At 57.4% G+C, this 140,632-nt stretch overlaps 1 protein-coding gene across 1 annotated transcript; it reads left to right on the forward strand.

Annotated features, from left to right (window-relative positions):
• Positions 1 to 31,340: 31,340 nt before the first annotated feature.
• On the forward strand, positions 31,341 to 113,332 carry LOC150005548 (contactin-3-like). The gene is made up of 22 exons (XM_090284973.1): positions 31,341 to 31,395; positions 36,530 to 36,656; positions 47,235 to 47,410; positions 56,618 to 56,713; positions 62,941 to 63,144; positions 64,701 to 64,803; positions 65,259 to 65,443; positions 68,665 to 68,801; positions 69,585 to 69,714; positions 71,476 to 71,626; positions 75,650 to 75,777; positions 77,252 to 77,427; positions 80,734 to 80,851; positions 81,590 to 81,748; positions 81,845 to 81,994; positions 83,518 to 83,588; positions 84,481 to 84,715; positions 86,712 to 86,827; positions 93,312 to 93,495; positions 97,490 to 97,602; positions 98,147 to 98,315; positions 113,130 to 113,332. Exons 1-22 carry the CDS (start codon positions 31,341 to 31,343, stop codon positions 113,330 to 113,332), a joined length of 3,186 nt encoding a protein of 1,061 aa, XP_090141099.1.
• Positions 113,333 to 140,632: the final 27,300 nt, after the last annotated feature.

Raw genomic sequence — 140,632 nt, forward strand, 5'->3', positions numbered from 1 at the left:
ACGGTGGCGGCCGCAGACACACAGCCCGGCTGGCGGGGACGGCGCCCAGCGGGAAGCGCGCACCGAGGCCGCGGGACCAGGTAGGTGGATCTGTCCCTCCTCGAGCTGCCGGGCAGTCTTAACGCGCTGGCTCCGAGGCCCCAGGGCTCCAAAGTTTGGGGAAGACGAGGCTGCTCTGGCCGATGTGTTTTGGGGCGCTCGTGTTCCCTTCCAGGCGAGGGCTGTGTTGGGGCTAAAAGACTGGCATCCGGCTCTAGCGGGGGACGCGCCTGCTCAGCCTTCTGACCGGTCCTTAGTGCAGCAGCTGACCGGTGGAAAGTTGGGGGAAAAAAGTTGCGAATCCTGGGGACGCAGACAGAGAATCCCTCGTCCGAGGGGAATGTGACAGTTGTGTACCCGGGACCCCCTTCCCGCCGGGCTCCGGGGACGCCAGGCGCAGGACCACGCACTGGAGATCAAGTTCTCTGGGCGGCCTCTCCACTCCAAACCTGCAGGGGCGGACAGAATCCCTGTCGCATTAATTTGCCAGGTTTTCTCTGACGGGCTGGGGTCCTGCGTCTGAGCTCGGACCCGGGTCTGGGCTGCTTCGGCTTCTCAAAGGAGCCCCGTAAAGCTCACCACGCGGGTCGCCGCACCCCAGCCAGTGGCGGCCGGGCTGCCGGCTGCCGGTCGCAGCGCCGCGGGCAGGCTGGTGCTGGAGACGCCGACAGCCCCCGGGCTCCTCGGGGCTCGGCTGTGCGGAGCTCGGCAGGACCGCTGCCAGCCCCGCGCCCTTCCCGGCATTGCATTTGCGTATTGCCCGGCAATCAGGAGAGGCGCCTGCAGCAATGATTTAATAATAAAGGCGCAGCTCCGGCGAGGAGAGCCAGCCCCGCTTCTGAGCCCCCGCGAAGGGGTGGCCAGTCTGGTCACCTGCAGCCCGGCTTGGGGCAAATGAGCAGGAGGAAGGCAGGCAGTGGGGGTATCTGGCCAGCGGGCGAGGTCGGAACCCCCGGCCCATCCGGTGAGTAGGTAAATCCAGAAGTCACTTAAAATGATTAGGCAAGAATAACTAAAAATACTAGGAAGACTGTACGGGCTGTGGTTTCTCTCTGCCCCCACGGAGATGAATATCGCCCTCGCTGAAAGGAATCCGGATCTGTAAATAGATTAAAAACGGGAATTAATCAGAACAATGAGTCAGAGCCCTTCAGAGATCAGAAGGAGCATAAGTGCTTCTGAAAGAGCTATTATGTCTGGGTGCCTGTCAAATGTGCTGCTTTGGCGTTGCTGGCTGTATTTAGTCACAGGCATGACTTGGTGATAACCTGGCCTGCCGGCATGTGCTTTTAACCCCTCGTGGGTCCCGAGGCCAGGAAGGAAGTTGCGGGGGACCAGTCCTAACCGTGGGAACAGCACTTGCAAGGTTCCCGCTGTGTGGCAGTCACTGGTCACAGGGAGACAGGCTCTTGTCCGTGCCCGCCAGAGACATCGGATGGGGCTCAGGCTCGGTGACGGGAAGGTGTGTGCGTGCCAGTGACAAGTGGTGGCTTCGGGAGCTGGTCGGTGACCGCGGGGGAGAAGTGCACTGAGAGGACACCTCCATGGGTCAGTGCTCACCGGGGACACGGTGCTCACAGTCGCCCTGCTTTTAGGGGAGCGCCTGGGCTGTACAGATGTGTGGGGGCCTCCTGTCTAAAGATGCGGCACCGGAGACCCTGAGTGGCTGATTGATTTGCAGGCTGACAGGTGCAGGCAGCCGCTGCCTCAGACAGTGACATTCGTCCCCACATCCCACTGGCTGCGTGGGAGCCACTCCTGTTGGCCGGAGCACACGGAGGCTTTCAGTTCATTTCTCTGGGAGGAGTCTAACTTTAAAATACCCTTCTCAACACGGGCACATGGCCTGCGTGTTTCCTGAGATGGCCACAAGGCCCTTCACAGGACCGGGGCGCTGAGCCATTTCAGCTGGAGCCAGGACTCGCTTGTAGCCTTTGCATGGCTGATTTATTCTCAGTTTTATCCCTGTCACTTCTCATGCAGGCTGGTTATTGCAGACTAATAGCCTCTTCGCTCTGCCGGCAGAATGAGTGTCTGTCTCGTGTGCAAGCTCCCAGCCCCTTCTCCCACGGCCAGGACGCCTCTCCCAGCTCCGTTTGTCCTGCGGAGTGTAAATGTCCAGCTGGAAGTTTGCATCAGATCTCTGCATCACTGGGTTGTGGCAGCACCGCCCGGCAGGGACGCAAGGTTCTGTCTTCCTGTCGCCGTTTAGTAAGTTATTAGCAGTCGGTGATGTTGCATGTGCTGGGGGACGAGCAGACGCAGGGCTTGCCGGCGCTGGGCGTGTGCGCCTGCCCTCTCCGCGCCTTCGGGTCTGAGTGAGCTCCTTTGTCTCTTTGACGGTCACCCCTGGTTTTGGTATGCACTTAGGAGTCACTTACTGCGGGTGGACCCGTCCCGCATGCCTGACAGCAGTGCGTTAGGTAGTGCCCTCTCCGCCCAGACACTTGCCGGGAGCTGGAGTGTTGGGCCACAGGCCAGTTTAAGATACCAGGTTTCTTTGAAGTGCAGGGGTAACAGAGCTCAGTTTCAGATCTGGTTTGAGTACAAATTCTGGAGAAGGTCAAGCGTGCTAGATGGGTTTTGGTTTTCAGCCCCACCCCACAGCCCCCCCCCGCCCCCCACCCCCACCTCCTGCACGCAGGAGCACATCTCTTCAGAAACATTGCTGCAGGAGAAACGGACTCCCCGGCTGAAACTGCGTGCCAGGTTTCAGTCCTTGGTGCTTCTGTGCCCCCTTTGACATCAGTGTTGTAAGCAGGGAAGGGATTGTGATGGACGGGCTGGCAGACCTTGATCGCCCCAGACAGTTCTGCTACCGGGAACGCAGATATTTGTAGGATCTATTTACTGTGCAAGAAGCCGCCTTGCAAACAGTGGGGGAAAAGCAACTTTCATTTAGTAGGATAAAATAATTCCGACGGTACGCAGGGTCCTTACGGCAGCCATTGGCATCGCGAGAAATCGATTCTATACGTTAGAGCAAGTCCACAGCAGTCCCTCGGGTGCCTTTATGGCTCAGATGGCCCGTTTTCTGTGAGCTGAAACGGGAGGGCGAGTTTTCCCCATTTGTTTCTCTGACTCGCTTGCCTTGAATTGCCTTTCAAATGTTGAGATGAGATCTGTAATCTGAAAACAACTTTGATTGTATCGCGGATCAATGAGCCCGTCACCAGCCTGTTTGCTCGGATAAAGAATTCTTGAGCTCCGTGGAGTACTTCACGCGTTCTTAGCTGGGGAGCCAGCGGGGCTCAGATCGCCTGCGTCCTGCTGGTCCTTGGCCTGGAATCTTCTCCGTCGGGACTGGCGTCCTCCCACGCCGGCTCTGCCCCGCGCCAGCTCCCTGCCCCTTTTCTGGCTTCTTCCCCCAAACTGTTCTCTGCACAGCAGTCACGGCAGGTCTTTTTAAATGTAAGTTAAGTTACTGCGTCTCCTTGAAGCTCCTAAAGGCCTTTCTGTCGCGTCCGAGTTATTCGGCGTCACCTGCACAGCCGTGGAGGACTGGAGCCCCTGCCCCACGCTGCCCTGCCTGCTTCTCGGGTGGGAGCGGCCTCCGGTTTCTCTCCCGTCTGAGGTTCCGTTGGCCTCTTTCCGCCTCAGGGCTCATCCCATCCCTTTGCCGGGCTGCCCCCTCCAGCCTTTAACCCCAACACATGGACACGTGCACACACGTGCACACACGCGTTCAGACCTACGAGGATTTTCTTGCCTGCTCATCCCCCAGACCGTCTGTAATGTAAACACGCAGCTGAGACGGCCCTCCAGTCCCCTCCCTCCGCCCTGCGCTCCTCTCTCTGTGGCTCCGCTGCTCACCCCAGCCACGCCATCGCTGGGGCCGGTCTCTCCCTGGCCCCCTGCTTGCCACCCCGTTCGCCTCCTGCGGGCAGCAGCCACCTCTCTGTCCCCCTGTCCTGCAAAGCAACGCCTGTCACAGCGCCTGGCTCACTAGGGGCTTCGATGAACCCCCGAGACTGTGCTGCTGCAGCTGCTGAGTTGGCAGCTGGGGACCGAAGCGCCCGTGATGGACGATGCTGCCCTGAATGTCCCCGTCCTCAGAGGCTGGCGCAGCCCAGGCTTCCAGGCGCTCTTCCTGCTGCGCTGGCCACGGTCCCCTCACGCCGCTGAGGGTCCCCAGCATCAACCCGCGGAGCCAGCGGAGCCCCGCACCTTCCCTCCCCGGGGGGCCTCCCAGCAGCCTCTTCTCTCCTTGATGGGCACTGAGGCCCTGGAGCTGTGGGCGCCGGCGGTCTCGGGGTCGGCCAATGAAAAACACGAGGACGTGCTGGGGTTTTCCTGCCCCGGCCCAGGGCTGAGCCTGGGAACCGCACTCCTCCCGCGGCACAGTGGTGGGAAGCCGTCTGCCTGCCGCCCGCTGCCCGCGCCGCCTTCTGGCTGAAACGTGGTGCCAGGTCCCTCCCAGAGCCGCGGGCCTGGCGCCGCTGGACACCTGCCCAAGTGCTCCCGAGCTGGGTGCCGGGTGCCGGGTGCCGGGCCTTCCCCCACCATGGGGCCTCTCTGCTGCCGGGGAGACTCGGGGGCGCTCGGCTGCCCCCCGCCGCCCCTCCGCTCACTTACCTCTGCCGGCAAAGCTCTGTACCTCCCGTCCCGCACTGGCCCGGGGCCCGCCTCTGGGCGCCTGCGACAGGGCGCGAGCCCCGCGGTCCCAGCTCCGCCTTGGGCTCTCCGCAGGGATCAGAACTCAGTGAAGGTCGTGTGGCCGTCCATTCCCCGTCTCTCCTGGCAGTTGGGGGTGCGCGGCGTGACACACGCGTGTTAGGATTTCGGTAAACATTGGCAGAATGGAAGATAGCCTGATCGCTGAATCACATGAAATTCAAGTGTCGTCATGTTAGGGCTTAGCAATGTTTTTTGGGCTTAAAATTATTTTAGTGTATAAATATGAAGATTTTGTTGTGCGTGTTTCTGGGTGACAGACCATGAATTGAAAACAGATGACTCTCTTGAAGTGTCTGGATGGAGCAAATTCTGTGACAAACCTACATGCGTGAAGGAAGGATAAGCTGAAAGGTGTCAGTACGGAGGACCGGTCCTCGATGTGATTGGCTTATTTCAGTGCAAGGAGGGTAACAAATTCTCAAAATTTGTTCTTTTCTTAGAGCGAAGCTGTGGCATGTGGGAAATAACAGCTAAATGGCAGAGAAAAAGCAAATCAGTGCATTTCCTAAACTGTGAACAATGACTCATAAACGGGGGCCTCGAATGGGCTCACGTTTTCCCCCAAAACGCCCATCTCAGGGCATGAAAATGCCCCTTCCCCTTCCACTGCCCCCCACGTTACGGTCTTCCTGGAAGCGTTGACGGCCCGTGGAAAAAACGGATATCCTGGGCCCTCACAGGGTTTGCTGGGATATCTCGGGCGTCAGACTTGGTAAACTTACATTTTATTCTGTTGGGTTGGCCAAAAACACTATGTTTTTTTCTGTAAAATAGAACACATTTTTCATTTTCACCAACAGCTTTATTGATTTGGATATTTTGAGTCTGTCAGCTGTCTCCGGCCTGGCAGAACGCTGATGGCTCTCAATTAATGTCTCGATTGGACCGCTATCAGCCTCACCTGGTCTCCCCGGCCGTGGAGCATCGTCCAGCGGGAAATCCCCGGCACAAAACCTCACAAACCGCTTCTGACAATCGCTCAGTCACAGAACCTTCTCCGTACACGGCACAAACCTTTTTATTTTTTTATTTCAGTTGCGTTTTTACCTTTCTTGGAATAATAAAGCATAATATGCTGGAAATGTTGCTTATTTTCTTCCATCTTCAATATTAAAATGGCTACCCAAAAACTCACCAATTTTGATATGTTTTTAAAGGCACGCTGATAGGACAGCTGTCACAACACAATCTAACAAAATTGTTTCAAATGAAGTTAAAGACAACGAAGTGCTACTAGAGCCCTCGTACGGAAAAAACGAACAACTTTTTGGCCAACCCACTAAAAGAGTAACACAGGAAGTCACAAAAATAGTACAGAGAGTCCTGTGCACCCTTCACCCCACTCCCCCTGGGCAACTCTGCCTGGGGTCCCAGAATCATATCAGACCGCGACGTCATCTGTCACCAATTTTTAACCTGATCGTGTGTGTGCTGTTTGATAGAGTTTTAGCCAATGCATAGATTCATGCATCTGGGGTTTTAATTTGAAAACCAAACATCCTCCATGCCGGGCTTCCATGTCGGCACACACGGGCGTTCTGTTTATGCAAGCGCCTTCAAGGTTTCAAAATTCCACTTGTCTAGACCTTTCTCCAAGCAAATATTTGCCTGGTTGTTCTTAAATAGCACGGTCTGCCTCTCCTTGCAGACGCCTGCGTGTGGAAGTTGCTATGGAAATGGAAGTGTTGGCATTTTGTAAACCAGGAGGTGACATTTGGTGGCTCTCGGTGGCCATCGGTTTGGGAGTCTGTGTTGACTTTCCGTACTACCTTTTAAAGGTTCTGCAGGGAAATGTGTGTATTTTTAGTTGGACCTGGAGAGGGATTTGTGCCGCCGGATGCTGGCCTGCACTGACGGGCCGCGCTCCATCCATCTCTGTTCTGACATGGGAGGAGTTGCCCTGTGACGTAATGCACCCCCCACCCCCCCCCCCGCCTGGCTGGGGACGGTCATGCCCCTTTGTAGGCTTTAGAATCAACTGGGACAGGAGAGCTGCAGTCCGGGCGGCCCACGCTGCTCCTTCTGGGCATGTGAAGCCACGAGGCGGCCAGTGGCCGGGCACCGGGACGGGTCCGTGAGTGTTCCAGGCGCGGGGACACGGCACATTTGCACCCAGCGGGCGCGAGCCGCGGGGGACAGCGTGTCCCCGGCACCTACCTGCTCGCTCTGCCGACAGGTGCGAGCGCGTCAGAGCAGGTCAGGCAGCTTGTCGTCTCCCGTTATTCTGAGTGAAGCTGGACGAACCCTCTTTACTTTGCTAAGCAGAGCCACCCGTGTGCGTGGGCCGGACAGGGCTGACCCCGGGGCCTGGGCGGTCAGGGTCTCTCTCACGTCCTCACGCCGTTCCGTGGAGTTTTTCTCGTCCCCAGCGGACAACACGTGTTCGCCTTGAGGGCCGCTCCCTCCGTGGACTTCCTGACTGGACGGCGGGCAGCCCGTGGGGCTGGCTCTCCGGGACCGGGCGGCGCCCTGGGTTCTCGGAAGAAGGGAGGGTCTCTGCGCGTGGTTCTGCCGCATCACGGAGCCGACCACGTGGCCCGGGAGGACGCGTGTGTGAGAGCCGCCTCCTGCCGTGTAGCAGGCAGTTCTGGACACAGGCGTGATCTCCCCTGCGTCTATGCCACCGTGACAGTCTGTTGCCGTAAGTTTTCTGGTATGATGGCTTGTTTCAAAATACTTTTTGTCGTTTTTCTAAAAAGGACTTCTGGGGTCTTTCTCCTGAGTCTGGATTTTTAAAATCCTTCCCTCTGATTATTAATACTGTATTTCTTTGTCATTTAATTACTCCCCCCAAAATACCCGAGATGTAGGTTAGACTAGGGGACAGAATCAACACCAGAGCACAGCACCCACGAGGGAAGGAGCACGGACATTTTGTCAGCGCGTGAGCAAGGAGAAGGAAAGCGGGGCGGGGCAGGGATTCCAGCTTGTCCTGAGGACCAGCCTTCCTCCTCTCCTCCTCCTCTTCCTTTTCGGAGTTTCCTTTGCATTTCCTTTGGAGATTCGGGGTCCTATCTTTGCGTGGACTCTTCTGTACTGACCCCTAGTGGGTAAATGTTTGCAACAGTCTCTCCCTGGAAAGACGGCATCTTGGTCTGCAGGGTAACTTGGGGGTGAGGGAAGGCGACTCCCAAATGCGTCGCGTTTGGTCTTCAGAGAAGAATAATTTCAGAAGAGGGAGCCCAGCTCAGCCCCGCAGGAGACAGCTTGCAGAGGGGCTGCAGCAGCCCCTGCCCAGCCCCCCGCCGCACGGCGCGCCCGCCCGTGAAGCCAGGACTCGGCGCTGGCTGGCGGCGTTTGAGGGACAGCAGGAGGTGGTGGAGTCCGCGTTGGCCTCGGCCCGAAGCCTCCGGGGCCACGTCCTCACTCGCTTCCTTCCTTTGGGGCGTCGTGAGGAGGCCCAGGCAAGAGTGTTTCCGATGGAGCGGCCCCCGGAAGACGGAGCTGACCGCCGGTCCCAGCGACGCCGTCAGAGCTCGGACGCCGCGGGGTGACCACCCGCGGCAGACCCCGCACACACACCGCCCCGCTGAGCACCGGTCAGATCAGACTCCTCGGCGAGCGGGTGGTGCCCGTGATCAAGGCTGGGGGTGCGTGGGCAGCAGCAGCCCGCACAGACGCACAGAATTTGAAAAGCGTTTAAAAACAGAAGTCATTAAATGCTTCCAAGGCGTGAGGTCCTCTCTCCTTTTGGTGCAGGCGTGTCGGTCAGGCTGCCTTTCTCGGGTCACGAACACGCCGGGGATCTCAGTGCCTCTGGGGCCCTGCACGGCCCACCTGCGTCCCGGGGGCCGAGGGCAGCGGGGTCTGGTCGGACCCTGCGCTGGCCCTGGGGCTTCTCGCTCAGGCCCCAGGGGGACGGGACAGCCCTGTGGTGCCCTCGCCAGGGGCAGCGTTTCAGGCCACGGCCACGCTGTCCCTGCCTTTCCACTTAGACACAGGAAGTCGTGGTTGCTCGGGAGTGGGTTATGACTACCAGCCGCCGGAGTGGCGGCGTGCAGCGCCAGGCCCACGTGCTCGGAAGGGCTCGGTCCGCCGCCAGAACCGAGGTGTGCGCTGCATCCGGTGATGGTGCCGGGGCGTCGCGGGGAAGCTGAAACTCCATCCAGGCAAACGCTGCCGCTGTTTTTCTTTTAGTGTTTTATTTACTTATTTTTAGAGAGAGGGGCAGGGAGGGAGAAACAGAGAAACATTCATGTGTGGTTGCCTCTCGTGCGCCCACCAGGGACCCGGCCTGGGGCAGGCCTGTGCCCCGACTGGGAATCGAACCGGCAATCCTTTGGTTCACAGGCCAGCGCTCAGGCCACAGAGCCACCCCAGCGGGGGCTGCAGCTTTGTCGCTGGTGACCGTGGGCTCGTTCACCGATTCCTCTGCGGCGGTCTCCTGGTCTGTCAGGTTGGAATACCGGTTCCTACTGCAGCGCTCTGTTGTGACCAATACATGAGGGAGGGCCAGGCCTTCAGGGAAACTCCAGGACCAGTCAGACTGTGGCTGCGTGTGGGGGTTTGTGGGGTGCCCTTAGTGCTTAGAGGTCACTCACGGAAGGTAATGCAATAATGAATTTTGTCTCCGTGCCTTACGTGTGCTAGGTCCCCAGGAAGTTTGCTCATAGAATCTTTTATAGAATTACCATGAGCTGTTTTCTGGATTAAGGAAGGTGGTGTTGTAAACTGTGGAAATCACACTGGACCGAGTTCAACTGTAAATGTGCTGGTCATTCACTGCTGGTGACAGGCCCAGAAGTTAGTGGCTTAAAACATCCGCTTTGTGTTGACGGCTCTGGGAGGGGACTGGGAGTCGGGCCAGGGCCCTGTAGGTCGGCAGGTCTTCGGTCTGTGGTGTCGGCCACCACAGGGGAGCCGCGGGGCTTCGGCACACAGGTTCGGGGCCTGCCGGATGGCCTGGAGGGGCAGCCCCCCACCCCGGTCATCGGTCAGTCACCTGCGCTGGTTTCCTTCCCGTTCATGTCCCAGGTGACCGTGGCGGCTCTCGGGCCGCTTCCAGGCCAGGCCCAGGCCCGCAGGGCACCCCCTTTGCCGCGCCTCCTGGTGGGAGATGTGGCAAGCGGAACGGGCTGCCATGGTTGTCCACAGTCCTCCACTCTAAAAGAATGACCTACGAACCCCTAACTTTTCTTCTAGAAGTTTCCAAGGTACCCTGAATTGCCATGGGGCACAGAAAGTCTAACCTGCTGCCTCCGATGTCTGTGACTTGCTAACGGCTCCCGTGATTGGTCAACGGAGCGTCACCACTGACACTCCTCCCTGGCGCTGCATCTGCTCTCGTCAGGCCACGGTCCCGGGTCCCTGTGATTAGGGACAGTACGCGGGATTAACCCTGACGAGGGAATCGGTCAAGAGCGCCCGCCGAGAGGACAACTTGGGACAGTGCAAGCTTGTTTTAAATACGTTGCGATGATATTCACATGCTTCTAAAACCTTACATGCCACGTGCACATCCCTGTCCATGGAAATGCCGGGTGGTGCAAGGCCTCTCCCGTGTGCCGCTCTGTCTGTCCTTAAAAATAAATATGCTGATCGATGTCATGAATAATTGAGTGGAAGTCGTGGTGGGGTTTGGGCCATTTTCTTCTTAGTAATTGCGCGTTCCACTCCATAAAGCTGCTTCTCACTGCGCAGGAGGCACGCGGGGTATCGGTTACTCCTCACCCATTAAAAAACCTCTGCCCAGTGACACACGGTTCTAGCAAATTTCTGCTTAGCATGTGGAGAGGTTTCCTGTAGAGCATTAAATCACGTGGAGAGGTTTATCTATCGAGTGAAATCGTGATCCCAGGAGCAGCCGTAAACATGCCTTGGAATGGTGGCGGAGGGTGCTTTTCTGGTTCAGGACCAAACCTAGAATCCACGTGACGTGGGGAAGCTTGTGCACAGTCAGCATGCAGGGACGGAGGCAGAAGTCACCTCTAGCTGGAGGGACAGGGAAGGCAGCAGCAGCCCCCCATCTTCTGCGGCACGAGAGTCCCACGGAACCGCAGTGGTTGGTGCATTTAAATGGCCTGGGCCCCCCAGGCCCGTGGGAGGGGCCTGGATTCCAGGGGTCAGGCTGTCCTGCACTGAAGGTGAGAAATGGTTCCCAGGCCACTTGCTGCCCTTAAGGCCCCTGTGGGGGCCGAGGAGATGCCCTGGGACTCCGCCTCTGAAGCAGTAACACCCTGTAATCACAGACACCTCCCTTCCAGCGGGGAGGGTCCTTGGGTTCAAGTCCACGGCTCCCTGAGTCCCAGCCCCTGATTTGCTCAGAAAACGGCTCCTTCAGGCTCAGCATCAGGGGGCTTTTGTTTTCATTTGAACTGTTCAGTCCTCCTAGAACAGGCACTGCTGCTTGGACCCATCACTGCAGAACTGGGTGTCCCTGTGGGAGGGGTGGACACTGACGGGCTGACCCATGACAGGCAGCCCCGAGGCCCGGCCTGTCCACGGGCAGCACGCTCGGGACGCTCAGAGGCAGGCGACGCGCAGAGTTGTCGCATACGCTCGCGGCTCACACCATGGCTCGGGGGCGCGGGGCCAGGGGGGCAGGCAGGACCTGCCCTCCAGAGTTCCTTCACGTCTGTGTCCCGAAGTCTTCCCCGCTCCTCCTCCACCCCGGGGGGCAGGTGGGGCTCCTCACTCGCCTGCAGCTGGGGGTGCACGGAGGGGAGAAGAGGTCGGATCCACAGGCAGCTCTTCCCCAGCCTCAGATCAGATGTGCGGCAGGGAAAAGTTCCATCGTGACACAGTTCCAGGGTCGCTGCTGTGCTGGGGACTCAGAGGTACATGGTCGGCGGGCCTTCGTCCTTGTCCTTATTCCTGAAACGGCACAGAAGAGCCACCGTTCCCACGGCTCCCACTGTCTCACGGTTGTAGGTCCTCTAGAGGCACCAAAAGTGGGCAGAGGACGCGCAGGCGACGGGCCAACACCGCGCCAGTCACACGAGGGTCCGAGCATCCTCGGGGTCCTGGCGTCTGGCCTGGGGGCACCGAGGATGACGGCACGTCTGGTATCCCTCTTCCATGTGACTCTCCCAGCGAGTGGGGGCCGTTTCCCTGTGAAGCTGGGCTTCCTCTGAGCAGACGGCACAGCCCCAGAAGCAGCTAATATTCCACTCGTGGAAAACCCCGCCCCACGCACGGGGCGCAGGCAGGTGTGTGCACGGCCTGACCCTCCTGCACGTGTCTGTGCGTCACACACTTACATACATGCACGTGGAACGTAACCAGAGCTTCAGTTTCCTCACCTGCAAAGCCCACTGACATGTTCTCCGTCTCCTGAACCTGAACTCACGGAGTTTCTGGCAGGGACGGGGTCGGCGCGGGTGCTCAGTATATTCTGCTCCCGGGGGAATAGTACTTTCTTGGCGTCGATGAAAGCCTTTCCCTTCCCGGGAGCACCCCGCCTCCGTGCCACCTGCTGAGCTGCCGGACAGACCGGCCGCCACGCTGTTGGGCGTCCATGTCGGGCGCAGGGACTCCTCGAAGGCGCGGCCCCGTCGCTGCTCCTGGGGGCCGATAGGCAGTCCCCTTCGCTCCGGGGGTGCTGCGGAGCCAGAGGAAATGGCGCGCCCGTTCTTCCTGCCGCCGACGCGCGTAAAACCTTAGAGACATTCAGTCGGAGCCGAGGTGACACTCGCAAAGCCAGCGTCGTCTGTGGGTCAGCCCACCGGGAGTCGGTGGTGAGCCACACGCCTCTTAGACTCCTGCCGTGAACCGTGACCATGTGGGGATGGGAGGGCGGGGTCCTCAGCCTCCGCGAGTCGTGGTCAGAACGTCTGTGGCCCCTCCCGACGGGGGGCAGACGCGAAGCCCCGGCCCCTCGCCCTGCCGTGGGAGCCCCGGCTGCTGGCGCGCCGTGGACGTGAGGGGGAACTAACTTGTTCTGGCGCCGTGTTTGGCCTAAAGCGTGCCGGCCACTCAATGGCTGCTACTTGGATGAGGTGATTAAAGGTAACAATCGTTCGCTTAGTCAGCTGCACCCCTTTTTTCTGAAACAGTCCCCAAAACCAGAGTTCCCAGAGAGAATGTATACTGATCGAGTCACAGAAGCTCAGAGTGTGGCCTGAGCTCCTTAAAAGATCAGTTTGCTAAGGACACCAGAGGCAACCGCAGGGAGACCTGACTCATTTGCTGTGAAGGAAGTTCTTCTTAAGAGGCTGTAACCTCATTTTTCTTTAGGAAAAGTGACCCAGAACATCAGCCACGTGGCTGAGCCGCGTGGGACGGCCACATCCTGCAGGCGGGGGACTTGGTGTGACTTTCTTTAATTCCTCCCAGTGAGAGTCACTGCGTACAGGAGACTAACCTGTTTCTTTTTCATTTTTGGCCAGCGATGTTTCGGGGGGATGATCTTCCCACAGTTCCCGGTTCCCGTGTGAGCTCCGTCTGTACACACCCACACGCCTTTCCTGTTCTGCGTGGCAACGGGGACCCGCGACCTGAGGTTTCTCCTTCTCCCTCTCCCCCATGGGGCTTCCAGAAGGCGGCTGCACCAGCCCCGATTTCCCTCCTGTCTTCTGTCCGCTCTGACCCCCCGCCCCACCATGGAGGCGGCTGGCCAGAGGTCCCAGGCAGCTGTTCGGTGTCCCGTGCAGTGGCCGCGTCCCGGTCGGCCTCCTTTCCACGCCGACGCTGCCTCTGCTGGCCTCCCCGTCACTGTCCCCACTCCGGCCCCTTCACAGGCAGGTCCAGCCTTCCGGGAGCCTGGGCAGAAAGGACGGCCGTGGTGCTTGGGACCAACGCACCTGCGCGGAACTCGGTTGTGTTTCTGCTGTGTCACCGTCATCATCACCAGCTGGCGCTGTCCCCGCCCCGTGTCCCCACACTCCACACTTACGTTTAGTGCTTTTTACTCCTCCGTGGAGGAGCAGGTGGTTGATTTGCTGATAAGGACCGAGCACACAAGCGGACTCTCTGGGACCAGGTCTGGGCTGCGCATCTGTGCACGGACGGTGGAGAGAACAGGGAAGGAGAGGGGCGCACCTGGGAGGGCGAGTCGGCCACGGGACTCCCCACGAGGCCAGGCGCACCTCGCGGGAGGACGGGCCTCCGCCACCTGCCTAGGTGCTTGGCACCGAAGAGGAGAGGGCGCCAGGCACGGCTGCTTTTGCGGGGGAAGGCATGTCCTGCATGGGTTTCAGATCATGTCCTGTGGCCACGTCCCCACCTAGGACAGTGTGGCTGCCGGGAGTGCCGCCCTTTCTGGGTGCCCCGAAGTCTGGGATCCCTCCCCGCCCGCGAGCTGGGCATCATGAGCCCGTGTGGCCCGAGGGGAACACAAGCTCTGAGTGAAGTCCCTCCGTCTCCTGGGCACCAGCCACACTGCGCCCCGGGATGCGACCCCCGTCGCGGCGGCTGGACACAGACACTCGGCGCAGTTTCTTCCTGCACTTGGCCGCCCCCCCGCGCAGGTAGGGGCGGAGCGGGTGGCGATACTGAGTCAGCTGAGAAGTTAGTGGGCACAGGTCTTTGTGTGCACCCTCAGCCCCCCGCTTTGTGAATGGCTTCTGTGGGTTTTCCTGATGAAATGTGCATCCCATGATGGGTGGGAAACCTGCCCCGTTGCTACGGCAACTGGCATGTGACAGGTGCCTGTCTCGGGTGTGGAGTTTGTCCGTCTGGGGCCGCCACCGCCCAGGGAGGCCCCACGCCCCACTGCTGGCCGTCCGTCTGTCCTGTGCCGGCCGAGATAAGGCTGTGGCGCTTTTTCTTTGTACCTTGAAGACATCGAGAGGCCTGTCCCAGGTTCAGGAGGCTGTGAGGGAATGGAGCCTGAACGCTGAGAGGGGCGATCTCACCATCCTCCCAGCGGGCCTGTGTTCTGCTTGATACATCGTGGTTTTAACAAGGACGTTACAGAGTTTGCTCCCGATCTCCGGGCAGAGGCGACGTAAATTAGGGAGAAGCGTCTGTCAGCGGGTCTGACAGCTGAGAAGTCCCTGAAGTGGCCCTGAACACATCCCTTTAATCTGCATTTAGCCGACATTAACATTACACTTTTAGTTGTGTTCGAGATGGTAAAATTATTAGCTTTAATTGAGACAGCCACTGAGTATTTCATGGCGATAGAAATGAGGCTTTTCCAAAGTTAAGTAAGAGTTCTAATTTTATAGTGTGCCTCAAAACGTCCTTATTTTTAACATACTTCATGTTTACTGATCAAGTTAGCATGTAGTGTCTTTGGTATGTCCGACGAAAGACCGATATTATCGCAAGAGGCTTCGGGTCACATAAAAATACAAAATTTAAGTCAGTTTATTATTCTAGAGGATGGCCAGTTATGTGTAGCATTTTATTTGCCTAAAACCTGATTTCAAAACCAGAAAGCTGATGCATTGTGGGTCACAGATGTCAGGAACGGGTAACTCCACCGCGCGCGCGAGCCCGGTTCCCGCCGTTTACCAGACGTCCGTGGCGGCGGGACTTGTGACCAGTTATTCTTCAACACTGGAAGTGCTGGGAATCAGATTCCGCAGCCCGTTCCGCTCCCACCTGATGCAGAGCAGGCGTGGCGGCTCACCGTGACCACCCCCATCCCACTGGCTCGTCTGCTGGGGCCCCCCTGTGATTTGTGGGTACAGACCCATCAGAACCTGCCAGCTCCCCAGCTCCATCCATGCAAACACTCAGCTATGGGACTTCATTAAAGCTGGTTGTGCCACGGTCCACCTCCTTCCTTCCAAACATAAAAGGGGGAACCCCCCTACTCGTTTTCATTATTTGACTGGTTGGATTGAAACGGGACAGAGGAAGCCGTGTATAGATGGGATGGCAGCTTGGGGACAGCCCTCTCCTGGCCCCCGGGGGACCGGCCAGCTCTCTGGGCCCGGGATGAAGGCTGGGAAGGCTGTGTGGCGTCACGCGGTCACCCAGGCGGAGCTGCAGTCCGTGCGTCCCACACACTGGCTGGTGGCGGACGGGCCGTTTCCAATGGTCTCATTTCTGTGCCGCCAGCTGGGCGCGGCGTCCCACATTATTGGGAAAAACGAAACACAGACTCCGTCCCGGTGCAGACGCTGCCTGGGGCTGGGCGGCCGCTCGTGCCAGCTCTGCCGCGGTTCCTGGTGTCCTCAGTGACGCTGCCCCAGGGTTTCCGCAGGTCAGAGTCGGCTCTGGTCTCCACTGTGTTGGGCGAAAAGCCGAGGCTTGGGGAGCACAGAGAACCTGGTGGGAAGGTCATGCAGGTTCTGCGTAGGAACCAGGGACGAGAGCCCGGATGGTCTGTGTGCGGGGACCGCGATGAATCGCGTCTCGGGCTCTGGGTCAAGGGCAGACGGGGAGAGTGAGCAGAACGAGTGGAGCAATTCTGTGCTTCAAGGGCGTGCGCTCCTGCAGGTGTTTTCCATTTAAAGAAAGTGAAGTCTGACTCCCATACGACTGAGTGCGTGGGTCTGAGGGGCTGGCTTTGATGCGTCCTGACAGTTGGTGACCCTGGGCAGCCACAGATGGGCCACAGCCACGGGGGTCCTGTCTCTTGCTGGACATCGGGCCCCCAGGGCAGGCGCCTCACTCCACACAGCGCGCTGCGTGCGACTGGGAGCACAGCGTTCCCGGGGTCTGGCTCTGTGCCCATCGTCCAGCCTGCTGGGCAGCCTCCCTGAGGGGGTGCGCGTGTCTCTGTAGGTCTTTCTCCCCGCCAGCCACTTCCTGTGGGGCCCCACATGCTGGGGGCGCCTTGGGCCGACGGACATAGTGGTCTTCCACTCCTGGGCGTTCCTTGTCCCGTGATCGCGGAGAGTCCGTATTCGTCTGTCTGGCATCCATCAGTGTGGAGCCAAACTCCTGGCCAGAGCTTTCTCTGTCTTCCTGGGATCCCCTGCCCAGACATCGGGGCGCAGCCCCCGCGCCCAGAGGCCCTGATCCCTCGGATTAGCCCGTCCCCCCCGATGGTGAAGGCTGCCCTGGCCCTCCGCCGCCTTCCCCGGTGCTGCGTCCCCTCCCGGCCCTGCCGCCCTGGCGCCCGGCCCCCTCCTCTGGGGGAGCAGGTGATAAACCCTTCAGTGGCCTGGACCCCCCTGTGCGGCCCCTCAGTCACCGCCACCGGTCAGTGAGGCAGCGGCAGGCGTGGACTGCAGTCACGTGGCACCGTGCACTCTGCACGCGTGCTGGGCGGCTGGGGTTAAAGCCTTGGCACGGGAGTCCCGGGGTCACGCGTGCACGCCCCACCGTGGTGTGTACCGTCCCCCCAGCAGAGGGTGACGTTTCTGTTCCCGCCTTCCGCCTGCGTCCGCCAGTCTTACTGCAGACATTCCAGGCGACGAGAAAGGACCCTGCTGCGGTTTTAATTTGCATGACTAATGTGTTAAGCATCTCTTCATAGGCTAATTTGTCATTTTTATGTCTTCTTCTGGGAAGTGTTTGTTCAAGTCTATTGCCCATTTTTATAGGGCCTTTTATCTTTTCATCATTTACTTTTATCTTCAGCCTACAAGTATACTGCTAATTTTGTCCTAGACTTAATTAATTTTCTTAATAATTAACTTTCTTAATGATATTAATTTTCTTAATGACACTACTCATGACAAGAAATTGTTCATTTTAAAGAAACCCAGTTTATCACGTTTTGAAACTGCAGACACGGTCACACGGCATTCTTCCAGAAGCTTCCTGGGTTTCTGTTTCACGTTGGACCCATGACCCATGTCATGTAACGCGTGCAGCCGGGGCCCGTACAGACTGGGGACTGGCTTATACAGATAGTCCCTTTCGCAGAAACGCTGACGCAAAGACCCACCCTTCCCCCGCACGCACTGCCTGGTGCCTCGGTTTAAAACCCAGAAATAGCGGCGTCATGTTTGGGGGGTGTTTCTGAGCTCTGGATCCGTCTGCGAGTGCAGCCCCGCGTGGCCTTGGGCGGAGAGCAGGCGGCGTCTGTAGATCCCGCGCCGTTCCTCGTGGGCTGCAGGACCGTCCCCGCTTCCCCCGAAGGGCCTGCTGCACCCTGAGCGGATCATCCGGCTGTGCGGGGCCCCCCGGGGCGGGCGGACCCCAGCAGCGTCGGGTCTGAGCCAGCACACGCCCCTCCCCTCTCCGCTGTGCGGGTCCCCTGCCGTGTCCCTCGGTGGTGCTTGTGGTTCGGGTGCGGGGCGTTGCTTCTTGGGGAGCTGATGCTTTTCTGTGCCACGACATGAACGACCTTTAAGACTGTCATCTTCTAGTTACATTTAGAGATACGGTTGCTTTTCGCAGCCTGACCTCGTGTTCTGCAGCGTGGCCGGTTCACGTTGCCGTCCGAGTGGGCTTTTGCTCCTCCAGAGCTTGTGGGCTTCTCTGATACACGGTCACCTTGTCTGTGAGTAAGGGGCTTTATGTTTTTTTCCATCCGAATGCGTTTTGTTTTCTGGGCAAGGGGAACGGTGCAGAGAGCCCACGCTGGCCCGCTTTTGCCGTTAGCAAGGACGGCGGCTGCAGGCTTCCCGTGCGGGGGCCTCGCCGCACCGAGGCAGCGCCTGCCGGCCCGGCCTTGCTGAGACGCCCTCACGCAGGCGATGGCTCCGGTCAGGGGCGTTTTCTTCCTCCCCGGAGAACGGTACATTTTCCCTCTTATTTGTTAACGTGGCACGTTACACTGGCTGGTGTTTTAAACGCTAAACCAAGCTTGTATTCTGGGACAAAGTCCATTTTTTTTCCATGACATTTTACCCTTTTTTTAATACTGGCGTGTTTGACTTGCTCATCTTTTTGAGAGTTCTTGTATGTTTAGGACCTGAAAGGGTTTTTTCATAAGAAAGTATCGGTCTCTGACTTTACCGGGCTATTTGTCAGATTTTCGGTGTCCCGGCCTCGTGCGTTGGGAAGGGTTCCTCCTGCTGCTGTCTTCTGAAACGGTCCCTGCAGGTTGGGACGGTCTTGACGTCGGGATTCGCCCGCAGAGGCGTGCGGCCGAAGCCTTCGGGGTGGGAAGGGCTTGGACTGGAAGCTCGGTCTCCGCCATCAACCTGGCGTTACTTGGATTTTCTGCGTCACCCTGAATCACCTGTAGTAACTCGTGGTTTTGAGGAGTTTGTCCTGTTTGTCAGAGTTACTGAATGGGTGGGCAGCACCTCCCCTCGTTGCGGCGGCGACGTCTGACGTCTGCAGGGCCGGTCGCGATGCTGCCCTCTCGCCCCGGGGAGGGAGTCCCTCTTCTGTCTCCTTTCCCTCTGCACTATGGCCTGTGACTTATTAATTTTATTAACATTTTTACAGAAACACCGTTTCACTTTGTTTGTTTTCCTTGTTTGCCCTTTAAAATTTTAATTTACCTGGGCTCTTGTTTTTTATATTTTCTTTGTTACACTTACTCTGAGCTTCATTTGCGTCTCAAAGGGGGATCTCGGGCTGTTAATTTTAGACCTTCCTTCCTTGCTATAAAGAGTTAAAAAACTATTTCTCAGGACTGCCTTTTCCACAACACAGAATTTTATGTTGTGTTATTCATTTAAAATTGTGTTCTATTTTATACTTCATTTCTTCTTTAATCCATGGGTTATTTAGAAGTATATAATTTTTAGTATTTGTGAGTTTATGCATTTGTTCTTTGTTATTAATTTTTGATTTTAATATTTTATCGTAGAGAATATACCATTTCTTTCAATTCTTTCATGATTTTGAAAGGCGTTTCATCGGGCAGCCTGCAGGGTGTCCGTGGACAGCGTGCACGCACCAGGCGTCAGGCTGACGTGAGGCAAACGCCCGCGAGTCCCATCGCTGATGCTGGTTTTCAGATTTCCTGCATCTCTGCTGATTTGGGGGTCAGGGCGGCTCTGCCTGTTCCATCCATGACCAAGGGAGGCTGTTTAGGGTCCTCACCTCCCCGGTGGGGCCACTCTGTTCCCTCGGAGCCGTCCCAGTGGACTCCCTGTATTTCGAAGCTCTGAGACCACGCAGTTAGGATCGTCACCTCTTTCTAACGACGTGACCCTTCGTCGCTTTGGAACGCCCTTTTAGTCACATCGCTTGTCTTCAGTTCTGCTCAGGTATTGGCGCGTGACCCCGGCTGCCTTCCGCTCGGAGTCTGCGTGGCTCGTTTTTGTACCCGTTTTCCCGAGTGTGTCTGTCCGCCTCTCCCTCAAGGGTATCTCCTGTGAACAGCACGCAGTGGCTGCTTCTCTGCCCGTCTCCTGGCCGCGGCGACTGAGGGCAGCGCGGGGTCCTTGCGTTGGGTGCGGCTGCTGCTGCCTCTGGGCACAGGAGTCACCCACGGGGAAACCCGAGTTCACGCCTGGCCCCCGTGGGGGACAAGGACAAACTCACAGGGTATTAATTCTCATGTGTTTCGTTTTCCAGCTATATTGGGATATGATTGACAAAAAAAAATTTAATTGACAAAAATCAAAGATAGTTAAAGCTTTAAGGTCTTTTGCAACGAGCGATGAGCACCCTGTGGTTTGGGCCCCGTCCCTCCGTCCTCCCCATAGCGCGTGGGCCCAGGGGGCCTGTGGGTGACTCCTGGCGGCTTCCCCGGGGGCTCAGACGGGCCGTGTCAGGAACTGCTGCCTGGGCCTGTCCAGCAGGATCCGTCCGCACTGCAGGGCTGGGCAGGACAGCCCGACCTCAACCTCGACCTCTACCTTGGCTGGCCTGGCAGGGAGGTGGCTCCCTTGGCCACTCCCTTGGTGGGAGCCGCTCCACGTTGCTTGTTATTTGAAACTTTGCCCATGGACTCCTGGCCATGGGCGGGGCACCTGGCTGTGCGTTGCGGGACTTGAGTTTATTTACAGCCTCTTTCCGGCAGCAATCGTCCAGCTTTAGCTTTTTCTCTCGCGATCTGTGACCCGAGTTTGGTCGAGGGGTTGTTGAATATCCTGCCTCGGCTGGTAACTGCTGAACAAGCACGTGGCTTGTAAGTAGAGTCGTTCAGCCTTCCTTCAACAGGGAGTCAATAAGTAGCACTGCCTCTGCTTACGGGGAAGTTGACGGTTTCAATATTCACTTCGCAGAGGGGTAAGGACTGATCGTAATTTCATTGTAACGAAAATACGGACCATAGAATAGATGTCTTTTCTTTACATTTCAAGTGACGCTTCCGTAGTCGGACGGTCGCTTGTTCATGAGAAGCACCTGCCCACATGCCTGCCTCGTGCCGGCTAGCTCCCAGCAACTGCAAACGACACGCGTGTCAGAAACACAGTTAATATTGACGCATCCTGTCACGGGCTTCTGCCAGGGGTAGCCCTCATCGGTTCAGGATCAAACTTCTGGCGAAAGTGAAGGCTGGTATGTGACTGAGGCTCTGGCTTTTGCAGGGTCATCGTGACGATATTTTGACACCTCCTGCTTTCTTTCACTTAAGGAAGGTGGCCGGGAGGGTGGCACTGTGCACCCCAGAGGACAGCGTGGGGTCTGGGGTGGCGGTAAACACGCAGTGTGCTCCGGCTCAAGGAGGGAGGGCACACGCCGCTGTGCGGGTCTGAGGCCATCTTGGTAGCACGCACGTCCTCACCCTTGAAATCAGATCACAGAATGAGCAACGCTGTGACCACTTGGGGACAGGTAGGAATCACTGCTGACGTCACTGGGCTTGATGATCTGTGTCGGCGAAGTCCCTGTGTGTTTATATGCCGGTGGGGCTCACCGACGCACTCTCTGTAGCCTCCCTGACTTGGGGTGGTGACGCCATGACTTTGTCCCAGGGTGGCACCTGGGCCTCCCACGGGGGGGACACAGGAAGCTGAGAGGTGTAAGTTCAGGGGACCCCCCTGCACAGTCAGAAGCCTCTGCCTCCCGGGTCAAGGCTGCCTCTCCTTAGAGGGTCAAGGGTGGTCACGAGACGCTACAGGAATCTGTGATGAATCTGAGAATGAAAATAAGCTTAAAATTGGGAGTTTGAGCCCAGAAAATAAACACTGCATGTTTTTAGGAGGGAAGCAGGTTTTAAGGGTTTATTTGGATGTGTTTTCTTAAAACCAGGTACTTAAAAAGCGTATAGTAATACGTTTCTGAAATAGAAAAAGTATTAAGCATCAGGCTGTGTGTCCCCTGCCTTTTTTTTTTTTTTTACTTAGTATCAACTACAACTCACACCAGAAGAACAAACAACCCAATTAAAAGATGGGCAAAGGACCTGAACAGACACCTCTCCAAAGAGGACACGCAGAGGGCCCATAGTCACATGGAAACGCGCTCAGCGTCACTAATCAGCAGAGAGATGCAAATCAACACCACAATGAGGTCCCACCTCACACCTGTCAGAACGGCATCATCAGTAAATCAACAAGCAGGTGCTGGCGAGGACGCGGAGAAAGGGGACCCTCGCGCCCTGCTGGTGGGAACGCAGCCTGGGGCAGCCGCTGTGGGAAGCAGTGTGGAGGGTCCTCAGAAAACTGAAACTGGAGCCGCCTTATAACCCAGGGGTCCCACTTCTGGGGATGTACCTGAAGAAACCCAAACACTGACTCAAAGGGACATAAGCCCCCTGTGCTCAGAGCAGCGTTATTTACAGTCGCCAAGGTGTGGGAGCAGCCCAGGGGCCGTCGGGAGATGAGGGGATAAGAACTCTGGGGCAGTCACACAAGGGAGTCCCACGTGGCTGTGACAATAAACCCTCACCCTTTGCGGCAGCAGGGACGGGCCTGGGGAACGTCGCGCCGCGTGAAATAAGCCCAGCAGAGAGAGACAAGCACCACGTGATCCCACTCACACGTGGGATCTGATGGACAAAATAAACTAACAAAATAGAACCAGACTCATAGACACAGGACACAGACGGACGCTGTCAGAGGGAGGCAGTTGGAACGCCTGGTTGGGAAGGTGAAGGGATTAACAAAATCAGCCTCAGACCCAGCCCGCAGGGTGATGAGCAGGGGAGGGGAGGGGCGGGGGAGGGGTGCAGGGGGTGATGGTGATGGGGGAGACCTGACCTGGGGCCGTGGGCACACAACGCAACACACAGGTGACGGGTTAGGGAACTGCACACCTGAGCCCTGTAAAAGCTGACCAACCATCACTCCGGAAAAGTCAGTAACAAACTACAATGTGAGAAACACAAACTGCCATTTAAGGGCATTTTAAATAGAATAATGTACGATGACTTTTTTTTTATCTTAGCCATATAAAGAACTTCTTTTCTGGTTTACATATAAATGATTAATGTAATTTCAATTTTTATCGATTTATGAAATTGTTTCCTCCTTGCTTGTGGCTAGGTGAGGAATTATTTTCTCTACACTCAAGACACGGTGTGTCGTCTGGTGTGGGGAGTGAGTTTCTCTCGTTCCATTTTAAGTAGACATTATGTATGCTATTGATTTTCTAAATGTTTTAAATGGAAAGGAAGAGGCTATGCAGATGAGCTGTCTGGCTTGTTTTGGATTATTGATGAGGACATGGGAGGTTTATTTGAAACGCTCCCATCGGAGACAGTGTATTTTCACCATATGTCTGGCTGGGTCATTTCTGAGGCTCCCGAGCTGTGGGACCCCCCACGATGGTCCTCTGCACGGTCTCGGGGCTCCGGCCTGGAGGGCGAGGAGGCGGGAGGGGAGTGCGGAGCTGGGAGGAGGCAGCCGCGTGGTCTGGTGTCGGGGGCGCGTGTGGGGGCCACACTGTGTGGGTGGTGGGGGCTCCCGAGGGCTGGGTGTGGGGGGCGTGGGGCCTCGGCCCGGGAAGTCCAGCTCGGGGCACCACGCTGCCCTGACTGAGGAGCAGGCTGCCAGCCGGCTTGGCTCTGAGTCAAGACGCTGGAGCCCCAGGGCCCTGCGGAGGGGACCACGGCTGTCCCCAGTCAGTGCGGGCGCAGAACCTCCCAGAAGATGCCAGAGCGTCAGACAGGACACCCGCAAGGAAGGGGACAGAGGGGAAGCCAGACGTGGACGTGACTAAGTCAGGGGCCTCAGACAAGGGACCTGCAGCGAGGAATGGCAGCTCGCCGTCTCGGAAGTGACCTGACGTCTTCGTGTTCAGTGGGCAGGACGTGCTTGGAGTGACATGTGCTCCGCTGCCCGTCACTGCGAGCCCTGTGCTCCCCGGCGGCCGTAGCTGGGCGGCATCTGCGGGGGCTTTCTCAGCGGCGACACTGGTCTAGGGAGGGGACGTCCACCCGCGGGGTCAGCCGCAGGGACCTCGAGGTTGACCGCTCAGTGACACTGACTCAGTGTGGCTGGTGCCGTGGGGACCGGTCAGTTTGTCCCTCTCAGCAGCTGGGATGATTCCCAAGCTCAGCGGCAGACACGGGACAGTCAGCAAGTGACAGGCCGCTCTCGGGATTGGCCCCCGAGCACCTGGAGGGGCAGGTTTCCCAGCCTCGCCCAGAAACTCAGTACTTGGAATAAATCGAGTCCAGACATTTCCAAACGATACCTTCTGCCCAAAAGGACTCATTAAATGACTGGATTTGGTTGTGGCCATCCATCCTGTGCTACATACGTGCGCATGCATGTCAGATCCATGCCCCGGGGGACCACGTGTTGAGAGGAAATAGCTCATGCTGACATTAAGCAGGGGCTTCATTTTCACGAGAAATCCTCCACTTCTGGGCGCTTCTGCACTGCAGAGGCCACCAAACTATTTTTTATGCCCCAAAGGCGACATCGCAAACGTCCGCGGAGGTGCGTGGGCCTGCCTGGTCCGCGTGAGGACGGCGTGCGGCCCACACCTGCCCTGCGGGGCAGCAGGCAGTGCCGGGGCAGTGGCAGGCCGTGGGGGGCTGCAGACCCGGCCGCTCCCCGACTTGAGGGCCCTTGGGGTCAGGAGCTTTGTTGTTCACGGGTCTCTTCCATTCTGGCCTCAGGGAAGTACGTATCACAGGAAGACACCCCGCCCCCACCCCCAGCTCAGACAGCACACGGCCCGCTTCCTGTTTCTGTCACTCAGTTCAGGTGGGTTTTCAATGGGAGACCCTCCCGCCCCAGCCGTCCTGCTGTGGTCCCCAGAGTCTCAGGGACTGTGACTTTGTGTCTTTGTCATGGTGAGGACAAGCCAGGAGACGGTGTTGGGTCCTCACCCCCTCAGGCCATGTGGGTCCAGGTGTCCCTTTGGCTGGCTGCCCATCCTGCTTCCGTTCTTCATGTCGTGGGGTCATCCTGGGAGCGCCAGGTGACCGGTCTCCCCTGTCCCCTGTGGCCTCAGAGCCGCGGACCCCACAGCCGGGGCATCCAGGAAAGTTCTGCTTCTCTGTTAGCGTGTCTCCCGCTGGGAGCTTTGCTGAGGCCTCTCCGTGGGTTTTGGAAGTGACCCATTTGGGCGCCACCTGAACTCGCCATTTTGCCTCCACCTCCTTGTGAGCAGGAGCCACAAAGCTCACAAATCAACCCCGTCATAGGCGACGAAACAGCCCCAGAGGTGAAGACGCGCGTCCCTTGCGGCCCGGGCCGGCGCCCGGAGCTTCGCCGGCTTCCCGCTGCAGAACTGCCGTGGGAAGTTATAAAAACAGCAGCAGCCATTCTGGGCCCCGTGCCCGGAACGAGGAGGCAGAGATGAGGGGGCAGCACTTCTGCCGAGCTCCCCCAGATGGTCGGATTCGGGGCCAACTGTGCAGCTACAGCCCTGGATCCGATGTTCATTAATTCAACACATACCGTTCGGCGTGTCGGCATCGGAAGCGGCCAGGTGGGGGGCGAGCACAGCGGGGCGGCAGGGTGTGAACACGTCTCCGGAGACGGTGCCTGTGATCGCGGCTGGTTTCTCGTTCCTCCTCTGCCGCTGTGTGCAGGGACCTCGGCTTCCCGGCCTGCAGGCCGCGTCGGGTCTGGCTTGGTGCGGCCAGCCCCGTGTTTAAAAAAAAATGGGTTGCCAACATGAGAACCCAGAGAGGAGGGAGCCCCTGTTGTCTGAAACCAGAAGCAGCGGCCTCTTGGTTCTGCGTGGCCCGGGCCACCCCGCCCTCCCCACCGGGCCCTTTTCACGAACGGACGAGGTCCGCCGGGTCTCTGATACCCTCGCGTTCTGGGTGTGTCTGGAAACATGGGTCTGTGCCCTGTTGTCCTGACACGTGGAGGCCCCGTGAAGGGGCGTGTTTCGGTCCTGCGGAACGAGGGACGTGTGCAGAGGCCCACGGAGCGGTGCCTTCTCTGGGGGTCCGGAGAGGCAGACAACAAGCGGGGCCTGAGCCCGGGGCCCCCCCGCTTCACCAGCCCCCTCTGGAAGCTCGTTTATCACAAGGCTGTTCCGGGGGCTGACACATGACGCTGCTGCTCAGAGCTGGGCCCCTCCCTCCAGCTGCGCAGGGGGCTTCTGAGGCCCCCGATCGTCTCCTGAATCAGCTGCCCTGTGGGAGGATGAGATGGTCCTGACCCTTGTGAACAAGGTGTGACGGGGCTCAGCTGCCCCCCGGAGTCTTCGTAAAGTCCCGACTTTTCCTGCCGTGCGTACCCTTGCGTCCCTGGTGTTTCCGGGGTGGGTAGAGAAGATGTGGGCATCTGTCTGGTGCTGGGGGTGGAGGGGGGGCCCCGAGGCGGCTGAGGTGCAGGGCCCCGCAGATCCGCTCCGGGCGCGGTCCTTGGGGCGCTGAGCGTGGCTGCCAGCCTGGTTTGGGACACGCGCCCGTGAGAGGAGAATGGGGGCCATCTCACTGAACAGGACACCGGACCCCAGCTCACAGGCCCCTCCTTTGGAAGTAGGGAATGGCGCACCCTCCTGTTACAAAGTGGGGTCCCCCAAAACTCCCCGGAGGCACAGTCTGGGGATGGGGGGTGGAGCTCAGTGGAACACAGCCACTTCCCTAAGAGAGGCCTCGTTTCTTAGCATGTGAACAGCTGTGGCCACTCCGTGTGCCAAGGAGACGGGAGGGGCTTTCACCACGAAATGGGGGCAGAAAGCTCCCAGGGCCTGCGTGAGATTCTACGAGTGGCCACGACGGGTCACCACACACCGACCGCATCGCAGGCCGAGGTCAGGCATTTAAAGATCAGGCGGCGGCCATTCACCGGGGCAACTCTGCGCGGTTTGCAAGGAGGCAGAAGAGAGAGAAGCGGCCCACCAGCCGGCCTTCAGGTCGGGCGGGCAGGGAGGTGCCCCACGGTTCTGGACTGAGAGCCGGAGGGCACAGCGCGGGCAGGGCCTCCCCGGCGGCGCGGAGCTGCGTCTGGGGACGACGGAGCCACGGGTGGCGTCTTCCTGCAGGGAGACGGGGCCTCCGACTTCTGTCCTGGAACCAGCCCGCTCAGGCAGGGGAGGCGGAACTCGGTGTGTGTTTTAGAGAACGTAAGATGAAGCCGCCGTCAGTCTGAGTCTGTGTGACCTTTAAATAAACAGTTCCTGTCCTTTCCCCCACACTGGCGTTGGGAGTTACGCTTTTTGGTGACAGGCAGCCAAGCCCCTCGTCACTGGACAGCTGTGGGTTCTGTTTCACGCCCCCCACCCCCAGGAGAAGCCTGGGAACGGCGGCCGGGTGGTCACAGTGCACAGTGCTGTGTGCTCGTCCCGGGGCTCAGGGTCACCCGTGACGCCCGTCTGACGTTCTGAAGCAGGAAAGATGCTCTGGGGTCCGACGTTCCAGGTGGGTCGGATCTGGATGGAGCCCCGCTTTGCCCGGTCCACACCAGTGTTCTGACGTTGTGGGTTAAGCGGGCTGCTTGCTCCCGTGTGAAAACTGGGAGCCTGCTTGTAAAGCACTGCACGTCCGGGGACTTCAGAGAACTCAGTGTCTGGTGGCCCAGGGCTCACAGCTCTGGGGGACCCCCAGGCTGAGTGAGGGGGGCCCACCCTCTGGTCCTCATCCCCTCCCTGTGAATTTCATTCTGTGCTTCTTCCAGATCATTCCACACAGGCGGTCAGTTTGCGCCCCACCCCCACGTGGCTTAAGGGCCCCCCCAGAACCACCGCTTGCCTGCGTGGGAACAGGTGGGGGGCCTGGGGGACTTCCCTTCATTTCCTCTGTCTCCGCAGCTGAAATGCACACTGTGGGGAAGTTCCCCGTTTGCCTCAATTCAGATCCAGGCTTCTGAGCTGATGCAGGGGCAGCTCCTAATAGCTGTGAGTTCCAGGCAGGTAACTATTCATAGCCGCCATCAGCATCTCCAGAGGTGTCAAAGTCGCTCCATTCATTGTGATAAAAAGCAACTTTTAAACACACAGGTAAGCAGAATAGGTGTGAGGAGCCTCTGATGTCTCTTGTCTAAGTTGTGCGGGGGGGTCTGGGCAGCCGGAGGTGGCCTGGAATGGGACAGGGGTGGGCAGCGGGACTCCCCAGCCTGAGTGCAGCTGCGGGCCCGTCAAGGTCTCGGTCTGCACCTGGGAAGTGTGCCCTCCCCGCACCCTGCAGCACCCACACATCGTGGATTCTCCTCCTTCGCCATCTGCTCACTTCCCCTGAGAAGCCTCCCAGCCTTCCTGCAGAGGACCCTTCCCACCAAGGCTCCCGGGAGCCTCTCCCTGTGGCTCTGCCCCTCGGTGGCCAGTTCAGATTAGGGTGCAGACTTGAACCCTGTGTCCCTCCCACAGGTTTGTCAAGTCTGCGGGGGCGGGGCTCACCAGGGGCCAGGCCCCACCCCCCTCCCTCCAGAACTGTGATCCCATGCTCAGTGGGTATTTATGGGACACATGGTCTTCAAAGACTTTAGAGCCCCTCCTTTGAATGCATTTGTACCTTTGAAGTGTAACTGACAGGCGTGGTACTTCGGGGTGCATTCTTGGGAGGAAAACGTGCTGAGGGCTCCGCCTTCCAGTGCCTTCTCGCAGGTTTTTCTGAAATCATTTCCAGTGCTGGCCGGATCCACTGCTGTGACTCGGCCTTTTGTTCAGGCGCCCGCTGTCCGGGCAGGGACTCGCTCACTGTTCCCGGAGCTCAGCAGGGAGCGCTGCTCACAGCCCCCGCCCGCGACGAGGTGCAGCGTTTGGGGGACACTGGTGCCGCTGGCGGAGGGGCAGCTGTGGTCCGACCGCCCCTGCCGTCTCAGTCCCGCGGTCTTCCTCTCACCTGGGGTGCAGGCGCTTCCAATGCTTTATCTTCCCGCTGCAGGTTCAGTTCCCTCTGCGACAGAGCAGGCCTCCTGCGTTCCCCTGGGTGCTTCCTGATAGTGATCGGGGTGCTGTGAGTGCCGCGTCCTTGGCCACACTCGGCCCCTCTTCTCCGAAGATCCAGCTCCCCGTTTCTCTCAGTGTCTTACTTTGCTCTGACCGAGTTCTTCCCCGTGGACTGAGCATGTTCACAGGAGCTTTGACCCCTTGGAGGAGTCAGGGCCCAGTCCTCAGCCGCTGCTCCCAAGCCGGACGGCCATGCGCCCCGTGCCTCGTGCCTCGGGGCTGCTGCTGACTCCCCATGGGGCCGCGCACGCGTCCCTCGCCTTTGAGGACGGACTGCCTTTGGGTCGCATTTGAAAAACTTGTTTTGCTTTCCTAACATTTGTGTGTGCACGTGTGCATGTGTATAGGTGTGCGCATACATGTGTGTGTAAGGTGTGTACACGTACATGCATTGATTTGGACGTGCACACATGTGCATGCGTGTGTGTGGGTGTGTGCATGCATGTGCGCACGTGTGCTTGCACTGCATTTTGTGCACAGATGTGCGTGCATGTGCGCCCATGTGCGCACACATTTGCATGTGTGTGGTTGTGGATGCATGTGTGCGTGAGGTGCATAGATGTGTGCATGCATGCGTGCGCATGCGTGGGTGTATAGATGTGTGCACATGTGCACATGTCGAAGCATGTGTGGGTGTGTGCATTGTGTACCTGTGTGCGTGTGCATGGTGTGTGCACGTGTGTGGGTGTGTGCAGGCATGTGCTCGTGTGTGGGTGTGTGTGCACAGGTGTGCGTGCATTGTGAGTGTGTGCATGTGCGTGCATGCGTGTGTGTAGATGTGCGTGCACACGTGTGAGCTCACGTTTCCAGCCCGCAGCTTCCTGGCGTGCACAGTCAGCAGGGTGCAGTGGTTGTGCACTGTCCGGGGCGACTCCCGTTGTCATTCCGGCTGCGGTGGAGGAGACAAGGGTACAGAGCCCGTCACTGATGGAGCAGAAGGAAAGGGAGGCTCTGCCTGGTTACTCAGCCCAAGCACAGGGATTGGGCTGGAAGTCCCCCGCCCCAGCCCCCCGCACCACTTACAGAAGCCCTGGGTCACCGGCCCTCTGTGCCCTGTCAGCTGACGCCGCCGGTGAGAACGGCTTCCCAGCCAGTGTAATGGGCCTTGGGCTACAGACGCTGCCACGCCCACTCGCGTGGCCGCCATGTGTGTCGTTTGACCTGAAGCCACTGCGTGGCCTGTGGGAGTGCGGCAGTTACTACCCCCGAGAAGAGCCTCCAGGCGGTGACTAGGGGGTTGGTGTGTGAATTCCCCAGCCCTGCCCCGAGGACCCAGGCTGCACTTCCGGAGCTGCCCGGGGTGGCGCGTGAGTCCCCGCACGCGGTGGCTGCGTGTCTCACCCGATCCACTGCCTTCACCCCCTCCCCCCCCCCCCCCCCGACACCTCCCAGGCCCCGAGGCCGTGTCTCCCACCTGCCGGGTAACGCGCTGGCATGTGGTTCACGGAGCGGCATCTGCATCCCCAGGGGCCCAGGCTGAGACGCACGCAGCCTCTCGCGCAGGCGGTGGGGGGCTCCCGGGTCTGACTAGGCCCACGGTCCCGGCTTCCGCAGGCAGGTCAGAGTGGCCGGCCCTGGCGTCCAGCCGCGGTGTCCCCTCTGACTTAGGTCACAGCGCAGGGGAACAGACAGCATCGCTGTAGGAATGACTGGTTGGCTGGGTTATTTTAGGAACATAACTGGGGCGTTGCTCTATTTTCCCTTCTGATATGATTATTTGGGACACAGTTCTGATGGAATACATCACGTCAGATCCCGGTTTTTAAGAACCGCCATCTTAAGAAAGCTGGGATGTCTCCTTGGCTCGGCGACAGCTCACCCAGCCCCGTCCGCGGCCGCCGCCGAGTCCCAGCAGGTGCCTTCCCGCCAGCGTGAGGACCTCGCTGGTCGGCGCAGCCAGAGCGGGTCCCTGGTTCTTGGTGGGCAGCTGGTCTGCATGACCCCTGACCACGCAGGGTGACCGGGGTTAACTGGCTGCTGGAAATGACGCAGGATATTTCACATGGTGGTTTCTCTCCACCCGCACGTTTAAGTTGGTGAAAATTGAAGAAGGTACGAAAGAAAGTAGTTTCCTTGGCAAGATGTCGGGCCGAGCAATTTCCACCATGAGCATTTGGGTCTGTGCAGTCGGGAGCTGACGATACACTGGCCGTGAGCAGCGGAAATGACGTTTGTCACTCCCGTTCCTGGGGAGAGACTCGGGCCTCAGCCAGCGTGCTTCCGACATCTGCAAGAGGGACCCTCCGTTTTACCAAAATGTCATTACTAGAGAGAATGAGAAAAGTTAGAATTTCAGCGTTATAGCTTATCTGCGGTGATGATTATCTAGCCCAAGTTTTAATATTTAATACAGCAATATTTAATGCAGCAATATTTAACGTTTTAGCACTGCTGGGCATTTCTGATTTTGTAAAGCCACTTCCATCTGCCTCTCAGTTACATAAAGTATCAGTTACTAAGTGTCTACATTTTATAGCTCTTCTCTTTTGCATCAAAAAGATTCATTTGAGGATTTTGAATGGCTTACAGTTTTATGAAAAGAAGAAAATCTGTTTTCTAAAGCAACTCATTTTTCAAGTCTAACTTCCTTGTACATGTATTTTACAGATTAAAGGATTTACCTGAAGACAAAGCATCCTGTTCATCAGAGACGGGACAAGAGCAGCCCTTGCTTTGGGCAGCTAAGGATGATGTTGTCATGGAAACGGCTGATCCTACTGTCACTCATTGGGTGCCTAGGAGGTAAAAATAAGCTGTTCTAAGTTGAGGTTAAAACTGTGCTTGAGTCATGTAGTCAGTGATTTTAAATGTTGAAGTAATACTCTGGCAGCAGCAAAGCAAACAATTTCTTTTTCGGAGATAAAATGGAGATTCTCTCTTCAGATTCTCATTTCGGCTTCTAATTTTGGCTGTTGTATTTCCATAGCAGATACGATGTTTCTCTCTCACGCTGATGTTTCTCTGCCTCTTTCTCACTCCCTCCCCCTCACTCTAAAAATAAATCAATATAATCTTTTAAAACCCTGGAAGGCCCACTTGATTCTGCGGCTGTGTTGGTGAAAGCGCTGTAAGGGGTGATAAGGGAGAGTTGGATTAATTGATGTGTGGGACGTTACGTGCAGGGTATTACCCGGGGAGTTGGTGACCTCTCTAATTAGGACACGGGAAACGTGCTGCTCTTAGCAACTTTCTGGGGTGCTGACTGCACGCAGCCCTTCACGTCCAGAGCACAGGGCCCCCTTCTGGACCCGTGGACATGTTTGATTAAAAGGCTGGCTTGTTAATGTGATATTCTGATCGCCAACATTGGGGCATTTTTTTTTAACGTATTCAAGTTAAAAGTCTTTTCCAGAAACTCAGTAAATGAAGCAAACGCTTGATAATTTGTGTTTTCTCTCTTCCTTGGAGGACGAAACCCCTGGTAACAACAATAGAACTAGGAACAGTACCGAGGGGGTGAACAGACGCCCATTCCTGCGGACCAGGCGCTGGGGGAGCTCCATGCGGCCCGTCTGCCCCCCAAACACGCCAGGCAGGAGGCGTCTCTATTTCCGAGGCGAGGAGACAGCCTCAGAGTTTCGGGAACTTTCCCAGTCAGCATTGCCCTCTCAGGGTTGCTTTCTGTCCGGGAAACCAGCGCGCGGCTCCCTAATCGCTGATCTCTAAGGCTTCAGTAGTTTCTTTTTATGGCACAAAGTGGGGGAGAGACGCAAGGAAGCTGTTGGATTCCTGCTTAATTACCTGCTAGTTAATTGCTTAGCCTGTCGGACCCTCGGTGCTCACAGCAGATGTCAGGCCGAAGGTGAGAGGCACATCAGTAAAAAATGGATGCAGAACTGCAGACTTCTTTCCGAAAATATTAAGAATAATGATACATAACTAAAATACCTCAGTTTTATATTGACTAAATGTTGAACTGATGATATTTTAGATCTAGTCGGTCAGATAAAAGTAGTCTTAAGTTTCACTTGTTCCTTTTAACCGTTTTTAATGCGGCTCCTGGGATGTTGGAGGGGTGTGTCTGTGGCCTGTGCTCGGTCCCTGTCGGAGGGCATCTCTGACACGCGCGGGCAGAACCTGACTGGTTTGTGGGCTGCAAAGTCTCACCTTCGGCAGGTGAGCTCGGGTTTCAGGTGAACACAGACAGGTCCTGAGTCAACGCCATGGAGAGTCTCAGCTTTGTAGGGTCCGATCTGTCCTGTTTTCCGTTTGAATCTCTAGTGGGACTAGCTAGGTAAATGGAACTCTTTTTAAAAAAATGCATTTTATTGATTATGCTGTTACAGCGGTCCCAGTTTCTCCCCTTTGCTCCCCTCTGCCCAGTACCCCCTTCCCTCCAGCAATCCCACCCCCTTAGTTCATGTCCATGTGTCGTGAATGTAAGTTCTTTGGCTTCACCCTTTCCTGTATTATTCTCAACTTCCCCCTGTCTATTGTGTACCAACCGATTATGCTTCTTAGTCCCTGCACCATTTCCCCATTTCTCCCCCTCCCCCCTCCCAGCTGATAGCCCTCCAAACAATCCCCATACCTGTGATTCTGCTCCTGTTCTGGTTGTTTGCTTAGTTAGTTTTAGTTTTAGTTTTTTAAGTTCTGTTGTAGATAGTTGTGAGTTTGTTGTCATTTTAATGCTCATAGTTTTGATCCTCTTTTTCTTAGATGTGTCCCTTTAACATTTCATATAATAATGGCTTGGTGATGATGAACTCCTTTAGCTTTACCTTGTCTGGGAAGCACTTCATCTGCCCTTCATTCTAAATGATGGCTTTTCTGGATAGAGTAATCCTGGTTGTAAGTCCTTGCTTTTCATCACATTGAATACTGCTTGCCAGTCCCTTCCTGCCTGCAAAGTGTCTTTTGAGAAATTAGGTGATAGTATTATAGACACCCCTTTGTAGGTAACTCTCTGCCTTTCTCTTGCTGACTTTAAGATTCTCCCTTTATCTTGAGCCTTTGGCATTTTAATGATGATGTGTCTTGGTGTGGTCCTCTTTGGGTCTAGCTTGTTTGGGACTCACCGTGCTTCCTGGACTTGCATGTCTGTTTACTTCACCAGATTAGGGAAGTTTTCTTTCATTATTTTTTCAAATAAGTTTTCAATCCCTTGCTCTTCCTCTTCTCCTTCTGGCATCCCTATGATTCGGTTGTTGTCACGTTTAAAGTTGTCCCAGAGGTTCCTAAGCCTCTCCTTGTTTTCTTGAATTTTTTTTTCCTCTTGCTGCTCTGATGGAAGGCTTTTTTCTTCCTTTTGTTCCAAATCATTGATTTCATCCTCAGCTTCCTCCCCTCCACTGTTGGGTCCCTGTAGGTTTTCCTTTATTTCACTTTAACCTTCACTTCTGCCTCGGCCTTTTTTACGTTGTTGCAGCACCCAGTGAGTTCCTCATTCTGATCACCAGTGTTTTGAACTCTGCGTCTGATAGGTTATCTCCACTTTGTTTAGTTCTTTTTCTGCAGTTTTGTTCTGTTCTTCCATTTGGGCCATGTTTCTTTCTTCTCATTCTGGCAGCCTCCCTGTGTGTGTTTCTGTGTATTAGATAGAGCTGCTCTGACTCCCTGTCTTAGGCACCCATCTGAATGAATGTGACTTCTTTAAATCCTTGGTGGTTGGGCTTCTATATAGCTCAATTTTCCGACAATTCTGGGTGATATTTTTTTCATAATCTAGTTGTAATTTTTGCTGTAGTTGTACGGGGCGGGGGGACAAAGCATATTTATGTACACTTCCATCTCGACTGGAAGTAAGTGAGACTCTTTTGGAGAGAAATTTCCTTGGGTCACTAAAATTATTGATGCCTCATTAAAAAGGCCATCATGGAAACAATCACATGTCTGTCAAGTTTCTAAAGTATTCTTATTTAATCAAATACGTCTCTTAAAATTGTAGTGAGCAATCATTGCGCTGGAAGCGACTGATATTTTGGCCGTCCTTGGAAACTATTTGTCACAGTAAGGAGCCGTTAACCCTAGGAGGGAAGTGGATTCCTGTGTCCCTGACGTCTTTCAGGGGACGTTGTGTTTAAATGAAACCCCGTAGCATCCACGCGGCCGTCCCCCGCAGCCCTGAGGCGCAGAGGAGACGGACCGTGCCCAGTGCCAAAGCTGGACCTCCTCACTGGCCCCAGGCTTTGCCCACGTCGGTCTGCTCACAGCGTTTTTGGCCACGAGGTCTGATTGGCTGAAAAGGAGGCTTAGACGGGAAAGTGCCGGCTCCCCGTGCACCTGGCAGAGGAGCATTCAGGCCACGGAGGCCAGGAGAAGCCAGCCTCCCACCCCCGGCTTAAACAGCATAAAAACCAGCACATATCCGTGCCCCCACCCCCACCCCACACCCACCTCCCTGCAGCGCGGCCTTGACCACGCCCTCCTGCCTGCCTCTCTCAGGAGGGACAGAGGCTGTCCATCAGCTTCCTGAGAGGATTTAGGTCTCCTTGGCTAAAGCATTTTTCAACAACTGTCGATACTGCAGTGAAGGACAGCATGCGTGATCGGCCAGCCTGAGCGGGGGCGTCCTTGGCCAGCGATGGGCAGCCTGTACCCGCAGCCTTCTCGTGTGGCTGCGTCTGAAAATCCCGCAGGTCACGTGCAGATAGGAACCGTCTTCCCGACCCCCTCCTGCTGCCCTGGACCCAGAGTCCATCCTCTGCTGGCCTTCCATCCGGGGACCGATTATGGAAACTTTTTAAAAGGTCTCATTAATTTTTAGGGAGAGGGGTGGGGGGAAGAGAGGGAGAGAAGCAGCCACGTGTGCCCAGCCAGTGTGTCTCTAAGGGTTGGAACATCGTCCTGTGAACCAAAAGTCGCTGGTTTGGTTCCCAGTCCCGGCCCAGGCCTGGGCTGCGGGTTTGTTCCCCGAGTGGGCGTGTGTGGGAGGCAACTGATGGATGTTTCTCTCCCTCTGGGATCATCGAACACACACACACACACACACACACACACACACTTTTTGTTTAAAGAAACATCGATGTGAGAGAGAAGCATCCATCGGTTGCCTCCGCAACCCAGGCATGTGTCCTGACCAGGAATCGAACCGGCGACCTTTCACTTTGTGGGATGACACCCACCCCAGCATCAGACTCTGTCTGTCTCTTACTCTGTTTCTTCGTTCTCTGCTTCCGGAGGGACCGCTCCAAGGCTGCGAGCGCTTGAAGCCAGGAGAGTAAAGAGCTTTCTCTTTTCCTGCCTGGAATTTGTTTCCAGAAACACTCTGGCAGTGGGCACAGAACTGCAGTGGTGTGAGCACGTGGTGGTGGCATTACCGTGTTCCCTTCTGACTCTGTAGCACAGAGGGGGCCTGTGTGTACGTGTGGACATGTGTGTGCATGCATGCCCATGTGAATTCTCCTGGGAGTAGGTTCATGTTCTCGTAACCAAAGCAGAAACACTTTTTAAAGGCCATGATTTCAGGGCAGGATCTGTCCACTCCATCTGCTGCTTATAAAACGGAAGTCCCACCTAATAGTTGAGTTTTTCGTTCCGAATGGCAGGTCCCGCAGTCAGCGTTCTGACTTGCGGGCCAGGCAGAGGGGCTGAGGAAGGCACTCAGCTCGCTGGAAGCCAGCCCTGGCTGTGCAAAGGGGCTGAGACAGAGGGACGTCCTGGGGCAGGTCACGCACCAGGGGAAAGGCAGGCGGCCTTTGTCATCAGGAGGGACCAGGGACGCCTTGTGTGTGCCTTTATGTGACCTCGCTGCGGCGCATGTGACCTCGTACCATATCCTTTGTCTCCCATGGGGCCAGGAGGCGAGCAGTCATGGCACCCCACGCAGCTGCCCCCCAGGGTGTCAGTCTGTGCAAGGAGCAGGCGTGAGTGGCTGTCTCTCCCCTCTTTACGGTCCCTCCTCTCACGGGGCCGTCCGGCTGTCTCCCGCCTGCAGGTGAGGTGCCGCTCCAGGGCCCCGTGTTCACCAGAGAGCCCAGCAGCAGCATGGTCCCCGTCGGGTCCGAGGACAAGAGCGTCACCTTACAGTGCGAAGCGAGAGGCAACCCTTCCCCTCATTACAGGTGCGTACAGTGCAGAGTCTGACGCTCAGGAACGCGGCGTCGGGGGGCGGCAGGGGGGCTGTGGCTTTGTGGGAGTCAGCTCGTGACGCCTTCGGGACAAAGCGCACGCAGCGGAGGTCACACCCGGTGTTCCCAGACCAGACACATGACTGCGGGTCCCGGGGACAGACACTGCTTCACGCCCCGGGAAGGCTTCTGGGTCGAAGAGAAACCTGCGAATCGCTGACTGCTCACTGCCTTGCAGGGCGATTAGCATCCACACTTGGATTTCTGTGCGGGGCTCGGGGTCCTTCCCCCGGGCACTGTGGGGGAACCGGAACGTGTGTGCAGGGATTCGGAAATCACAGTTGTAGAAAAACCATCTGCAGCGTCTGACCTCCTTCCTTCCCCGTGTTCCTGGGGTGTGCTTGAAGGTTCATTAAATACAGAACAAAATACACTCTTACTAAGGTCATTTTACTCATTTTTGAAGAGAAAAACCTATCTAATTTATTAGATTTTTTTCACGTGGAAGTCTGTATTTTGCAGGTAGCAGGAGTAACCCCCGCTCACCGACACACTCAGACGTCACAGAAAGAAAGGTACACGGAAGGAAAGATAGAAATCCGACCTCCGTCCCCTTAAGACAAAGCTGTGTGTGGACCTTCTGGGGATGAGGGGGGTGACTTGCATGGGGTGGGTGTTGACTTTATTAGAGAATAACACAAGATGAACATCTGTCCTCCTTGCGGGGCTCAGGGGACCCACTGTAATGAAGAAATGAATTATTTATGAGCAGCCTCCGCCGGCGCCTTGGAAGGGCCGCGGGAAAGCACTGCAGGCCCCGTGGAAACATGTTCTTTGCGGACTGAGAACAGTTGCCTCCAAAGCTCCGTTTTCAGAGTTCTTTGCTTGGCAGACACCCAGGCCTCCGCCCCCGCCAACGAGCCTCGCGCTGTTCCCCGCGGCGATGCCGGCCACGGAGCTGCCGGCGGTCACGAGCCCACGGCCCCGGGCGGCCGGCGGCCTGCGCACGTTTGCCCCTGGGCGTTGGCCGGGCGGGTAGCGCTCAGCGGCCTGTCTGTGGAGCACGTGAGGGGAACGTCCAGCAACTCGGTTCCAGGTGACGGGTCCGAACGGGCAGAGGTGACAACGGTGTCCCCCCACGTCACCCTCTCCCTGTGGAGATGGGAAAAATAGAATATACAGTTAAAAGGCAAGCAGCGGCATTTCACGAGCTAGATTAATGACTCAGGCCTCCGGGAATATTTCCTCCATTTGCTTCTCCCCGAGACGGGAGGTCGTCCTCGGAGACTGGACCGTAAATGTGATGAAGTGGCCACGGAGGGGCCAACTCCTAGGTGGGCCGTCTTTCCGTCGTCAGCTGAGTTGTCTTTCCTGGCATTTACCTGAGTAATTTGATGATAAAGGTGTTCAGCTGAAAAATTGCCAGGGTGCCAGAATTCGTCATACAAGGGTATCGCTAAATGAATAGATTAATTAGGTTTGTGGAAGGTTACCAAACAGCAAGAAGCGTTGGGTCTGAAGACCCAGACGTGCCTCCTGTGGCCACCGTTTCTCTGCGCGCCGGGTGTTCATCGGGATGCCCGAAAGCATGTTTTTAAATACATTGATGACGCGCATACATGTGTATGACGTGATTCTGCCATTCGCAAAGTACTTCTCATGTTTCCTTTAAGGCCTGGGACGTTATGTTGAGATTTAAACAAACCTGTACCTGAGACCGGGAGCTCTGCGGCCTGAATCGGTGTATCAGTTCTACGTCTGGCGTCGCAGGAAGTTAACCTGCAGGCGTCGTAGCAGTCCTTGCCGAGGAGCCAGTGAGAGCCAGCGCTTCGTTTATGGCTGCGAGGGCTTCCTAAAGCTAAGACTGTGGGCAGTATAAAATTTCACTTAAACTAAAGGTTTATGGGCACTAAGACCTTAAATAAAAGCCTCAGGAACCTCTTTATTTGGACAATATCAGCCTTTTTTCTACGCAGCGGCGACAGCCCGCTCCGCGTCACCCGCACAGGCTCTGTGACGGAGCCCCTGGGGTGACTACGACTTACTTACAGGACGCCTTCCTTTGGGCCTGATTTCCCCCCGAGGTTTTGACCTGAACAGCCAACCAGGTCATATTTTACATTGCTCTTTGATGTAAATATTCCAAAGGAAAATATGCTTGCTGGTACGTTTTTACTATCCCTTAAAAACTCCAGAAAAATACCCTAAAAATGTGGCAAGGTGGAGGAGGTAAAACAGGATGTGGGGGATTTCTCCAGAAGCAAGAGAAGGAATCTGTTCTGATAAGTGTTTATGAATCTAAGCAGGCAGGCGGGCAGGCACTCGGTAGGTGACAGACAGGCAGGTGCGTACGTTCGTAAGTACACAGGCAGAGAGGCACGCGGGTGCGTGGCCGCCGAGGAGGAGCTTTTGGGGTGAGGCGACACCCCCAGGAAATGGAACACAAACACCTTCCCCAGATGAGGACACACTTCAGCCGTCGTGGGAAAGACCGTCCCCGAGGCCCTGGCTCTGGCCCGCAGACCGAAGCCAGCTCGTCTCAGAGCAGTTCCTTTGTTGTTACACCGTCAGGGAAGAGGAGCTGTTGATTGGCCACGTTAGAAATCTGAAGGTTTGGAAATTCTCCAGAGAATCTCTCGTCTCAGGGTTTGACTGAGGGTTTTAGTCTTTCCTTTGCCCGTCCCTGCCCCCCCCCCCCAACATTCCAAGGTCACTGAGAGCTCGGTCTCATTGTAGCTGCCAGTGACGCTGAAGCAGGTGCCCTGGGAGACCCAGCGGCTTTTTCAAATACGAAGGATTTTCGCCGACTTTTCTTAGGGCGGCGAACGCCCACCATTGCGCATTGAAAGGCCTAGACAGGCAGGACTTCTGGTCACTTCAGGTGCCTTTCCGCCTTGAAGACACCCCAAGTTTGGGCTGGATTGGGTAAAACGTGCCCAAGCCCAGGTGGATGGGCAAGTAACAGCACTGAAGGGTGGCCTGCCGGGGCCCCCGTGACCCCTGGATCAGGGACAGGGACTGTCTAGCACGCAGCCCCAGGCCACGGGGCCTCCGCAGCTGCTCAGCATGGCTGGGACCGCGCGGGGATCCCGGTCCAGGGTCACACGACTTTCCAAGGGAAGCTTTCAGATGCTTGCTTTGGGGGATTGCTCCACTTCCGGTGTCGACTCTGCTGTTCTCTCCCCGTGTGATTCAGTCCAGAGGCCGAGAGCGGCCCGCTGGGCTGTCTTCCACGCGGGCCTGAGCCGGGCCTGGGAGCCGCGATGCCCAACACGCCGTGCAGCCGGATGCGAGAAGGAAGGGGAGGCGAGCGGGGGACCTGGGGTCAGGGCAGGCAGGGTCACAGGGCAGAAGCAGGCTGCGGCTCATCCAGCAGGGTGACCTCACGTTCGGGTCGCCGCTTCTGTGCGGCTCCATCGTAGGACAGGCTGCAAGGAGGCGACAAGGATGACGGCCCGGAACTCCAGACTGGCCTCGGCGGGAAAGAGGACCTCGTCCCTGTCAGTGCCCTGAAGGGTTCCGGTCACGCGAGGAAGGCGTGGACGCAAACCCAGCGCATCCTCCGCAGGCCACACCCGGGAGAAACGGACAGGCTCGCTCTCAGCTGTGAACAGTGGCCAATGAGACGTGATTCTTGGCGGTGGCTCTTCTCCCAAGGTTTCCAGTGGGGTCAGCGGGGCTGACACACTCATTGCGGCCTCCTGGGCCACATGAGCTGTTCCGAGGGCCTGGCCTGGGTGACGTGAGGTGTGTCCTCGTCGGAGGAGAGCAGCTACCGAGAACCCCAGTCCGGGTGCAGGAAACGCAGGATAGCAAACATCCATCTTCTACCGTTCTCCCCAGAATGACTCAGACAATCCCGGACCAATGGGAATGGGGCTGTAACCATGGAAACAGAACTCTAGTTATGATCCCAGTGTAGCTCTGATCTCTGCTTTCTTTTAAATATATATGTTTCAATTTACCAGTGGAATCTCTGTCATAAAACATGTTCTAAAATCTCAATTTTTTAAAACACAACATCACAATTTAACTCATATCTTCAGCAATTAGTGCTGGCGCCTAACTGGTTATTTTTGGAGGAAGGATTGAATATGCAAATGCAGGGGCTCTTCTTTCCAGGGCTGTAATTACCCTCGTCCCTTCAGTAAACATGTGCACCAACATCGCATTTGAGCACAAATACATTTGCTTACTAACTCGAAGCTGCATCTAAAACCACAAATTGCTTCTGTGATTAAATCCCTAATTTTTCTGTCAAGCCCCAGGTCAAGTACTGCCTGTTGGTTTAACACGTGCTTCGTGCCGGCCAGGTTTCCGTACCCAGCCCAGCCCCTCGGGATCTGAGGACATGAGCCCTGGCTGCTGTGGCTCAGTGGACTGAGCACTAACCTGAGAACCCAAAGGTCGCCGGTTTGATTCCCAGTCAGGGCACAGGCCTGGGTCGTGGGCCAGGTCCCCAGTTGGGGGCGTGAGTGAGAGACAACCACACAGGGATGTTTCTCTCCCTCTCTTTCTCCCTCCCTTCCCCTCTCTAAAAACGAATAAATAAAATATAAAGAAAAAACGATTTCAGGACATTTTTTGTTCTTTTTGCTTTGTTTGAAGTCCAAGGTGACATTTCTTTTTCTCTAGAACACTGCTTTTCCCCCCTTTTCCTACAGATTTTATGTGCTAGTGTGGCATCTTGCAGGAGAAGGACGCTGTATCATCGGCAGCAGGTGAATTACATCCTGGGCTTATTTTCAAACTAACTGAAGACAGTCGATTTATTTTTAGTTTCGGTCATTTCACCTTCCAGGGGTGACACCCCCTTGTTAGGAAGTCCCAGTGGGAGACCGGATGTGGGGCTGGGTGCCTCCGACGGCGCCGGCAGCGAGATCTGTCGGTGTCTGCCGTTGTCATTTGTCGGTGGGTGGCCTGCGAGAGGGTGCCCGCTGTGATGATGCCTAAGGGGACAAATAAGTAATGACGAGCCAAGTGCGTGGAGATCATGATGCATTCATCCGCCGTCTGGAGCCTTTGTTGGTCACGTGGATGGCCACGACCTACGCAGGGTCAGCTCTAGCCAGGCAGAGGGCGGGTCACACCTGTGTGCGGCTGCCGTCGCCGCCTCCGGCTCTGGGCGGGCGTCAGTCAGCGGGGCTCACGGCCCTGGAAGCCCCCTTTCCACCCCGAGAGCTCGGGCTTCCGTGCTGATTTCACCCGTTGGGATACGGACTTGAGTTCACACCCACACTCCTACCCGCAGTTTCCTCTCTGTCCTGGGAGGCGGTGGCGCGCCCGCAGCCGCCGGTGTTCTGCGGGGCTGGCCGACAGCGCGTTTGGTTTCATCTGTGCGGGGACGGCTCCGGCAGCGCTCAGTTGTCTCTAACCTCATTCGAAACACTTCGTTAGACTGTATTGTGACAGCTGTCAGAACAGGATGCATTTTAAAAGCATCGGAATTGGTGAATTTTTGTGTGGTGATTTTAATGTTGAAGATGAAGGACATAGGCAATGTTTTCAGCACATTGTGCTTTATTATTTCAAGAAAGGTAAAAACACAACTGAAATGCAAAACACCAGACTTGGGCCGTGTCTGGAGAAGGGCTGGGACCGAGGGAACAGGCGCGGTCTGCAAAGATCGGTGCTGGAGCCGTGCTGAGCGGCGCTCCGCGGTCGCGTAGACCAGGTGAAGCTGACAGCGATCCATCAGGACAGGAATTGAGAGGACCGGCAACTTTCTGCCGCATCAATAAGGTTATTGGTGAAAATGAAAACCATTTCTTTTCTTTTCTTTGGACGCTTTGGCCAACCCAGTGCTTCGTCTCCTGGATGCATGGGGTGTGGTTTTCATTGCTCAGCAGTGACATCTTCCAGCCAGAATGTCCCCCGCATCAGGCACCTCATGCTTTGTAGTCAAGACCCAAACCTGTCGGTTCAGGGCGTGCATGATGTTTGAAGTAAACCATTCCCAAGTTGTTTGGGGGAGACTCCCCACCGACCGCGCCCTTCTGTGGCTGGGCTCCCGTTCGCTCGCTCACTCCGCCTGCCTGGCCCCGGGCCGGTGAGCACCCAGTTGTACAGATGAGGTAACCGATGGTTAGAAGTGGGTGCATCAGACCCTGCGGCCTGCAGCACGCAGCCTCCCCCTCCGGCTGCTGGTCCAGAAACAGGTTCACGCGTCGTCACCTCTGCCCGGCACCGGGGGCCTGGCGCGCCCTGACCGAGGCGCGGTGGGTTTGTGAAACGGGAGCCCCGGCCACTTCCCTCCCGAGGACCCTGCAGACACTCCCCGGTCCGTGTAGGACGAGCATCCGAACGCCGCAGGCTGCCAGCGGCCCTCCGAGCTCGCGGCCGAGGGTCCCCGCGTGATGCCCGGGCAGGGGGCAGCCCTCTGGGTCCCGGCCGCCGCCCCAGCGAGCCTTTCGGAATGGAACGGTGCTTTCATGAAGCGGAAACGATTTCCGTATTTCAAAGAGATTTCACTCGAAGATGTAGAATTCCTTATGAGCTGCAAAATGCCCTTATAAACGTTGGCTTCTGTAGCTTTTACCAACGCCTGTGAGTGTGCAGAGCTAAAAACATCGTCCCGTCGACGCTTCCCCAGGGACCCCCGACCGTGTCCCGTGGCCACGCTGTGCTGTGCACTGAGTCCATCGCTCCGAGCAGCGGGGTGACACTGCTGCCAAACCCGGCCTGATGTGTGCGGTTATTGGACGCAGACTTTGTGGGAGACGGGGCGCGTGTGCGCGTGTGCGTGTGCGCACACCTCCAGTTTCCCAGAACACTCCTTTTCCAGATGAAACTGTCAGGAACAGTTTCAGGTACAAATCAGGCTGAAATGGGAATATCTTTCATTAGTATTTTCTCAGGTTAGAACCCAGGCCCAGAGATTCCTTACCTATTTCAGAGTTTAAACAAAGACAACTCCTTTGAGTTCACACACTTTCAGCAAGAGGAAGAGCAGTGCTTAGTAAGATACTGAGGAGGGTCGTGTCACCGGAGGACGGGCTCCATTAATGAGGACTGGTGCCGGGAGGATGAGCGGAGATTGCAGGGCTTTGTGACAAGAAAGTTAACGGTCTTCGGGGAACCCCCAGAGCGCACCCGCCCTGGAGAGTTTGCCGAGAGAAGTGCCCTCATTTGTTGGTGTAGCAGAGACGTAGTCAAGAGTCATTTTTGCCTTTTCAGAGGTGAAGTGAGGCAGGAACTGTGTCCACACGATGAAGACCGAGCTAGTGACAGGGAGACGCGTTTATGCGAATGGAACAGATCCTTCCCGTTTTTCCCTTACCAGTTTGGGGTGACAGCTTTTAGATCTGAGGCGATGACAGATGACGTTTCCTCGCACATGCTCCTGACCGCTACATCTTCCCAGCTGTTGAAGGAAGGAAGAAGTGCTTCTCCGAGTCTTTATCTTTACAGTTTTCCACGTAGTCACTGCGTCTTTATTATCTAGCAGCTAAACATGAAACAGCGTTCAGATGGCGCTGTCAGGCGCGCTGAGCCAGGCCGTAAACACGCCACCTCCAGAGCTAATGTCTCCCCCCACCCCCCGCCCACGCGAACTGAACTTTGAGATAACGGAAACACAGGTGCCTCCTGTCATGGAAATACTCCATTCAGGGCTCTGACAGTAACTCCATCTTCCTGACCTGAGAGCATTGATGGTGGTGGTGATGGTGGTGATGGTGATGATGATGGTGGTGATGGTGATAATGGTGGTGGTGGTGGTGGTGATGATGGTGGTGATGGTGATAATGGTGGTGATGGTGGTGGTGATGATGGTGATGGTGGTGGTGGTGGTGGTGGTGATGATGGTGGTGATGGTGATAATGGTGATGATGATGGCAGTGATGATGGTGATGGTGGTGGTGGTGGTGGTGGTGGTGGTGATGATGGTGGTGATGGTGATGATGGTGGTGATGATGATGGTGATGATGATGGTGATGGTGATGATTGTGATGATGGTGATGATGGTGGTGATGGTGGTGATGATGGTGGTGGTGGTGGTGGTGATGGTGATGATGATGATGATGGTGATGATGATGGCAGTGATGATGGTGATGGTGATGGTGGTGATGATGGTGGTGGTGATGGTGATGATGGTGATGGTGGTGGTGATGGTGGGAGTGATGGTGGTGATGGTGGTGATGGTGGTGGTGGTGGTGGTGATGATGGTGGTGATGGTGATGATGGTGGTGATGGTGATGGTGATGATGGTGATGATGATGGTGATGGTGATGATTGCGATGATGGTGATGATGGTGATGATGGTGGTGATGGTGGTGATGATGGTGGTGGTGGTGGTGGTGATGGTGATGATGATGATCATGGTGAAGCTGCTCTTCAGAGCACACTGCCTCTCAAGCAGACAGAGTGTTTGGACAGATGCGGATGGACAACTGTACTGTGTTTCATTTCCTTTTCAGAGTTTCTGTAGTTCTAGGATTCGGGGAAGAATAAGATGAGAGGTTTAACACATGCTTAGTATGGTTTGACATCAAAACTCTTAAGGGCAGAATTCAAGTCAAACTAGAAGGAAGCGACCCAGAATGTCCCTGCAAGTGTGGCCTTGCCCTGGGGGGGACCGTGAGGAAGTCCCTGTACACACAGCCAAGCAAGCGCACCAACAAGAGACCAGGAGCAGGTTCCGCCACAAACAGGACCGGGTTCCAGCTCTTCCTGTTCTTTTTTTTGTAACTTTCTTTTTAAATTCAGAAGAAAAGAGTTGGGGCGTCCAGTTTTTTCTCTTAATTTTAATTTGGTTTCTTAGGAGAAATGTTGGTTTAGCTCTGGGAGACTTACATATGAAAAAAGAAAGACAAATCCAGACATTCTTGACTTTAAAAAGGAACAAATGATAAAATACTTGTGGAGCACTAGAGACTAAACTTATGAATGTATTCATTTCCTGTTTTCTCCACTGAAATTGCATTGCGCACAGTTTCTGACATAGACTAGGACAAAGCCATGCCATCACGTGTCATGATGAACCTTCTTGCAACCAAAAGAGCTAAATTTCCCGACATTGGCCCCTAAACAATCTACTTTCTCTCCACGAGAGCTTTCAGGACCTTAAAGTGAGATATTCATTTTCATATATTAAAAAATAGCCCTGGCTGGTGTGGCTCAGTGGATTGAGCGCCAGCCTGCGAACCAAAGGGTCGCTGGTTCGATTTCCAGTCAGGGCACAGGCCCGGGCTGCAGGTCAGGTCCCCAGTTGGCAACTACGCATTGATGTTTCTCTCCCTCCCTTTCTCCCTCCCTTCCCCTCTCTCTAAAAATAAATAAACAAAAATTTTAAAAAATATATGTAGAATTGTCCTAATATGACTTCATGTGTTTTTAAGACTTGATTATGAAAATGGTATTGAACTGTATGTTTCAATTTGCATTTTTATTAACCACACTAGTTGAGACTTTTCCACGTCTCTACAAGTTCACACGTTTCACAGCCGTATAAGATTTCACTTAACTTCTCCCCGTTCACTTGGGATAACGTTCCATGTTTCCTTATGTCTTCACAGTATGTAACATATCCAGGTTAAATAGCTCGTGTTAATGAGACACCTCTGATGGGCATTAACATGGGCGTCACAGCTGTTCTGGCCCATTGACCCGTGTGGGACCGTTGCCAGCTCACCTGGCGGCGGTCCTGAGCGCCTCACCCAGGACATGGGCCTCATGTCCCCATTTTCTCAAGATTGCCATCAAGTGCCATCAAGGTGGCTGTCCTACTGTGCTAAACGTGACGAAGCGGATAGCTGTGATTTTATTATTAGAATTAAGTCTTCTGAATTCAGTAACAGAATCAGCAGAACAGGAGGTGGGTGCCTCAGGGTGCAGAGTGGGTGTGTCTGGGGACCGTGGGGCATGTCTGGGTTTTAACAGGGAAACCAGCCTCTGCGCGGGAAGTGTGCTTTCTGCTTCAAACTCCGGGGGCTCCTGTTAGAAAGCGCTCGTTGGACACCAGCTTCTTTCTTTTCCTTTTATTCTTCGGCTTCACGGTGACGTGTACGTCTCTGGGATCTGAGCCTCGTCTGCTTCCGGGACCCCGGGTGGCATTTCGGGTCTTGGCTCCGCATCCTGTTGCGCAAACAGCACCCCCCTGGCTTGGAAGAGCGGAGCGGCCTGGGGCGGGAGTTTACCCAGACAAATGAAAATGGACGGCTGAGCACTTGCCCAATTAATTGGTTAAAACGCCTGTCGGTCTGGATAAATCACGGGAGTGGGCTGCCTCCGTTCCTGGCGGGCGCGAGACCCGCCTGCGGGAGGGAGGCGATGACCCCAACCTGCTGCTCCTCTCCGGGGCCAGGCCGAGCCTGCGCCTCCCCGCCATTCCCGTCCGCGGGGGCCCCGAGGAGTCGTGACTTCTGGCTGCGATGCGACTGGGGGTTCCGCTCCGGGTCCAGCGGTGGCTGCTGGTCACTGAGGTGGGCGCAGGGGACTTCTGCTGTGAACGGGGCGGCGGGGGGGGTGCTGCGTCCAGGGCCCTCGGGGTGTAGGCAAGGCGCTGGGTGCGGTGGGCTCTGTGTGCCGTGTGAAGAAATGCACCTCAGTGGCCACTCCTTGACCTCTCCCCAGGTGGCAGCGGAACGGGAGTGACATCGACCCCGGCGAGGAGTCCCAGTACAAGCTGAGCGGAGGGAGCCTGGTGCTCGTCAGCCCCCGCCGGGACCGGGACGCGGGGAGCTACCAGTGCTTTGCGACAAACTCGCTGGGCACCGTCGTCAGCAGAGAAGCCAGACTCCAGTTTGCCTGTAAGTCCTGATTCACGCGTGGGAGGTGGGGAGGTGGGCGGAGGGGCGGCCCCGCGGCGAAGGTCCCGTGTGCCGCTCAGTGCGCTGGCCGGACGCTGTCCCTCTGCCGTTCGCCTGGAAAGGGCCCCCTCCGCCCGGTTGGGCAGCGGTGAAGTGGCCTGGCAGCCCGCACCGCCCCAAGTGTCTGCGTGGGTCACGCCCTGCCTGATGGCCAAGCCCAGGTCTGGCTGGGTCAGCAGGAGACAGGGGCGGCTTGCTCACAGTCTGGCGTGGAGAAGACGGCTTTTCCTGATTCTTACGAAGGCCTCAGGGTGCCGGCGTGGCTCCGCCTACAGCGGGGACACAGTGAGCCGGTGCACAGGGTATTTTTTATGATGGCTTGATTGAGATACAGTCACATGCCAGGTAATTCCCCACAAACTGCAGAACTGAGTGATCTGCAGTGTATCCATGGACTTGTGAATACACACACGTACAGCTTCCTCTGTGCATGTGTTCCGTGGGGGAGTTCATCGTCCCGACGGTGGTAGAACGTTTTCATCGTCCCCGACAGAAACTGTACCCCGAGAGCCGTCCCCCCATGACCCTGGTCCTCCCCACCTCTGCTCCTGGGCTGTTCTCCACGCGGGAACCTGCCACGCCTGATGCGGCAAACGTGGGGTAAGCAGTGTGCGGGTCCTTGGGTTGACGACTCAGGGACTTGATGTCCTTGAGATGCGCTCAGCCTCTGCCTCGGAGCCTCACTTACACTGACGCACAGCAGTGCCTCCTTCGCTTTTATCGCTAAGTAATATTCCAGGCCGTGGCTGGGCCAGAGCGCTCTGTTCGTTTGCTGACAGCCGTCGGGTTGTGTTCCCCTGGGGCTGAGGCGACGTCTGCTGCCGGAAGCGTGTGTGTGCGTGTCTGCGCGTGTCTGCGCAGGTGTGCCCCGTCAGCCCCCCTGGGCTCACGCCTGAGACGGGGCGTGCGCGGTTAGCCTCGGGCGGGCACGCACGTGCTTCCACAGCGCGCCTGCGTGTTTCTGTCTCGGCAGCCGTCGGCGGGTTCCAGCTTCATCCATCGTAGGGGACAGTTCTCACCTCTCTTTTCGACTGTAACCACACGAGAGGGCTCTCTGGGGCATTTTAATGTTCGTGTGAACTCGGGAAAGATCTGCGGGTTTACATGTAACACAGCCCCCCCAACCCCCAGTTTATTCTGCGTTAGAAGAAGTCATTATCTGAGTCCTTGTCGTTTTGAAGTAGAATTGAGTGGCAAAAATAAAGAAAATGATTTTGACCAGAAAATATTTATTAAAGAATCAACCCCTTATGAAATCACTCCACACTGAAATACCCCTCCCTGCTCACCACTGTGCCCTGTCTCAGGCTTTTTTTTCTTTCGTGAAGCCATCGCAGTGATTATCTGATCACTTAAGATTCCAAAAACATGCTGCAGATTAGCTGCAAAGAGAGTGAAAAGCGAAACTGCCGTTTTACTGGAGATTCCGGGTGACTGGAGAGTGGCGCCTCGAGGCTGGGAGACAGCGCGCACGTCCCTGAGCCCACGGGTCCGTGTCAGCATCACCCACCAGGGACGTCCAGAATCATGGGCCTCTTGATTTGACGCCACGGGACGTATATGGGCGCCACCCGCGAATCGTGGTTTAACCAGAACAGATGAGTCAATGATGACGGTTCTCATGAAGCCTCTGGGTCAAACCACCAATTTCAGGGCTAGAAGTTCACGTGAAAAGGAACCACGGAGACACGCTGAACCCAAACCACCTCGGAGTCATTCCAACAGCACAAGTGACCGAGTTTCTTCAACTAGTTAATGGCTTAAAAAAAAAGGAGGAGCAGGAGGGAGGGAAACTCAGTGAAACAAGAAGGCCGGTGGACCAAGCGTGCGTCGGGGCTGCCATTGCAGACGCCACCAACTGGAGACGGCTTCTAGCAACAGAAACTCCCTCCTCACAGCTCTGGGGGCCGGGCGTCAGGGTCCGACCCAGCAGGGCCGGATGCAGGGCCTCTTGGGAGCTGCCCTTCCCGTGTCCTCGCGTGGGGGAGGGACCAAAATCAGCCGCTGTCAACACACCACACCCACCAGGCGCAGGTACGATCACGTCGGCCGACGCAGAAAAAGCATTTACTTAGCAGTTCCAACTCCTGCACCTGAGGTCTCTCACCAAGTTAGAAACCCGCAGCAATTACTTCCGCCGGGGGAACCGCAGCTCCAGCCACAGCCAACCTCCTATTTTACCGGTGAGACCGAGGGCTTCCCCCCAAGGTCAGAGGTAAGACGAGGAGGTGTGTTCTCGGTTCTCTTGTTATTTAACATAGGACTGGAAACCAGAGCCACTGCAATAAGACAGGAAAAGAGAGAGGAAGTGTACATATTGGAAAGTAAGAAATAAAACAGTGTATAAGCTCCCAAGGAGGCTACGAAGATCCCGGGAACTGGCTGCGTGCAGCGCGATCACGCAGAGCACACGAGTCCAGCACCCGAACAATCACGTCCTTACATGCCAGCGAATGAACAGCTCAAAACTAATATCACAAATACACTAACAATTAAAGTCGCTCCAAAGAAAATCAAAGCGGTGTCGTCTTTGTGCTGAAAAGGTTATAATGCCAACGGATGTCGTGGAAGAAGACCTAAAGACCTGGAAGGCACGGAATGTCCCTAAGTTGGGAGACTCAGTACAGTAGAGGGGCCCGTTCCTCCCGCATGGACAGGCGGCTTTAATGCAAAACCCTGGCGAGGTTCATCGCATCGTGTGTGTGTGTGTGTGTGTGTGTGTGTGTGTGGTTTTCAGGTGATGCTCAGATTAGGGGGGACAGTCAGCAGTCTGGTAACTCTGTGTGGTGTCCGACGGGCCCTGGGTTTACCACGGTGACCGCTTTGTAAGGAACGGAAAGGTTGAATAACTACGCTGTCTGCCCGAAACTCACGTGATGTTGTGTGGTGCCTTTACTTTTTCGTGAAAAATGTAACATAAATAAATAACTAAAGAAAACTGACCCTAACGTTTACATGGAAGGGCACCGGCGCTGACCTCGTGGAGGCAGCCTTGGCAGAGGAGGACGGAGCAGAGGGACCGCCTCGCTGGTGTCAGGGGCGACAGCGGCTGTGCTCAGGAAGCCGGTGGTGTGTTGATTGGTGGGTGGACAGACACACGGATCAAGGGACGGAGCACACAGAAGGGAGAAGGAAACTCACATGTATGTTCTCAGCATCTCTGTGGCAGAAATTTTACAAGATTTGCATTTCTTGGTCTTCAGAATTATTTATAGTTGGTGGAAATAGATTGCATTTCCCTGCAAGCATCCTCCTAGAAATTTGTTCTTTCAACATAAAAGGAGCCTTTTAAAGCCTCAGCTAGATGCCATGGACGCCGTGTTCATCTGCCAGAAAAACTGTAGCTTCAGCCATAACCAGGGAAGTGGAGAAAGTGTGTGTGTTTTAATGGAGATGCCGGTTTGCTGCAGCGGAGCTTCCTGCCAGTCATTGGCTTCCTTGTTGAAAAAATGCGGGACCACCCAACTGTCTTATGCAGTTTCCTTCCCGCCCCCAGAACTGTGGCTGTCATGTGCTGTCCCCGCACACGGGCCCCGGTCATGGAGGGCGCGTACGTCACCAAAAGCGGGTCCTCTCGCCGCGTGTCCCGCTGTCCCTGCGCTGACGTGAGGCACATGTCAGCACAGACCTTTTCTGCCCTGGAAGATATGCAGCCCTGGCTGGGGTGGCTCAGCTGACCAAGCCCCGGCCCGGCCTGGGAACCAGAGGGTCGCCGGTTCGATTCCTGGTTGGGGCACAGGCCTGGGTTGCTGCCAGGTCCCCAGTTGGGAGTGTGAGAGGCAACCACACATCAATGTTTCTCTCCCTCTCTCTCTCTCCCTCCCCTCCCCTCTCTCTAAAAATAAATAACTAAAATCTTTTTAAAAAATAAAAGAAATACACCATTTTCCTGTCTGTCCCGCTCACTGCCAGCAGCCAGGACCCTGGATTTGGCCACGGCAGGGCCTTCGAAGCGACGCTCCTGGCAGGGAGACAACGTGGGCTTGTAAATCACGTCATTGAAACCGCGTGGTCTCAGGCCGCTCTTCCTCCTGCGGCGGGAGCCTCATTCGGAACACGCTCTCCACGCGGTGCTGGGGGGGCTCCTCCCCGCCCAGTCCTGGGTGTCCAGGCAGCCGGCACTCGGCACCCCTGCAGGGGGTCGGGGCTTCCTGCCCGGGCCCGGGGGCTCCCTCTCGGCACGTGTGGCAGTTTATTTCGTACCGGGACACGTGGCTCTTGCTTTCCCGCGGCTGAGACGTGTCCACAGCACAGACCAGAGGACTCAGAGGCTGTTCCTCAGACCACGGGCATCGGCGCCACCTGGAAACTTCCTGCAAACGTACATCCCTGGGCCCCAGCTCAGCCCTGGCGCGTCCGACCTGTGGGGTGGTCCCCGGAGCCACCGTTTAACGCGACCTCGGTGGTTCGACGCCTGGGGCCGCAGGTGGGCCGCGTTCTTCCCAGCAGCTTCTGGAAACAGCACCCAGGCTTGGTGCTGGCCTCTCCCTGCGTGAACTCTGCTTCGGGGACAACACTGGGACACGGGTCTTCCTCCGCGATGGGGAGACTTCTGTCACGTGGCTTTCCAAGGGCTTTCTCAGGACTTCCTCTGAGGTCTGGTAACTGGGACATTTAAGGACTTTTTTAAACTGAGTATCAAAAACTGCCCGTTTAAAACGTATTTCAAACAGCGACAGAGCCGTCACGAAGTCGTGAGGGCAGGGGCATCCGTTCCTGGAGGCCCGCTCCGTTCACGCTGCAGCCGCGCGCCTTTCAGAGCTGACGCGGGGGCCTCGGCTACGAAATCCTTACGTGATGACATGTGGTTGTATCACATTATTATAAAAATACGAAGTGGACTTGCACATGCTCTTTAGAGGAGACTGCCTTATGAGGCCAGAGTTGTCAAACACTGCTGCTTGGTGACCGTGTTCCAAGACGGTTGCCCGAAGGGAGGGTCCTGGGCAGTGTTTGGGGCTCCCGGTTCAGGCAGGGGTCAGCGGGGCTCCTGAATGTCCGAAGGAAGACAGGTGATGCCCAGAAGCTCTTTGGTTGACGTCAGACTTGACATGACTTCAGTGAACCGAGAGTTACACTTAAGCGAAGGACAAAGGATGTGGGGGTGTTTCCTGCCCATCGGGCAGGCCACCCCGTGGGCAGACATTTAGTGTGTGTGGCCTGCGTCACCCCCCACCCCGACCCTCCCGCACCCTCGGGATCCTCAGGCAGGGGTGGGGTCCTCACTGAGGCTTGCTCCGTGCTGATCATCACACACCAAGTGGTTTCTATTCTTTTATTAAAAGTGATGGCTGGTTTTCTTCTTAATTGAGCCAGGATGATTAAGGAGATTAGGGCTCTGAAGAAGTCCATAAATAATTCAGATCTAAAGTCTTTACTGCAATGGTGTGATTTACTTAAGACTCAGAACCTCATCTGAACGTAATTAATGTGGTTTTCGGTCCTTGTCTCTGGCTCTGCGGGGCGGCCGTGCCCATGGAGGCCCCGAGCAGGCCCGGGAGGAACCGCAGAGACGCCGTTAATTCCACTGTGTCGTGGGTAGATATTGATGGTCCGCAGTCAAGGCTGCTCAGAAGACCTGACTTGGCTCACAGACGGGAATTGGTGTGAAATAGGACGAGCACAGATAAAAACGGAGACCCTTGAGAAGGATCAGAGGAGGGAGGGAGGTGTTCCTTCTAACCGCGGGGACCGGCCCCGAAAGGAGCCACCCGCTGCGTCCCCGCGGGTCACTGTGGGTCATCCCCCAGGAGGCCGCGGCTCCGCGGTGCCGTCCCCCCACACAGCTGCCTCTGCGGGCTCTGCAAGCCCCCTGCCCTGACCTCCAGGCCCACGCGTGTGTGCCACCCCGTTGTCACTGGCCCTCCAGCACGGCACCCTCCCTGGCGGCTCCGTGTGCCCTCTGTGCGCGCCGGGGGCCTGGTGAACGCGGCCCCGAGAGGACTGATGGGGCAGCAGGCAGAAGCCTCCCCAGAACGTTCAGACCACATGGGTCAGACTCATGTGGGAGGAGACCCCGTGGGAACGGTTGGGGGGACCCCTGGCTGTTCAGTCAGCACCTGCACACAGGACCGTCACCTGACTTCCTCTCCCAGGGCTTCCTGAACCCGGCTCCTCTGCTCCCCGCGTCCGCCACCTCAGCTCAGACCCGTCTCTCCGCGAACCCGTTTTGCTGGAAAAGCCTCTCCCCTGTCGAGGTGACGATGAGGCTCATCGTGACGTCAGCGGACCAGCCGCGCGGAGACCGTCGCGCTTACAGACCAGGTGGCACAGTGTGTGCCTTCGGGCCGGCGTTTTCCGTGCGGGCGAAGCCGAGGTCCCCGTGTCCGTGGACGCAGAGTCAGCGCCATTGGGGGGCGTGGATGGGCGCCAAACACAACCCAGCCTGGGGGCTTAGGGTTAGGGTGCCGGTGTGTTTGTGCGGCTGTGGCTGGTCATGTTACCGTTTATGTAGATGTTCTTTACCCTTAAAAAAAATCCGGCTAAGGGTAGGGTCCAGAGTCATTCCAGAGCTTATGAGAATCGTTGAGGAAAGAAAAAGACAGATTCGGTCACTGCTTGTTATTCAGTTTGACTCCTGAATCAGCGGAGCTTGTTCTAACTGAAACCTCGCTCAGGCGGGGCCGTGTGCGACCTCAGCCTGAATGCGGTTACACGTATGCCCTCGAGGACAGGTCCCGGTGACCTAAAGTGTATTACGTACTCGCGCTGCTTTTATTCCTCTGGTCCCCAGTGTCCCCCCGAAAGGGGGGAAATCTCGTTGCCTTGAACGTGTTCTTTTCCTTTGTTGCTCTGTCTGCATGGAAGGAGCACCCTGCCCACCCCCACACGCACCCTCCACCCTCTACTCCACTGGGCGGCTCTGCTCCTTCGAAGCCTCTTGGGGACACGTGTTTCTTCCCTGAGCACTTGGCACGGTGAGGGCAGATGTCCCTCCCTCTCCTGTGTGCCCGTGGCCAGAGCGCCCTTCATCGCTGGCGACGGGCTGAGCTCTGTGGGATCCCAGCAGCCACGGCCAGTGAGTCACGCCCCCCTCCACCTGGGCTGCCGATGACATTGGGCAGCCGTGTGTTCCAGAAAGTCTGGGGTGGTTCTAAGATACGTAATCTGGGGCGAACACCCCGCGCCTTAATGGGGAACCACAAAATCGCCGGGCGTGCCTCAGCTCCGGCTGGTGAGCTTGTCAGAAACGCAGGTCTCGTTCTAACTCGCCAGTTTCAAGCGATACCAGACGCTCGCTTCTGTGCCGAGAGTCCCAGGTGATGAGGCGGCGGTGGCCTGGGCGAGGTAAACTGAGGACTCAGGAGGTGCTGTGCCGTGGGAAGACCTCGCTGGTGGTCCGGCGCCTTGCTGGGCCTGTCGACACTGCTCCGGGACACACACGGCCCCCGGACTGGCCCCGCCGGGCCCCGCAGGGGAGGCTCCGTCCTCACGTGCTGTGGCGACAGCACCGCGCAGCGGTCACGTCTGTGCCCGGGCAGGAGAGATCCTTATTTCAGGGGGAGGAGACGCAATTCTTGTTTCAGAGCTCTTACCCTTGTGCCTGTTCTAGCTACACGCGGGGTGACCCCCTTCCGCGGGGATAAGAGCTGGGGCAGAGGCAGCCGCAGGGAGCCCCCGTGCCCGGCTGTCGGGAAGTGGCCGCTGATGACGTTCCCGCCGGCCCGTGCGGGGTGCTGTCCTCCCGGCCGGTCCCTGCACACGCCGGCCGGGCCGCGCGGCTCTTCTCACTTCGGGAGCCTTGATGTTCTGATAATGCGGCCGTTTAGGCACCCGTTTCAGGTGCAAAAATGTTGTATCCGTTGTGTAGGGTCCCCGCCGGTAAACATACACCCGTGAGCACTATCCTTCTCCTTTTATAGTCACGTGTGTCTGGGTGTCACAGAACTGCCTCCCTCATGCTGGGGACCGGCGGTGGGAAGCCGTTTCGGTGACAATGAGCTGACGCAACACTCCCAGGTCGCCTGGTGTCCCGGCTGCAGGCGCTGAGGCCGTCCGTGCGTCTGCCGTGTGCAGTTTGATCGATGCGAAGATCATCGCTTTGCCTCTCAGATTCTTCAAGGCAGAGCTGAAGTTTCCCAAGTTGTACCCTAAGGCGCATGCACTGCCTCCTTCGCCCGGCGCCGCGGAGGGGGTGTCTGTGGGCGCCCCGCAGCCACGAAACGGGGGTGTCTTTTCTTACGGATCAACAGTGTGGCTGCCGCGCGCTCGTTCACAACGCAGATCTGAGTCTAAGATCTAAGTCCCTTTTTTAAAGAAACTCAGACTTTCGAGAACAAGTAGATTTTTCTCTTCCATTTTCCCCGCCGGCTTCAGCTTTGTTCCGAGTAAAACCGTGAGACTTTGCTCCGCGCCGCAGCGTAGGCTGGAGCGTGTAATCGGATTTGCTGTCCTGGGCTGTTATTGGGGGAAATTAAATGCTTTAAAAATCACCTCTGGCGATCAAAACCGTGTTTGCCTGGAAGGCCTCATTAACCACTTGAAGACATTCTTTGGGCAATTAAAGCATAAACAGCGCCTTTTGTCAGAGCTGCAAGGAGGGCGGAGCGTGTGGGTGGGACCTGTTTTACTCAGTGTCCCCACTTGGTTCCTGCCAGCGAACCCAGGGACCCCCGACCCCCGTGCACAGAACCCCCACAGCGTGGGACTGGCGGCACTGGGATATTTTCAGCTCTTTTTAGGAAGAGCTGCCCTAGTCACAGGTGAAATAAAGCCTCTTCGTGCTGCTCAGGATTAAATATCGTAGCAGAAACGTTAGGAATAGTTGGCTTCCATGGCACGGAGAAGCCAAACGTCTTCAGGATGTGGGGAGGCCCTGTGTGAAATGTGGGCCCCAGTTTACGTCTGGGTTGGGCCGAAGGTCTTTCATTTCCCCTCCTGTCCGGTGTTCAGTCCCCGCGCGTGCGTGGCCCGGCGGGGGGCTGTGCCGTGTCTGACACCGTGTCCCCGAGACACGGGCTGGGCTGCGGGGTCCCTGGGAGCCTTCACAAAGGAATCAACATCTCATTTTCCTCCTCAAAACAAGCGTTCTCCCGAGGTTCCTCGGAAGGGATTTCCAATGCCGTCCCGCACAAGAAAGGAGCGTCTCTATGCACCCAGGGCAACTGCCTGTTCTTTCTGACCTTCCGTGTTCTGTTTTCCCATCAGATCTTGAAAACTTTAAAACCACGATGAGAAGCACCGTGTCCGTGCGTGAAGGCCAGGGCGTTGTCCTGCTCTGCGGCCCCCCGCCCCACTCCGCAGGTAAGGCGTGCGGCGGCTGCTCTCCACTTTGCTGACTGCGCTGCGGGGTCGGCCCCTCGCAGGGCGTGGGCGCTGGGACCAGGTCTGTAACGGCCTGCGCAGCCGGGCTCCGCCCGCGAGGCTGAGCGTGAGGAGCTCTGCCGACGGGCTCCCCCCAGAGACGCTTGTGGACACAGCCTGCCGGCTCCCGTGGGAGGGAGGGTCTCAGCGGTGGGCGAGCTCAGGCCCACGGGAGTCAGCGAACGGCGCCGGGCAGAGCTTCACCGCTGCGCGCCGTGGCTGGTTACGGAGTTGTAGGCCGGGACGTGCCTGCGGCCTTTCTGCGTGCGTTCTCTCTCTCCCCCTCTCTCCCTCTCTCTCTCTCTCTCTCTCTCTCTCTCGGTTTTTGTGGAATATTTATGAAAATGGTGTGTGTGTGTATTCACAGCATTTTTATTGGGGTGTTGGAATTGCAGATTTTGTGCTGCGTTGGTATAAACTGAAATACTGCTACAAATCCTCGCTCTGGAACGGCCCCTATAAAACTGTTAAAGTCTCTCCTCTTGGTGAAGTACAGTTTTAACTTCCTTCTGTTTATGTGGAATAAAAATTGGGACTGTCCTTCCCGCGTTGACGGGGGAGGCACTCATGGGAAGAGCCTGCACGAGGCCCCGCCGGGCGGTAACCGCGGGGGTCACACAGCCGGCCGACCTGCCGCGACGCTGGCAGCACCGGGGCTGCTGTGCAGAGAGCGGCCGCCACGTGTCTGAGGCCAGAGAAGGAAAACGGCTCATGGTTGGTGGCACCTGGGAGTTTTCCTAGGATCCCTGTCACTCCTAAGCCACACGGTGGCTGTCGCGTGAGAGGAGTCCCGCCTCTCGCTCACTCTGGGGCATTTTCTCCCAGCTCCGATGCTGGCCTGTCTCCGCAGTGTCCAGGCTGGGGGTTCGCGTCTCAGGGACATCGGCTGGAAACGAGGAAGCGGTAGGACAGAGGGGACCGGGCGTGGATGACCTGTGGCTTAGTTATTAATCCAGTTCCCAGGAGCATGCAAAGCAAGGCGCCGTGGTTACCGTTAGAAATGCAAACGCACAGAAAAGTCGCCCTTCTGTAAACAGGTTGCCGGGGGCCTTCCTGATACGCGCTAATTAGACGTTAATTAGACGTTAGTTAGACAGGAGGGCATCAGACAGGGTCAGGGAGTCTAAGGCTCAGCAAAGCACCGCGCATCTGTGTTAGCAGAGCCGATTTTGCCGGAAGGTGGCCCATGGGCTCTGCCTCCCCCAGGGCTTTGTGAGCAGACCGCATCAGCCTCCTTCCCCGCGGGCTCTCCGCGCGGGTCTGGGACACGCCGCCCCTTTCTCAGCACGGCCTTAGGCGTGTGAATGGGAGACGGGGGGCCCCAGCCTGCCTGCGAGCTGCAGCTGGGGCGAGGCCCGTCCCACCAGCAGCAGGTGGCATGGGGTCCACTCCCTCTGTGCCCACATCTCTTCCCGTCCTTCCCCAAGAGTGACCCACAAACGTCACCTCAGGTGGCTCCGGGGGGACCCGGAGAGAAGGCGCTGAGGAGGAATGTTCTGGCAGGACTGGTCCAGGTGCTAGATCTTTCCCCGCGGCCACGAGACTGTTACGTGGTGTCACTGGATGTGATGACGACTCACCCCAGGAGTCCCCCCCAAACTAATCTGATCAGCGACATCTTAGCTCAGGCACGGCCGGCAAACAGCAAGGGACTCCTGTCCGTACACTGGGCAGCTGGCGCGTCCCCCCTGTACAACTGCTTTGGGGTGTGTGCCCACGCCGGTGGGACCGCTGGCGTTTACGGGACCCGGAGGTATCCGCCCACAGACCGTGGCCTCCGGACGGCTGTGTTCTGAGTCCTCTGAACATGCATGACGGCCACCTGTTTTGATCTCTAAGGAGAACATTTGCTGCAGTGAATCCTCCTAACGGCTGGGCGCCCACTTTGCATGGGAACTGGGATGGAAATCCTGGCTTCCTCCAAAGCGCTCGAATGTGGACACTTCGCGTTAGAACTGTTGGCCGAGGCTCCCTCCCTCCCGTCTCCCCTCCTTCCCTCACGTTCTGTCTTCTTTCCATCCATCCATCCATTTTATGTACCCATCGGTTTATTATCAGATACCCGCTGACGTGCGGGAGGTGACTCCTGCCTGTCTCACTGCAGTAAACTCGGCCCCTATGTCAGTGGCCTCAGCAGTGAGCAGAGGGACATCAAGAGCATTGCTGTGGACCTTGTCGGGAATGTGTTTGGGTCGATATTTGTTGATACTCCCCCCCCCCCGCCCCGCCTGCTCCCGTTGGCACCACCGAGCAGACGTGCAGGAAATAGAAACAAGGAATTCCCATCATCCATGTGGGCGCGGAGCCCCCAGGACATGGCAAGGTGGGTCTGCTGGGGACAGGTCACCTGTAATGACAGCAGGAGTTGTTTCCTAACCAGCCAGACGCCGGGCGCTGGCTCACAGCTCTGAGGACAGGTGCGGCTCCGAGGACAGGTGCGGCTCCGAGGACAGATGCGACTCTGAGGACAGGTGTGTCTCTGAGGACAGGTGCGGCTCCGAGGACAGGTGCGGCTCCGAGGACAGGTGTGGCTCTGAGGACAGGTGCGGCTCCGAGGACAGGTGCGGCTCCGAGGACAGGTGCGGCTCCGAGGACAGGTGTGGCTCTGAGGACAGGTGCGGCTCCGAGGACAGATGCGGGTCTGAGGACAGGTGTGGCTCTGAGGACAGGTTGGGGACAGGTGTGGCTCTGAGGACAGGTGCGGCTCCGAGGACAGATGCGGCTCTGAGGACAGGTGCGGCTCTGAGGACAGGTTGGGGACAGGTGTGGCTCCGAGGACAGGTGTGGCTCCAAGGACAGATGCGGCTCTGAGGACAGGTGTGGCTCTGAGGACAGGTTGGGGACAAGTGTGGCTCTGAGGACAGGTGTGGCTCCGAGGACAGATGCGGCTCCGAGGACAGGTGCGGGTCTGAGGACAGGTTGGGGACAGGTGTGGCTCCGAGGACAGGTGTGGCTCTGAGGACAGGTTGGGGACAGGTGTGGCTCCGAGGACAGGTGTGGCTCCAAGGACAGGTGCGGCTTGCACTCCATATCAAGAAGCTTACACCAGAGCAATAGGTCCTTTATCCAAAGCCACCCATCAGACTTGGGCATTACCCAGAGGGTCTCTGGCTGCTCAAGTCCCATGGTTATTGCTACAGAGAAAGCAGATCTTTGGGTTTTTCACTAAAGCTGGAAACAGCATGTTGGCAAAATTTCCAAACTGGTTTCACACTGTGGGTCAGACAGCAGGTGTCTTGAGGTCCTTCAGCCTGTTGCCTGCATGAGGGTGGGTGGTCCCTTCTGCAAGGACTTTGGGTTCATGCTAATTGTTTAAAGCCTCGTTCACCCAACAGTCTGAGGGGATGCAGGTGGAGAGACCCTTAAGGTGTGGTTACAGCCTTTAAAAACCCACTTGTGTGAGGCTCCGAGAACGTAAAATAATTCCAAACTAGACCAATTAAACTGCCAGTTCAGGGCTCCGGGAGCGGCAGTGTCTGGGGGCCGCCCTCCGTCTCTCTGGAGCTAGTTTTCCAAATCGAATTCACGTCCTTTTTCTGAAGCAACTAAGCGTTTGCTCTTCCCATCTCATTCACAACTCCACTTCGTTTAATCTGTTTTTTACAACCCAGAGCCGGGATCAATCTGTCAGCTAAACAGAACAAAGTCGTGGGGGCTGATGTGCGAGATTTCATCATAGCTGAGTACGAACTCGGTCAGGTTTTTGGGACCAAATTTGACTTCAGCTGGAAGGAGGTCAGTGTGGGTGCTGACGTCCACGGTGACCCAGTTCCAGGAAGGAGGGACGTGTCCCCAGGGTCAACACATAGACTCTGCAGAAGCGGGGACTGACTCCCCTAGTGTCTGTACCGGGATCTTTGTTCTTCATGGAAATCTGTGAATCTCGAAACTCAAGGACGTGTTTCTCATTTTTCTCACGTAACCGTCATGCGTTCCGTGACATTATTTGGCAATAGTGTGCATGCTGCAGCCCAGTCTTGCGATTTCCTCTTTCGGTCCTCGCCTAAGGACGTATGTGCTGGTTTTTTAGAGAAAGGTGACAGGAGGAGGGATGTCGCTGGGCTGCCTCCCGTGAGCCCGACTGGGATGGGACCCGCAGCCATAGGGAGCACAGGACGACACTCCCGCCTCCACGCCCCGCAGCCAGGGCTGTCCTGCTGCTGCTTCCCTGGCCTCCCGCTCGATGTGACACAAGGTTCCGGGGCTCTGCCTGTGTCTGTGTGTCCCCAGCGTCCCCTGAGCAGGGCCTTCCTGCAGTCGCCTGCCCGGGGCCCGACGGCAGTGCAAGCAGAAAGGAGAACTCGGTTCCCGTGTGGCCTCACCCTCCCATCAGCCTGTGTTGTACTCAGAGACCCTTGTGGGACACAGGGTGGCATTTGTCACAGTGCAGCCAAAATGGGCATCGTGCAAACGCAGGGCCCTGAACGGGACACAGCATCTCTCCACCTGCGGGGAAGGCGAGGGAGGGGACCTCCGGTTCCTTCTCAGAGCTTCAGACGGCACCGTGTTAATTTTACGTGCTCCCCATAAGGAGGACTCCCTGTGGCTTGGCCCACACTTACTCGCCACCCAGCCGTCCCCAGTGGGGGGCCCACTCCAGGAAGGCCCCCCATCCCCAGCTCACCGAGCTGGTCACATGATCCTCTGCCCCGCACTCCGGGGCTCGTGAAGCTTCTCGGCGGCACGGCCGAGAGTCCAGGCCTTTCCTCCCCGGCTGCTCTTCGGAGAGCACAGCGCTGCTTGTGCCGCGGTCCGACGCTGTTCCCCAGGGCGCACTTTCAAACCTGGATTCTGTACAGACAGCCGACAGAGGAAGCGGGGAGGGGGACGCCATGCCCCTTACTTGCCCCGGGAGCCGGGGAGCCGGCGCCAGGATGTGTCCAGGTTCTTCTTGGAGGGAGGATTCTTGATCTGCTGGGCCTGGTTCGTCATCAAATCCCCAGGAACCGTGGGAGGCAGTGGAGGCGGTGGGACCAGCTCGCACCCCGAGCGGCTGGTGAATCCCACTCCTAGGTGTGGCCCCGTTCCCGCCGTCACAGGGCGGCAGCCGGCTGGGGTTTCCCGCAGCGAGCTTCCCTTCACCCGGAGCGCAGGAACTGCGTGGCTTCGTGCCGCTCTCGGTGCCGGGGACCGCCGACGCCCGGCCTGCAGCCCGCGCCCTGCGGCGGGTCTGGGCAGAGAAGGGCGCCCCCTCGTGACCGCTGCGTCGCGTGTGGAAGGCGGGCTCCGGGTCTCCCCAGGCGACCGCGAGGCTCTGAATCTTGGTACGAAACAGCCGTGGGAATTAGGCCTTGAATATAGTTTGGAACTTACTGTTCATGAAGTGTGTCTTTGGTGACATCTTTTCCGAATTGCCTTCGAAAGGCATCAGTGAACCCACGCAATGGGGTTAATGCACATGTAGAAGAAAATGGGGCCACAGGAGGGCCACGTGCGCGGCCCACGAGAGGGTCGGTCCTTTGGACCCTGAGGTTCAAGGAAGCGCTCAGACTTAACTTTAGGGACCAGTTAGTCGCATAAACTTATTGTTAATTAACTCCATGCGTGTAGATGGAGAGCTGTTGAGTGTTTTGGGGTGACTCGTGTTGCTAATTGGCTGGGGGCGGGGCAGGCAGGGTAACAGTGACGTCACCTGTTGCTGGGCGGGCGCCCCCCCTGCGCAGCGGCAGTCACTCTGGGCGGGAGCCCCTCGGGGCAGCAGGTGATCCTCAGGCTGGAACCAGCTTCGAGGACCCCGCGGGCGTTTCTAAGGCACAAGCGGGAGACGGAGGAACCAGGCATTGCGGGCTCTGGAGCCGCAGGGCGACCCCCGTGGGCGGGGACGGAGGGCGGGGAAGGGGGCTTCCCCGGCGCGCAGCGGGGAGCCGGGCTGCGCAGCCCCTGAGAACCGAGGCCCGAGGCCGCTGCGCACGGCGGGCGCTCTGGGTCCGGAGACGCTCGTGGTGGGCGGTCACGGCCGTGGGGCACGGCAGTGTTGGGGACAGCGGGGTCCCCGCCCGAGGCTGCCTCCAGCACAGAGGACCCCGTGACCGGGCCTCTCCGTGACCCGCGGCAGAAGCGCTCGCGGCCCCTCGGAGCGAAGGCGCGCGTGTTGCCGCGAGTGTTCTGGGGGCGCCACCCCCTGACAGCGGCGTTTCCTCCTCTCCGCCCCCCCCTCCACCCGGCAGAGCTGACCTACGCGTGGATCTTCAACGAGTACCCGTCGTTCGTGGAAGAGGATCGCCGCAGGTTCGTCTCGCAGGAGACGGGCCACCTGTACATCGCCAAGGTGGAGCCGTCGGACGTGGGGAACTACACCTGCGTGGTGACCAGCGCGGTGGCCGCGGGCCGTGTGCTGGGCGCGCCGACGCCGCTGACGCTGCGAGCCGACGGTAGGGGCCGCGCGCGGGTCCGGGCGCGGGGTCCGTGCGCGCCGCGGGGACGGGTGGGCGCCGCGGGGGCGCATCGCGAAGCGCTGTCCCCCCCTTTGTTCCGGGACAGAAGCGAGCACCAGTGCAGGGACTGAACCTGCAAACATAGGTCCCGGTACCCAGTCCCCACGCAGGGGCCGGTGCAGAATGAAAACGAGGGCGCGTGGCCCCCAAATGATGGAGCATTTCCAGACGCTGGCCCGTTACACAGGGCGCGGGGCCCCGTGAGCCTGGAGCGAGCCGTCCTTCCCGACCCTGGCGGCTAGAGGTGCTTTGCTAAAGGCTGAAACTTGGCTTTCTAAGAAAACAAGGGAACCACCTGGGCACGGGACGCCCAGAACTTACCTTGTAACGAAAGTCTGCGCTGTTTGAACAATGTGTCTTCATCACCAGCGCGGGGATTCTAGTTAACAATACGCACTGTGCACTTGAAATTTGCTAAGGGAGCAAATCTTCAGTGTTCTCACCACAAAACATGTTTAAAAAATTAATTAAAAATGACCCGGTCAGTGTGGCTCAGTGGGTTGGGTGTCGTCCCACAAACCGAAAGGTCACCATCAGCTGGATTCCCCGTCAGGGCACCTGCCTGGGTTGGGGCTGTGGGTTCGATCCCCAATTGGGGCGTTGGAGAGGCAACCAATTGGTGTTCCTCTCTCACATCAGTCTTTCCTGCTCTTTCTCTCTCCCTTTCCCTTTCTCTAAAATAAAAATGAAGTTTAAAAACATTAATTAGGAATGGTGTCTGTGTGAGGGGCTACATGTGCTACCTTGATTGAGAGCATCATTTCCCAACATGTACATGTATTAAGTGATCACGTTGGACACAAGAATAATCACACCGTACAGCCTAAGTGTAGACGGTATTTACTTGTCAGTCATCCCTCCGGAAAGCTGGGGAAATGTGCATCCTCGCCCCGTGTGGCTGCTTTGAGGAGCCCGTGAGCCACGGAGGAAGCAGGTCTGAAAGCCCGGGAACCATCCGCTCACACAGAGCTGCGTCGGCCGCACCTGGTCACCTGCGCCCGCTCCCCAGCCAGCAATGATTGCATTTGACCTTCCCGGTTTTCACGCTGCTTATGGCCCGCAGAGAGCCGTTTGCTAGGTCTGAGGCCAGTGTGTGCGCCGCCAGGGCCTTTGCGTTAACTCCAAGCCCCCATCCTTGCCCTCGAGGGCACTTTGAGGGGGTCCAAGGCATCGCGTGTTTCCGTTGGACTGCACATGTCCCAATGGGATGCAGAATGCCAGAGCCACCGTTTTACGTAACGTGAGAAATGTGCCGATTTTCTCGGAACTGCTCTGTAAACGGTGACTTGTGAATCTTGGAATTTGAGGATGTTTTTAACATAGCGCATTTGGCCTGAGTCCGCCCGGCTTCCCAACGCGTCTGATGGTGGGAAGTGGGTCGTTTACATCATTAGGAGAAGCTCGTTCAAAAGGCAGTGAGAGAGAGGCATGTGCGAGGAAAAGGGGACCGTCCCAAAGGGAACGGTGAAACTGTCAACTTTGTGGCTTTACAGGTGTGATGGGGGAATATGAGCCGAAAATAGAAGTTCAGTTTCCAGAAACTCTTCCATCCGCCAAAGGCTCCACCGTAAAGCTGGAGTGTTTTGCCCTCGGAAAGTAAGTGTTATCTTTCCCCCTTCTTCCTGCTGAGGAGGCAGGCAGCTCCGCAAGGTCAAGCCAGGTGCTGGCAGGCTCTATTTTTTTTTTTTTTTAAGAAGCAAATGAAAAATAAAATGCAGGGGACATGCACGTGTATAATTTAGTTTGAAATTTTAAAATGCTCCTGCCTGCCTAATTTCATAATCTAAATTTGTGTGAGCTTCCTTTTTCTTGTGACAGGACAGTGGGTATTGGGATCTTTTATGCTGAATCAGGAATTAGCTCCAGAAAGCACGGGGTTTATCTTATTAAACTGTCAACAGAAGGAGGTCGGCCTTGGTGTCAGGCTTGCGTGGGAGTGGCTGACGAAAACCTGGGCCCTTTCCTCGACCCAAACCAAAACTTTCCTTCGTTGAGCCAAAAACGCTCTAGACTTTTTACAAGAGCAAATAATGTGACCCTCTTCCTCGCAGCCCCATCCCCCAGATCACGTGGAGGAGAAGCGACGGGCTGCCGTTTCCCGGCAAAGTCCGGCTGCAGAAGTTCAGCGGGGTCCTCGAGATCCCCAGCTTCCAGCAGGAGGACGCAGGCTCCTACGAGTGTGTCGCTGAGAACTCCCGGGGGAGAAACGTAGCCAGAGGGCGCCTCACGTACTATGGTGGGTGTCCCCGCACGTCCGCTGGGCGGTGACCCCATGCACCTGCCGGCGGGTGTCCCCACACATCCATCAGTGGGTGTCCCTGGGTATCTGCCAGTGGGTGTCCCCGCATGCCCGCCAATGGGTGTCCCTGCGCACCTGCCGGGGGGTGACCCCATGCACCTGTCGGCGGGTGTCCCCACGCACCCATCAGTGGGTGTCCCTGGGTATTTGCCGGTGGGTGTCCCCGCATGCCCGCCAATGGTTGTCCCTGCACACCCACCGGGGGCTGTCCCTGTGCGCCACTGCGGTGGCAGTTAGACCAGACACAGCAGAGCCCAGTGTCCCCTGTTCTGCGTTTTGTTAGGATAACTACCCTAAAAGGAGTTGAAAAGGAATGGCGGTCAGCTGTTAGAGGCACACTTACTTTGCATTTTAAAACGATCCACATGGTAATGAAATATTTCACTTTTTCTTCTGAGAACCACTGTTTCACCTTATCAAGGGGAGATGCCCCTTCCAGGAAGTGTGGGTTGAGTTGTTCATGATCTGGGCTCAGCAGGAGGGAGCTGCCAGTTCCCGGCTCCCCGGCTGTCCCTGCCCGTCCCCGAATCGCGACGGGGCTGCTTACTCAGCGGCCTGGGCGTTGTGATCACATGTACTCGCTGGGCTGCTCAGTTCGGGGAAGGGAAGGATGATAATGTCACCTCCATTTAGAGTTCATTTGTAGGAAAATTAGATTGTCTTCCTATTCAGAACTTTTTTGCAACGACCTTTTATTAACAATATCCCAGGTTTTGATGAAAGCACATTTTAGAAAACATCAGTGGGTGATTTTACAAAATGTACTGTGAGATCGTGGACACAGAAGCCAGAGAATACACATTTGCAGTGCAGTCATCAGGCACGTTATGAAACTAGGGAGAACGGATCCCTTTGTAAAGGGAGACGGCGAAGGTTCCATTTGTCTTAGACGCGGGCCATGGCAGCGGGTCGCCGTGCCAGCCGGGCAGCAGCACGCACCCCGCGGGGAGGAGAAAGTTCGCAGAGTCACGTGTTAAAACGACGCGGTTCATTTGACCCCGTGAGGAAAACCAGGTGTGTGCCCCACCTCGGGTCCAGTCCGAGGGGCACTAGAGTGTCACGTGAGACGTCCGGACCGTCAGGGACCACTCGGAGGCTCGGGTTGGAAGGCACAGCCCCAGCAGCAGCGACCCCGGTGCCGGGCCTCCGTGGTGGTGGGCAATGCGGAGCCGGGCCGGGGGCCCCCCACGTGGCTCCAGCTCTCAGGCCCCCCCCAAAGCAAGTCACTTTCCTCCCGCCTTAGGTTAGCGCTTCCTTCCCAGCAGCCTCTGCCGGAGCAGGGTGAAGAGCGGCCGTTCCAGGAGCGCAGGACAGCCCCTGTCCCCTGTGTCACCGGGAGGGTGTCAGCCGCGTGGACAGTGACCCCAAACCAGCAATAAACGAGACAGGACGAGGAGTCCAAGGCTGAGCTGGCATCCAGCCCTGGCTTAGCCGGTCTGTGGTTTTCGTTGGGGTTTTCATCTGTCTTTTCCCGTTCTCTGCGTGGTGGCTTCATGACAGGCACAGCTCGTGGGTCCTCGTCCCCTTCCCTCCTCCAGCGCCGCCGGCCCCGGGCTGACCGCCACGCACGCCGTCACTTCCGAGGGCCCCGGCCTTGGCCCGCCTAAGAGGTTCTGACTGGAGCAGGGAGCAGGGTCAGGTTTTCCTGGATTTTATGGGTGACGTGGGGTGGGGCAGGGAGGGCGGCCTCACGAGAACTGGGGTTCGTTTGGAACCAGGAGGGGAGATTGGGGCACCGCGCGGCAGCGCGACACCCGCGGCTGAGGACAGAGGTCGCGGTGGCTTCAGTCTGTCGCGCAGCATCTGCGCCTCGGAAGTTAACGAGGGGATTCACGACAGTGCGTGCGGTCAGCTGCCTGTCGGCCCTGCTACTTCCTGCGACAAATGGTCTCGTCGGACGCGTGGGTCTCATCTGACGGGCGAAGTGCATCGCCGCGAACGGCCGCTGTAGCTCCGGGATTGGCTTGGCCGACAGGCGACCCTCTCGCTGGGGGACAGAGGGGAGAGGGGACACAGCGGGGAGCCTCGCTCCAGACCGCGTGTCCGTCACGGGCACATGCGTGAGGTCTGCCAGCCGTCCCCGCCCATCCGGGCCGGTCGCTTCTGAAAGAAGAAACTGTGTTTCCATCAGAAGAAGAGATGTGGGACTGAACTACCCTTCAGAGTGGGCCAGTCCTTATCTATTTCTTAAAAAAATGGAATAATGTAAAACTTAGGTTCCATATCTCTAAAAGCTGCATAGATGTCTTTTCATTTCAATTCCATTTTCCTAGAAAGCAATTTTATGAGATAGAAATGGAAAGGCGGGTTTTCCCCCAGTTGCAATTAAGTAGAACGAGATGCACTGACTCTCCACGTGGGGTGCCACCGCGACCCCCCCTCGCTCCCCACACCCATCTCGTGTCAACAGTGAGATGCCCGCCTCCCGGTGCAGCAGCTGAGGCCCGCGCGGGGTCTCGGCTGAGCCGCTGAACACTCGGCCGCTTGCAGGCGGTATGTGCTGTTATCCATAAAAAGAATTTTCCTAATAGTATCTTCCAAGTGAAAATGATAAGTCCACCTGATACAACTGATTTGCATCCGTAATTTAAGGCCCACCAGTGACCCCTTTTTAATAAAACCTCACGATTCAGATTGAACCAATAGATCCATTTCCTCTGCTTACGTTCTCATTAGCACAGAGGCTCACGAGATGCTCACGGTCTGTATTTAATTAAACGTTACTTCTAACCGGAAGGAAGCATTCTTCCTCGGCTGCAGTTGTTCTGGGGATGTGACGGTCCAGTGCACGATTTCAGACCGGCGTCCGCTGTTGTTCACGGACGTTGTCATCAGTGGCGACCTCACGATTCAAAGCTGCGCTTGGAAATGAAATCTGTCCCACGTACCTGCGTTACCGTCTCCTGACAGAGCCCGAAGACGGTCACTGAGTGCCCAGAATGTGGAAACAGAGCAGGGGGAGTTTGGCTTAGGAAGGGACAGAGGCCATATCTGTCCTCCAGTCTGGTGACATCCCCCAGTCTCTGTAGTGGAACAGGGGACAGCTGATCACCCCGGGCACACGGGTCCGTCGCCCGCAGCCCTGCCTCCAGGCCCACGCACACGGACAACAGGTCCCGTTTTCGTGGGCTGGGGTCTGAAGCCTCTTCCCCTTGCAGCGAAGCCTCACTGGGTGCAGCCGATCAGGGACGTGCGGGCCGCCGTGCAAGACGCCGTGCGCTGGGAGTGCTCCGCCAGCGGCAAGCCCCGGCCCTCCTACCGCTGGCTGAAGAATGGGGCGGCCCTGGAGCTGGAGGTGAGGCGGCTCCCTGTGCCCCCAGGGAAGGGCGGGGGCGGGGGGAGCCCAGAGGCTCCTGCCGGACACCCCGGGTGCCACCCGTCGCTAGGGCAGGGGGTGGGGACCTCGCATCGCACTGGGAAAGGGGAGTGTTATGAATTCAGCCTGTGAAGCGGCTGACCCCCTCCTTGGTTTGGAAGTTAGAGAAGCTGCCACCCAGGTCCCTGCAGACGTCGCTCCCCTCCCCCTGGGCGGCGCCTCGCCTGGCCCCTGCAGGTGAGCGGGTGACTGACCTCATCACCCGGTCACCTGCGCATGTGTGTTCTCAGTCCCTCCTCCCCAGGCCTGTGACCTTTGCCCTTTAAATTCTGTGCAGGGTCACCACTGTTCCTTCACATTCCCATGCGGAATGTTCCAGACACCCTGAAACCCTACGTAAATGGGTGTTGCCCAGAACCCGTTCCGATGCTCAGCATTGGTATTTGTAATGCCTTTCACCGGCCTGATTCTGTAAAAGGGCATAACCCTTTCCCGTGGTGAGCGGGTCGGATGGATCCTGATTAAAAGCCACCGTGTGGGCCGCAAGGGATCCTCAGCGGCTGCAACATGGCACCTCAGTGTGCGGCTGTGACGTTAAAATCAGCCTCACGCTTTCAAGGAGAAGTTTCAGTTTCCAGCCAGACGGCCTGGCAGCCTGAGAAAATGGGGGCGGGCCGCGCGCAGGAAACCCTGGCCGGGGTTTCCACTGTCCCGCCAAGGTGGGGTCTGCGCGGGCGTGCGAGACGTTCTCGTTCCGCCCAGGAGAGGATTCAGCTGGAGAACGGCGCCCTCACCATCGCGAACCTCACGGTGGCCGATTCCGGAATGTTCCAGTGCATCGCGGAGAACAAACACGGGCTCATCTATGCCAGTGCAGAGCTCAAGGTCGTGGGTGAGGCCCGCTTCCCCGCCTTCTCGTTTTCCTTAAATCCCGCCTTTTGCTGGCGGCCGCAGTGTTTACGCCACGCTCCTGCCTTTACTAAGGCTCCCGGTGTCCCAGCAGAGTCGCTCGGGGTTCCGGTCAAGCCCCCAGTCCCGTGACCTCCAAAGAAAGCGGGAGTCACGGCCGCATGAGGCCACCGCTGGGGGCCGGCGCTGACGGCAGCCTCCTGTCCTGGCGCTGCTGTCACGCAGTCGCCTTCCGGGGAGCCTGTGACTCTGGTGGTCTCTGCTGCTGGGCCACGGGAGGACACCCCCAATTTAAGCCAGTCACTTGCGGGTCGGAAAGGGGCCGCCGTTTCGTCGGTAACGCAGCTGGAGGCACCCGGCTGGGCGTGACGCAGCCCTGATTAGCCGGGGCCCGGCGCCCAAGCTTCTCCTCCCTCCCGGGCTCGGGCCCCCGAGAGCAGAGGGTGATCTGTCACTGAGAGTACAGCACAGTGAGGTGTAGACAGGAAGGGGACGGGAGGGAGGACAGACGCACGGACTGCGGTTCCATGTCATTAAAATAAATCTTCGGGTTTGGCACAGCCCGACCGAGACTCCAACGTCACCAGCGTTACCAGGCGGTAGGTGCTGCTCCCTACACAATTGTTTCCGTGACGGCGGTCGGTCCAGGGGCGACGGGTGGCTTCCTTAATCGCTCCGATGGAAGTCCCAGGCCTGCCTGTCTCTGGCCCACGGAGCCTGAGCGGGTCCCTTTCCCGTGCTGCCCCCGTCTGCGTGTCCCAGGGGTCAGAAGGTCCTGACGGGTCTGGCTCGCCCACCCTCAGCTGGGACAGTGGTTCCCCTGGGGACCTGTCTGGGCCCATGTGTGGTCATCATGGTGTCAGGGGCAGGGGCCGCTGGCTGGAGCACCGGGCATGTTGTGGTGGGCGTGGTGAGGCGGCTGAGTGCCTTACAGACAGACACCCACAGGCCAGCAAGGGACCCAGCCCCAGACGGCAAGGTCGTGTTGAAAACTCCTGACTCAACCAAAGCAGGGCTCTCAGCCTCTGTGCCCTGAGGACAGACGTGTGTCCTCTGCACCAGGAGGGCCGGCCCTTAGCTGAAAGGCTGGCCCCTGTCCCTGAGGCCGGGGGACACCGAGTCTCAGGCCACGTGCGGTCTTGTCCGTGAAAGTGATGGGTCCCTGCCCAGCACCCCGCGCGGGGCTCTTACTGAGGAACAGAACCAGATGTTGTTAAAACTGACTGTATTGAAACATAGGGGTCCTTTTGGCTTGTTTGCATAAAAATGATTCTCTTCAGAATCTTAATTTTATGACCAACAACCTCTGGACACATCTTCTGTCTCGACAGCCATACAGGTAGTGTGACTTACGGTACGATTTCCACTTGTTAAAAATAAATGGCCTTCCCTGTGACCTCTGTAAGACAGAGCACTGCACCGTTTGGGGAACGCCCCAGGCTCCGAGAGACACCTGCGGTCACCTCCGTGGAACCAGTCCCACAGACGTTCTGTGACGCACGTTTTTCACTTGAGCAAACTCAGGATGGAGCGGTTTTAAACGTTACAGTAAACAGTGGACGTTTCCTTGTAAAGTCATTGTCTCACGAGGCAGAACTGGGCGGAAACACACAGTGGAAGTTGGTTTGACATTGAAACGCCACAGACGGCCGTTTCAGAGTCGACCTTTGGCTCGTTCGGGGGGACGCAGACTCTTCCGGCCGGATCTCCAGCCCCCGCCGCTCGCCTGTGCTTCCCCCCCCAGCGTCCGCCCCGGACTTCTCCGGCGCACCCCTGAAGAAGCTGGTCCGGGCGCAGGTGGGCAGCGAGGTGGCCCTGGACTGCCAGCCCCGCGCCTCGCCCAGGGCTCGGTCCTCCTGGAAGAGAGGCGAGGTGGCCGTGCGGGACCACGGAAGGTAGGCTCCCTGCTCCCCCGGGGCAACTGTCACCCGAGAACAGCCCGTTACTATTTGACCAGCAGCCTGGGTTTGCTCAGGAGCCTCACAAGGGACATCATGGGGAGGGGGTGACAAGCAGGGGTCGGGGTGGCGCCCTCTGCAAGGTTGGAGGAGGGCGTTTGGCGAGGGGAGGCGGCTTGATTCCCAGAGAAGCAGGAGCTGGGGGGAGCTCAGGGGCTGGCAGCTTCTCTGGGCCGGCCTGAAGGCCCCCCACCCACCTGCTGGGGAGGGGCAGGGTGGGCGTGCTGCTGGCAAGGAGAAGCGCTTCCTCCCTCCCTCGGGCGCCTGGCTCCGCCCTCCTGTCTGGGGTCCCCTCAGGGCCCCCGACTCCGTCCCCAACAAGGTTTCCCTTACTTATTTCCCCCACTCCGAAGTGCGTCTTCTGTGGGAGTGCAGGACCCAGCACTCGGGAGACGCGAGGTGTCGGGGAGCGTCAGCAGCAGCGCGACCTTGTCCCGTGACCCTCTCCTGATGAGAGCCGTGCGTCCGTGTCTGAAATATAAACACAGACCGATCTTGCCTCTCCCCACGTAGAATTTTGCTTTAGACAGGGTTCCCCTCCCTGTTGCCGGGTGAGCCTCAGACGGGAGAGATGAAGGGGTTTCAGCCCTGGACCCGGGCTCAGGAGGTGTCCCGGGGGCCCAGCTTCCCCGGGCGAAGGCCCCGCGATGTCCCGGCAGCAGGGGACAGATAGACACCACGCAGTGCGGCTACCTTACCGTGAGGTGTGTGGTTAGGCAGAGGTGATCTTGCTTTCCTGGTCGTTATAATCACATTTACAGCGAAGGGCAGGAGCTGGCCAGGCTGCCCAGGCTGTTTCTGCGTCTCGTGTCCTCACTGTTAATGGGATGACGCCCTGTCCCCACTTTGCGTCAGGAGGGTCCGCGTGTGAGTGACACACAGGTCAGGGCCTGGCAGAGCGTGAACGTGAGTACGGGCCGTCAGTCCTGTGCACTGAGGAGCTGCGACCGGCCAGGCGTGGTGCCCAGAAGTCACACTATACGCAGAACAGTGGCCCCAGGGATGGCCGCGATCTCCGCCTGGACACCTGGGGCTCCGCTGCAGTGCCTGACAGAAGATGGCGCTCACCAGGGGACACGAAACAGCTTTTCCTAGGGGACGTGGGTGGGCTCACGTCAGTGGCTGAGCACCTGGAAGGGGAAGAAGAAAGCACGTTTCAGAGCTGCCTGGGGACCAGTGAGGAGGCCGGAGGGGTCTCGGGAGTGAGAGGGACCAGGTCGGGGTTGCTGGCTTTGCGGACGGTCAAGGGTCGTGGAGCAAAGGCACCTCAGGCTGCTCCGCAAGGTGAGGACATCCCTCCCCCAACAGGGGCCTCAGCCCCAGGGCCACAGGGAACCAGCCCCGCCGAGACCTGAAGGAGCAGGAAACGTCTCTAGAACCTTCTGGGGAGTCCAGCCCCGATAATACCAGCTCCGGACTTCTGACCTCTGGCGTGAAAAGATAGTGAGTCTGTGCCGTTCTAGGCCGCGGGGTCGGTAGTAACTTGCTGTAGAAGACAGAGCAGCCCGTGCGGAGGTCTCCACGCATCAGGTCCTGTACCCCCACGGCCCTGTGGCGCGTCCGTCCCACGACCTCCCTTTACGAACGAGAAAACGGAAGCGTGGAGGAATTCTGTGCCTCGCCACGACTCATGTGGTCTGTGCGACTCTGGGCCCTGAGCACCAAGCTTCACACTGTACAGGGACCCAGGACGGCAGAGGTGGGCGCAGCCGGTGAAGCGGAGCCCAGATGATGAGATGATGGTGATGATGATGATGATGAGATGATGATGATGACGATGATGATGATGAGATGATGATGATGAGATGACGATGACGATGATGATGAGATGATGGTGATGATGATGATGATGACGATGATGATGATGAGATGACGATGACGATGATGATGAGATGATGGTGATGAGATGACGATGACGATGATGATGAGATGATGGTGATGATGATGATGACGATGATGATGAGATGACGATGACGATGATGATGAGATGATGGTGATGAGATGACGATGACGATGATGATGAGATGATGATGATGAAATGATAATGAGATGATGATGATGATGATGATGATATGACGATGATGAGATGATGATGATGACGATGATGAGATGATGACGATGATGATGATGATGATGATGAGATGATGACAATGACGATGATGAGATGATGACGATGAGATGATGAATGACGACGATGACGATGATGATGAGATGATAATGATGACGACGATGACGATGATGACACTGTGTGTGTGATGAGAGGAAAACAAACCATGAAGCCATAGCCCAGGCCGTGCGGGGTCCCTTCTCCAGAAGTGCACAGTCGGGCTGCAGACGCCCAGGTTGGCCTGCTTTTGGGTGAAAGGCCCAGAGGCGTCCCCGGGAGCTGGTGCCGCCCGCTCTGCAGCTGCCCGCAAGTTCGCGGAGGCGCCTCCATCGGGAGGGGGACGCAGAGCCACGAGCCTGGTGGTCCCACACACCCCCGACTCCGCGGCCGGAAGCGGGCACACGATTCAGAGTCCTCGCTTTTGAAGTTGGTTTAAATACGTACAGGCCTGTGGCACAAAGTTTGCTCTGACTCTGCCGGACGTTACGTCTTCCTGTATAAATGCTGACTTTTTGTGGTCAGAAATGGATAAATAATTTGAACTGTACCCATAAATTAAGGAGGGACTGCACCCCAAGGACATCGGTACTCTGCAGTGTTGAACCCGCTCATCCGCATAGTAGGGCCTGTGGGAGGCCGGGGTTTTTAGTCCTAATTTTAAAGGAGGATTAAAGGGGTTAGCAGATTTAGCTGGAAGCCTAGCAGCGTGCACGGGGAGACCCTCCCACTTACGGAGAGGGGAGAACACAGGAAAAAAGGCCCGAGTCCCAGAGCCCCGCCTGGGATCTCCCACTCGGCTACATGCCACCTGGTGTCACGGGTCCTTCTGGGACGTTCCAGGAGCAGAGGCAGCTCCTACCTTACCCGGGGCTGCCAGGCACCTGTGCTCTCAGGTGGGCATGCGTGTGACGTCTGCACGTGCAGCTGCGCTGTCGGTGGCAATGAGGCCACGGCACCCATGGGAGGCAGGAGGCATGGGCTTCCCGTGTGTGGCCACTGGCTGGCTCCCAGGCTGGCTGGTCTCAAAGGTCCACGGTCACCTGGAGCCCGGTCGTCAGGGACGCAGGCGCCTCTCCCTTTCTGCCCCACCGTCCTCATGTCACGAGCCAGCTTCCCAGTGGCTAGAGGCGGCCACCGACCCCGGTCCGCACGGGCCGGGTCACCTCACACGGGGCTGCGGACATCCTGAAGAGGCTCACCCTCGTCCCTTTGGGAAAATGCGACACATATGAAACGCGGCCATGGGAACATACGCACGCTAAGCATCGAACGCAGATGTGGGTCGCACAGGGGCAGGCGCCCGTCTGGCTCACGGAAGGCGGGTGCTGGTGTTCCTGCGAATGGCTCAGAGGCCGCGGCTGGGAGCCGGGAGCCCGGCTTCTGTGCAGACGCTCATGGAGACTCCGCACAGGTTCCCTCGCGAGACCGGGGCGTTCCCGGGTCGAGCGCGCCTCCCCCAGGTTCTGCGTGGGAGGCTGGAGGGCTTCTTACTTCCCGTCGCGGCGTCAGGTTTCAGGGAAGGAGTCTCCTGCCTGCTGTTGATTTTCTCCAACCGCCACGCGGTGTGCTTTTGGACCGTACTTCACACTTGGTGAAGGAACCTCCCAGATGCGGAGTGATGTCCAGGGGCGCCGAGTGAGGTCACGCTGAGGGGCGTCCGGGGCACGGCGGGGGCTGGGGGCGCGCATCTTCTCCCTCGGGGTGTGTGTGTGCGGAAACGTCCCTGAAGGCGACCACGGGCTTGCTGGCCCTGAAACTGCCCGCTTCAGGCAACGCTGCTGTTTGAAAAACCGCTGTTTATTTGCGGAAATGGGACTCCCATGCGTTGATTTGTCTAATTTGTCTTTCTTTAGAATTTCTCTTTTACAAGAAGGAGGCCTCAAAATAGCCAACGTGACCAAAGCCGATGCCGGGACGTACACCTGCTTCGCCGAGAACCAGTTTGGGAGAGCCAACGCCTCCACGCACCTGGTGGTCACGGGTGGGTGTCACGCGGGGGCGCCGGGCACTGCGTGTCGCGGGCGAGGAAGCGGTGGCTGTGCTGCGGGCGGGGCGCTCTGGCAGAGAGGCCGCGACGCCCTGAGGACCCGTGCAGACCGGGGAAGGAACACCACCGACCGGGGCACGGGCGGCGTGGACAGAGTTAGGGGGAGGGGAGGAACCGGGACAGGCGCGGCCGGCACGTGGGAGGGAGCGGGCAGCGTTTGGCGTCTCGGAAGCCGGCAGAGTGAGTGCGCGAGGGGGAGACGGGGTCGCATGGGGCAGACGCTGCCGCTGCCGCCCCCGAGCCGATGGGGCAGGATGAGACGGGAATTTGCGGCGGGGAGACTCTGGGAACCTTGGTGGGAGCCGATGGGCTGTCGGGTGGTGCAGCTAGAACAGATTAAAGGGGTTGAGTAGGGGAAGCATAGTCAGCATGTTTAAATGAGTGTTGAAGATATTTGCTGCAACGTGCACCAAAGAAACAGGGAAGGGGGGGCCCAAGAGTTTAATTTACCACAGATGATGGGGAGGGAGCATCCACAGGAGGGAGCATCCACAGGAGGGAGCATCCACAGGAGGGAGTGTCCACAGGAGGGAGCATCCACAGGAGGGAGCATCCACAGGAGGGAGTGTCCACAGGAGGGAGCATCCACGGGGAGGGAGCGTCCACAGGGAGGGAGTGTCCACAGGAGGGAGCGTCCACAGGAGGGAGCATCCACAGGAGGGAGTGTCCACAGGAGGGAGCATCCACGGGGAGGGAGCGTCCACAGGAGGGAGCATCCACAGGAGGGAGTGTCCACAGGAGGGAGCATCCACGGGGAGGGAGCGTCCACAGGAGGGAGTGTCCACAGGAGGGAGCATCCACGGGGAGGGAGCGTCCACAGGAGGGAGCATCCACGGGGAGGGAGCGTCCACAGGAGGGAGCATCCACGGGGAGGGAGCGTCCACAGGAGGGAGCGCCCACAGGGATGGTCGCGAAGGGGAGAAAACCTGCTGATTGACACACCAGCCTCGTCTGCCTCCCTTGCGCCTGCCCTGAACACCCTGCGCCATCTTTCCGATGGTTCTGTCTACGTTTTGACAGGATCCCTTTTCTCCTCATTCAGAGGGCGGGAAGCAGGGGTTTCTGGTTCTGCCCCTGCACCTCACAAAGCAGCAAATCTCAGCGGAAACTGGCTTTTTGGTGGGAAGAGAACTCTGGTTTACAGGTGGCCCCAGTTTTAAGTGCAGGTACCCTGTCAGTGCAGGAACCATCGCCCCTTCAACAAGAGCCTGCGGGTCCCAGGAAGCATCCTGCAGATACGCATAAAGACGTCTGTTGAGCCTTGAGACGTTTTCATTATGCAGGCGGATGTGTGTATGTGCCTCACCAAACACACACTCTAAGCTAGATGAGCAGCCGGCCGTGAAAGTCACTTTCATCCAAATAAAATGGCGACGTTCTGCTTGAAACCTTATCCTTTCCCCACCAGAACCCACGAGGATGACGGTGGCGCCGCCCAGCCTGGACGTGTCCGTGGGCGAGAGCGTGCTCCTGCCCTGCCAGGTGCGGCACGACCCCCTGCTGGACGTGGTCTTCACCTGGTACTTCAACGGGACCCCTGTGGACTTCGGGAGGGACGGGTCCCACCTGGAGAAGGTCGGCGGGGTGAGTCCTGCCCCTTCCTCCTCCCTCGGGGGGCATGCGGCTCGGACCCCTGTCTGGGGAGGCCGCTGACACGCATGGGGGGCTCCAGAAACGTCTGTCGCCCACATGACTCCGGGCCCCCAGGTGCTGGGACCTCATGGAATTACTGGAATCACCAGAGAGTGAGCCCATTTGCTTCAACCTAGAAAGTAGTTTCAGTTGAAATCGGTGTCTGAGACGTTGCTGTCTGTGACTGCTCTGTCCTTAGCAGCCCGTGGGAGGGACCGCGTTCATATGCAGTGTTTGTCGTCAGCATGACAAGCTGGTGACGCGGCTGAGCAGGTCCCCTCTGCTGCTGGTCCCCAGGGTGGCTCTGGGCATTAGCAGCCACTCTGTCATTTTACAGGCACACAAACTGAGGGCATGAAACATGTATTAACCTGCCCAGAGCCACTGATCTGGCGCGCAGTCTAGACTGAAGCCAGAACGCAAATGCTTTCCAATACTCTGCTTTTTCCTCCCTTGTGCTGGTTCCATCTGGCCAAGAATTGATCACAAAGTTCAGGTGCTTAGAGCGTCACCCAGATGCGCCAAGGCTGCAGGTTCAATTCCCGGTCAGGGCACAGGCAAGAGTCGGCCAGTGAACGCGTCCATGCGGGGAACAGCGAATCGATGCTGCTGTCTGTCTCTCTTCCCCCTTTCCTCTCTCTCTAAAATCAGTCAATAAGTAAAAACAATTCAGATTTCAAGGAGCAATTGAGACTGCGGAGAACGGTGGGGGCGGCGGGGCGGGCAGTGACCGGGTCAGCAACTATCGGCGGGCCTCCCGGCGGGTCGCACGGCAGCCTGTGTGAAGCTGCCCCTCGGTGGCTCCGTTCTCTTGGCTGAGATGTCAGTGGTACCCAGGAGCATCTGGGGTTTGTCCTCTGGCCAGGACAGCACCGTGGACCACTGAGCCGGATGCGTTTGACAAACATTTCTCATTAAAAACGTGTCTGTGTATCTGTGGGCATATTGACATGTCAGGATCAGATCATGTGCCACTCAAAGATCAGCATCCTGGCCTCCGTCGCCTGATTTACATCCTTTACACAGAGACTCAGCCGTGCTGATCCACGTGGGTACAGTTCATCATCTCCGTGACCTGGCGGCATCACCCCGAGTGAGCGTCACGTCGGTCACCTGCTGTGTTTGGTCGGACACACGGAGGTTTTCATTTTTAGTGACTTTGGGTGACATTGCCCAAAACGTTCCCATAGGTGTCCCTGGTGAACACGTCCACGTGCCTCTGTGGGGGCCTCTCTCAGGAAGGGACTTGCTGGGTCACAGTCATGTGACTGTCCCGCCTCCTTAGGGGACTGAAGAGCCTCCCCGAGCGGCTGCCCGTCCACACCCCACTGGCGAAACCCAGTCCAGCTGCCCCACATCCGCCACGAGACCTGAACTGCCTCTCGTATGCAGGGGTCACCTACCCAGGGCGTGTGCCGTGTGACGTGATTTAATCCTGACTCAATAAACCTCTGAATTTGTAAAATTAACCTGTGCACGTGTGTCCATCTGCCCCTGAACTGGGCCCCGCCCTGTAGAGCAGAGATTGTGTGTTAGACGCTTCTTGGCGAATCAGATGAGGCTGCACTCGCTGAACGCTCCACGGAAGGACGATCACGTGAGAGACAGAAGCCGCTGGGAGAGCACCGCATGGAGGTTTCATTGAGAGAGGCAGACATCAAGGCGGGCATCCCTCCTAACGTTTGCTAACCTTCTCACGTACGTACCCATCCATCCAACGTCACATCAGTGCTTGAAAAATAAACGGTGGTTCCCGCGGTCTCGGCGTCTCGGTGAAAGGCTCCCTTTCCCCGCGCTACAATGTGGAAAGACCATTAAAATCCCATTTTGCTGGAGGGCAGCCCTCCCTGCATTTCTTCAGGAAGCTGGTGGGCGTGTACGTGAGCTGGCAATGCCGTTTCTCTCACCTGTCAAACCCAGTGAAGGGCCAGAACCACGTGCCCGGGAAGCGCACACCTGGGTCCGAGGACGTAAAGAAAGTCCTGCTCCGGTCTCTCACCTGGCTGCTTTCCAGAGAACGGACTAAACCTGGGGACAGTGGCAGCTCTTGGCACCAATGCCATGGTAGGACTGAACAGTAGCTGTGCCTCCTTCACTGAAAGGAGAGATTTCTATAGAAATCATAGCCCTGCTCCTGGGAGTCCATGCAGCTCCTAAAACCAACGGCTTTCTAAAGGTCAGCCGGCGGGAAAGCTTCTGTCTTGGGGATGAATTTCTAAATAACGCTGAGAAGACAGAGAGGGAGAGAAAGGGGAAAAGTTCCATTGGGTGAAAATGAAATGTGCCAAGTTAACAGTTTCTGGATTATCATTTAATTACAGCCATCCATCACCTCCCAGCGGCCCCCTCCCAGACCCGGAGGCCCGGTGGCAGCCGCGGGGCCCACTGGGCAGCCTGCGGACGGGAACCGTAGTCAGAAACTGCCCCGTCGGAGACCCTAGGAAATGACCTGGAAGCGGGGCAGGCGCATCCGTCTGTCGACAAACTCTGGGATCACGGAGGGTCACACTCTCCCTTTAATCAGTAAGACAAGGCTGTTGCTTCTCTGCGCCGCCTTGGAGACTTCTCAGTGAGGGATCGTTTCCCACGGGCTGTGCTCTCCACCTCGTTTTATTTCCACCCATGTTTTACTCCTGCGGGAGCCTGGCCGGCAGTTAGTCGTCTTGTGAACATGACTTCATGTTCCTTTACAACGAGGACGCGTGGAAGGTGAGCTTTAGAACGACCGGGGCTCCACTGAGTGGCCCTGAGAGGCGCCGGCAAACGTCTCGGCGGACAGCTGTTTTCTTTAGGGTTCGAACGTTGTAATGGCTTCCATTGCGGGTTCGTGGCGACGGCGCTGACATCGCAGCGAGGCCGGCTTTGGCGGCGTTGGGGACATGAGCCCCGGAGGCCGACATCCCCGCTACCCCCGCTTCTCGGGAGGTTTGCGCAGCGGAGCGCAGGGAGCCGGGGCCGCGCGTGCCACCGGGTGTGCCCGGCGTGTCACCTGGTGGGAGCCGTGGGCTCTGAGACGGCCAGCTCCGCCCCCGCGTGTCCTGGAGCCTCCAGCGGCTGGAGGGGTGCGGGCGCTGAGCCCGTCCGCGCCCCGCCCGCTCCGCGCTGTCCCCGCGTCCACACGGGCCCTCGTGCGCGTGTCCCCACGCCGCCGCCACGCAGGCTCCTTGCTGGGCGCCCGCGGGTCCGGCCTCGGGGCGCCAGCCCAGCCTCCCGAGCTCCGTGCCGGCGCAATGCGCTCACGACACGTTCGCCCCGCAGAGCTCGGCGGGCGACCTGCTGATCCGGAACGCGCAGCTGCAGCACGGCGGGCGGTACGTGTGCGTGGCGCGGAGCGCAGTGGACAGCGTGTCCTCGGCCGCCGCCCTCGTCGTGAGAGGTGAGCACCGCGCGCCCTTGCCTCCGGGCTCGCGGCCACGCCGCGCCTCCCGCGGGAAACGCCGGGCAGGGGGGCTCCGGGGCGGGCGGCCCTGATACTGACTCGTGCCCGCCCCCCAGAGCGTGACGGCAGGGCTGGGGCGCAGTCCGAGGCCCAAAAGCCCCAGCGCTGCCCTCGTGCCCGCACGGTGACGCGCACCCCCAGCTGCCGCCCGGAGCGCCTGTGTGCGCGCTGACACGGACCCGTGGCTGTGTGTGCGTGCGTGTGTGCGCGCGTGTCGGTGTGTGTGAGAAGCTCCCGGGTGCCCGGGGGGAAGTGCAGCTTCTGTCCGAGGTGCTGATCGCTGCTGGGCTGAGACGTGTCCCCCGCGGTTCACACCGAAGCCGCCAGGGGACCTGCCGGGACCCCAGAGCCCTAGCAGCGCGTGGGAAGGACAGCATCCCGCCCGAAGTGAAGGGTGCGGAGCTCGGAAAGCCGCGGGAGTCCTGAATGGAGGCCTCCCAGGGCGGGCGTCCCGCGCCGCTGCGGAGGGGTCTGACTCCAGAATTACTGCCTCGCGTTCTGACTTAAGCTCCAACCACAGAAACGGGGCGGGGGGGGGGGGGGTAGCTTTATGACAGGTGAGTGGCCTTTACTCGGGGTGCTTCTGACATCGGGAGCCCCACAGCGTGTCCCTCCCTCGGGAGCAGAGGCCCCAGGGGAGGGTGGCTCCCTGCACATGGGTCCTGCCGTCCTCAGGTCCTCCCGGGCCACCGGAACGTGTGAGGGTGGAAGAGATTACAGACACCACAGCCCAGCTGTCCTGGGAGGAAGGGCCGGACAACCACAGCCCCGTCACGTCCTACTCCGTCCAGGCGAGGACCCCTTTCTCCGTGGGCTGGCAAACCGCCACAACAGGTAAAGGGGGAGTGGCCCCGCCATTGGCACCGGGCCGCGCGCCCCCGGTCAGCGCTGGGCCCCGCAGACGCTCACCGGTGACTTGCTCCCTCCCAGTGCCCCAGGTCATCGGCGGGGCAGCCCGCACGGCCGCGGTGGTCGAGCTGAACCCGTGGGTGGAGTACGAATTTCGGGTCGTAGCCAGCAACAAAATCGGAGGTGGAGAACCCAGTTTACCCTCAGAAAAAGTAAGAACCGAAGAGGCAGGTTAGTGTTCTGTTTCCTGAGTAACGGGTTGACAGGTCTCCGGGGTGCGGACTTCCCTCGCCTCCAGGCCAGCGGGGCGCCAGCCACAATCCTCCACCCTTGGGATGGCCCGACCCCTGCCCGGCACGGGCGACGTGGCCTCTGCCAAGAGGCTCACGTGAGCGTGATCCTGACGCAGCACGACGTGCCCAGGGGTCCCGTGCATCAGTGGCATGCATTAATGCATGCGGCGTGCACACGGCTTTGTCACTCACAGTGACAGTCACTCTGACACCGTCGCCCTGTGTCCATGTGTGAGGAGCGTTGACAGACGGGAGGGTCCTGGCCTCGGGGGGCCACCAGTTTGTGGAGGAGCTGAGGCCGCTGCCAAGGCCCATTCTGGCCCGGAAGTGTGCCATTCCGAGAGCCCCTGTTAACGTTCTCCACGTGGGGAGATGCTTTACGTTAACCACAGACCGTTTTATTCTAAAAGTACCGAACATCCCAGCCGAACACAGGGAAGTGCGGGGAGGCACCTGAGGGGAGGCAAGGCTCTCCTGCAGAGTCGAAACACGCAGTGGTTTTACGCAAAGTGAAGTGCGTCAGTCCAGGAGCTGAGCCTGCAGGGGCCTTGGCACCAGCCTCAGCAATTGCAATGGCGCCGTTTTACTAGGGACGGCACAGAGCACGTTGGTGCCAGGTGCTGGGGGATGGAGGGACCGTGTCTGCAAGGCACCGTGGCCACCCACACACGTGGCACATCTGGGAGGTCTGCTGTGGGCTGGGCTCTCTCTCGACCCCGTGGGTGCAGCTGGGACCCACCCACCGGGAGGGCTTCTGCGTCCTGGCAGTGCCCAGGGCTCACCAGCACACGCCTCCATGCACGTGAGCGGCTGCCCCAGGGGAGGGTCAGGTCGGCAGGGCAGCGCGTCCCAGCGCACAGGTGTGGGTCTGGGCGCTTGTACAGGAAGCTACCGTTGACTCAAGAATTGTTCCCAGGGAATCACTTTCCTTGTTTCGCTGACCTTCAGACTCAGCCAATTTTTCTTACTGTTTGAATCTTTGATAATTTCATGCAAATATGAATTATGTAACGATCCCCCCAGAGACACGTACCGTGTTGTGCGCAGGGGCACAGACCCCCGTACGGCCGACCATCCGTGTGTAACTTTTGACTCTTCAGAAACTTGAGTGGCATCTCAGAACCCACTGGGGTTGGTGCCAGGACCCCTGTGGATAGGACACGTGAGGGTATCGAGTCTCCTGGCAGATGCTGGAGGTCAGGCAGCCCTGCCTCCGCGGACTCCAGCCGCAGGTCAGAAACAGCGCAGGGACCTATTGAGAAACATCCATGTCCGCGTGACCCTGCGCAGTTTAAACCTGTGTGGTTCCGGGGTCGACTGTGCACATCCTCAGTGCATGGGTGGCCCGCAGACCCCCACACGTGTGTACAATGTGCCCGCGATGAGTCTGTTTCAGTTACCAGGAACACGCCTGGCAGCAGCTTCCAGCAGAACCTCACCTCTGTGCCTCTCGCCTCCCAGTTCCAGAGGTGCCCCCTTCCGAGGTCAGCGGAGGAGGCGGAAGCCGGTCTGAGCTGGTGATCACCTGGGAGGTGAGTGTCAGGCCACCGCCAGCCCCGGCCCTGCTGGCCCCACGTTTGCCGGGCCCCCCCGCAGGGCTGGGCCGGTCCTGCGAGCAGCCGAAGCTTTCAAGCCCTCGCTGCACGGAGCCCTGTTCCTACCGTTTGGCGTATTTTGGAATTGCATCCCTGCCACATTTTACAGACAAGACACGAAGGGACAATTATTAAACACTTAGCCTGAGGTCACCTGGCTGGGAAACCAAAGGGGAGAGGCAGGCCCTGGCGGCTGCCTCCAGCTGGTGTCACGGGTCCCTGCGCTGCCGCCACTGCGCACTCGGCAGTGACGGACACCCTGCGGGTGACGCCGCCCCCCGGGTGCCACCAGGTGCTGGCCTCCTGGCCGTTCTCTCGCTGCTGCTATATGTCATAATTAGGGACCATTGTAAGTAACACGTTAAAGCCAGCAGGCACTGGAATTTTCTGTATTATTTGATGATGTTGAAAGGAATGAGGAAGAGATGGTGATGGAGTGTCAGTACGGATTTTGGACGGGATCCAAATACAGCTCCAAGTTGAAAGCATTGTTTTTGTTTCCCTTTTTCCAGTTTTTGCTACTTTTTTGTGCTTAGATCAGTGTGGGGATTAGATGGTTTTTACTCGGCCTAGAGAGGAGGTTCTCCGGCTTCTTATCATCATCATCATTCAGAGCTCAGATCAGGGCCCAGACACCCAGAGTCCGAATGCAAAAGGCTCAGTGGGAACGGCCGTGAGGGCGCCGCTGTCTGTCCCCAGGGCTTTGTCCCTGTCCCTTCCATGCCCGCTTCATTGACGCAGCTCCTACTCGAGGCTCCCTGCGCTTGGGATCAGAGCTGGCGCGCCCGGCGCTGGGCCGGGCGGGTGACGGCTGCGTCTCTCCTTCCAGCCGGTCCCGGAGGAGCTGCAGAACGGGGAGGGCTTTGGCTACGTCGTGGCGTTCCGCCCCCTGGGAGTCACCACCTGGATCCAGACGGTGGTCACGTCTCCAGACACCCCCCGATACGTCTTCAGGAACGAGAGCATCGTGCCGTTCTCGCCGTATGAAGTGAAAGTGGGCTCCTACAACAACAAGGGGGAGGGGCCCTTCAGCCCGGTGACCACCGTGTTCTCTGCGGAAGAAGGTATGAGATGCTGAGCTTGGGTGTCACTGCCACCCTGAGCTACCCGCATGTCCTCGAGCAGATCGGGGATTCCTTGTGACTTCAGGTGTATCCTTCAAGCGAGCCATGGAGGAGACAGCTTGGCCGTCCATGTGAACCAGAGACTCAGGGTAGTTAGAGGATGTCACCATCGGGGACGGTCTGTTTGGGGAGCGTGCTAAGTGCCAGCTGTGACTCAGGGAGCAGAACACCCCACAGGGCCTCCTCTTCCGGGGCGGGGGGAAGTTCCCGAGAAGTGCCTTGGTCTCAGGCGCTATGCTGGTGCCGGTGGCTGTGACCGTGAATGTGACCGAGCCAGGAGCTAGCTGAGCGGGAGGGCGGGGGCCCGGGGCCTGGCAGGGAGCCAGGTGGGGCAGGCACACCGTGGAGCTGTGGCCCCCGGGCGCGCACCCCCCCCCCCACCGGGCCGTCCCATCGCTCGGCCTTTACTTACCCCGCCCCCCAGGTATTGCACGTCTTTAGAAAGTATTGCCTGTGTCACGGGCTGCTGGGCAGTCGCTGTTCCGGGGCTTCTGCACGATCAGAGCAGCGGCAGGTACCAGACGCCTCCCCGCTGGGCTCTACCCACAGGGGTGACAGGCGGGGGCTGCAGCTTTGTCCCGGCCGCGTGTGGGAGGTGCTGGCGAGCGTGCCCAGACCCGTCCAGACCCGAGGAGCTGCCATTGCAGCCGGGGCTCGCTCTGAACCGCCTGCGCTCACGTCCCTGGTCTGCTGGGCGGCCCGCGGCCGTCACTGCCGGAGACAGCGAGCCGCTCGGCTTTTCTTGCTCCCGCGCCTGTTAGACAAACACGTGCTACGAACGTCTTTGCAAAAGAAAGCTTTTCTCTTCCAGTCCAGACCCCATTTCGAAGTGCTGCCGGGACCTTCCGTACGAGGGCTGCTCAGGGTCCCTGGCAGGGCTCCAGCGAACCAGGGGCTCGCCGCCCCCTGGCCTGGAGGGTGCAGCGCGGGGGCGGGGGGAGACGCAGCCCTCCCCCTCCCGCCTCCTGCGCGTTCCTCCTCTTCCCATTTCCGACACCCCAGAACACCTGCACAAAGGTCTTTCTGTTCCAGATGTCGGAAATTGGTGGGACTTGTGTATGAAAAAAATGAGAGATTTATTGGAAATTGCTGGGGTCCCACCGAGTCAGAGGAAGGGTTCAACAGAGAGCCTGGTCGAGAGCCTTAATCAGAGGAGCTCTGGCCCCCAAAACGGGCCATGTGCCAGCAGTGCCAGGACCGGCTCTGGACCCCACGTACCCCTCATCTTCCCAAACCAAGCTTCAGATTCCCAGGAGGAGACTCCGGGAGTCCTGGCTTGGGCCAGGACACTATCTCAGCCTCAGTCAGCCGTGGCGGAGAGCGGGGTCAGTTAGGAGCAGAGCAGATTCTGCGGGAGGAGGAGTCTCTGCTCAGGCTGGGCCTCGGAGGGGACGGTCCCTGAGCCAGAAGCCTGCAGAGCCGTCTGTCACCAGGGGATCTCGGACCGCGTGTGTCCACACCTTCAAAGGGTGCACCCTCCCAGGTCAGGGTGCGAGGAGCCTGGGCCGGAGAAGCTACTCAGTAAATGCCCCGTGGAGAGAGGAGCTCAGTAGCCCTGGACCCTTATTGTTAGAATACGGGGCCCAGTAGCCTTTGTGGGCACAGGGGTTCCCAGGCGGGACTGGGGACGACAGGGGAGGAGTGATGGGCGGAGAGAACGGGGGGAAGGTGAAGAAAGGGGAGCTCAAGGGCTGGCCAGAGGGGGGTGCCCAGGTCGCTGTGGCCTCAAAGCCCATGGCTCCGATGTCTCGTCCTAAGACACGGAAATCGGCCAGTGTCTCCGCTTGGGTGACGTGGTTCATGTTCTCAGATACTTTTACTGGCTGTTCTGTACATTTGCCAATAGATTAAAATGCCTTCTGCAAATCAGAACATCCATGGATTTTTTAAATGCACGGCCAGAATCATAATTGCGTCCCCCGTGTGTCCCCAACAGAACCTACGGTCGCTCCCTCCCGGGTGTCTGCAGCGAGCCTGTCTGCCACAGAGATTGAGGTGTCGTGGAGCGCCGTGCCCTGGAAGCGTAGCAGCGGGCGCTTGCTGGGCTACGAGGTGAGTCTTTTGAAAGTCCGCCAGCTTCCGTCCGGGTGTCACCACGCGCCCGGCTCCGTTCGCTTGTGTCTTTTCCGCAGGGACGTCTCAGCTAAGGCCTGGCTGGCCCATGGGAGTGTCCGTGGGCATTGGGTTTAACTCCACAGGTTGGAGGAAAATAGCTGCGATAGAAAAGAAAACCCTAGAGAAGGAAATGTGTCTTTCACGTGGGCCCCACTCTTCAGAAGGACTGACTCCAAAGCAAGCCTGAGAGCGGCCTGCGTGTTTGAGTTCACGGGCGTCCGTGCCCGTGGGAACCCCCTTCCTCCCGCCCCTGTCTCACTTCCTTGGTGGCCTTGCCACGTGCGAGACTCTCCGCTGGGCCGAGAGGAGCCCAGGGTCCGTCTGTACTGCTGTCCTCAAAGGCTGCTCTTTGGGGAGATAAGACGGGCAGCATGAAACAAGAGGGACGTCCAGAGGCCACAGGGAACACACCGCCCTGGGCGTGACGGGCGAGCGATCGAGGGGGGGTGGTCAGTGTGGAGGATGCGGGCCTGGCCTGCGGGTGGGGGAGGGGCGGCCCTGCGCAGGTGGCCGCGGATGGGACCAGGACACAGGAGACCGTTGGCCGGGCCCCATGGCCGGTGGGAGCTGCGGGCTGAGAACCAGCAAGATGGAAACCAGAGCCTTGAGAAGGTTCCTCTTGACCGTGACGTGGTCGACTCGCCGTTGTGATTTCGCCCCCACGCAGAGCCGTCTGCCCTCGCGCCTGGGGTCCTGGGGCCGGGGCAGGGGACACACGGGGCCTCGGACCAGAGGCGGCCGGCCCGGGTCAGCGGAGCGGGGCTGGCTGGGCTCCCTGCTGGGATGAGCGGCACAGACACTGTCACCCTCGGTGACGGGCAGGGCCGGGTCACGTTCAGAGCTTCTCAAAGGCAGGTCCTGAGCAGGCGGGATGAGACGGAGCAGACAGAGCCCCGAGCCAGCCTGAGGGACGGGGGGACCTGAGGAGAGGGGGCTGCAGGCGCCAGGGGCCGCCCGCCCGCCTTGGCAGAGCCTCCCTTCACATCCAGATGTGAGAGGCTTTCTGTCCCCTGTGCCACCAGGCACTGCCCTGAGTGCCTGTGACAAAGGTGCAGAAAGAATGGGCCAGGGACGTGGCACGCCAGCGTGTCCCGTGGACCACGGCCATCAGGCTTACCTGAGGTTTTTGCTCAGGATGAGCTCCCAGAACTGTCCCGGACCCACGGACCGCAAACACCTGGGGCCGGGTCTCACGCGTGGGCCTCTTCAGCACTCGTCCGTGGGCGCGTCTCCGGCACGTGCACCGCAGGCCACTGGTCTGGAGCCGCGGGACCCGCACCGCACGCTGGCTGCCAGCGTCAGCACAGGAGGGGGGCAGCCAGGGCGGCTCCTCGGGGAGGGAGGGGGCTTTGCCGGGACAGGTGGCCATCGCAGGGAGCGGATCGTGCCTCCGAGGCCACGCCTGCGCCACATTCAGTTCTGCCACTCGCGGCTGTGCTGGACGTCACGTCCACTGTGAGCCTCGTTTCTGTCACCTGCGGAGTGGGGACGGTGGCAGCGTGCGGGCTGAGGGAGCGCACACGTGGCACGTACTTCCCGCTTCCTGGCTCAGCATAACCCGGGATCGGTAAGCGGGGGCCGGTCTACAGGGGTCTCTGAGGTGCCCAGCTGTGGGTCCGTCCGGGTAAGGACTCTCCAGCAAACCCGGGACACTGAGCGGCTGGCCTCAGGGCTTTGTGCACAGTTGTCACGGGGGTTCCTGCCGGGTCCTCCATCCCCGCTTGGTTTCCAGAGCTCCAGCCGTGAAGGACTGGTCACGTGTGTTCTGGAGGGAGCAGGAAGGGGATTTGGGGACTATGGAGGTTCTACTGGGAGAGCAGGCGTGTGTGTGATGTCAGGCAAAGGGCTAACGTTGCTCTCAACCGGGAGGAAGAGCAGAGGAAAGTGGGAGCCCCGTACGCACGTTTGCATAAGTGGGGAGCAGCAGAAATGGATCCGTGCGGATTTTCAGAGCCGGTGGAGGGACGTGTCTGCTGCACAGTGACCCCTGCGTGTGAGGCCACCGAGTGGAGCCTGCTCTCACCAGGCAGAGCTGCTTCCTGCAGACAGACCCTGGCTCAGCTGGGAGGGGCCCGGCCTGAGGCCAGACGCCCAGCCCCGCCCCCACCTCCTGCTTCTGTTCCCAAACCCAGTGAGGTCCGAGGTCCAGGGGCCCGGCCCTCCATGGACTCAGACCCGAGTGACGAAGGAGAACGGAGCATAGACCTGGATGTGTCTCCTAAAACACCGCCAGAGGCGTTTTCCCTGCCTGGTATTTATTTAAATGTGTCTGGTGCAGCCGCTAAATTGAAATACTTGCCTCTGAAAACCTGTAAGTATAAACAGAATTATTTTAGTCGATTAAAATAGCATTTTAGGCTTAATACCTGTACTTTAATGGCTAAAAAAGTACCATTTTTCAATACCCTATTTTTATAAACCGCATTTCATTTTAAGTTTAAATTAAGTGAACTCTCAGAGGCAGTGATATTAGGGACTCCTCGTAGGGCTATTAGTTTTGGGAATGACCAAATTGCTGGCAGAAATAGAGATGGCACTTTAAATCCTGACATCCTGCGGTTCGCCTCTGTTCACTTTCCCACATAAAAATATATTGGCTTGCGGAATGGTTTTGCGGTTCTGAAGAAACATTGGATCATCTCCTCAAGGACCTGGAGCTCCCGGGCGCCGCAGATGCGCAGAGGACCCGGTCCTCGGTGGGCCCGGCCGCCCACCCATGCCCACGGTCTCCCGCCCCCGGATTCCAGGTCCCTGCAGTCCCCTGGGCTCCGCCAATTCAAGTGGGGACCCCAGAAATAAACACGAGGCGCACTGTTCTCATGGTCCCGCGCTGTGACTGGCCGTTCGCTCCCTCCGCGTCTGACTTGTCGTTAACTCGATCCAAGGTGCGGGCTTAGGGGCCGGTCCTACCTGTGGCTGCAGCGCCCCCGGGGCGTCTGGGAACGTGTCCCCGCGGTGGGGGCGTCTGCTTTGCCTGCTTCAGGAGGAGAAGGGACGTTTTTACTCTCCGAAGCGCGTGGTTGTCCCCGCACCGCCCGGGATCCCGACCCCAGCCGGCGTCCTGCGCAATTCAATTCGTTCCGAAGCTGCGTCCGGGGAGCGAGTTCAGGACAGGAAAACCCCGCTGCTGCTCCCATTCTAGAAGATTCTCGGGCATTTCCTCTTTGCCCGTCGCTTTCCTGACCCCTCCTCCTGGAGCTCTGGCTGGAACACACATGTTGTCCTCAGCGTCAAAGCTTAGCCTTCATCGTGCTCCCGTCTTCCTCCTCGGCCTGGGTTTTTCATTACCTCCTGGTCTGCAGCGTCATTCCGTCCTGAGCTTTATGTTTTAGGCTTGTGCCTCTACGTGACGGGGTCAGATCCGCCCCGTCTTTTCTCTCCTTTGCCTCTTCCTACGTCGTGAGGTTGGCCTCTGCTTAGTGAACGCGCCCGGGAACGCGCCCAGGAATGTGCCCGTGAACACACCCGTGAACGCGCCCGGGAACGCGCCCAGGAATGTGCCCGTGAACACACCCGTGAACACACCCGTGAACGCGCCCGGGAATGTGCCCGGGAACGCGCCCGGGAACGTGCCCGTGAACACACCCGGGAACGCGCCCGGGAACGCGCCCGGGAATGTGCCCGGGAACACGCCTGTGAACATGCCCAGTGCTGGACTCACCCGAGGGCCCGTCTCTGATGGGTGCGCTCTGGCTGGCCGCCTCCGTCTTCTCGTCCGCCGGCTCCTTCACGCTGAGATCCGCCTCCGCTCGCCCTCCGTGGATGATGCCTGCGTGGCATCGGTGCGTGTTAACTCCCGTCTGCGCACTTCTCACTGCAGAAGGCCTGACGTCGCCGGTCCCCAAGCCTGTGCCGGGCACTGAACCCCACGGGCCAGGAGCCGTGTTCTCTGCCCTCAGAACACGCCTATGAGGAAAAGCGGGACCTTGGTCTGACGTCATTCCTGTCTTCTCCCTCTTTTTTTAAAAAAAGATTACCTACCCTTATGTAAATATTTTATGGAAAAATTTCATAGAACATAATTGTTATCTACTAAGAATTGGGAATATGAATGTCACCACTTCCTCTCTCTGAATTGAATGCCCATTTATGCAATTTTAAAGTGAAGCCATTTAAGATTATATAATCAATTTTAATCAATATTATGTTCAGTTTGGTGCAATTTTTGCCCCCATTTCAATATTTCTACTTAAACTTGAGAAGAGAGACCTGCCATCCCGTGTGAGTCTGGGTCTGAGTCTGGCACGGAGATGGGCCGCCGGAGCCTCCGGGCCTTCCCATGGACGGGCTTGTGCAAGAGCTTCCGCAGCCACCGGGCCTTCCTGTGTTCCTCTTTAACTCTGTCCCCAGGGGGACAGTGTTGGGGATTTCACACAGAAAAGGGGTGACCATGAATTGGAGCCCAACGGGGCCAGAGTGAGTGGCAGGACGACCCGGGCTGCGTCACGTGGCCCGCTATCCCCACTGTCCCTGAGGGTCATCAGAGCCCCTTCCTGGACGACTCCCTTCCCATCTGGGCTGCGTCTCAGGCTGCGAGTCTCCGGGCTTCCTGCGACAAAGGCTTTATTGTCATTATCGATCACGTCATTCTCAGCCAACAGCCGGACGGCACTTTGAGGTGGGGGAACACAGTCATCAGCTGCCCGTGCAAACCCAGCCCCCCGCCGTGCACACTGTGGGGGGGCCGGACAGGACTAGCCTCGGCCCCACCAGCACTGTGCACACGGCGGCTTCAGAAGGGACACCTCTGTGTTGTTCCCACTTCAGTTAACATGCTTTTCTCTTAGAATGGCAAGTGGGGCCTGTCCTTTATGTGCATTTTGGGGGGGCTAAAATGCCATCAATTTGAGTATTAACTCGGTGCTTTAAAACTATAGGAACTACACATTCAATTCAGTCCCAATCATTGGGTTCCCATCCTTCTTAGAAAAACTAATAACTCCTTTCCAGGGAAAAGGCAGGCATGCAGAACATGTACAAAGCCCTTTGTGTTAATTCTGGCGGCCTGTGTATGAATAGAAGCACGTACTAACACATGCGCACACGTGTGTAAAATACGTGCATACACATACATGCACACATACAGGGCAAATACTGACCTGATATAATATTAGTGTGCTGATTTGGGGTCATTACTGAAAGCCCCGAATTTATACTTTGCTACTGATCATTTGACGGAAGGAATCGACAGCTGTGCATTTAGACAATAAAACAGTCACCTCCAGCGCGTTTCCCCCGAGGACGGGAACACGTCACTCTGCGCAGCCCGTAACCACGTGGTTGACAAATAGTGGTGCCAGCTCTGAATGGGGGGCCTTTCACATTGAAGTCGAGATTTCTGCTTTCTTTGCCAAAACAAAAAGGAAACCTCCCCGACCTGGGTCCACCTCCCGTCAGCAGGGCCGCGTGGAGGCTCCATCGCTGAGCGCGACGTGGCCGTCCCAACGCCGGGCGCAGGGCCATCGCCGCCACGCGTGTGCACACAGCCGTTCACGCGCACGAGTTCCGAAGTGACTCCATTTCTGTGTTTTGCTATCCAGAGTGGGAAAATGGGAGCCGGACAGACGGGGCACCTTCCCGAAAGAACAGCAGAGCACGTTTTCTCTGACTGAAACGCACGCACGGCCCGGCCCGCGGGCACGCCGCACACCCTGCGCGGTCGAGGCTGCGCCCGCTCCGGCTGCCCTCGTCCCCCTTTCACTCCGGATCGATCGGGCTTCCTAGCAGAACCCAGCAGGGCTTCGTGGCCTGAACTGCAGGCAGTCGGGGCCCGTGTTATTGTGCTTTTTTCTGCCCACATTTCTTTTTCTTATCAAATGTTCTCAACTTAGTTTTGATTGTTGTACTCTGTGAGCATGTATTTCTGTACGCAGCCTCAGGCCATTTCATACCATTCAGAAGAACGCAGTGCAAACACGCACTAACATTGCTCCCGCCTCACCGCGTCGCCGCCGCCGCCTCTGCAGCCGCTCTGGGGGCCCGGGGCCTCGCTGACTCGTGACCGTGGCCGTAGGGCAGCGGGGGGCAGCTGGCTCTGCGGTGGCTCCGTCTCACAGCCACGTCCTCCCCAGAAAGACCGTCCCACCGGCAGAGCTGCAGCATCGCACAGCGTCCTGGGGTTGGCCTTGGCCCTGGTCTGTGGGGACGGGGCCCCTTGCCCGTAAATACGCGGTTTCTCCTTCCTGTCCCGTCGTTCACGCGCGCCGCTCACGGTGTTTATTTAGCGCATCCTCTCCGCATTTTCTGCTTGATCTGTGGACTTGGTGACCGCCCGTCTCCTCCGTGGCCCGGAGCCCGTGCGCACAGCACACAGTAGGCGCATCGTGAATGGTCACCGAGTGAACGATGAGATGAGCTGCCGCAGCACCCGCTTCAGTGGAAGCCTGAGCGCAAAGGTGGCTTCTGTCCTGTCTGCCCGCAGGTGCGGTACTGGAGCGGCGGGGAGGAGGGGTCGCCACGCAGGGTGACGGTGGCGGCGGGAGAGACCTCGGCCCAGCTCCGCGGCCTGAGGAGCCGCCGGGTGTACCACGCTGCCGTCCGGGCGTACAACAGCGCGGGCGCCGGGCCCTTCAGCGCCACGGTGAACACCACCACCAGGAAGACGCGTACGTACCCTCCGGGTTGGGGGGGGGTGTGCCTCTGGAATGGACCAGCCACGTCAGCCAGCCCGCTCAGCCCCTCACACGTGGGCCACACGTGGGTTCCTGGCTTCCCCAGATCTTCGGGGTGACCCTTTGAAAAGCTTCATGGGAGGTTTGAGTCACGTCTCTGCGCTGACCCACCTAATTGCTTCATTTTCATGCCTTTTTAGCTCCCCAGCCTTTGAGAATTTCTAAGTGAAAAACCCAAGTTCGCGTCTGAGAATCAGGCGAGGTTTGTCTCCCTGTCCTCACTGCCTGACCAAGGGCCGGGCACGCACAGGAGAGGGTTGGGTTTTAATTAAGGTCCCTTGACCAGGGAGTTCAGCTGCTTGTCTTTGCGTTTCCTGCAGAAAAGGGATTTTGGCTACTGCCTTCCTGGGATAATGAGGCTGCAGAGCGGACGTCTGGCAACAGACCACTTTGATCTCCTCAGTAGCATCGTTTATAAGCGAGCAGCTACCGCGGCCGTTCGGTTTCTCCTCCACTGACAATTGGGGAGAGTGTGACCCTCTCTCATTCCCGCACAGGGTCGGGGTCACACCGTGCAGCACCCGGCTTGGGGAAGGGAGCGTACTGGAAATAGCCTCACTACGTGTTCAGGATTCCCAATATCAACTCTGAATTAGTAAGATTTAAATATACATCGATATCTATTCAAAGCAGCCATCACAAGTTCTGATTGCAGACACACGCGTAGACGAGTTTATCTGGCTCCTCCCCCGACGGTGTGATGGGCATGAGCACGGGGTGGGGTGGGGGGGGCTGTAGCTGGGCAGAGCCCTGGAGCCACGGGGGCCTTGTTGGGCTGCACCGCAGCGGGGGGCTGGTCTGAATCGGGAGGACTATCCCGGTCACACACAACGCGTTAAAGGAAACGTCAGAAGCAGAGCCCACCGTGATTCAGTGATCGCATGCACGCCCACGCTCACGTAGGAATTACACGTAATGACCTCTGTGATGTAAGCGGCCATCGCTCGCCGGCAGCCGCCAGCCCCTGCCCTGAGCACAGTCCACGTATTGAATCCTTCGTTCTCCCTTGAGAACGAGGGCTGAGGCAGCGCCATTAAAACTGTCCCGGGATCAGCCCCGGCTGGCGTGACCCAGTGGATTGAGTGCCGGATGGTTGGACCGAAAGGTCGCTGGTTCGATTCCCAGGCAGGGCACAGGCCTGGGTTGCGGGCCAGGTCCCCGGTTGGGGGTGTGAGAGAGGCACCCAGTCAGTGGTTTCTCACGCACGGATGTTTCTCCCCCTCTCTCCCTCCCTCCCCTCTCTCTGAAAATAAGTAAGTAAAACCTTTAAAAAGTACTCCCAAGATCACAGACAAAGGGACAGGAGAGCCCCCACGTCCAGGCGGGACCCCCGTGTCCCTTCCCTTCAGCCCACATGTGGCGTATTCATGTCTCATTAACACCAGTGTTGACGGGCCTGCACCGTGTGCTCAGGGACTGGGCGCCGTGAGCAAGGACAGACGAGGCTCCCGTGCGCGTGGGCCTGTGCACGGACGGACATCCCAATCACGGGCCCGCCGCTCTGAAAACGGCCGTCCTCGCTCTGCCGTTCACTGGGCGCCTGCGTGTCGGCCGTGGGCGTGATTAAGGGGAAGTGGCAGACAGATCATTAAAACCCCAATCATCCTAACGTTGCCTTTTAAATGCCATGTTAGTCATTTCTCCAACACACCCGAATACCAGACGGGCGGGATCTCTGAGAGCGGTTTCTAAGACCGTCCCCGGCGGCTCAAACGCTCGTCCCGACCGCGGAGGCGGCTTTCACTTCCTGTGCAGTTGGCTCGGGTTCTGCGATCATCGCTGTGTCGAGGGCTGTCGTCACCTGTAGGCGTCAAAGACTAAAACCGTGGCTTTGGCGACGGGCTGGCTGTCCTTCCTCCCCTCCGGAGCGTAAACGTCTTACCCCCAGCCTGTGCCCAGCGTGGCCCCGGGAGCCTCTCCCGAGACACTGGTTGGCGGCTGAATGGGTGAATAAAACCGACAGAAGTGGGTCAGGACTGTTATTCGTCAGACGCGCTTCCTTTTGACCGGACTGTGAGTTCCGGCATTTGCCGCAGCCGGTGCCCCCTCGCTGAGGACGTGCAGGGCGACGAGGCCGCGTAGACCCGGGATCCTGGGGCTCGGCTTCCCCGCAGGGCAGGATGTGGACGGTCGTTCTGATGAACGTGAATCACACTGGGGTTCCCGGTCCCGTAGCTGCCACGGAACCCTTGGCTCTCGATATCCAAATGCCTGAGCTTTTCGGAAGCGTCTCCGAGTTAAACACTAAGTAGCCTTTTTTTTATCCAGGATGTGTTTCTCTTACTTGTAACCCAGAGAGCTGACTTTTGGGGCGTCTTCTTTCTAAAGGCGCCGATGAGGAAGAACTGCAGACGGCAGATTTGCGGGGTTCCGCCCAGAAACATGCTGAGAGTGTTATGTTCAGAGACGGCAGGAAAGAACTCGCAGGGCAGACATTCTGCTTTATGTCTCTGAAAAGACCGGCAGTAATTCTGGGTCCCCGTGTGGGTGGATTCAGCACCCCGCATCCATCTCAGGACATCTCAGACCAGACACCCTGAAACTCAGCTCTTGGCGCCCGTCCACCCCGTTTAAATCGGGCCCCGTCTGCAGCCGCGCCCCCTCAGCACACTCGACCCCAGCACATCAGCTGCGTCCCCCTCGGTTCCTCTCTGCCCCATGCCCGCAGCTGCGGGGGGCCCCATGCCCCTGTGCGGGCTGCTGTGCCGTGTGTCCCTCAGGCGGACAGGGCCGCCGCCTGGGGACCTTCACGCCGTCCTCGCTGCCCTCGCTCCTCAGCCCCTGCACACTGAGCCGTCCTCGCACAGCGTGGCTGGGCCATGGGAACCAGACGTAGGGGCGCGTTCCTACAACTGCACCCACGTCACTGGGCTGAGTCACCGGACACAGCCATCCGTGTTCCCACCCTGAGTGAAGCCACGCCGCCGGCACGCTGGGAGGTGACCCCAACACGCTGTTGGCACAGCTCAGCACGTGCTAAAGGCCGCACAGAGCAGGGAGCACAGGCCACACACAGGTGTCTGCAGGGACACAGACCCGGGCGGTGTCAGTTACATCTGGGCGCCCGCGAGCTGCCCCCTCCCCGCCGGGAGCCCGGTCACCCTGCCTCGGGCAGCAGTGAGGAACGGGCACCCACCCTCTCCTGCGAGCCCAGCTCAGGCCCCCAGACCCACGGGCACGGCACGTGTCAGTCCTGTTGGCAGCGACGCAGCTGTCTCGCGGGGGACAGTGTTGCTTTGTGTTTGACACCCGCAGGCTTTCGGTGGCCTGGGCCGCCCTCGGTCCCCGCCCCCAGCATGAGGTTCATGAGAGGGAACAACCAGAATCCATGCTGTCACCGCAGCAGGTTCCACCAGTTATCTGGTGGAATTCTCACGACCGACCCAGCGTTTCGCCTCATTTCTCAAAAATTGGTTTAGACGTGGAAAGCAGGGCTGAAGCAGCCTCCCTGCTGCAGTTTCCCCGCGTGGGGCTGCTAGCTCGTGGGGGCGGGTCGAGGCCACCCTTGACTTAGATCACCCCGCACCTGCCCGTCTCGCCACGTGCAGCGGGTACAAGCCCTCCCTGCCTGCGTCCTGTGACTTCAGGCTCCGTTCAGGGATGTGACAGGTGGGGTCGCCCTGCCTCCTGGCCCCGCCCACGCGGCCCTGCATCAGGGGCTAGGGGTGGCTGCCGTGACCACTCCGCAGGTTTTACAGGAGAGCATGGCGGGCTGAGGTGCACCGCGGGACAGTGATACATGGCTCCCACTGTCACTGAAATGCCTTCGGAGAGGAAAGTGGGTCCACTTTTCCGATGCCGCCCACGCTCTGCGCATCGTGGTGTGGTCTCGCTCCCCCCAGCCCCCCGCCCACAGCGGCCACTCCTGCTCCAGGACGGGGCCCCCGCCGGCACTCACCCCGGTGCTCATCTCCCGTTCCTCTCCCAGCGCCCAGCCAGCCACCCGGCAACGTGGTCTGGAACGCGACAGGCACGAAGGTGCTCCTGAGCTGGGAGCGTGTCCACGCCGCGGAGAACGAGTCGCAGGTGACGGGGTACAAGGTGAGCGCGGCCGTGGCCACGGTCCCCGTCTGCTGTCCCGGCCACTGGGCGGCAGTTTCCGAGCGTGGGCAGCCTGGCTTCTTCCCGGAACCTGGGTGGGACGGGCTGGTGTCTACCCTTTTAGTCAACGGGCACTTTCCAAAAACGTCCGATTCCTCAGATGCAATTAAGGTGACGTAATTCTGCTCACGTGCGGACCCTGGACTAAACGTCTGTGAATGACTCATGTTAGTGGGTGACGTCCGATCCAGCCCATGCGTGACGTTGAAAACAAGGCCAAGTGTTGGTTCTGGTCGCTCAGCTCAGCCTGCTGTCCTCCGTCAGGGTGGGAGTTGTCCCGCCCAGACGCCCGGCCCGGCCCCCCTCAGTGACTGTCCCTCTGCCCAGCCTCAGGGTCTGAGGGCTTGACGATCCCACCGCGTGCTAAGCCCTCGTCCGAGGCCCCTGGACAGAGCTGTGAGGCCGTGAATACGGCCGGAGCAGCGAGCCCCACGGCCATGCACAGGCCAGCCACACGGTAAGCACACGTGTTCACGCATTGCAGGTTTTCTACAGGACCAGTGGCCAGGGCAGTGTGCGTGTGCTGAACACCAACGGGACCCGGGCAGAGCTGCCGCTGCCGGCCAAGGAGGGCTACATCGTCCATGTGCGGGCCACGACGGATGGAGGGGACGGCGCCAGCAGCGAGCCCGTCCGGATCCCGCGGAGAACCAGTAAGGCTCGCATGGGCGCCTCCTTTGTCGGCCGCGCCCCTGCCGAGAGCTCTGACCGTCCCACCATGGGGTCATCAGCGCTAGGGGGGCCGGGGGGTGGGGGGGAACTCCGTGAGTCGTGCAAAATCAGGGGAACTATAGAGCGGGAAGACAGAAAATTTAGCAAATACTTAGCAAAACTATTGATTTGGCATTTTTCCCTCATTCTGAGCCTACACTTGCCTTTGGATTGCGTGTAAAAACAGAATTCCTTAGGGCAGGATAGAACCCACAAACTTTAAGATTTTTAATACTTAAATTATTTGCTTTCTAGAAATGATAGCTAAATCTTACCAATTCTTTTTTTAAAGGTAGAAAAAATAACATTGAGGTCATAAACCACTCAGTCAAACCAAAAACAGCATTTAAAAACAATTCTTAGTTTCTGTTTTCAGATGAGGTTCACACTAAGTTGCCCTTTAAAATCTCCAGTGCGGCCCGTTTGATTACGGGGGTTACACGCTCAGAGGACAGGGAAACGGACCTGGGTTTGTTTCTTCAGCGATGGCGGCGAAAGGAACTTTGTCTTTTAAATCTCAAACCTGGACTCTCGAGCCCCAGCAGGGGTCTGACCTGCGCGGGGTCACTGCGTGCAGACCTTTAACGTTCTGTACACAGTCGGCCCTTCGTGTCCCTGGGTTAGCGTTGGCGGGCCCCCCCACAATGACAGGTGCCCCCAACCGCAGATGGAAACAGTGTCCCATGTGCACGTGGGAATCCGCGGATGGAAGGGACGACTTATTAAGTTCTGCCTGGACCTTGCCTGGGCGGGGTGGCCGTCCCCAACACCGCGCCGCTCAGGCGCCTGCTCCGCAGCCCTTAGTGGCGTGAGTAACTCAGCTGCCTGCTGCTCACGGAGCGGAGCCTCATCCCCAGTGTCTGGCCTCGAGGTCGGAGCCTTCCCCCCCAGCCTTGGAGACCTCAGGGGGGCCTCATGGGCTAATAGGGAGCAGGGGAGACATGGAGAAACCTGAGCTCCCGTGAAACACTGCGATACTTAGACTAAAACAAATAACTGAACTCAGAAAATGAGGACTATTTACCCCAGAACAGGGTTCTACAGGGAACACCTGTCAAAACCACTTGGGATGGTAGGTGTTCCCGGAAGTGCACGTCGGGACAGCGAGACCAGGAGCCACCAGGGAGGGGGACGGTGTCACGAGGACGGTTTTGGTACAAACCTGCTGCCAGGACAGAGGCAGCATCTCAGGGTGGCCCGGCAGCTGTTAGAGGGAACGGGGTCCAGGCCTCGGCAGGCACGGACGCGGGCCCCGCGCTGGGGGCTGCGGCGGCGGGAGCGGCCGTTTCCCGTGACGTCCGCGTCTGCAGCTGGTCAGACCGGTGCAGACAAGGCCCCTGAGAAAACGGGGCTCTCGTCACGCGCCTCGTTCTAAAGGCGGTGTTTTATATCGTGCGTGACCGTTCACAGAAAAGTGTATCCAATAGTAACAGACACAGGTCGTTCCCGTTCTTACCCAGTGAAACTTTCTTTAATTAAACTCTTGACTCAAAATCACGAAGTTGTTTTTCCAGCTTCGAGCTAAACGAGGCCCGATGAGCAAAGCCTGGGACTGTTGAGGGAAACGCAGCTCCACCGGGGCTTTCGGGGCTGGGCTGGGCGAGGCGCGTGGGCCGCTCTCACGGCCTCCACTGTGATCTGGGTGCGGGGGAAACGCAGTCCCGCCGTCTGACGGCTGACGCGGCGGGACCCTTGGTAACGAGCCGTTTCTCGTTTCTCGTCCTTCACAGACTCGGACACCGGGGTGCCCACGTCCGCCCTCCCGAGCCTCCACGTCGCGCGGCGCTGCCTGCCGGTCGCTCTGCTCTTCCTCGTGCCCGCGCTGCGGTGATGGCGGCTGTTTGTGGACTGGGGAGCGAGTGGGTTACGAAACCAAGTGCTCCCGTGAAAGGCAGTGATGATGCATGTTTCTTTCCAGCTCTGTTTTTAACTTTCTACGTAGGTATAATATGGATAGAATTTAAAAAGCGGACCGTCCTTTTAGGAGAATCTGAAATGCCTTAATCTTGATGAACCAAAGGACTTCATGTGTCATGTATATGCTTCAGACTTTTGGTATGGATGATCGTAAGCTATGATTTAAGCACTACCTGTGGATAAAGACGCCCACACGCCCACCCACATTTGTTGTTTTTTACCAACGTAGGAAAGAGCGTGGCCTCCGCTGTTAGTTTCCCTCTGGAACGGCATCGTTTGGAAGCTTGATCCGCGTTAGTGGGCAGAAAGGGTGAAAAATGCATTTAAAAGTTCCCTGCTGGAGAGCGGGTGCGTGTGATCCCCAGGAGGGCGTCCTATGCACAGCCAGGGTTCGTGCCACGTCTCTCTGCCCCTCCGTGACGCATCTGTAGGCGTGGAGAGTGCCGTGCCTGCTTCCCCGCCTCTGCCCATGAGTTCCCCGTGACAGGGAGGAAGGCAGTGGGAGCAGGCGGCGCACCCCCAGGCCGGGCCTGTGCAGACGTCGGGGGGAAGCTGTTTAAATCGGGCGCGAGGCCCAGGTCCGTCTGTGAAGCCTGCGTCCCGTTCTATGTGGTGCTGCTTCTCCATCGATGACGGGAAATTGAAACAATCACACTCGATCCTTCCTCAAAAATAACAATAATAGAAATGAATTGTTTCCTGCTCACCAGGCACAAGCCTTCAGGTTTTATGGAAACACGGAGAGAATAAGGAAGGACCTGACCCTCACCCCAAATATTGAACAAAGTTCACACGCTTTCTCACGTCCCGTTTCTGATTCCATTAAGAGACCCTCTGTTTCGGACGACCGAGGTGGTCTCCTAATGAAATGCAGCCGTCCTGCTGCACGAGCCGGGCAGGCCTTTAGTTCCCGAGTGACGTGGCTGACAGGTCCCAGGGTGCCACTCGCCCGGATGCGGGTGGCCTGGCCCGTCCTCCCGTCCGCGGTCTCAGAGGGTCCCCACGGACATGACTTACAGCAATATGTAGGGGACGCACGCACGCACGCGGCAGATCGTGTTAGACGTTGCAAGAGCCATTTTTTACCTCTTTTTTTACCAATTTCACATTTTGCAGGAATGTGGTGTTCTCTGCAAAATTATCCGAATTCAATGCCAACCGTTCATGTATCAAAAAGAATAGCACGTCGCTTTACCTGTAGATTACATTTAAGATGAAGTCATTGTACGCAAAGGAGAGAAGGGTGACTTCCTCTGCGAGGGCTGTACATACTGTATATACCCAGGACGATCTGACCGTTGCTCCTTCCCAGCAGAACACGAGGAAGCACCGCCTGCGACACCCGTGCTTTATGCCGTGTGCGGCGGAGCGGCGCCTCCGTGTCACCGACGAGTCCTCTAGGTTCCTCTGCTGCCATCTGCAGCGTGACCGCTCCGCGGCACGGTGTTTCCGGCAACATATCTCCGTGAGATCCGTACTCTGTTTCATATTGAAAAGTATACAGAGATCTTTGAATATCCGTGTGTGTGCCCTCTGGTTATCTGTATGTGTGATTTTCTATTATTCTAATAAAATTTGTAACAATCCACTGCCGGCGTCTGGTTAATCTTGGTACAGTCAGAAAGGACGTGTAAAGGGGGAAACAGGAAGAATAACTATCGTTTTGCCAACTTTTAGTCTTTCCATATCTAAGAGGGTATTTTAAAAATCACTCTGCTGGTACTCGGTGGGTTAGAGCATCGTCCTGAGGCGCCAAGACTGTGGGTTCGAGCCCCGGTCAGGGCCCAGCCCAGACTCAGCCAGTGCCAGCGTGCGATCTGTAAGTGGGACGACGGACCGACGTCTCTCTCTCTCTCTCAAAATCAGCGAATACAAATGTTTAAAGTACGTGTGCAGCCTGCTGCCTGGGTGAAGTCCGCCTCCGAGGCTGTGCCGTGGGGAGGGGGGAGGGCGAAGCAGGACGCCGCGTCACAGAGCTGCGGTGTCACGGCCGTTCCGACTCCGGTTGGTGGCGGTGACTCCCACGCTTCCGACAAGCGTGTCCTTAAGGGGAGCGTCCACGCGTCCAGCCCTCCGTGGGCTTTGTCACTGGCACGCGGGTGAGAGACTTGTTTCTAAAAGTCCTCGTGGCGTAAAGGATTCTTAAATATGTGGAAAAACACACCCTACGCAGAGATTGGGTTCTACTTAGCAAGCAGTTTTACATGTTCTTGTTGCTGTCAGGAAAATCAGGCCTAAATTAATAATTCAGTCATTTTCTTACATGAAAATTCAAAGAAATTCCGAGGCAGTTTCCCACTTCATTGTCCCGCCTGTGTCTCTCCCAGCATGACAACCGTCAAAGACTCGTAACCTGATTTGCAAGGTTCCCCTTCCCTGAAAAGCCGTGCGACCCCCTGAGAGAGCGTCTTCCTGAAGCCCGCGGTCCCGACGCTCCGGGCACAGACTCGTGGGTCCTGGGAGGGGGCCCCGCAGACGGCCCTCTGCCGAGGACGCAGCCGGTGGCCCAGGCGTGGGAGGGAGGCGCCCCCGCCGCCCCAGCCAGGACAGGGCAGGGACACCGCGGGCCGTGGAAGGTACCGGAGGGGCCGGCCTGTGGAGTTCTGGACCCGAGCACCCCGTGGGGAGCATCACGCCCAGCTGTGAGCGGAGCGCTCGGCCTGGTGGGTCCACCTGATCCGAATTTTCAGCGGAGGCAGAGCGGGTGTGGGCGTGGCTGGCGTGCGCTCGGGAGCCCACAGCGCAGGAGGCCTGACTCCCACCCACCCACGCAGCACCCTGAGCGGCGCCCCTGGCCCCGTACTGGTGGGCCGGGGCGAGCGGCGGCCCCTGCTGAGCGCTGACCCCATGGAGCGAAGCACGTAGCTGGGCCTCACCCCTGAGAAACGGCCCCGCGCTCGGGCGCAGAGGCCAGGCCGCCGTCCGCACCCGGAGCCTGCGGGGAGGATGGAGGTCAGTACTCACCGCCAACATGCGACATTCTCGGCGCGTTGGATTCCACACTTCGTGTCCCTGCCGTGGGTCCCCTGGGGGTCTTGCTTGTGGCTCGAGGTGGAAGCTGGGGCCCAGAGCCACGTGGAGAAGGGCTGCCCACGGCAGCCGGCCTCAGAGCTCACGGGCCAGGTCAGCGGCCCCGAGGCCCCGGGTTCGTGATTTTAGGGCCCTCTGTCCCCACGCATTCGGTTCTAATTACTCTTCCTTGACACTGATGTTTTGGAGGAAAAGGGATTGCACTGAAGGACGTTCAAATAGTCTCCGTCCTCTCTAACAGCGTTTTCAGGTCTCAGTGTTGCGTTGTTTGAAAGCTTCTCTGCCCAGGAAAAGGGAGCCCTTGACCCTCAGCGGCCTCCGCGTCCTGTGACAGACCTAACTCGGGGCGGCTGGTGGGATGGCGTGCCCTTCACGTGGGAAATACTGAGGGGTCCTCAAAGTGCCGGGACGCAGAAACTGCTCTCGTCTCCCTTCACGTGCAGCAGAGAGAAAGCGACCGTTTTCTTCCCAGTTCAGGGTAACGGGTGGTTTGATGGAAAGAGCCCAGTCCTCCGTGTTTCTCACCCCTGCGCGTCCGCACACGGGGCACGCGGCGGTGGAGTCGTGGAACCAACCGGCTTTGCCCGCCAGGCTCAAAGGCTCCGTGGTCTCGAGCTCCGCACGGTGAAAGGCGGAATTCGCGTCCTCTGGCCTTGTCTCCCGTCTGTGGCCACGTTCTGTGACCACGTGGTGTCTTCCCAGCGCGTCTGCTTCCTGTCCTGGTCACAGGTACAGGCGCGGCCCTGGGCAGGCGTCTTCCAGAGAAAGTCTGCCTCCCCCGACCCTGGTGCGAGGGGCCTGTGAGGGGACCAGGCTGTCCCCTCATCCACTCACAGAGACAGAGGCTGAAAGTGTGGGCAGAACGTTTTCCTTCTCTGACCTTAAATCCTTCCTGGATCCAAATAAAATAGGAGGAGGATGGCATAATGCGATGACAGCAGGCCCACCTGCGCCTGCCGGCAGAGGGGACCTCAGGGAGGGAGGGGCCGGTCAGACGTGGTCCGAGGTGTCCCTGCAGCGCGGGCTGGGGAGGGCCCCGAGAGCCAGGAGCGGGTCCGCGTTGGAGGGCGGGTGTGAGCAAGGTCTGGGCCTGGAAGTGGTGTCTGTTTGCGCTTCATTTAGTCCTTTTCGTGAAAGGATTTGTGTCCGGATGTTCTTCATCCTGCCTCTGAAAGTCTGGAGTAAATGACAGAGAGCAGACACACCGGCCAGCGGAACGCAGAGAGGAAGCTGACATTTAAACAAGCTAAGGACAGGCGTACGTCACGGTCAGCACTGCCCGGACGTCAGGGGAGGGAAGTCTGTTTGACTGAAGTGTGATCATGGAATACAATCGGCGGTAAAAGCGCTAAGGAGGAACGTATTTCGGGGATGGAAAAGCGTTTGCCAAGCACTTGTGTTTGTAACTATGACATTATGTTTCCAATAACGTTAGATTACAAAGACGCTTTCCATGTGAATTGTCAGCATAAAAATGTCACTTGGTTTGCAGGACAATTGACTGTCCAATATGCCGCTGGGCAGTTCCGAGCAATCTCGTCTGAACCCAGCATTAGCCTGAAGGATCGTTGGAAATCAAATTTAGCTCCTTTGCCTGGAAAGTCTGACGCTGTCTCTGGGTTGTGAGTCGTCTGTCAGGCGCCAGCTCTCAGGGGAACGTGACACCATCGGGGAAGCGGTTTTGCAGGATGACGCGCGTCCATCTGACAGCTTTGCGTCCACGATAAATAACAGCGTGGTGTGATCCGGGGAGCAGAATTGGGTTGTAAACAGCCAGCCTCTGAGAAACATATTTTCTTGTTTCACGGTAATATGGATTTTTCTATTTTCCTCTGAAAAGTTTTTCCTGTTATCTCTATACCAAGATGATTTATGGAATTGTGCTTTTAATATCTCCACTGCCTCATAAAAGCATCGATGGAGAGTTACTTTGCACTGCCCGATTTACTCAGAAATGAGGTGTGCACCAGCTCCCGGGGAGCGTCCCAGCAATGCCACTGCTGTCCCAGTCGTCGGGGGATACTCCTGTGCCTGGCTCACTGTCTCATCTGCTCGAAGGACAGGGACTGTGTCCAGAGGCTGGAGTGCGTTTCATGTGTCTCTGTGTCTCTGCTTGACAGGCAATCTATACGTAAAGGATTAATGATATGAATGAACAAACGAATGAATGAATGAGTGAATGAGTGAACAAATGAATGAATGAGTGAACAAGTGAATGAATGAATGAACGAATGAGTGAGTGAGTGAACGAATGAATGAGTGAACAAATGAGTGAATGAACAAATGAGTGAATGAACGAATGAATGAGTGAATGAACGAATGAATGAGTGAACAAATGAATGGGTGAACAAACGAATGAATGAGTGAGTGGATGAGTGAGTGAATGAATGAAGGAACGAATGAATGGGAGTTGGGAATCATTCCATCCCATCCCCTTGCCTTCTCTCCTTCCGGCACCAGCTTCCAGGGACTGACGTTCCCGCGTACATGGGGAACCATGAAGTCCTTTCTCTTAGATGATAGAATACTCCTCCACCCCTCCTTTCTGAAACGAGAGACAGAAGTCACACCGAGCCTCCTGGGTGAGTCCCCGCCGCAGGGACATTGGCCGCTGTTGGCTCCCCTACGCCGAGCAGGCGACCTGCTGAAATAGTCTTGCTTCTGCGCCTGTAGGCACACCAGATTCCAGAGTCTCTGACCTGCAAACTGGGGGTCACGTGCGCGGCTACGCCATGAGGGTGCGGCGGCCGTGGGCACAGGGCATCACGCCTGGTCGATAGACGCGTGGTCACTAGTGGTCGTGAGCGTGGCGTGTCGGTAAAGGAACGCTTCTCCTGGGCGCCGTCGGCTGTGGGGGCAGGAAATCAGTTCCACACACAGATCACTCTGGTCCTGACCTGGCTTGGGCTTCCTCGCGACAACAGGAGTTCTGTTGTTCTTCACTCTTCCTGATGGCAGTGCTTTCCCCACCGGGTCCCTGTCGAGTCCCCTCTTGTGGCTGTGGTGTCTGCGGGCAGCGCTTCGCCGGGACGTGACTTTGGCGACAGGCACCTGCGTGTCGCGTGGGCCGCGCTGTTGACGTTCATTCTCAAGGCACGGGGTTGCCTTCCCCCCAGTGGGCCTGATCGTCGGTGCGCGGCCGGCTCTGCTCCACGGGTCTGCCCGCTGCGCCGGGCGGGCTCAGCCGCCAGGCTGTGTTCTCAGGGGGCTTCCGTCCCGCGAGGGGAAACGGGCGCCGGGCAGGGACCACATGGAGCTGAGAGGGTCAGGCCGGGGCGGGCGTGACCCCGCAGTGGGCAGTGGTGCTCACCGGGGGAACGGGCTCACGGAGCGAGAGGTCGGGGAAGGGAGGAGGTTCCAGCCAGGAGCACAAGGGTGAGGTTCCAACCAGAGGAGTTGGGGCCCCGGCTTTGCGAACAGAAATCAATTGTTAAGTCAAAGGCACTGAGGCCAGAGGAGGCCTCGGACCAGATAAAATGCCATCAGGGACGGAGGCCACAGCCTGCTGGCCTGAAGGTCACGGGAAGGACATCAGATTTCATTCGGAGTAAAACGGGGAGCTGTTCGATGTGTAAGCAGAAGAGAGGAGGGAGTTAAATACTTTAAAAACCACAGTAGCCACTGTGTCCTGTCGGTGGAGGTGGGGAGGCCGTGAGGTCTCGGGGGGCCGCAGAGGAGCTCATGGCATGGAAACCAGCGGGGCTGCTTGCAGGTTTGGGGGATTTTGGAGGCAGGATCATCGGTCACTGGCCGGGACCCGCTGCCCACATGCTCAGGAGCCAAGGCTGTAGCACCGGCTTCTGAGGGAGCTTTCACTCTGGGGGTGATGGGCAAGGAGACGAGAGACGAACTCAGATCTGCCTCTGACCCAGGGCTGGGTTCCCACTGCGGGGCCAGGTTCCCACGGCAAGGCCGGGGTCCCACCGCAGGGCCGGGCTCTCACCACAGGGCCGGGGTCCCACCGTGGGGCCGGGCTCTCACCGCGGGGCCGGGGTCCCACCACGGGGCCGGGTCCCACCGCGGGGCCGGGGTCCCACTTGGAGGAGACGCAGGCTGAGCTGGGCATGCTCAGTGCAGGGGCATTATTTCCACAGAGCCAGAGCTTCCTGCGCCCGCCTAGGGGGTCCCGGCTCGTCCTGCGTCGCGTGTATGAATCTGGCGCTGTGGAACTTGTAGCTGGTGGGAAGTTAGCCTCATTAGGTTAAAAGGTCATTGTTTTTCAGGGCTTTCCTGGGCTGACCGGGTGAGACCGGCAGAGTCGGGGGCCCTGGTTCAGCCAGCGGGAGGCCGTTCGGTTCCCCTTCGGCCGGGACCTGAGACCAGCCCCCCGTTCCATTTGGGGCCCACGAGAGGCGGCTGCTGGCTCGCTGTTGAGGGCCGATGGGGCCCCCTGTCTGCGCGCACCCCGTGGCTGCGCCGGGCTGAGGGGTGCAGAGGAGGTGGAGCCAGAGCCAGAGAGAAAGAACGTCCCTCTTTCACGTGTCACCGTCCCCAGTGACCCCCACAGACATGCCCCCGGCCATTTCCGGTCATTCAGAGCCCCCGACGACCCAGGGAGGTTCTCACGCGGCTGTGCCGGCGCCTTTCCTTTAGGTCCCACGTCACAAGCATGGTCTTCTCCTCGGGGGGCTGTGCGGCCCCTTTGACAAAACCCGGGGAACCCGTCCCAGCCCCACAGCAAGTCACTCCTTTTGGTCTGGAGTCCATGTTCGTCTCCTCACCATCGCCACCTGCAAAGCTTAGTTGTGCACACTGAGTTTATTTCAGGGGGTAGCGTCGGACCCCCTTCCAGACGGAGCGGCTCCCGGGATTCAGAGCAGTTCCGGGTGTGCGGGCGGGGCCTGTGGTCTGGCTTCCTTAGCAGAGCGGCGTCTGTGTCGCGACTGAAAGATGCGTGTGACCCTCCACACCGCACGTGTTCAGATCCCTCACAAATGCGTCTGTCGGCTTTTTGTTCCGGAGCGAGAAGGTCAAAGGCAGCCTCACATTTCCACCACCCGCGTGTGGAGACCTTTGTGATCACGTATGGAGTCAAACAGGGGGCACTTTTCACACCTCCCAGCACCCAGGAAGCCGCGTCCTGGCTGGACAGTAATCCTCCCCGTGGTCTCTGTCACCCAGATGCGCACCCTTGCACACCCGAGTCCTGTCCATCTGTTTAAACCTGATCGACCTTTTACGTGTCTCTCAGTCTGCAGGATCGCTCCCCATCCTTTATTTTTAAGTCGTTTATCGGCACCACGTTCCCCATTTTCTCTAGTGCGGGTAGGCTCTGCCTGGGAGTAACTTCAGCTGCTGGACGTGGGCAGCTACTCTCTGCTCCGCAGTCTCAAATCACCTTCAGCTGCAACAAATAACCTACAGTCAGGTCCCCCAGTGGGGCTGTTCCTCGATCTTTAGGTATCCTCATGCGACGTGGGGGACAGAAATTGTCGGGACATGACATTTAAAGTTTAGTTAAGAGATAAAGGTGATGAAGTAGGCACAGCGGGGCCCCGCGGGGCCTCCCGGGAGCAGGTGGCAGACGCCCTGAGAGCGGAGGACAAACGGCTGTGTGTTGCCACAGCCCTGGAGTGTGGCCAGGAATGAGCCGCTACGGCCGAGGGGCCGTCCGTCTGTCCGTGGTAGACAGCTCTGGGCCACACATCCCCAGGGGAGGGGCGTTTCAGGAGACTCCAGGTCCCGACACCGCGGGTCGCGGGCAGGGCCAGGGGCGTGTACCCAGCCTGACATGCAGGTGGAACCCACACCGCGGGCCCTGGAAAACCTCTGAGAAACGAGAGGCCCCTCCCCAGCGGTGGCCCGCCAGCTGGCGTCACAAATCTTGCTCAGGGTGCTTCCGCCGTATCCACGGTCGGATTTGGGGAAGAGAGTGTGTGCACGTGCGGTTCCAGCTCCCAAGATGGTGGCGGCCCTGCAGGGGCCAAGGTGGATGCCCTGGAGAGACCGTTGAGTGGAGGGCAGAGAAGTGAGCCCCCGGCCTCGGAGGAGTCACACCTGGACCTCACGGGTCATGCCTCCCGACTCCCCTAAGAGCTGCACCTGTCGCTATGGTCCGAGGTGACATTCAGAGCAGCGATCAGCCTCAGCCTGGGGGCGGCAGCGGCAGGGGACTTGCGTGGGGGTGGGGCGCACACACAGCTGTTCCCCAACGTCCTTGTAAGTGGAATGATCCGTCCTTAAATGTGCGCAGGGGTGGGAAGCGAGAAGCGTGAAGCGTGCTAGCGTCCCAGGTTTCTTATTTAATCGCGTTCGGTCTCCTAATTAAGCGTGGATTGCTAAATGGAGTAACACCAGGCCGAGGCATTACCGAGCAGGTGCAGGAGAGGCATCAGCAGGCATTTCTGCGCGGCTAATTAGTGTTCTGGTATGTTCTGCAGAGCAGTCATCATCATTCCTTCTTCATGAGTTGCTGATAATGCATCTTACAAAAATGTGCCTACCAGCGTCCAGAAAACAGGAGTATTCCCAGGGAAGAAAGGCTATACCCATGTGCACTCTTCTTTTTAATCCTCACCCAAGGATAGGATATATTTATTGATTTGGGCGGGGGGGGCATCAGTGTCAGAGAGAAACACCCAGCGGTTCTCTCCCACACGCGCCTTGACCGGGGATCAAACCCACCTCCCAGCCGTGTACCCCGACGGGGAACCAACCCAGAGCCACCTGGCCAGGGCCAAGTGCGTGCCCCTTTAAACATGCAAATCAAGTATTTTTTTTAAAAAGACAGCTTGTAATCCAGGCTTCAAATGCATTTGTATGTGATAAAGTGAACTTCAAAATATTTGCGTTGGTGCAAATCCTTTACCTGGTGCCGCAGAACAGACTTTACAGAGTGAGGAGGAGGGGTCGCCGTGACTGTCATTTCTGTGTCAGGAAGCTACTCGGCCGTTAAAATGAGGCGCCCCCTCCCCCACTGGCCCCGCCCCCGCCCCGTGCACAGGGCCACATCCACATGCACACGGGTTCCTTTTTATTATTTTCCAGCCTCACGGAGACATAAGTGTCACGCAGCGTGGCGTAAGTTCACGGTGTCCACGCGGTGAGGTGACAGACATCCACACGGCACAGCGACGCCACAGGGAGCTGCCGCCTCCCTCATGTCACATCGTCGCCGTTTGGGGGTTGTGATGACACTTAAGCTCCACTCCGTGAGCCACTTTCAAGTGGCTGACGCAGGACTGTCACCTGGATTCGCTCGCTGCACGTTCTCCCAGGACTGGCGCACGCGCGGACGCTGGCCTCAGCCCACACCTCCACCCCTGAACCCGCCGTTGGCGCCGTGTCTGTGACTCCCGCGGTCTTAGGTCCCCTCGGGGAGCTCACACAGCGCTGGTCTCCGTCTGTCCCCACTGAGCACGGTGTCCTCGGGGCTGGGCTGCTGGGCACATTTTTTGGTCACATACACGAGGATATACCGTATTTTTCGCTCCATAAGACACTTTTTTCCCCAAAAAGTGGGAGGAAATGTCTGAACATCACCCGTGACACACGGAAACCCTGACGTGAAGTGGTTGATTCAAATCCCATTCTAAAACCCATTACTCAGACGACACAATCCACACTTGTCCCCGCAAGAGAAAGGTCCTGCCTTGCGCCTTCTGGAACTGTTTCAGATGCTCACTTAAACGTGCATTCACTAGAAAATCAGGAAAACACCACCCGGCATGCAAAAATGCCGGTTGCTTGGGCCCACGTCTGCGCTCCAATGTTTCGGTCCGCAGCCTTCGGAGTGTGTGGCCATTTCTCCTGAAAACCAGTTACCAGACGCCTGCTCAGCCTCTTTTGTAACAATAATTAAACAAGCACTTTCGTCCTAAAAGACAAACTTGGCCTTTTTTGCTTACGATTTCACTGAAATGCCCCTTCCCCTGGGGGAGGAGTTGACTCTAAGGAGCGGTGCCAGGTTCCCTCAGGGCAGCGCGGTCGTCTGCGGGCAGAACGTGCCGATGCAGTGGCGACATGGGCTGGAAAACTGAAAGGCTTTGCCAGGCGAAGGCGGGAAAGTTGTAGGACACATGAAAACGTCCAGGACAGAACTCGCGCGTCCAGGCTAACAGACGCTAATGTGCTGCTTTGTGACCCTCTAATTTATGTGATTCATGGAAGACTCCAGCCCGTGCAACGTGGACTAAATTTCACGTGCATTAACAAATAGCGAAGCAATGAGTTGTGAAGTTATTAGCATCTGTGTCTGCTTGGGTTATTAAGCCGTGCGCAGCGAAGCCGGCCGTACATGGCACTTAATCAGGAGAACTGCTAAAGGTCACCGAGTGGCCTGTGGGCCCCCCCACGCGGAGCGGCGGTCGGGAACCAACACCCACCGCGACGCCCCGAGAGCACAGTCAGTAACTGCGCCACGTCCCTCCTGCTGACGAGCGGGTCTGCTGCTCCCACGCTGCAGGCACAGCGTCTGGTCCCAGATTGCACGTGCTGCCCCCCCAAGTAAATTACAGATTAACGGGGCGCCGGGAGAGAAGCGACGCAGGGTTAGTCTGCTTGTTCGCCCCCCCACCCCGCGCGCTGACCGCCCCTCCCGGCACCGGAGGGGCCACGCAACTTCCTCAGCTCAGGCTAAGTAACCCGTGACCCGCGTGTGATGGCACGTCGCAGCTGCGGGACAGGTCTTCACGTTTCCGGGAGTAAAGGCCGCAAACACGGAGCCCCTGGGTACTTGACCTTAACCTGCCGAGGCCGCAGCTGCTGTCCCGCTGGGCGGTGAGGGTTAGGCAGGAGGAGGAGGAGGAGCACAGCGTCGGCGGCTTGAATGGCGGCTGTGGTTTGTGCGTTTGAAGCCACCAGCGGGGAAGCCAGCGCAGCTGCAGACGTAGCTGTGGGCCCGTGGCTGGACCCACGCGCACCGCGGCTTCCTCGCTGCCCCACTTTGAATTTGACGCTGCGGCCCGGGACGCAGCTCACACCTTTGTGGGTTCAGCCTGCCAGCGTCTTGCTCCAGAGACTCCGGTGCCACTCACGTGGCCGGGAACGGGCCCCGGGACTCCCTTATGGACTCACGGCCGCCGCTCTGCGCGCCGGGAGCCCGGTCCCGCGTTACTGATGGGACCCAGCTGGAAACATGGTGTTTGTAGACCTCTCGCTTGACGGTTATGAAATGTCGCCTTAAAGAGCACAGTCCCCAGCGCCTGGTCAGGATGTGATGCCTGGGGACCGGGGGGGCGAGCGGTCCCCCCAATATTCCCCCATTAACCACCATTCACGCCGGGCTCGGAGCCGGACGTGGGAGCTGTCAGGACGGGGTGGAGGGGGTGGCGGGCCAGCTAATATTTCAGTTCACAGTCGGCTGCGTGTGGATGGTTTCATGACATAACAAACCATAAAGCGCAGGATTTGGACAAGGGCACTGGTCCAGGTGACCAAGAGTTAACGGTGACTCAGACCCTGTCCCCGTCCTCCAAGAGCTTGAGGTGAGCAGAGGTTCTCAACCTCCCAGGGGAGTCTGGCGATGTCTGGGGACATTGGGGGTGTCCCTCTGTGGGGGGTGCTGCTGGCATGTAGAAACCTGAGGTGCCTCTAAGCACTCACAACACACAGTACGGCCACCAACAACCAAAAATCATCCTTTCCAAACGCCAGCCGTGCCGGGGCCGGAAGCCGGGGCCCCGTGGGGCAGGAAGCAAACACGTGCCAGTGAGGCTGCAAAGTGCACCGCGGGGCCACTGCTCACCACGGCGCGGACGCTGCTGGGCGGTCCCCCAGAGCCACGGGCCCCCCCGCCCCCTCACGTCGGGCCTCTGTGTCTCACCCACGTGAGCCCCTTCGTGACACTGGTGGTCCAATGCACCCCGCAGTGAGGAAGCAGTCCAGGCTGACCGTGCGCATGGCCATCGTCACCGAGCCAGGGTTGTCCCGGAAGTCAGCCTCCAAAGCCAACCCCCTCTGCTGTGGTGCCCACGGCCAGCGCCGTCGGGAGCTCTTCCGGGGACAGCAGTTCCGTCACGGGGGCCATCTGGCGGCCTGGACTACAGTCTCACGGTGGCTGTCCTCCCTCTGAGCTTCTGTCCCCAAAGGGAAGACTTAGATTCTGTCCTTGCTGAATTCTTCTTCAGCTTTAAAATGATATCATTCTGGTGATAAGCAGATAAAGTTCTTTGAACAACTTTTTGAAAGGCTGGAACGATGCAGGCAATGTGTGGGTGCTTGGGAACCAGACCAGCTTTTATTGTATGTGAAATAAAAGGTGGCAGAATGGGGGTCCTGGGCACAAAGACTTCATCCTCGATACCGGTCTAAGTTTCATAAGAACACCCCCTTCTGTGCACACCCACGACAGTGTCCATCACTGGGCTCGATATGACAGCCGTTCTCCCAAGAGGCTGAAGGGCAGAGCATTTGAATGATGTCACCAATAACACAGATCAGATTTCAGTACTTACATGCTGTCTCTTAAATAGGTTTAAAGGCACTTGTGCAGTTAGAATTGTGAATTCGACGTATTGTAGAATCGTAACTGCTGTGAGGGGGTAGTTTTGCATCAGTGCCTGAGGTGAAAATAACGCCAGATCATGTCTAGTTGAATTTGCCCTTGAAAATTTCTTCTATTTCCCGTACGTTATGGGATTCCTGGTGCCCGAGTTTCCTGAGGCTGCAATAACCAAATGCCATCAGCTGGGTGGTTTAAAACACAGAAATGTATCTTTTCATAGTTCTACAGGCGAGGAGTCCCAGAGCCAGGGGCTGCGGACGGGCTCCCCCAGAAGGTTCTGGGGCAGGTCCAGGGGCTGCGGACGGGCTCCCCCGAAGGTTCTGGGGCAGGTCCAGGGGCTGCGGACCGGGCTCCCCCGAAGGTCCTGGGGCAGGTCCAGGGGCTGCGGACCGGGCTCCCCCGAAGGTTCTGGGGCAGGTCCAGGGGCTGCGGACCGGGCTCCCCCCGAAGGTTCTGGGGCAGGTCCACGGGCTGTGGACCGGGCTCCCCCGAAGGTCCTGGGGCAGGTCCAGGGGCTGCGGACCGGGCTCCCCCGAAGGTTCTGGGGCAGGTCCAGGGGCTGCGGACCGGGCTCCCCCGAAGGATCTGGGGCAGGTCCAGGGGCTGCGGACCGGGCTCCCCCGAAGGTCCTGGGGCAGGTCCAGGGGCTGCGGACCGGGCTCCCCCGAAGGTTCTGGGGCAGGTCCAGGGGCTGCGGACCGGGCTCCCCCGAAGGTCCTGGGGCAGGTCCAGGGGCTGCGGACCGGGCTCCCCCGAAGGTCCTGGGGCAGGTCCAGGGGCTGCGGACCGGGCTCCCCCGAAGGTCCTGGGGCAGGTCCAGGGGCTGCGGACCGGGCTCCCCCGAAGGTCCTGGGGCAGGTCCAGGGGCTGCGGACCGGGCTCCCCTAGAAGGGTCCAGGGAGAGCCTGTCCTTGCCTGTCCCTGGCCTCTCACAGGCCCCAGTCCCCGCGGTGTTTCTTAGCTTGTAGTCACAACTCCAGTCTCTGCCTCCGTCCCCATGTGGCCTCTTCACTCTGTGTCTCTGTGACTCGTCCCCCCTCCTGCAAGCGCCCCTGCAGCAGGTCTCCGGGGTCACGGTCGCCCCAGGGCCCAGTTCACAGAGCAGGAGCGCGAGGGCCGTGGGCGGGTCCCGCTGAGCCATGTTCCTCCTCCACGTCCTCACGCCTTTAATTCTTCATGTGCCCGAGTAAGCCGAGTCCGTGAGTCAGCCGGCCTGCCCCTTGCAGAGTATTTCAGATTTGAAAAATGTGCCATTATACATGTTTGCCGCCAAGAAAGACTAACAGTTCACCTGCGGACAGGTAGGCCTTGGGGATGAGAGGGCTTCCCTGCCTCTGACTGTCCTCTCTCTGCTCAACTTCTTGCCGCTCACACCAGACAGACCCGTCCACTTCAGCCTTAGATAACACTCAAGACACCGACAGCCCTGAAAGCTCTCTTCAGCGTCTAGGAAATACAGGTTTCAAATAATATATAAATAGAAGTGTTTTTGAGGTTATCACAGGACTATAAATAACATCTTGTATTTGAAAGTCAGGAAACACACAAACTGGTTGAAGCGGAGTTTCTCCTCCTCCTAAGAAAATCCCCTCTAAAACGATTTCACTGGCAGAAACGCTTCGATTACAATCTTCTCCCTGAGCCTGGGGTGGAGGACCAGGTCAGATTAACCTGCCTTGTGCCCCAGCACTGAGGAGGAACGGGCTGTCTCATCGTAACGAAAAGGGGTTCACATCTGCAAGCTAATGGAGAATTTCACGGCTCCCGTAGGCACCCCGTGATGGATCCATGTGAGCAGTTTGAGGAAGTCTGTTTGCTTTGCAAGAAGAGTAATTTGCTCATGAAGTCCTGGAGGTATCGCTGATGAACAGAAAGCCCCAATTACGGCGACAGATGAGGCCACCCCAGTTTTCTCAGGGACAGGCCTAGAACGCACCCCCTGCCTTGCACGGCATTAATTTAAAAAACTTTTCAAGCTGGAAAAAACTCCCTGCAGCCTTTCGTTGAGATACGTTCTCGCGATCCGTGTCGCCAAGGAAAAGGAAGGAAAACCGCGGCTCGGGACCCCCTTTATTCTGCGCAGGGTCTGTTAGTGTTTAAAACAATCCGAGCCCAGAACTCAGATGTGCGGGAAGCTCTCGGCGCCTGCGACTTTGGCTTTGAGCAGGAACTGAGAAAGAAGTCACACCGAAGAGGAGAGGCCCGTTCCGCTGAGAAGCCCTTAAATTGCCGCTGCTCCCACGGCGCGTGTCCGGGGACGCAGGCTAAGGCCGGGACGGCGGATGTGCGCAGTCATGAGCAAGGTTCCCAGGCCACCCATGGACGCCGCCCGCAGGAGAGAAGGTCAGGTGTCGCCCACGGATTGCAGCTGCTGCCTTGGCCTCCGAAGGCAAGGCCCAGGGACGTGTCTGTAAGCGGGGATGAGGTGTGCCGGGATGGTCATTGATTTTCTAAAGCAACTCCAACATTCTTGCAATAATGAGGCCAGACGTAACATTTGAAATGTAAGTATGGGTTTCGAACGACATCAAATGACAACTTGAAATAGTAGCATTATTACCCCTTTGGCATTAAAATTAAAAAATTCCAGGGACATATTGGAAATTAAAATCGCTTGCCTCCTTCTGCTGCTTGCTTTCTGCGCAGCGTTTCTGCGGGCCATTCCGCCCCCGGGGTTTATTTTAAGACGTGCTTGGAACGTGGGAGCCAGGCGGCTTCCATCTGCGCGGAGGGGGAAGGTTTCGGCGTGCTGCCTCGGCCGGCAGCTATTCCCTCCCCCTGCACAGCGGGGAGGTGGGAAGGCGAGCCGGGGTACGAAGTGCCGCCGTGACCTGAATCCGGCAACCACGCCGGTCCTGCTGGCGCGGGGGCCTCAGGTTTTGTGGGCGCCTATTCGCTGCCTCTGAAATCCCATCGTTAACCACGTACGAGGTCAGAGCACGTCTTCAGACTTAGGAGGAACCGGGCTGGGCTCGCGGCTGCCAATGCACCGGGGGCCTGGCGTTGTCAGGACCCATCTGTGCACATGACTCAACATATATTTGGACTGTACGTCTGGCTTTGAATTTTTAGCAGCTGACAGGTTGAGTTAATCTTGCGTGAATCTAAGTGAAATACAGCGTGTGCTCAGTTCCGTCTCCCGACGCGTGAGTTTTGCCGGCGTGCAATCATGGGAGGTCATGGTTGTTGTAAATTCACGATTGTTTTGAATTAGACTTTGATGTGTGTTTGTTGCCCCAAATCTTGAACAGACAAGAACCGTCAAGAGAGATTGAAAAACCATTACATTAAGGAGCCCTGGAAACATTCAGTTCGGTGGGAAAGAACGTGAATTTGGCATCAGGAAGCTCTGGGCCAAGCAGCCCGATTCTTTATGTTGTGTAAGTGTGGACCCATCAGTCAACCTTCAAGGACGTATTTATTTTTAATATGAGTCTAAAATAGGCCCTGCCTCCTGAAACTGTTTCCAGCTTTAAATAGCATCACAGTGAAAAGTGATTATCTCATTAGCTCAACAATATTTTTTTTTTTTAAGGTTTAACGTACACAAAGCAAGTGCTTAGCTCAGTAGATCCTCAAAAAGCGTAGATAGTGGGAGATCAAGATACGGGACATAATCACACGTTCTGCCCAGAAACTGCCCGCAGGCCCAGGGGCGACCCCGAACCTCACTTCTGTCATCCCCGAGAGCGCTGCTTTTTCAAACTTCCTCTGTCGTTGGCTCCCGCCGAGATTCCCCAAAGGACTCTCCCAGGCGCGTCCCTGCTGGGCGCGGTCTCCCCGGCGCCCCTCGCAGGGACTCCCATCGCGGTGCCGCCGGAAAATGAACGTCTCTGTCTCGGTCCCTCAGGCAGAACGCACTCGTTCATCCTTTCGAATAATCTCTGCGGAACTTTTAAAAGCATATGATCAGATTAAGGAAAGTCCCGTCTGTTCCTCTTTGGCGAAGAGTCTCCTTTTGAACTAAGTGTTGCGTTTTATCATGAGCTTTAGCTGCACCCATGGGGATGATCTGCATCTTCATGTGTCAAATCACACTTTTTCCGAATGTTAACCAACTTTGCGTTCACGGAGAGCCCTCGCTTAGCTGTGGAGCGTTATCCTGCCCGGGATTAGACATCACAATATTTTGTTGAAGATTTTAACATCTATGTCGATGAGAAAGACGTTCCCCATCATTTGTTTTTCCTGTCACGTCCTTGTCAGACTTCTTATCAAAGTTACGCTGCTCGCGCTAAACAAGGGGAAGAATGTCTGCTCTTTTTTTTGAAATTCTCATTTTCTTTTTTAAATGTTTGGAAATGTTCCTTGCTAAAACCATCTGGATTTAGGGTTTCTTCTGTGGAGTTTGGTAATCAGTGGTTTTCAAGAAATATGTAATTTTCTAAATTGTCTGAATTGTCAAACATATCTTTTCTTCATTTACTTTCTTGGGATGAATTTGCACTTCTTTTCCTAGTTTTTCAAGACGAACACTTAGTGGGTTGATTCTCAGCTTTTGTTATTTTTAATACACGCATTTTAAAGCTGTAGATATGCTTCTAAACACTGTATCACACGTACGTCAGAAGATTCGATATATTGTTACCTTTATTATTATTTAGTTCTGAAGATATCCAGATTTTCATTTTTTGTAAACGATTTTCACCTAGTTACTTACTCAGTTGTGCCATATTAAGAAAATATTGAGGCCCCGGCTGGTGTGGCTCAGCGGATTGAGTGCCGGCCTGTGAACTCAAAGGTTGCTGGTTTGATTCCCAGTCAGGGCACAGGCCTGGGTTGCGGACCAGGTCCCAGGTTGGGGGGGGTGTGAGAGGCAACCAGTCAATGTATCTCTTGCACATCAATGTTTCCCTCCCTCTCTTTCTCCCTCCCTTCCCCTCCACCTACAAATAAATAAATAAAATCTAAAAAGAAGGAAATATTGAAATTCTCCCAAAGCAGGAATGTTTCTGCCTTGGTTGTTATAACTACATGAGCCAATTCTTCCATTTTTAGCTGACTCCTGCATATTCTTATTTGCATATTTAAAACACTGTTCAAAATGTTTTATAGTCAAGAATCATATGTACAAAGTAATTCTCATGTTCAGTGGGTTGTCTGATTAGCTTATGAGTCAGCTGGAGGCAAGCCGAGTATTTCCACGTTAATAAGATTTGCAGAATGCCCAGCTACGGTGAACGGTTTTCTTTGTAATTCCTGACCCCCGTTTTACTTAAAAATGCATGGCTTTGCTTCCAAGAAGCCCAGAGATAGTCTAGTTGTTTTTATTGGACTGATTAATTATTCCACGCACTTTGTTTGGTTTACTTGCAACTGGTCACGTGCTGTGTTTTGACAATGAACTCTGAGAGCGTGCTCCTGGCTGCGGAGCTGTGGGTGCCACTGGGGCGGGAAGTGTTGGCAGGAGTTTCTGCCACGTTGCCGGTCCCAGGCGTTCGCGGAGGAGGCGAGGCCCTGCCAGCGACCTCATCCCTCGTCAGCATGGACGTCACTAGTCTGTAGTTTATCTTATAACCCCTGCTACTTCATTTTGACAAATATCAAGTCTTCATATGCAAATCGCTGTTTAAATATTAAATCTTAATATCAGTTATTGTTATTTAGAAGTCAGATTTAGAACAATGCCTTCCTGAGTTGAAAAGCCCTCTGCAGTCTTATTACGTTCTCCTAAAAATCAAACTTGTAGGAGAACGTCTTGTCCTAGGTCATGACTTGTTTTCCTCCTGGACACCCAGCGGTTGTTGGGAGTGAGATGCTCAGCCTGACCTGGCAGCTCAGAGAGTCGGTGGGGAATAACGGTGGAGCGCGTGGTCCCGAGACCGGCAAAGCGACGGGCCAGCCCGCCATCGCGGTCCCGGCTTCACTAACTCCGGGCCGTTCGGCACCCGGTTTTCCCAGGTGGGGCCCTCTGAGTGTTTTGAAATGGTCAGCAAGCGACCTGTCCACCCAGGACCTCCAGCCCACAATCGTTCTCCATACAGAGAAGCTGGGGCCGAACGACGGAAGCTTTTGCTGCCACTCGGGGGCTGCTCTGCGTCTGAGGTGCCGACGCCCTACCCGCAGGCCACGGGCAGCCTCAGGTGCGGGTGACGGGCTCTGAAGGCCGCGTTTATGAGTAAGCCATGGGACACGTTTCTAGCATCAGGCACTTTGTCATCATCCAAGAAGTTGCTCTGCTGGAGAGCCCGGCGGAGCTGGGAGCCCACGTGGGGCCAGCCTGCGGCTCCGTGCGGGAAGCTCATTTGTGTCTCTTCGGCGCGTGGGCTCGGCGCAGCCGGGGTCTGGGGGTCTGAACCCTGCTGTTCTGCGTTCTAAGGCCGTCTGCGCGCGGGGAGAAGATAAGGCACGCCAGGCGTCACCGCGCTTCTCTGCCAGTCCTTCTTCTTTGTCATCGCCTCGTCTTTGAAAATCAGAACTAGAAGGGATGAAATGGGCTCTTATCAGCGCATTCTAAACAGTCCTGATACATACTGATTGTACCCAAAGCCCACGGCCCAACACGCTTCCAAAATAAATGATTCCTAGTTTTCTCTCATCCCCGAAAGCAGATATGATTTTATCTCAGACGGTGAAGGGAAGGTTTTGCTCTCACTTTTAACTCGGCCTCTGTGTTCGGGCCCTTGGCCGTCGGCCAGTGAGAGGCGCTGTGGTCGGGGAGGAGGGGAGCCCACGGCCCGTCCAGTGACTTGGGGTTTAATCCTCGGACGCTTGGGATTCACACTGACAGAAGTTATATTGATTATAAACAGGACTGAGCCTGTTTGCGGGACATTCTCCTTTTCACTTTTTCTGCATTTTGTGATTGAAAGTCCGTGTGACTTGCTGTGTGTGCCATTTTATCTCACGGTGAATGTTTTCCGTCCATTCTCTCCCAGAGCGAGGGGCACTTTGATATTCAGAGATAAACTGTTAGATTTAAATCAAAGAAAAGATGCTTAAACCAGCAAAGGCACCAAGGCCCAGTGACCACATTCTTGGTCTTAAAAGAACTATGTTTATGTTAAGTACACAGCATAGAATTGGACACTCTTCACATTTTTAGTTTATTTATTCCGGAGATGCTACAACTGGTGTTCCTCTGTATATATTAGAAAAAGCGAATTAAACGGAATGCTCTTTACAATTCTTTACAATGTGGCTAAAATGTGTGTGTTAAGCATTAAGCTACTTTGTCTTTCTCTCGTAAGGTAAAACTCATAAAGAACAAAACAGGCTTGCGAGTGTCCCCAGGCGGCGCCTGGCCTCAGACTCTGCCCTGTCTGGTCTGTGACGGAAAAGCAGAGGCTGAAACTTGGAGGATGTTGTGGGTTCTTGACACAGCAGCATGGAAGCCAGGGCGCGACCGCTGCTCTCCCTCCGCTCACTGTGCAAATCCATCAGCCAGGGGCGCTGCGTGGAGCCCTCGCAGAGTGCAGGTCCTGCTGACCCGCGTGCCTCCGCATACACCCCCACACGGCCGTGCGTTTCCGTCCCCCGTGGGAGCCCCTGGGCTGCCAACCAGACTGCGGTTTTTTAAGGAACAGAAAACACATTTTTCTTTGCATCTCCCAAGGTATCTGTTTGCTCCCTTTCCCAGGACTCCAGCGTGTTCCCATGGCCATTCTTCTTGGACCCGCCTGACCATCTTCTTTGGAGCCCGTGCCCGGCCTGATGGTAAGAAAGAGGCCCTTACAACCTCACACCAGGCACCCTGACCGGGAATCGAGCCCACGGCCCTTCGGTCTACAGGACAACGTCCCCCCCCACCGAGCCCCGCGCACCAGCCAGGGCTGCCCTGCAGGTCTCCTGTCTCCCGCACTGTCTGCCTCAGCCACGGCTGGCCCAGCAGGTGCGCGCTCGCCGGCCGCTGCTGGAACCGCAGCGTGGTTCGTTTTTATATCATGACCTGGAAGGTGAGCCGGCGCCTCTGGCCGCTCTCGTGGGGATTTCACATCTTAACTGTCCACGGGTGGCACTGCTCACAGCACATGCATGTAATTTTATGGATCAGTGACGGAGAAAAAGAGATAACGGGGAAATATCAAATAGTCCGTTGATGCAAAACTCAGGTTTTCACGCAGGTTAACGTTGGTTACCACACGTATCCTGTCTCCCGTCTCCTTTAGAAATAGGTTCCCAGACTGTTGGGCACGTGGCCTCCCAGCTGAGGATTAGTTTGCTGGCTGCACCTTCAAACAGATGTGGCCAGATGTGACCACAGGAAGAAACACCGGGGATGGCAGGTCAGGAGAGGGCTGGTGTGAGTGTCTGCATCCCCTGACATCCACAGGCTGAAATCCCGACACCCAAAGGTGCTGGGATCAGAGGTGGAGCCGTTGGGAGGTGATTCGGTCCCTGATACAGTTGATTTGATTTAGGGATTTTTGACTTTACGGCAGAGTGAACACCACACGCCATCGGTAGAAACTGTACTCTGAGTTTTGAATTTTGGTCTTTTCCTGGTGTGTGGTCTGATACGCTCTTGGAAGCTGCGGGGGCGGGCAGCTCCCTGCCAGGCCGCGACCACGAGGGTCAATCACTGAACTCCACAGCAGACTCATCGCGTCGGATGATTTTGCGCAACTGCGGGCCGACAGGAGGGTCCTGCACACGCGTGAGGTGGGCCGGGCCGAGCGGTGACGTTCTGCAGGTTAGGTGCACGCATGCATCTTCAGCTTACGGCGTTTTTAATTTATGATGGGTTTACTGGGACGCAGCCGCTCAGCGAGTCTGGGCGCGTCTGTCAGGTAAAGCCCTCGGTGGTCACGCCTGAGGCCGCGCAGCGACGCGACACTTGAAGTTCAATGTGGAAGGAGCCTGGGAGGTCTCTCCCCTCGGGCACAGGGTTGCGGGGGCCCCCGGTCCTGGCGTCTGAAGGGAACTGTCACGGAGCACAGGCGTGTTAGGCTCTGTGCTTGGTGACCTGTTGTCACAGGAAGAGCCTGAAATTGACATGCTTCCCCGGTCCCCACAGCAGCGGCCGTCTGAAGACCAGATAAAGGGAGCGCCGTTCTTTCTTCCTTTTTCTTTTCTCAAAATACGGAGTGGTAGCAGATGGTTACCCGCTATTGCCAATAATAAATTAAAGTCAATACAATTTCTATGGAAAAGTGGGACATTTGCTCCCCATGCATCTTTATATTAATTTTGATTTCTTTTAACGTTGCGGGGACGCACTGGCGATTTCTGATGGCGGGTGAGGTTGGCCTTCCCTGCAGCCTTCTGGTTGAGGCCGGAGCCGTTCCCCCCCCTGCAGCGGAACCGACGACCCGTCACAGGTTAACCCTGAGGCAGAGGCGCTGGTCTGCAGAGAGACAGGCAGCAAACGCCGTTCGCCTCAGTTTCCACGTGGGCTCCACGCCTGACCCCGCACGGCCACATCAGGACGGTTCTTCATTTGTTGGGGAGAATAGATGGTCTACTCTCTGTTTAGGAACAGGTCTCCCCTGCAAAGGCAGGGGTTTTCTCGGGCCCGACGGAAAGGCTTCTGCATTTCATGGACAGGCACGCGTCTGCGTGAACTGGAGCATTAATTTCAATTGTTTTCAAAATAATTTGTTTTGATCTGACGGGCTTTGTAGGACTCTGGTTGTTTTCTTTGGGTTTACTTGTTTTTTAACTTTTTTTAAAGCTGTTGAACACCTGGTAAATTCTCAGAGAGAAGCGTTTAAGCCCATCGCTAGCTTTACGAGGAACTGCAGTTCCCAGAGTCTTGGGCCTGGAGGGACTGGTCCTCACGGACAAAGGGAGACTTGCTATTTATCTGAGTGGGCAGTTCCGGGAGAAAAAGGGGTTAGGGTTCCAACAGATCTGAGCTCAGGGGACAAGTCGCCAGGATCTAAGTGATGAAGCAGGAATAGGGATTTTAAAGGTTCCATCGGCTTTGCCTTTTAGTAAACTGAATTCATTTTTGGCATATCTGGCCTCATTTACAAAGTACACTAAACCTAAGAAAAGACCCCCAACGGGTCAGGAAGTGAGAGCTTAACCAATTCTAATAAACCTGAGAATTGGAAGAGTTAAACCAGAAAGTAGGGGGCAGACACGGAGCCTCAGGACCGCCAGGATGTGGGGGCTGGCGCCCTCGCTCGGGAGCTGAGCTGCACCGTGAGGGATTCTGTTGGGTGTAAGATCGACTCCCTTCTTGAAAGAAATGGGTAAGTCTCAAGTGTTGTCTTATGTTTTCTAGACGAGTTTTTGGAATTACAGTCACTCGCTAAAATAGCTTAGATGTGGTTCTTCGCCACGACTGAGACACAGTGATATGGCAAAGTCACCCTTAGAACTCAGTTTATGGGAGTAAGAAGTTCAGTTCCCAGGCTCTTTGAGTCTCCGGCGGGGTCTGAGAAGGAAGGAAAGCCGAGCTTCAAGTCTGCGATGAGGAACCTCGGGAACTGATGTGTCCCATGTCATGACCTAAATCCCCCTGGGGAGAAACCAGTGCTTCTGTTTTGCACTCTGCGATTGCAATTTTGAAATACATCTCTGGCTCCAAACATAATTCTAACTATATTTTTACTCTTCTGTAGAGAAAAAGAAAATAATTAGAGAATACCACCCCCCCTTGGTGATATTATCTTGTCTCTGCTCTTGGAACACAGGCATGTTCCCACCGACAGCTGAGTATTCAAACTTCGGTTCCCTCACTGTCCCTCGACACCCTCATGCTTGACCTCAAGAATCTCCAGGAGCCCAGAAAACACACCGCTCAGCCCCGTCGGGGGGCCAGGGACCCAAGTCTCCCGGGAGGGGGTTGACAAAGTGATGCCTAAATGCACAGGTCTGAGTTGTGATCACTCTTTACAATCCTGAGGGGTTTCCGGAACCGGGCGGCACTCTGGGAAGGCCCCCCTCCAGGACGGCGTAGGCCCAGCGTGTGCCCTTGACTGGGACGTCCCGGGGTCTGTGGCTGCATTGCCGCCCCAGCTGAAAGGGAACTCGTCCTGCCGGCTCAGCCCGGAGCCCACCTCGGTTGCCATGGAGACGGGCTGCGTCCCGGGAAGAGGAATCTGCATTTGAAAGCACACCCTCCGGCTCCCCTGGAAGCCGCCCGCCTCACCTTGGAGGGGAGCTCAGCGAGGGGTCTGTTTTGCAGTGTTGAATCTCATTCCTCACAACTTAAAACAGAACACATTTCGTGGCTAATTCCAAAGGAATAATTGTAGGAATGACAGAATTTAAGGGACAAAAAGAGACAAGATGTAGATATTCTGGATTCATTTGCATGTTATCTTGCTAACAAGTATTCTATGCATTCGTTCGTTTTCGGTGCTGAAATCAGTAGCTCTCACTATAAACAGTTCTGCGGCCCAGGGGACACAGGGCAAAGCCTGAGACGTTTCTAGTTGTCACAGCAGTGGGGGCCGTCCTGGCAGCTGGTGAGTGGGAAGTCGGGGTGCCGTTTAACACACTCCTGTGCATAGCTGTCTCTGGGTCAAATGCGCACGGTGCTGAGGGCGTGGGACCCTCCAGGAGAGTGACGGGGGCTTGTGTTTGAGGGTGACAGGAAACACGACTCTCCTAGGTTGACCCGGTGACAAGTGGGAACAAGAGCTGATACTGCAAGTCAGGGTGCGGGGCGGGCAGAAGGAAGACAAACCTTCAGCCGCTCTCTAGGGCCTGGTCTCTGCACCCAGAAACCACTGAGTCACAGTCTCCGCATGAGAACTGTGAGTTCACTGTTTCCTGCGTCCGCCCTGTTTGTCCTCAGACACAGGGAGCCTCGTACCTCGCTTGTCTTAGGAAAGAAACCTGGTGGAAGGCAGACGTGCAGTTTCGGTTCCAGCCCCTGACCGCCGTCCTGGGACCCACCCTGGACGCTGGCAGCCACCGTCTGTGCTCACGAGGAGCTTCCGTCTGCGACACTCAGGACCCAGGGAGGCCCTGGCCCCGGCCCCTGCAAGTGGACGCCAGACTCCTGCCCCACGCAAAGCTGATCTTCTCTGTTCCGGTCACTTAGGAACCCCGAGTGCTGCCCCACCCCTCAGCCGCCGGTGGACGAGGAGAGGCTGCCTGGGACCGGAAGCCACACTCACGGAGCAGCCCACGCTCACGCCCACGCCTGTGGGTGAGCAAGGCCCCTCCCCCGCCACCCGCCGCCGTCCCCTGCGGGGCCTGGGGTTCCTCCTGGCTGCCCACGGGGGACCTCAGGCGCTATTTCTCTCCTACAGTGGAGCTGGTCCACCACAGGCAGGTGGGAGCCTCGTGCCGCGGGATTACAGAGAAGGAAACCCTGTGATTTTTCTCTAAGTCTGCCTCTCCTGCCTTCCCAAAGGCGGCTCTTACTCGCGTGTCACGTTAAAGGCAGACACCGCCGGGCTTGTACGGCGTTATTTTTGCCTCTCCTTGTCTGACACGATCCCATCGACTGTCGTGAGGGGCCACCAGCGCGTGTCGGTCTCTGCAGGGTGAGCAAGGCGGGGCCGTCTCTGGCTCCGTGGGGGGGGGGCGCAGAGCACCCAGAGAGGCCCACAAGTGTGTCCTTCGCCAAGGAGTCCGATCGGTGGGGGCAGTCCAGAGGCACAGATGGGCGCGGACTGGCCACGGTGCCCACACGGAGCGCAGATGGGCAGGGAAAAGCCTGCGTGGGGGCTCCGGCCCTGCCCAGCCGAGCCTCGCCCACCCGGGCCGTGCACGGCTGGGCACCAGGGAAGCCCCCTTCTTTGAAGGCAGCTCCAGTTCATTGTCTGCTGCTCGAAACTGGGAGTGCTAACAGCGTGAGGAGGGGGGAAACTGAAATGGGAAAGAGCTGAACATCAGAAGATCTCCGTGTCCTAGAACACAATGTATTTTTATCTTCCCTGTAACGCATAAACTTAATTTGAAGGAGATGTTTCAAGCCCATTCAGCCACTTTGTTTCCCATCAGACACTTTTTTCTCCTAATGGACGTGTTACATTTGGGAAGATTGACTCTGGTTTCATGGAGAGTTGATTCTCTTTGTTCTTAATATCACAAAATAGGCTTCCAGCGAATCCAAGAAAATGTTCTCTCAACATTTCCCGCTGTACAGGGGGGTGACTAACGCACGCAGCCCCGACCACGGGGCCCGGCAGCCCCGCCGACGCCGCGGGACAGCACCTGCCGCCCGGAAGTCTCGCCAGACCCTGAGGTCCCGCGTGCACTGTAGGTGCCACCTGCGCCCGGGAATGCAGACTGTCGTTGGGGGCCTCCGCCTCCCCTATGAAGCAGTGATTTGAGAAATAAGAAAGAGGCCATCACTCCCTTGAAAAAGCGACCTTCAATTATAAATGCTGTTCAAAAGCAGCAGACCGTGGGCCTGTCTGGGAGGGGACGCCGGCCGTCTCTCTGGATCTGATTTCTCTGACACCTGTCACATTCAGGACTGGGGCTGTGTGGCCTTTGAACTGTGCGAGGACTTGCAGATGTGTCCTCTGAAAAACGTGTGATTCTGGCAAAACGTGGTTATTAATCTCACGGTCACTCAGAGGCTCTTCCTTCATACAAGGGGTCACGACAGCAACACCGTAGCCTGCAACGCGCCCGGAAGGCTGCGGAGCGTGGCCGCTGAAGACCTCCCATCGCCTGCCCTTGGCGGCACCGCCACGGAGCGCGATGCCCACCCGGGTCAGCGAGGAGCTGCCCATGTGCCGTCACGTGGCCACCACCTTGCGCACAATGCCGCTCCCCCAGCACTTCCTGGAGCCGGGAAGTGGATCCGGCTGAAGCCGGGCGGGGTGACCAAAGGACGGCAGGGACGTGTCTGTGGTCCGAACGCTGACCCGGCTCCCGGGAAACGCTTCCTCCTGCGTTTGCCCCGAGGACTCGGACCGCGGATGTGCCAGGAAGGAGGGTCCAGGCGTGTGCGTGGGAGAGAGGTAGGGTCACAACATGAAATCAGTGCCCGTAGCGGCAACGCAGCGTCAGCCTGCGACGCGAGGGCTGGCGCCTCTGTCCCCTGCGCTGTGGCCGAGGTCCCACAGGACAAGCCCCAGGCTCCCCCAGGGCAGGGCTGGGGGCAGACAGTGTGGCCTCTGCCCAAAGCAGGACACTGGGCAGCACGTGTGCCCCGTGCACGCCCAGCCGTGGACGGGCGGGGCAGAGACACTCCGCCCACGGGATGCAGACACGTGACAACTCTCCACAGCAGCGTGGGCCCGAAGGAGGCACGGGCTGTCGCTAGTTTTATTGTAACGTAACGTTCAAATGGACGGAACGGGCAGAGGCGGATTAAGGTCGGTGGAGGCCCCGGGCGCAGAGGAAAATATCGGGCCCCTTAAAAAAGAGGGAGACTGGGAAAATAAAAATACATTTAACCGTATTTCATGCGGCGTAGCCATGAAACCACACTTGGGGTCATGAGCACAAGTGTACACTTGGGGTTTCCGGGGCCCTTCAGAAGTCGGGGCCCAGGGCACGTGCCCGGACCCCCCACCATTAAATCTGCCTCTGAGAACAGGAACAAAAGCAATCGTGTAAGTTTTCAGCAGGAAGGACCTGGTCAGCGTCCAGCATTTTGTTGATCCAAGCGTGGACTCTGGAGCCAGATTTGTTGGTGGGGTGTCCCGGCCGTAACCCTGGGGCAGGAACTGTCTCTCGCCCTCCAGTTTCTTTCTGAAAGTTAAAAGAGGAATAAAATATGTACTAGGACAGAATCAATGTCAGATAATCAAGAAAAAGCCGCTTTTCTGGATAAAGTGGGAACAAGGAACGCAGCCGCATAAACCCGATCTGTGCACCCGCCCGGGCTCCCGTGAAGGGACTGGGAGAACGAAGAGCAACAGGAAGCAGGGGAGGGGCTTCAGCCCGTCCCCCACCTGGTGGACTGTCTGGAAGAGGAAGCATCAGAGCAGGGCCAGCGTCCTGAGTGGATCCTTCCGGAAGGGTGAGGAGGCAGAGCTCCCAGGGAGACAGTTCCTGAGTCCGAGGCTGGGGTCCGGCGGGCACACACCGCCGCCGACCCGGGTCAGGGACGTCCTCGACGTTTAAGGCGGAGCAGCAGCTCAGCCTGGCACCTTCCTGAGGAAGCCAGCCTCCCGGCGAGGACGGGCGATGCGCTCCCGGGAGCCTCTCAGCCCACGAGGAAGCAGCTCCTGCAGTCCCGTGCGCGGGCCGCCCCTCGGGGGTCAGGGAACGGCAGGCTGCTTTTCCTCCTCTGTGCTCAGCATCCGCCCTGAAGCCGGGCGCCCACTGGGCCGGCCGCCTGCCCCCCCAGGAAGGCGCTGTCAGTCTGCCCGCTGGGAGCGGCCGAAAACCTGGGTCCGGAAAGGGCAGCGGCCAGCGCGCCTGGCCCTCCCGTGTCACAGGTGCCGCCTCCCACAAACCAGCGCCGGCCCGGGCACCGGCAGGGAGATCAGACGGCCAGCCTGCGGGGAGCTGGAGCGGGCTGGTCCCAGGTCCCCGGCAGAGGAGGGAGGCCGACGTCTCTGTCACCAGCGGCTGGGAATCTGGGGCTGAGCAGCCTGCACTGACGACCTTGTTAAGTCCCCCGCACGCCCGCGGTCCCCTCTTCCCGCCACAGATGTCCGGGCCTGCCCGTGTCTTGTCCGCGCTGCACGTGTGTGCACGCTGCCTGCTCAGCCCCTCGCCCGAGTCTCCCTTCTCCTGGGAGGGTTCTGTGCCCCGTAAGCACGGGACAACATGCGTGTGCTTGTCCTCTGTTCATGTTTGTAGTTTAATGTCCGGGCCCCCGAGGAGGGTGGAGGGTATTTTTTTCCTCCCCTTCAGCTGAAAAGTGTGCGCTCGTTACAATACGGTGACGGTGACGCTCTAATCACGCGTGGTTGTCCTAAAAGCCCTTGGAGGAGGGAAATCTCAGGTAAAGAGCCCCAAAGAGGGTGTGTGCCCCCCCACACACACACACACAACTCCATGCTCACTTGAGCTGTTTGCGTGTGGCGGGATGGCTCTTTGCTCCAACATTCATTTTGAACTTGGAAATCACAAAGAGATGTGCCAAGACAAAGGAGTGATTTCTCTTCTCTCTCTCTTTTTAACTAGTCGCCCTGGTTGTGAACATGATACAAGTCATCGGTTTCCCTGTGACTTACCAGTTTATTTGCCCAGTTTTCCTGCCTTGGCCACTCACAGCTGAGTTTCAGCCGCATGGAAATTGTTCTCCACATAATTCATTTTCTGCTGCTTCCACAAGGCGTCTGGGTTTGGAGGAGCTCCCATTTGAGGTTGAAATTGAATGGAAAATTCATGTGCAGGCCCCACGGAGGAGGCAATTCTGAATATCAGAAAAGTGTCAATTAAATTTACGCTCCTGTCTCTGGCAGGAAAAGCTGCCCCAAGGCCGTGAGAACAGTGCTCATTATCCTATCGATTGGCGCTGACAAATGTAACTCAAATCTAAGGTGAGAGTCAGTTCATCCCTCGATATTCACAGTAAATTCCCAATATATTTGATGTATTTGTCACCCTGAATTCAGTGTAAGTTATGAATGTTTACCATCACGATTTATCGGGGCTTTATGGGCAATCCTCACTTATTAACGAAGTTATTGACTGAGCTGAAATTAGCAGTTCCCTATTAATTCATAGTGTCGGTCATAAAATCAAACAAAGCGCCGTGGGTTGTAGATTAATTTAGAAACAGATTCAAAAGTGGAAACGAGACCAGTACCTGCCTTCTCAGGGGTACGAAGCACCTTCAGGGTAGGAAAAAATCAAACAGGAAAAAATCACTCTTTTCCCACAGAAGTTTCCTGTTGGCCAGAGAATTGGGAGGCAATTTGCTCAAATACGGGGCAGAAATAAGCAAGTAAATAGCCCACCGCCCTCCCGGTGTCAAGGTCTGTAGATCGTTCCGTTGTATGGAGTGTTCCAACATGACAAATAGGAAGTTGTTTTTTTAGAACATGGCATTGGATGAAGGATCCCCAAAAAGGGACGTTTAGGGGTCTCCTGTGGGAAATCTTATAGATCCTGGCTCCGCATTAAAGGCCCATTTTCTCATGTCTTTAAAGACGGGGGGCAGGTGGCTGAGGGAGGCGGGAAGGGCTTTCCTTCTCCCAGTTCTGCCGGAAGCGCCCCATCGGCGGTGGGGCTTATCCTGCTTTGGGGCAGATGCTGCCCATTGAGGGCCGTGCATGTATCCGGGTGCCCGCAGAGAAGCCACAGAACAGCGCTAATGACCGTGAAGAAAGGGGTTCACTCGTCCTGGCAGAAGTGACGCAGAGGGAGACCGGTCCTGCCCTGAGGCCCGACGCCCCTGGCTCGTTCCAGTGGGGGGGTTCAGCCCGAGAGCCACCCGGGCGTGGGCTGGAGAAGCCGCTGTGGCCGAACAAACAAGAGAAGCACCGAGTTAGATGCCTGCTCGCCCAGTGTCTACCAGAGGACCCCGGCGTCCCCCCTGGACGGACCCCCAACCCCGTCCCTTGCTGTGTGATCCTAAGCAGGAGCCGAGCCTCTCTGCTCGGCAACCGTCTCGTCCTGAAAACGGTGGTGAGACCGTGTCTGGCTGGGCTGGGTGGCTCTGCTGTCTGAGCGTCGTCCCGGAGACCGAGAGTTCGCAGGTTCGATTCCCGGTCAGGTTTCCCTCTCACACCGACGTTCCTCTCTCTCCCTCCCCCCTCTCTAAAATCAGTAAGCATGTCCTCGGGTGACAATGAAAAAAAAGAATTAATAATACCTGCCTCGTAAGCTCGTTAGGTTCTGGTCCATGTAAGTGCTTTTGTAGTTGCTGTTGTTGTTATTATTACTGGATATACTCGACCTTCGGTTCCCATTTCAATGTTTCGGAGCTTTGACCTTGGGCCAGTTACTTAACCTTGGCAAGATCTCCATCTGCACAGCTTGAAAAAGTGGATACGTCTACTTTTCCGTCTCTTTACGAGGAGGAACTGATGTGGCGCAGGAGGACTGCGGGACTCCTGACGGGCACTCAGAAACGGTTCCCCGCCCCGAGGACACGGGAAGATGTGGGAGAGGGACAGGGACGCGTGAGCGCACCGGGCGGGTGCCGGACAAGTCGGCCCCCCAGCGGCCCGAGCACATAAACCAAACGGAGGTGGGAGGGCTGACTAGGTTCAGGGTCCACGAGGCGGAGATACTCAAACCAGCGCGACATCAGCGACTCGGTATCTCTGGCTGGCCCCATGGAGCCATCACGGCTAATCACTCTCCCACCACTGACTGTAACGCTGCAGCCCTTTCCCGCGGGCGGCTCTCGAGCAAATGGGTAAAACGACGGAAAGCCTCAGTCCGCTCTGGCAGGTGAATGCTGTTTCGTACAAATGCTGAGCGGCGGGTGTTACCTCAGCCCCAGCAGGTGGGAAGGCAGCCAGCTGGAGTGCCCGCGCCCCGGCCTCGCAGCCCAGGCCCCCGGGAGCAGTGACACAGGTCTCTCCGTCCCCCCAGTAACAGCGGATGGTGAGAACTGCTGACCTCGCCCGGCCCCCTCTGGGTCCAGCTGTCTGGGGAGGTCGGGTCTGTTTGTGACGCTTGTTTGAGGTGCGAACGGAGCAGGGCGGCACCGCAGCTCACCCTGGTCAGCGAAGCTGTTCGCGGGGAAATAGTAAGCCTTCTCGTAAAAAGAGAGTTTGAGATTATTGTTTTGTTTTTCCTTTCTTGTGCCCACAAAACGCCAGGCCTCCTCGCGTCCCAGTGCACAGTCCTCCCCTGTCTGGGGACGTGGGGCATGTGTCTGAGCTGCAGGTCACTGAAGGCTGATGTCGGCAGGCTGGTTGCCACGCCAATGAGCAGACTTTAATTGGTTTATTTGAATCAACCTTCAGTCAAAAGGCTGAAAAAATTCAGGAATATAACTACACTTATTGTGATTAGGACCGCCAATAGGATTTCCTCGTGGCCAATCAACCCACTGAGCAGTTACCAACCTGGAAAATGATGTAAGCTTCAAGGGGTCAAATATGGACTCGGTAGCCAGGGACTTGGGGGGTGTGGCCTGAAATGAGAACCGGATCCACGCATCCCTGGTGGAGGTGCTGGGCGGAGCCTGGAGCTCTCACCCGGCTTCTGGGGCGGGGACATCAGAGAGGGTGGTGTCACCCACGTTGTCTAAGGCCGGCCACTGATTCGGGGGCAGCGCTGGGGCGTGGGACCCGGGCCGCGAGCGCCCTTGGCTGCAGCGACCGTGCGCCCTGCTCTCTGTTTCTCGCGGTGACGGTTGTCTGGACGCGGATGCTGGGGTCCCACCAGCTCTGCAATGGCCGCAGCTCTCAGGGGCTGGTGGGCCGTTGCTAATGGAACCAGGTTGCCTCTGGTGAAAGAGCATTAGACCAGCAGCACAGACGCTGGTTTGTTCAGATTTGTTTACATCCAACAAGTACCGAGGACCCCTTCTGCCAGGCGCTGAGGGGGTATTGTAAACCAGGCTCGCTCCCAAAGGACTTTGTCTAGTGGGACGTGTAAGGAAGCCTTTGCAGTCGAGCGTAACACAGGTCAGGGTGTGCGGGAGCTAATTACAGGGTCGCCCGTCGGTCCTGGTCAAGGAGGACTTCTCGGAAGAAGTGACCTGCACACCCAGAGGGAAAGTGAGTGGCAGTCAGGGAGGGTGGGAACAGGGGCAGGAGTGTTTCCGCCAGAAGGGCCACCACGGGCGAAGTTCCTCAGTTGAGCGGCGGGCAGGAGACGTGGGCCATCCTGAGTAGATGGTGGCGTTTTGGGGGGCAGGGGACACCTGGGGCCATATGACGAAGCGTCTGCAGACACAAAGGCAGGCGGAGCCTTCTGTCTGGGGAGGGGCTGCTGCGGGTCTGTTCGCAAACCCTGGAGCAGCAGCCCCGTCAGGACGGGGTGGGGTAGAATTCGTTAGCAACACTTAAAGAAATGAGAAGGCCCTTCAACTCTTGTTTTTAATCAGGCATCCGGTTGCTAGAATAAGAAAACACAGACAGCTGAGGCTGAGCGCTTACAGCCCAGATATCCTGCATTTTCCAGGGCCGTTAAGTCGTTCTGTGAACAATCAGCGACGAATTATGGAATGTAGTCGTCCGAGCTGCATGGAAAGGTCTGTCTGTCTGCTGCAGACTCGAGGAGAGAAGCCGAGTAACGACTTGGTGAATGTAATTTCTCCCCAAGATTTAAATTTTAAAATAAGTAAGTGAAATTGCCATAGCCCATTTCTTCTCTGTTCTGCTCTAGGAATTAACTGTTATTTAAAAAAAAAAAAATTTCCATCCAAATATAAGATTGTGGAAAATAATCATAACACTGTTTGCATCTGATTGTTTTAATACTTGCTTTAATTATGGGATAAAATGCCCGGGACGCAAAGAAGAACTGTTACTGGAACGGATCATGTTATTACACTTTGTGGATGTCTGAGGCTCTGTGGGGCCACATCATTCCCTCGTTCACGCGGAAGCCGTCAGGCCTCCCACGCCAAGGGTCCGCCACCCCCGGCCCGGGCGCTACCAGCCCCAGGGACGTCCCCGAGATGTGCCAGTGCGGCTGTGGGAATCGCCCCGTCCCAGCCTGGGTCTCCTGCTCCCACCAGAACAGGCCGTTCCGGAGACCGTCAGTCCATGGCTCAGTCACGTTCAAAGACACCCCCCGCGCGCGCACACACACGCAGAACACGCAGAGCAGGGCTGCGAATTAGGAGGAGAGAATGGAAGGAAAGGACACGGTGACCCCACCCTGGGGACGGGGTTTTGCTGACAATTTCTTGTTGCTTTTCTGACATTCAGATGGAACTGGGCATCGCTGACTGGAAGCACCCAGTCTTTCCCCCGCCCGGCGTCTCCCTAAGCCTCGCACTGAACCCCTCCCCCCCCGGCCAGCGAAGGTCTGGGGGTTCCCACTAGGGAACCCTCTGACACCAGGTGGGGTCCCACAGTTTACCTCAGTCTGACACCGTTTGCCGGGACAGGGTGTCCGACGCCACAGGCCGAGTGCTCGTGCACACAAGACTGTCCACACCTCACTTCCGGTGACAGTTCCAGTCTGTATTGTCACCTGGCTTCCGGCCCTTTGTGGGGACATCTGAGGGTCCCCCAGCCTCCTCCTCACAGAACTCAGGGAGCATTCACGTCTATTTTCTGGTTTATTGGAGGCTGGGATGAGGGACCCGGGGAGCACCAGCCGAGACACGCAGTGTGAGGTGCAGGAGGGTCCTGCGCTCAGGAGCGTCTGTCCCCATGGAGTTGGGGTGCGTCACCCGCCCTGCAGGGGAAACCGGGGCACCGTGCCGGCTGGGACGCGGGGTCTCCTCATTTCAAGGCGCCAAACACACTCCGTGCCTGTGTGTCAATGAAACTTAAAGGTAAAGTCAGTTTCACCAAAATGAACCCACCTCTGTGATGGTTAGACAGTCAGATTGGCTCTTTGCGTTTCAATTGTTTTCCAGCTGGCTCCGGTTTTATTATATTTTCATTTAAACTTTCGTTTCACCATCAATGTGCTGGTCTAAGCCTTCACGGGGCTGCTTTTCTCAGAAACCAAAGCTGCACTTTGTAATTACGGCTGATTATGTTTTTAATTGTCACACAAAAGAATTCACCTATAAATTAAAACAGGAAAAATGGGATCACTCAGTAATACGCAGAGCTGGAAATTACAGACAATATTCATTAAAACATCGAAATGAGGAACAGCGCTCTCAGAATGCCATTTACTGCTCTTGAGAAAAATCCAGGAATAATTTCTAAAAATTCTCTGGGAAAATAAAAGGGCTCCGACAGCGCACTGTGTTTACATTTCATGAGAAATTTCAGGTTTATTGTTAGAAAATTGCAATACTGTTAGCAATGATGGCAAAGCCACATGTTTGCCATAGAATTACCCTCTCCCAGGAAATGTATGGGTGGGGACAAGAAACCCAGATGAAGCACCTCTCCAAAAAGCGCTTGTGTCTAGGACCTTTGTCCAAGGGGCAATAATGGCAGCATTTCAGAGTAATCATCACCATTAAAAAGATGTTAGGGTCTCAGGCCCCTCATCATGGCAGAAGGTGGTTTTTAATTCGGGGGACAGTTTGGGAGGAGGAGCTTAATTCCTCGGTGGGACAGGATCGAAGGAGGCGCTCGCTGTCCTCAGACCTAAAACATCAGCTCTGAGACGCAGCGATTTCCCGCCAACCCCTCAGCTGTCCTCTCTGTCCGTCCAGCCTCCCACCCCGGGACGGGGCTCCCCTGACGTCCTCGGTTTACTGTGGTCACGCGGTCGCCCGCTCAGCCACCCAGCTTTCATTCTGCCGGAGGAGGAAGTGTCCCCAAGGCTGCCGTTCCCTCTGTGACGGGGAGCTCCTGCTCACTCTCCTTACGTCCGCAGAGGCGCCCCCCCGACCTCCCCCCCCCCCCCGGTTCCCTCGCCAACGAGACCTGCCCCTTCCAGGGGGAGCCCGGGTCAGCAGCGCCCCGGGACCCCCGACGGGCAAAGACGTGGGGCCCAGCGTTGGGGCCTGGCCCTGGGGTTTCCTGGTGCGTGAACCTGAGAAGCTCGCTGTCTTTAAGCCTCAGTTTTCCTGTCTGCGAACAGGGACGAGATGCCCGTCGCGTGGTGGACGGCGAAGAGTCCTCCTCCTCTTCATCTGCTCGCCTACCACGTCTTCCTTCCTGAGCTTCCAGGAGTCCTTGCTTTTTAGGTCTTTTTTTTTTTCTAGTTTCTGTTCGAGATCTCCATGTACCATTTCTGGGGCAGCTCTGCTGTAATCAGTCCCCTGCATTTGAATGTCCTCTAAAAATCTCTCCCTTTCTTCTGCACTCCCGAGGGAACTCGGGATTCCGGGCTGACCCCTCTTTTCTGAGCACATAACTGACGGGCCACTCCCCCCGACCCTGGCGGCCTCACGGGAGTCGCCGGCAGTCATTCCGGTGGTGCTTTCTCTGCAGGTGATGTGTCTCTTTCTTTATAGCTGCTCTGGTTTATTTTTCTTTGTCCGGTTTTTCAGAAGTGGAATGATGATGAGGGCTTGGATGTGTCCTCTCTGGACTTAGCTCAGCCTCCAGAATTTCTCTGTCTTTTTGCCAAATTTGGGAAGTTTCCAGCCATTGCTTTTTTCAGTGCCTCTCGGTCCTGCTTTCTCTGTCTCATGCGTCAGAGACGCCATGACAAGAGTCTCAGCTCTTGGTTTGCATCCCCCAGGGCTCAGGGGCTGTATTCACTGTTTGTCTATTTTCCTCTCTCTTGTCCGTGGTGGGCACGGTCTGTTGTTCCCTCTTCAAGTTTACTGATTCTTTGTTCTTTCTCTTCGTTGAATTAAAAAAAAATGTCCATGGTTGAATTTGTTTAGTTCTAAAAATTCCATTTGGTTTCCTTTCTGTCTCCCGCTCTTCCTCTTCCCCAAGAGCCATACTTCCTCTGTCCCGCTGTGCGCCCGGCTGCTGGAAAGTGTAGTCAGAGAACCGCGCGTCTCTCCCGGCTCCGGTTCCTCCTGCTGCCGTCCAGGTGTGACCCCCCTTGTCGGCGTCCGCGTCAGCCAGAACCCGACCCCGCCAGCCTCTGCTGAAAACCCGTCAGCCCTGCAAACATTTCAAGAAGCCAAGTCTCGCACGGTGCCGGGCTAACGTCATTCCTACTCCTCGGGCATAAAATGAAATAGGCGTGGGTTGAATTGTAGGATCCAGGGAAGGTGTGCGCATGTGTGTGCATGTGTGTGTGCGTGTGTGCACGTGTGTGTGCATGTGTGTGTGTGTGTGTGCACATGTGTGCATGTGTGTGCGCGTGTGCACACCTGTAAATGCGGAGGGAGGAGGAGGAAAGCGTTAAATGAGTTCCCTCCCATTCTCATCCAGAGGAAATTCAGTCTGTGATTGAATTGATTCAGGAGACCGGTTCTGTGCGATGGACTGCGTGAGAAGCAAGAAGCAGGTGTTTAAAATGGGTGCTGCTCTGGACTCTCTGTCCGTCTGAGGTCAGACGTTGGTATTTGCAGGGAAAAGCCAGCGACTCAGCCCATTTTCCTCCGCCAGCTGGGCCTCCAACTCGATGCCCCCTCAGCAGCGCCCTGAGGGGCTCCCAGAGACGGGGGGAGCCCAGACCGTCCTCAGGGAACGTGGCTTTGAGTGAAGAACCGGGCGGGCGCTGTCGCTCCTCAAGCCTCATCTCCCCGCCACCCACCCCAACAAAGTGCCGGGGCTCACACATCGCGGCAACGTCCTGACATCCTGGCAGCCTCTCGGCACCCAGGGCTGCCAGGGTCACAGAAAAGAGGGCGATGGAGAGGCACCCTACCTCCCTTCCCTCCAGCGGCCTCGCTGGGTACAGGGAACAAAACCCTCGGGAACAAAAGCCACCAGTGGTGGGTGTCCTGTGTAACCCGGGCTGCGCAGGGCACGTGATGCAAGGTCACGCGGACCTGAGGAGCAAAGGAAACCCGCGGTGGCCCGCTGCGCATGGAGCTCCGTGACGCTCACTTCCTGCTGCGCTGGGCCGGCCCCTCCTGCGTGCCTGGTGACTGGCGCGGTCCCTGGGCTCGGACACTGAGCAGCCGTGGGCTCAGTGAATGAGGGGACATTCTCCTTCCAGCCTCAGAAAGCCCCTCGGCAGCAGTTCCCCATTTCCCAGGGGACCGAGAGGTAACTAACGCGCTGGGATTGGAGTCCAGGTGCGGCTGCCACCAGAGCGCTTGCTGGTGGCCCTGCGGCCGCGGCCCGGTCTGCGCTGATTGGGACGAAGGCGTGTGGTCTCAGCCAACGGGGGTAGCATCCCGCAGAAGGCCGACTGCGCACAAAATGGATGTGGGGACCTATAAAAAGTGAAGCGCTGAACCCCTCGGACCCCTCCCTCTTTAGTTTCCGAGGTGCGCAAGCGTCCTGCTCAGAGGAATGTTCACATTTCTTGCTGTTAGAGATGAACCGAGGGGGAGACGACCTTTGAATTTTTACACGCTTTTCTCCCCCGCCCGTTGGAAGCGCCACATGCAGGTGTCCCCTGGGACTGGACCGTGACCGGGGCTGCTCCCAGCCTCAGGACGCGCAGAGACACTGGGACAGAGCAAGGAAAGCCGCGCGTGAGCCTCTGTGGGCCTGAGACTGATACACAGCACAGAGGTTCAGTTTGGCTAAAATCATATTTTCTTCTAGACATATTTGCATAGTATTAGCAAATATTCAGTGTAACTTATGTGCGTTAGATTTTACAACAAAAATAGAACTGAAAATCAGGATCAACAAAATCAGTTCAATACCAAGTCATGAGGAACACACGGCACGGCGTGTGCAGAGCCGGCGACAGCCGCAGGACGGCGGGGAAGCGGGGCGTTTCGCTCGTGCGGTTGTGAGAAACCTGCCGCCCACGTCCCGCGACCAGCGCAGTGCGGTCAGGGAGGCATCGGCAGAGCCCGTGCTCCTGTTTCCAGCCACGTGGATGTTTGAGACTCAGAATTAATATGGATCTAGTGCAAAATGGGAAGTGGGAGAACATTCGGATGATGACCCCGGTGTATTTTTGTCAAACTGAATCCAGGAAGACAAATCCAGGCCTCCTCTGCCTTGTGCCTGGTCACCTCCCAGGGGACCCGCGGCCGAGTCACTGCTCTCTGCTGGATCAGCGGCAACGGCCTCGGGGGGCAGGGGGACAGGCAGGGACCCACTCCCCCGCTGTCCTCATCGCCCTGTGGCCGGCTCAGTGGCCTTCGGAGGCCCAGGGGAGCTTCCCGAGGGGGCGTTCGTCAGGCTTCTGCAGAGAAAAAGAACCAAGGGGCATGTCGACGTAGGTGCGTGCCTGGGTCTCCGCCTCTGACTCCGTCTCAGCCTCTGGATCACAAGGAATCAGGCGAGCCAGCGTCCTGATTCCGTTTATTTCCTGGCAATTGGTGGGAGCCGGCAGACCTGGGGGGCAGCTTTGACATGAACTTACCTGCCCGCCCACTGACCTTCTCCGCTGTGGAGGGGAGACACACCCAGTGAACGAGAAGCGACACCCGTCACTCCTGGGGAACCACGCTGTGGCCCAGCCTTCACCTCCGGAATCAGCAGCATCACCTGGTCTCGGCCGCCACGGGCCGGTGCCTCTGTGCCGCTGGGAGCGCCGAGCGGGAAGCCACCGCGCACAGGCAAACCGCAGAGCTGTGCCCGGGCCGGTGGCACTTAGCAGCCAGCCGGGCCTGAGGACGCAAAGGCGCGGACCGCGCACACCGCCAGGCGAGTGGTTACGAAGCCTCAGTTCTTCATTTACAGCAGAATCTGTGCCAACGCACCTGCTCCTTAACCAGCCGACGGCATAGTGATGCCCGAGAGAACGTCACCCAGCAGATACACCGGCAAGGTCACTGCCATCCCATCATCACATTCAGAGACTGGGGGAGACGGCCGAGGGAGCGGTGGCTGCTCTGGGGCCGTCGGGAGGGCCCCGTCCCCAAAGCCCCTCCTGGCCTCTCAGCACCACGAGTGGGTTTATTGCTGGGTTCTCTATTCTGCTCTATTAATCTATGTACCTCATTTCTTTTTTCTAAATCCTCCCCTGAGGACGCGCTTATTGATTTTAGGGAGGGGAAGGGAGGGGGAAAGAGAAGGAGAGAAACATCCGTGTGAGAGAGAAGCATTGCAACCACCTTCTGTTTGCGCCCGACGGGGACCGGAACTGGTATCTGACGGTTTCTGGGACGATGCTCCCACCAGCTGAGCCACGCCAGCCGGAGGGCGCCCCTGGTTTCTTGTCCTGGATAACAGCCGTCCTGACAGGCGCGAGGCGGCATCTCCTTGTGGTTTCTGATGTGCATGTTCCTGACGTTGAGCTACATGGGGCATCTTTTCATGTGTTCACGGACCCTCTGTGTGTCCTCTTTGGAGAAATGACATTCGGGTCCTGTGCCCACTTTTAATTGGTTCTTTTTGTTACGAAGCTGTCTGAGTTCTCTATGTGTTTGGGATATCACCCCTTACTGGATAAATGGTTTGCAAACATCTCCTCCCCGTCGTCAGGCGACCTCCTTGTTGTGCTGACGGCTCCCTTCGCTGGGCCGAAGCTCTTAATTTGATGTCCCCTCCCTTGTTTGTTTTTGCTTTTGTTGCCCTT

The sequence above is a fragment of the Furipterus horrens genome, unplaced genomic scaffold (assembly GCF_987537825.1).
Source record: "Furipterus horrens unplaced genomic scaffold, mFurHor1.1.pri manual_scaffold_7, whole genome shotgun sequence".
In the NCBI taxonomy this organism is placed as follows: domain Eukaryota; kingdom Metazoa; phylum Chordata; class Mammalia; order Chiroptera; family Furipteridae; genus Furipterus; species Furipterus horrens.

Coding starts and splice junctions, on each gene's coding strand:
- LOC150005548 (XM_090284973.1), top strand. CDS start 31,341: ATGATGTTGTCATGGAAACGGCTGATCCTACTGTCACTCATTGGGTGC. Junction 71,627..75,649: donor GCCGTGCGGGACCACGGAAG/GTAGGCTCCCTG, acceptor GTCTTTCTTTAG/AATTTCTCTTTTACAAGAAG. Junction 98,316..113,129: donor CCGGATCCCGCGGAGAACCA/GTAAGGCTCGCA, acceptor TGCACCCCGCAG/TGAGGAAGCAGTCCAGGCTG.